Raw genomic sequence first — 139,435 nt, 5'->3', positions numbered from 1 at the left:
TCCTAGGTGTAATCTCCTTTTATCGCCGGTTCGTAAACAACTTCGCCTCTTTAGTCATACCTCTATACGATTTATTAAAGAAGAATGCTACATGGGAATGGAAGAGAGAACAAGAACTCGCCTTTCAAACAATCAAAATGTTATTAGTAAGTGCTCCAATTTTAAAACATCCCACGGCGGAAGGAAAGTTTGAGGTTCATGTGGACGCCAGTGGAGTAGGAGTCGGAGCCGTGCTAATGCAGTCCGACCCAGTTACTAACGAGTATCATCCTGTTTCTTACCTTAGCCGACGATTGACATTGACAGAATCGAACTATCACTCCAACGAGACAGAGTGTCTAGCTCTGGTATGGGCCCTCACGAAACTCCGTCATTACTTGTACGGACAAACGTTCCGGGTGAGAACCGATAACAATGTAGTGCGCTGGTTGTCCCAGAAAAAGGACATTCGGGGAAAGTTGGCCCGCTGGGTGCTCATCCTGCAAGAATTTAACTTCTCCATAGACCACCTGAAAGGAGCGGAAAACAAAGTCGCCGACGCTTTGTCTCGACAACCTGCTGTATCTCAGGGCAGTTCTTCACAACCAGAAGTAGTCATGGAAATTTGCAGCATGCAACGATATTCAAAAGTAGACTTGGCAGTCTGGCAGCAAGGTGACGATACCATTCGTAAGATACTTCTCCAACTACGAGAAGAAAAGGGAAACCAATCACAGTTGTTCGCAATTAAAGACGGGGTACTCTACAAGAGGGGAAAAGACGGTGAACGTGAATTTAAACTCGTCGTCCCCTCTCTCTTACGACGCGAAATTATCCGAAACTTCCACGATGACCCAGACGCTGGACACTTTGGCGTATTCAAAACTAAAGCAAAAGTCGACAAAAACTATTGGTGGCCAGGATTGTCCGTTAGCGTACGGACCTACGTAGCATCTTGCCCCTTCTGTCAACAAAACAAAAACACCACTACACCACCAGTAGGGTATTTAAAGCCCATCGATCCACCTAAAAAAATCTTTTCTCTCATTGGAATCGATCACCTAGGTCCCTTCATCCGTACCAAAGCAGGTAACAGATACATCCTAGTGGCCATCGACTACCTGTCAAAATGGGTAATAGCCAAACCAGTAGCCAGTACCGCGGCCGGGTCCATCTGTGATTTCATCAAGAATGAAATTATAGCACTACACAGTTACCCACAGCGGATAATCACTGACCGTGGTTCGGGTTTTACCTCAAAAATGCTACAACTCCAGCTTCAAAAGTGGGGGATTGAACAATCCATCATCATCACAGGTCACCACCAGTCGAACGGACAGGTAGAACGAGTAAACCGAACGTTGGTCATGGCCTTTAAAGCCTATGTAAATTCCACTCACACTAATTGGGACACCAAGGTCTCTAATGCCACACTAGCGATCAACACGGCTAAACAAGCTAGTACTGAGGTCACTCCCTTCGAAGTAGTGTATGGGAGGCAACCGGAAATTCCGAACGAACGTCAATTTCCTTGGCCGTCTATCAGAAGTGAAAGTTACCTACACTTCCAAAATCGTGTATCCAGATTTCGAAGACAAGTACGTGAAAAGTTAATTAACAAACAAAAAAACATGAAGAAGAATTACGATCAAAAAAGAAAACGGCCACCAACCTTCGCAGTCGGTGATCTTGTCTTAGTCGCTCGCGTTGTTCGCTCTCCGCATTTATCCCAAAAGCTGCTTCCTAAATTTATCGGTCCCTTCCAAATTGCAAAACGGTGCTCATCCCTCACTTATCTAGTGGAATCTCTTCCGGTGACCCGGAAAAGAATGTGGCGCCGTTTTCCCGCTCACGTTTCCCAATTGAAAAACTACAAGACACCACGGGAGTTCGATTGGCCAGCAATGGAGCCGAACAGTGAATAAAAAAAAAATAATAATAATAAATAAATTCATTCTAGGCCCTATACAAATCTTTCTTCTGTTTGTTTCGGTTTTCTAGAAAACGCGAGTCAGGAGAGGCCGTGTAACGTGTGTCGGTCATTAGTACCCCAAGAGGCCTCTGATTTCTCCGAACTCTTCTTTCTTAGTTAGCATCTTTCCTTTTTTCTCTCTATTCGTCGAAACAGTCTGTCGTCTAACCCTTAACACCGATCGACGAGATGACGTTTTAGACTATTCTTTTTACCCCTCTCGCGTTGTTTTCAGTCTTCTTGTTTTTTCTCTGTTGACCCGACCGGGTTGGTTTTTGCTCTCTTCTACTGGAACTCAGCAGGTCGTAACCTAAGTCCAATTAACTAAGTATATTCTATTTCCGTCTTTACTGTTGTGTTTATGTATTGTAAAATGTGTGTCTTGAGCTGGAATGCCACAAAGCATGGCCAGTGTAAAATGTGTGTCTTGAGCTGGAATGCCACAAAACATGGCCAGCGGAACTACTATGTACGAACGGTCGTAGAGTCGGCAGGTTCGTGTTGTGCCGTGATCACGGACATTGGAGGACGCATTGTGTTATTGCGGGCCGAACCAGAATTGTGTGAACCAAGTCAGGAAAATAGACCGAGATTTGAAGTTTGACCTTCGTTTTCTGCCCCATTTCTTAACAATATTTACATTCTGTGTCATACCCAAGGTGTCTCAATTTAAATAAAAGTATGTTGGTAAAGTTGAACTAGTTCTAATGTATTATAAACCTCAACAACAACTTCAGTTGTTCTTCTGAAACTTGACCAGGTGTTCCCAGAAGCTCATCGTACATTCTTTTTAAAGTAGCAGTGTGACCAGAGATTGTGTGACTTCAATTATACTTGTACAGAAAGAAATTTTCTAGGCTCATGGTGGCATGGTCTGGTGCCATCAGGGAGTACTATATATTGAGTTGATCCCACATTTTCACAGCAGTTCTACATCCACTAACAGACTTGCTGGTCTTCATCGACATTGAACAATATCATGGCTCTTGCGTTAATTTCTCTTTGGTCCCATTCATCGATGCTGCTGGGTTAAATACCAAGGCTTGAGCTTTTCTGGCAGGTTGGCCATCTACGGGTGGAATCCCTTGAGCTTGATTATGTTGCGCTGCAGCGAACACCTTCACAACAGAGTAGAATCTTGAGTTAGTCAGGTCACTGCTATACACTCGCATCACTATGAAGTGGAAAACGAGATATTTAGATATCATACAAGACAAACAACACAACAAGACAATAAAAAATGCTCATAAGATTCTAGTTGCCTAACTGTACATGAATGCATCAATTGCCCTGAAGGCTCTGCCCATATTAAGTGGATATCAACATTCTCTTAAGCAAGCCCGAATCTTGTACCACTATGTATGTGGGTTTTCAGTCTACTTATACCACGGTCCAAGTGGGTTTACTATTCATCCCATTGTCAGAGTGAATTTACACATTCAGTTGCTCCACAGATAATGATGTAGGTTGAAGCACTTCATGTTTACACGATCAAAAAGAGAATGAAGCCTTAAGAGAGAAAAAAAATATCGATTCAGGTTTTACATCAGTCTTCTTGACAATTTTGTGCAGCTTCCCTTTTTGCTCGAGCAAAACCAGCATGTTAGTATGCCATGATGGAAAGTTTTTACCGTTGAGATTTGGAAAATTCTTAGCTTCGTGGGTTGTTGTAGCAGATGCCATAATTTTGCAGCTTTATTGGAAGAAACCTGGGCCCATAACCTGATAAAGATAATGAAGTGTAGACAAGAGAGAGGTTTTTTTAAAACACACATTCCACATAACAATTTAATGCAGTAACTCATCCTAAATCTGTCTTACTAGGACGTGAAGTACTGGAGCGCCAAAGGACGGTATAAGGACGCGCTTAAGCCACTATCATTTTTAAAAATAAATCACGACCCTAGAGACGTCTTATTTTGATCCATTTCTTTAAAAGCCACTACACCACAACAGTGTAGTGTTGGGGTTCAACTTTGCAAGAATTACGTACACCACATCAAATAATTATCTAGAATTACTTTTTTAAAGATGTAGTGATTGGTTAAGAAGAAGAAGTTCTGTCTATGATGCTCGTCCAATGATCGAAACTTATAACAATTATGATTCTTTTCTGTTATTTTGGTCATAGAGCGCAAAGTGTCGATTTATTAAATGCTAAATTTTATTCAAAAATTCATTTCTTAATGATGGAAACCAAAATTATTTCACTGTATAGTTTCTCAGTCTAAAAATAATTACAATAGTATAGAATGTTGCGTGTCTGGTAGACTACCCGACTCTGATGCGGGACACCCGTGTTCGAATGAGATGACAAGATAATGCTTTTAGCGTTCTTTGGTAGAGCAAAAATTCGTCCCAGTGAACGCCAAAATGAGAGCTTTGGTGACCATACAAATTCGTGTATAAGAGCAATTTTTACCGGTCATCAACACCTGCTAAAATCATCTTTAAGTCGTCTCTTCCCACGTTTCTGCTTGAGATCGTTTTCTGGGAGAAGGGGAACTTTATTCTACAATGCTTCTGGCTCCATTTCGTCTTCTTTCGAGATATTTGCGCCCGATTCAATACTCTCGGATTTTGCTACGGTTTCACTCGTGACGTAGAACTGCTTTACGGGTTTTACTTGACTGCTGAAACAAAAAGCGACACTTGCAGAAGTAAACTTAGTAAAGGCCCTTGCCCCTTCCCCAAAAAAAAACTGCCCATGAGGGCAGCACTGTAGGTGACATGATAATTGGTTTGTTTTACAAAATTCTTTTAACCTTGCGACAATTCTATTTCAAGTTGATCGAAGACTAACTACTTTTTTATCAAACGCAAAATATTAGACATAATGAAATGAGTAAGCTGTAGAACGTAATTATTCAAAATACAAGTCAGAAAAATCTTTACTAGGAAAAGTCTAAAATTTGAACGCCACGCTTATGGCTGATTATTACCTTGTCTGCTAACATCGGTTGGTGATAAAATTTTGCCAGTTGTCTTAAATTACGAAAAATTATTAGTGTATTTGTGTTAGGTCTTAGGTGTTACAGATTTATTTGGATCAATATTTATTTCTACAAAAAATTCTTTGCGTTATACAACAAAATATATTTAAATTATTGTAATGTGAATTTCTTTACTAATCTAAACAATTTATAATTGCTGTTTGTTTAATTGAAATCTGGCAATCGACCACACAGGTGATATTGACCATTGACATCTGGATTTTTTCAAATGATCTGCTTGCTGCTAAAATTTTCAGTGTAATGGTGTCATCGAATCTACAAGCTACTTATTTTCAACATCTAGTTAAAACAAACTAAATCTATTGCCAGCAATGTCAGTTGCGGTTTATGAAGACGTAATGAATAATCTGTGTAATATTTTAATGTCTAAATGATAATATCTTGCTTATTTTTCAGAATGGAGCTTTTCTATTGATTGATCACCAAATGCCTGACAAAAATGGTATTTTTCAAAGGTACACTCTCGTGATCCCCGATTTTTGGCTAATTGTGATCATTAAGGGAAGAACGTATTGTGCCTACAAGAACTCTAAAGATAGCAATGTGACAGTCAAAAATAGAGATATGCCCACACCAGATTGACCTACCTATGCAGCAGAAGTTAGACAAAATTTTTGTATTAAACCATTTTGCAATTTGTATCGTTTTAATATTTGTGACTGGTATCTGTACAGTTTCCTGCACAAAAACACCGATTTAATTTTTTTAAAGCCACCTATTAGCAGGGTTACCACCTATAAGCCACCTATAAACGGGTTTCTTTTGTTTTTCTTTAAGGGACATGGTAGATGGGGTGATGGACAAGACAGGGGAAGGTTGGGTAAGTCTAGACATTTTTTAATGTCTTAAGGTATAACGCTTCAAGGCAAGTAACAGGTCGGGTCATTTTTGCAACCCTCAGGGTGGCGTGTTTTTTAATTCTAACGATAACTTCACTAGTGAAGTTAAGATCAGTCCACCTCCTGTTAAACCAACATTTCCTGCAAGGGTTGTAAAACGGCTTGCTTCTCCATGTGTCGTCATGTGTCGCCAGTCGAACATCTACCTTAGCCGTTCTCAGTCCCCCTTCTGCTTTAGCTGTTTCCAGTCGTCCTACTTCATCAGGTATTATCAGTCGTCCTACTTCCTTAGGTGTTGCCAATCGTCGTACTTCCTTGGCTGCTGTCTGTCGATCTTCTATCCTAGCTATTGATACCGGATGTTTTACTCAACCGGTTGTTACTTTGTCCCTATACCTACATCAGCTAGCGTTGTTGACGGCTCCGACAAAAATCAACAAGTAGGTATAATGGCAACTAAAGAGCGTCCTGTACGACAAGAGCTAGTTGAAGGAATCGACAAAATGGATAGCGCTAAAATTTATAGGGAATTTTGTAGTTGACTGTTGATATCAATGAACTAAAGGATTTGATAACAATGCTTACAAAAATATGCGTAAGAGAAGCCGATAGTCATACCCAAGGAAGTGAAAGTATGGATGAGATGCCTTTGAATGAATTCCATTGAATTCCTTTGAATTCCATAAATTTTAATAAAAATTCAAGTTTTCAGCAGACAAGTTAACTCGTTTGGTAACATTTAACATTACTAGATTTTTTTTTCTGGATATCTTGAAAATGTTTTGATTTGATTAATTGTTTAGGTGAAATTCATCAAATCTATTGAGGGTAATTCTCAAGGAGATGCCGTACAAAGGGCATGGGAAAAGCTGACTACAATTGATTGCAGAGCCTGTTCCAATTTCTATGGTGTTAAGCCGGGCCAAAATCATAAACATCCCCTCAATGGATCTATTATAACTGTTGCGGTTTTTGGTAAACATAAATCCCGGTTTAAATGTTATTTCTCAATTTGTAATTACTTGTTTTTCCTTTTAGCCGGAGTTTGGGCGAATGTTAAATTTTCCAGCTGTACCGACGCGACTATGGAGCACGAGACGTTTCGTTCGTTCGTAGGGCTCCAGAGGCGGAACGACGACATGATTTGGGCTGCAGATGCTGTCGCGTTGAAACGAACAACGTAATGGACGATGCAGCCAGACATTCTCAGAATTAGAAAATATTTTCTACATGTCCATAAAATTCATGAAACGGCTTGTGTTTTTTTATTAATGGTGTGCTGGTGACACAACCCTTATGCTTCCTTCATCGTTCATTTGATTCATTTTCATTCTCATTATGATTTTGGTTTGGTTCATTCAACTTAAATGAACATTTAAATTAAAAGTTCATTCAGAAATTTCATTGCGTGTTTTTTGGTTTGTACTGTGCAACCTTTGTGTGTTGAACGTGTGGCCTGTGTATTTATTTAATCGTTATGTAACCCAATGTGCAACCAAATTGGTATTATATGTGTTGCTTAAATAAAAGGCTTATCTGAAATTTGATTTGGATTATTTCATTTAGGTTTAGATTTTAACGTGCCATAACATGCCGTGCCATACAGAGGATTATAGCCGTGTTGGTCCTGGTATAAACCGTGTTGATATACCGGTTTCAAACGGCACTGATATACCGGGGTCGTAATAGGGGTTGTACTAAATATCAACAATTAGTACAGTACCTACCAACGAAATTGGTACAGTGTACCAATTTCGGCCGCTTTTAACACGGCGTCTTATGGCGCTACGTGTCACTTGTTTTTATTTAATATAAAAAAAAACTTGGTTTTTTTGTAAAACTTTTTTGAGTTTGAAACCCCCCTTCCCCTTTTTGGGCCCTTTTTTGCGTAGGCCATAAGGAATGCACGGCGAATGCCCAAAATTTCGCTCGGCAAAATTGGTACAGGTGATCCCATGTACAGGGATTAGGGAAATGAAAATATAATAAAGCCGACCCCCACATCCTGTAACTAATTTAGTTTCAACCTTAAACTCAAAAAAGTTTTACAAAAAAACCATAATTCATTAACACTAAATTCAATTAACACCTTCGATCTTTCCCCGCCCACAAGCGACTCCTTTTTCGAATTAGTCGACCGTCTCAAAGGGCATCTCAATATTCTACCACCAAATACCAGTACTCCCCAAGGAAACATTACACCAAACACGCTCAACTCAACCACAAACGCCATCAATAATCCCCTACCTTTCACGCCGTACATCAAAATCAAACACATCCCGACAGCGCTAAGCCAACACAGTAACGCTATCGGCGGAGACGGAATAAGCCCTGATATCATATAGTACCCTTTTAGAACAATTTCCGCGCATAGAAAAGTGGAACATCACGACGAGGATTGCGACATTACACAAACAGTACGCCCATCTACTCCAGCAAGAGCTGAAACACATACGCCCCGCGTACCCACAAGCCAGTGCAATAATCGCTTGGATAGCAACAAAGCTATCTAGCTTTGTTGTCCCCGTTTGTGTCACCCCATCCTAACAGCAAATCCATCCCCTCCGACAGGCCATCCAGCGTGCATATTAAGAGACGTGCGACCATCATTCCCACTTTCCACTTCAGCCACACTTTTCAGAACTATTGCACAACTTAACCAAACTCGCGGAAAGGAATAAACTCACGAAAGCTGTACAACTCTCGCAGCACGAGGCGAACGACCTGGCAGCCCTTTTGTGTGCATTTGCGACCGCTGCAGTCAACGAAATAAGATCCATTCTCCACTTTGTGAAATAACGGGTCAATTCACGGTCGTAGCGCAGACGTACACCACAGCGTTCCAGAAAGAGGCGAGTACCAAACACACAAAACGACAAGGAACCTACTCTCTCATACAGCCATTTGAAACCCCAGCAATAAATCTGAACACAAAACACCGGATCGTGATCCCGCTATTTTTTACAAGATTCAGTCAACAAATCAAACCCCTGTTCTATCTCAACCACGTTACAACCTTGCCGTCACCCATGAAGATCACAATCTGATCCATCGTTTTCCAAATACGTGCGGACCAGTTTATTACCCCCCACAAAAGACACAAAATCCTCACAGTCTCTGGTTTGATACAAACTGTAACGAAGGCCTACAAATATATTTACTCAACATGCCCACATTTTATGATCTTATGTTACTCCCTTTTTCACTTACGATATCCACCTTTTTCCTTATGTTAAAGTCTACAATTGCAACATATTTCCTGTTTACTTCCTTGAAACGTTGTTTGTCAATCCGGAGATGAAGTCATCAACGCTTTTAGCTGACCTCGATGAACACCTGCAACTGATGCGCATATCGCACAATAAATAAACAATCAGTTGATTGGTTGCTTACACGTCATAATCAATCAATTAATAAAACATCTCTTGATTGGTTGCTCGTGCCGAGTTGCGACAGGCCATCAACGTCTGTGACCACTCCCGAAATGCGAGGTTTCGTGATGAACCCACATTTCCGACAAACAGAGTCGTTCGGCAACTTCCACAACGTTTAGACGCGGAAACTCTATCAGTGCAAATTCTTGAATTTGCTAGAGTCTTCTCACAGTTCTGAAACGTTTAGTAGTCGAATTGTTGAGTGTTAATTCTGTGAGTTTAGTCGTGCACTTGTCTCTTCCCCTACTCTTAAACTTTGTCTCGTACTTTCCTCACTTTTGAACTGTCTGTTTCCCCCGTGTCCCGCTCTCGCTACCACGAGCCGCTTCGTATCGTTTTACCAACGTGCGCTTCCGTAACGCTCGCGCTACATCGGTAAGCTTCCAAATTGCCCTCATTCTGTTGGACATTATGGTTTGGCTCGTTATTCCCTTTCTTGTCATATTGTATGTCCTTTCCCGTGTAATTCTTATAGCCTTAGTCAAGTAAAATACACGTCGATCATTGTGGGTAATTCGCCTCCGAGTTCACTTAAATTCCTATTCCAAACAACATTTAATTCTTTGTAGTACTTCAACTCCCACGAGGGATGTATTACATAATGGTGGCAGCGCTTTTTGAACTCAACCACAATGAATGATGATGTTATTACTGGCTGGTCTAGAATTCCACGAACTCCCATACAACCCAGTGTGCCCCGAATTAATGTTCCCCTGCCCAGTGAGCCAACTGTTGCTAGATCGCTTAATTTAGATAAGTTGCATGTTGAACCCCAAATTGCACCTGATACATGTCCAGCTTGTACCACTCCCAAACCAATTTCTGAACTGCTAGTAAACCCGCTTCTTCCGTTGTAAGTACACAACCATCTAGAGTTAGTTCTCAGTTAAGTAAGCTTAGATCTAACGTTGCGTACGAAGCCGTAGCTCGTCTTGATACTGTTTCCAGTCGGAAACCCAGAGGTAGGTTCGCCTCTGGTACCGTTTCAGGGAAGCGTTCACCCTCTATTTTTGCTAGAATTGCTGCGCGTATTTCTCTAGCTAAGTCTCCTCCAAAAGTTTCGCCTAAGTCTAGTTCAGTAGCAAAAACTGTGTTAGGGTTTTTCACGAGGGACTCCCCGAATGGAAAATCAACTGAACCTGAGCCTACGACATCTATTCAACAAAATCAAGAGCAGTCAACAGAAGATATTCCAGCCCAAAACGAGCCAGCTTCCATACCTTCTCCTTGCGATCAAGAGCCTGAAGGAGAGAGAAGCGGACTTTCAGTCGACCGATCCGAAGATCTGGGTACAGCTAATTTGGTTGATTCAAGACATCCGTCTATCAAACCACTATTTACCCGACCAGAATCCAACGACGGTGGGGACAGAACCAACGATTCTGCTGAGACATCTGACGTCGATCCTACAGGTGAAACTACACGCACAGGTGAAGAAAACAACCCAATTGGAAGCCCAAGCGTCCGTGCTGACGTCGATCTTCATATCACATGCGAGACAATTCCTGATATTTCTGCTGAGTCAAATTCACTGCATCACGGAACTGCAAGGCGTGACACCACAGAAACACGAGACAATCTTAGCCTGGTTTCAGAATTTTGGAACTTCCATCAGACACCGAGAAGAACGCTACCTACATCTAACGAACGAAGTGAGAGAGTTATCCTCCCACTTGGAAGTGCAGCTACTGACCCATCAACAGTCGTTCCTGATAGACATCCACAACCTAATCTTCTACCTGCGGGAGCTACGCCTGCTGACTCCGCTGGAACCGCTAGTTCCGGAAATCAACTCGTTGCTGAGGAAATTGGACAACTTCCCGGGAGCAGTCAACCCGAACAACGTGCAGTTGGCGGAGGAGATCAAACAAACACTCTCCCAAATCAAGGTCCGATTGCAACGTTTCCTACCATCCCATACGGCGGAGGACGTACCTCAACAACCCGCGGCCCAACAACCAGCACACCGTCAAGAGGAGAGGACCGTTCGACGTCCACGACAGGTGCGATTCGCCTACCACCGCCCTATTCGCTTTTCCCGTCGTCAATATTCAACCCGACGCTTACGCATACTGATTACACCACCCAGGAGCGTCGCAGACGTTACAGCGAATCTCGATCATCTACGAGCAGCATTTCAACACAATATCACAATTCAAGACAGGAGAGCTTAAGAGCGCAAGAAACAAATCCTAAGAACATGGCTCAATGTCCTTCCCCTAGTAGAGCAGCTACAGCTAGAGATCTTGATGATTTCCAGAATAATCAGCATACCTTTTCCCGTTTGCAACTACTTCCTTCGTTTTCCGGAAGTCCACTTACGCGTTTCGACTCTTGGCTAGAATATTTCGAAGCTATAGTAGACACATCAGGATGGTCAGGAGAGAAAATTGTCCAAATGCTTCGTGCTAAGTTAACAGACAGAGCTTTTTTCGTAATTCAGGCAATTTTGAAAGATCTTCCGCATGATTATGATTCTGTCAAAGAAGCTTTGCTCGATCATTTTCACGGCGACGAAAATGTTGACTTATATCTTAAGAAATTTAACAAAGCTAAGCGTAAGCCAGGCGAGAAAATCGTTGATTATGCCCTTCGACTGCAGGAAATTTTCAAGCGTGCATATCCTGTAGGTCACTCTGAGAAGTCTTTTGCAATTATTTTAATGCAGAAATTTATTGAAGGTTTAGATCCCAAACTACAGGCAAAAGTTAAATATAAGGACTTTAAGGATTTTGGCGAACTAGTTGCTTCAACACGGACGTATGCTAGTAGACTAGAAGCGTTAGAAACAGATCGTGAAAGGCAGGAGTTTATTCGGTCTATTGATGGCACACATGGCACCAATAGCGCAGAATTGACAGAGCTTAAGCAAATGATAGTAGATCAGAAAGAAATGATGATGAAGGCAGTTGCTAACGTTCGCCATGAATACAAGCCTGTTGTTGAAAATAAAACTGAAAGTGAGCAGATTAGCGACGTTCTTAATGAACTCGTGCAGAGCGTAAAGAAACTCCATCTCAATAGGAAAGACGTCTCATATCCTTCAAACACACAGTATAGGAAACAGGTCTCGTTTCAACCGAGTTTAGCTTATCAGCAAGATGGTAACGTGAGAGCTCCACAGCAGCGCTTTAATAACAATAATGGAAATAGACAATTTGTAAACTCCCAAAATAGTTCTACAAACAGTAGTCCGCCAGCCCCCAGACCTCCGAATGATTTCAATAATCGACCTTTACAGTCGTCGGTTATTTGCAATTTTTGCGGTTACTGAGGTCACATTCAGGCAGATTGTCGCCGTTATCAACGTCAAGCACTAGAACAAGCTCAGCCGCCTATTTGTTATTCTTGCCGTGACATCGGGGATAGATCTAACAATTGTCTTAAGTTCAGAAACAATAATAGACCTAACATTCCCGGTACTCCTCAACATCAGGAAAACCAGTAGGAATCAACTGTAACTTCGGGTCAGTTGATGAAGAGCCTCCTCTAAAATCCCGTCAAGTCGCAAAACTAACAACAATTACGAATGAATCGACTCCAAGAATTCCGTTAAAGATTTTCCAGGTCCCGTTCCAAGCATTATTCGATACAGGCGCGTCTAAAAGCATTATACATGAACGTTTATTTAAGAAGTTACCCCCTAGAGGTCAGGCGATCTGCAGCCAGCTTGACTTCGATTTATATGATGTAGGAGAAAATCCGTTACATACGCTGGGAAAAGTGACTCTGCCCGTTGGATACGGGGAGACAATTTTACAGCAAGAATTTATCGTTACAAACGGCGTTTCTGAAGACTGTATCCTTGGATGGGATGCAATCCAGAAGTATGGTTTTCAGCTTGATGGAGAAACAAAGAGTATTTACTTAGCTAGAGATGGGCAAGGCCCCTCTTCTATTTTTAGGCTGCCGGAAATGGCAGTTACGGCAGTCAAAAAGACGACGTTACCTCGTCAGACGTCGCTAGTAACTGTAGGCCAATTGAAGGGTTCATTTCCGTATGTACCTCCGAATTCGGCATTTATCTTCACACCAAGTGAGAATTTGCCAGATGGAATTTATATTGAAGAATTTATAGGAAAGGTATCGGGAGATGGAGCATATAACATTATAGTCGAGAATCATTCGTTACAGCAAGTCACAATTCCACGAAACACCAAGTTAGGCGTTATTGAAATCGCTTAGCAGATTATCGGAAAAGTAGCGTTAAATATATCAGAAATTAAGCCCATAGAATCACGAGAGCCTATTGTAATTTCGGAAGTCACCCCGGAATTTCAAGCACCACTCTCTCATTTATTAAATGACTTTTACGACTTGTTTGCTTCAAAAGATTCAGAACTAGGGAATACCAATCTCATTAAACATACAATTGATACAGAAGGAAGAGGTCCCATTCGACAACGCCCATATAGAGTTACTAATAATCAAAGAAAATTATTGGAAGACAAAATGCAGGAGATGCTAGATGCAAAGGTCATCAGATACTCGCAATCTCCATGGGCTTCACCCGTGGTGCTTGTAGAGAAAAAGAATGAAGAAATAAGGTTTTGCGTTGATTATAGGAAATTAAACAGCATTACAAAGAAAGACTCTTTTCCCATGCCACGCATCGATGAAACTTTAGACAAATTATATGAAAAGAAATTCTTTACAACCCTTGATTTAGCTTCCGGTTATTGGCAGATTCAAGTTCATGATCCAGATATCGAGAAAACAGCTTTTGTTTGGTTTGTGCAATGCACCTGCCACGTTCCAAAGGCTAATGAATTATGTACTGAGAGACGTCTTAGAAAGTAAAGCGTTAGTTTATCTGGATGACGTCATTATCTTTTTAGATACATTTGAAAATCATTTAAATGATATTCGAGAAATTTTTTACCTTTTAAAAACAGCCAATTTAAAGTTAAAACTTAATAAATGTCAATTCGCTAAGCGTTCAGTAAATTATTTAGGTCATGTAATCTCAACGGACGGTATTAAACCCGATGCAAGTAAAATTGATAAGATAGTTAATTATAAAACACCAACTTCTGTTGACGAAGTCAGATCATTTCTTGGACTTGCCGGATATTATAAGAGATTTATTAAAGATTTTGGTTCAATTGCTAAGCCGTTAACTCGATTAACGCATAAAGATATAAGTAGGAAACCATTTGCGTGGGGAACGGAGGAACAGGTTGCCTTTGAGAAGTTACGCAATTCTCTAGTAACTCCCCCTGTTTTCGCATATCCAAATTTTAACGAAAAATTCTTGCTTTTTACTGATACGTGTAAGTATGGAATTGGAGCGGTATTATCGCAATTGCAAGATGGGCAAGAACATCCAATAGCCTATTCTAGTAGACAAATAACAAAAGCCGAAATGAAGTACAGTACCACAGAAAAAGAAGCATTAGCTGTAGTTGATGCGATTAAATACTTTCGACATTACTTACTAGATAAATCTTTCGAGATCATTAGTGACCATCGACCTTTGCAATGGCTTAAAAACCAGAAAGATAATAATGGTAGGTTAGGTAGATGGGCTATATTATTAGCCGCGACGAATTATGAATTGAAATATAGGCCTGGACGTGTTCATCAGAATGCAGATTGTTTATCCCGTTTAAAAGTTGCTAGTATTCAACCATTACCAAACAGTTCTTATATATGTCAACGTATGGATGTAAATCGTTTAATACCACGATACGAGACAATGTTGTGGAAAACGGAACCTTGTCCCCCAATTGAGAACCCCTCCGATTTCGAAAACCGATTTCGCAAGTCAATTGCGACTCAAACTCAAGACCCTGACATTGCCATGGAAAATCAAGATCATGAAAAAATATTGGCAAGTGACGATTACGAAGATGACACCACGCAAACAACTGATCATTTCGAAGATGTAAATGTTTCTCAACAACAAGCTGATGTCGTCAGCGTTCATCGTCCTTCATCGGAAGATAATATTTCTAACACAGAAGAATCGGACAACGAAACACAATCAGTTCAACATGAAGCAATTACCGAAAATGACTCCGCACGCGCCGAAGTTGAGGCAACCGAGAGTTTGCCATTCGAAACCGAAGAAGAAACGCCAACTGAGAACCCAGAACTACTTCATGTTACCAGACGCCCGCAACGCGATCGACAAAAGCCTCTGCGTTATCGGGATGGAGTCCAATAGCAAGAAGAAATCCCACATATAAGTCCCGAAAATTATTCATCACATCATAACCACCACTCATTACCAATTGCAATCCCAACTGGACAGCTTTGTCTAACAAGAATGGAACACGTCAATTACGTATTTGAAGAAAACCGATGAGAAAAAATTCTTTCCTCTATTTCGCTCTTTCTAGTCTCTTGAAATTTTGCTATATTCTGTTATTCGTCTATCACTTTTCTATCCTGTCTTCTTTTCCCTCTCTGTATTTCCCCTCCCTCTTCAAAAGCGTTGTAGCCTCGGTGGTATTTTTAAAGAAATAAAACGGCAGAAGTAACAATAAGAGTAGTCTCCAAATAGATTAAGTAATTAAACAAAAAAAGAAAGAAAAAACATATGAGATAGGAAGAATAGGAATAGAAAGAAAAAAATATATATAATATAGACCAAAAAAAAAGATATGATTCAACAATCAGTTTAAGTAAAATCATTAGTTCAAGTAGTCTCAAAAATAGGTTAGGTTCTTTAAAAACATATAATCATATATGTTTCTAAGGAATAAGATATATGATAATACGATAATTTTTTTTCATTCGATTAGAATTGGAATTAAATATATAATTACATTGCGGAAAAAATAACTTTAAAAATTTTGAAAAAAATGGAAAAGCCGTTCGTACACGGATTGAGTCCAGCGCCAGACTCTCCCCTAGCCGAAAGGTACAAATCTCTATCGTCAGTAGTTAATTCCGAAGACCAACACTCTCTCCACCACAAGAGCTATACGGCCAACGAATCGAATACTGAGAAGAGCGCGAGGCCTCAATATACAAGAAGGGGGTGGATAGGCCACGATGTGACCCGCCTTCCGTATATTGGTACCGACGCACATTTGTTCCCTTTTTACAAGCTTCCCCCGGGATTTTAACCCGAGTACCCTCGCGTCGCAAGCGAGCTTGCTAATCAACTATCCACGCGTGGGATACAAGCTATGTGTATATCCAAGCAAGTCATTCCATCTCGGAAAAACTAACTTTTTACTTATCGTAAAATAAAAACCTCCCTGTTGGATAAATTAAAACCTTACTTAACTAAGTCCATCGAGTTATTTGTCATTTTTAATCGATAAGTTCTTATTTTCTAAGTTAGACTTATTTATTTCCGAATTGACATTCTCATGCCATCTAGTGGTCAAAAAGTAAGCTAAAACAACGTCATTTAGCGGTCGAGTTTTTAACTACGAGTAAAAGTACTAATACGCATAAAATAATAGGGAAATTATATTGGCATTACCGTAGCAATCCTTTAGTCCCGAACTCTTCTTCTATTCCGCCGCCTATTCTTCTTTCACTTCTTTTCCTTTCTTCTTTTTCGCTTATCTTTCACTTAACAAACAAAGAATACGACACTTATCAAAATGGCGACCTGTCTTCGCCAATAAAAAAAAAAAAAAAAGTACAGTGCCGGTCCAGTTATAGAACCGCCTAGCTATGGAACCGGCTCGGTTATCGAACCGATTTTTCTTTGCCGTGTTTCAGCGCCACCGTTGGCCGTATTAGGAACTATTTCGATTTTCTAAGGCGGGAATGAATGGGTTTTGCCTTTTAAAACATGCAAAAAAATATTACTGTAATGGGTTTTATCTTTTTAGGCAATGTTGTACATCGGTTTAATGACCCAACTAATAATAATAGGCGTTAAAGTTATTCATACCAAATACAATAATAATAATAGGCGGTAAAGTTATTCATACCAAATACAATAGAATACAATAGCTTCCACTATTCATTCTTATCTTCTAGCACCTTGTTCCATTCCAGTCCTTCTACCAACTCTAATTTCTTTTTCCTTCTGGTATAACAACAGTTCTTCTAGTTCATCAAACCACTTCCTCTGTGAATGGTCCCCCACCAATGAAGATACACTAGTATCTCACCATTCATAGCCATAGACTATATTACACATATATTAAAAATCTTTTTAAGTTAGTCATAGCAGCGGTTCGAACACGGGACTCTAGATCTATAGCGAACAGCATTACCACTCTGCTGTGTGCCCTTACATTCTAAGACCGTCAAAGTTTGAGGGATGAAAGAACCGACGATAGGTGGCACTAAGATCGGGTGCTTGGTTATAGAACCATTCAGTTATAGAACCGCGCACAGGCCGGTTCTATAACTGGACCGGCACTGTATAATAAACAATGAAACACTGATGAACCTGTAAACAAAAGGAAAAATAGAGATTAATTGATGTAACGAGAAGTGAGAAAAAAAACAAACACTCACTTACCTCTCTTCCGTTATAAAAAAAAAATGTCTATCATATTTACACCTAGTTTTCAAATGAAATGCATTTCTTATGTGAATTCAATTGTCAGTGCATTATTACTTTATTTTGATTGCTTACCTTAAAAAATGTTTTTATTGTCATGTTTTTCTTTTTCCATATGTCTACCTAAAAGTAATATTTTGAAAAACTTACCTTCACGTTAAACACTGTTTGAAATTTACACTGTATCCATATATGTGAGTGAATACTCAACATGGTATTACACATCACAGTAGACACTTTACACACTTTACACATTTGTACTAACAAATCTACACGTAGTTTGACCCAAAAAAAAAAAAAAATTACAATAAACAAAATAAACAAACAAAGAACAAGCAAAGAGAAAAAAAAAACACAAAAAAAACACAAACAATAAACCAACACGAAAAAAAACAAACAAAACAAACAAAAACAAAACAAACAAAAAAAAACAAAACAAAACAAAACAAAACCAAACAAAACAAAAAAAAAACCAAACAAAACACAACAAACACTAACACACTGTTTCACTTGATTCGATTCCTAACTAACAACTTTTCTGTTTTCGTTCGTGACGCAAATGCGTCATTGTTCCATTTACACTACGCGTATAGCAGCGCCACCGCTAGCTGCCACACCCAACGCGAAAAATAAATATTTTTTTTTCCTTTCCTTGCTATAGGTTTTCCCAATGTTCCAACGCTGAAAATATTCTAAATTGAAAAGCCCTATTTCCCCTATCCCTGTTGCTGTGTCACCGTTAAAGTATAGCCGACGGAATGTCTTTTACCCTTTTTAAATCCATGAGAATATTTTCCTTTTTCTTCCCCAGATTTTTACCTTTTCTTTTATTGTTCTCATTTACTAAGTTTTAAGAAACCCACATGATAAAGTAGAATACTTGGCCATAAGAATGTTTCCATTTTTATATTTCCCTGTGTTGTTTTCCGTATGTTTCTTGTGTAGTAATGTCGTCAATGCCGTTACTATTGCTACTGCTGTGTCTCTACCTACGCGCGCGCACATTTCAAACAACCGTATGCAATTGCGCTGAGCCTTGGAATATGGGAATTATTCAATTTCCTGATGCTGATTGCAAGCCGAAAATGAATTCCACGAGTGCTGTTCCGGTGAGATATATTGTCTACAGTGATAAACGCGCCGCAGTGAAATTTCCGGGTTTTATTTGTGCCAAATGGAGAAATATTCACCGCGTGACTATGAACTTTTTCGGTCAAACAGTGATCGTGCCTGAGAAAATTCCTATAGACACAACGGCTTCTGAGTGCTATAAAATGATTAACACTAAAAAGTGTGAAGGATATGAAATGACTCTTTCGGATGAGAAGTATGTATTTTCGCATGAACCTCGATCTGACGGCTACTGGATGCGAACCGTCGATTGGGAAACTCTGAATTGTGCGCTTGAACAAGTACAATTGTTTCAACAAGTGGAAGATGAAGGTTTTCCAACGCCGATCGGAAAAGCTTCCGCAACCGCCGGTACCTTGTCTCACAACCATCTAACTTTGGTTTGAGATACGACATACACCCATAAGATTCAACACGAATTACGTCCAGTTGAATCTGGAATCGGAAATCTTATGATGAAGACGACGAATGAAAAATATTTCCGCCTCTTGGACGATGACCGTCAACTAGATTTTCATTTGACTCTTCAACCACCTTGCGACCCCAATCATCGAAGTTGCAACAACCGAACAACGACTTTTAAAATCGTCGGCCAATCAAATTTAGTTTTGGTAACGTGGCCCTTCGTCGATAAATCTCTATCACTCACCGCCGAGTCGGCGTCCATCAAGGAGAAGGCCCAACCAAGCGTCTCTATGGAAACCATCTCACCATCTAGTGACCCCGATTTGGATAAATTGGCCAATAAACAGTATATTCAAGATCGTGCTATTGATCGTGATAATGAGTTAGTGCGTATGTTACAAACAATTGAATGCGATGTTCGCAAAGCTAAAAATGAACGAGCAATCATCACCGCCCAATATAATGGTTGGCTCGCCGCTTCATTATTGAAATTACCTCGGTGTGCAAAATTGCAAGCTTTTGGACAAACCGCCGTAGTGATTCAGTGTAAAGCCGTAAACGCCACATTTGAAATCGTGATTACTCCTTGTGGACCACAACCGAAATTTAACAATTATACCATTAATCTTGATGGCTGGGAATTAGTGAAATTTTCCCCATGCTATTGGACAAATGGTTTCGTCAATTTCAACGATAAACCTTACGCCTTCCGCAACAACACTTGGAAAAGGATCGACCCGAATATTGTACAGCCGGAGCGTACATTGGCTCATTCCTTCCGCTATGAAGACGTGAAAGCCTTCGACTATGACCATCGCAGCAATCCAGCTTATAACGATAATTTACTCAACCACATGAACGTTGTAGCTGACATCGTAGCCGCCATGAATGAACAATCACCTGCTGATTTCCCATTGAATCATCGTCCTCATGCAGCTGATGTTCTACTGACAGCAGCAGGAGTCGAGAGATATACCAGCTGGTGGGAGGTCATCCTAATCTCCTTGGTCGTCACCGTCATTTTCATCCTTGTCCTCATCGTCTTACGCATTTGCTGCTGTCTTGGCCTCTTCGGTGTTTGCTGTCCTCCAATTAAAGAAGTTAAAACTTCTTATCACAAACATGAAGTCTGATTACGGGACGTAATCTTACGCAGCCCGGAGCGATGTAACGAAGGCCTACAAATATATTTACTCAACATGCCCACATTTTATGATCTTATGTTACTCCCTTTTTCACTTACGATATCCACCTTTTTCCTTATGTTAACGTCTACAATTGCAACATATTTCCTGTTTACTTCCTTGAAACGTTGTTTGTCAATCCGGAGATGAAGTCATCAACGCTTTTAGCTGACCTCGATGAACACCTGCAACTGATGCGCATATCGCACAATAAATAAACAATCAGTTGATTGGTTGCTTACACGTCATAATCAATCAATTAATAAAACATCTCTTGATTGGTTGCTCGTGCCGAGTTGCGACAGGCCATCAACGTCTGTGACAACTCCCGAAATGCGAGGTTTCGTGATGAACCCACATTTCCGACAAACAGAGTCGTTCGGCAACTTCCACAACGTTTAGACGCGGAAACTCTATCAGTGCAAATTCTTGAATTTGCTAGAGTCTTCTCACAGTTCTGAAACGTTTAGTAGTCGAATTGTTGAGTGTTAATTCTGTGAGTTTAGTCGTGCACTTGTCTCTTCCCCTACTGTTAAACTTTGTCTCGTACTTTCCTCCCTTTTGAACTGTCTGTTTCCCCCGTGTCCCGCTCTCGCTACCACGAGCCGCTTCGTATCGTTTTACCAACGTGCGCTTCCGTAACGCTCGCGCTACATCGGTAAGCTTCCAAATTGCCCTTATTCTGTTGGACATTATGGTTTGGCTCGTTATTCCCTTTCTTGTCATATTGTATGTCCTTTTCCGTTTAATTCTTATGGCCTTAGTCAAGTAAAATACACGTCGATCATTGTGGGTAATTCGCCTCCGAGTTCACTTAAATTCCTATTCCAAACAACATTTAATTCTTTGTAATACTCAACCCCACGAGGGATGTATTACAAAACCGAGCTGACACTCTAAAACGAACCGAGGCATATACGTCTTACCCGAAAGAAGCAAGCTATCAAACTCCCGAGAACAGCACACATAAAGAAGCTTGGGTAAACTGCACCATTTACTCACCCACTGACGTCACACGGGACGAAAAGAAATGCGAAGACCAAGAGTGTTTATTTAACGAAAAAGGAATCAACAACATAAACATTACAAAAAACAAAGAAATGGCATCACCTCCAAATAATTAACGGAAGAACGACCACCGAAAGGGCAGGGATGCCATCACCATGCTGAATCAACTGCAAAATTTCTCAGGCAACCACGATGTGCTTCAGTTGTTGGATTAAACTTTTTGACAACGTCGTATCCCATATAGCACATTTCTGCCGTCGGATGTCCGAATCATGGCCGAACATCCGTTAGATATCTATGTACTTAATGGGTAGTTCCAGGGATGTCCGTCGGCTAGTCACCTTGGAAGTGCAATGGATGTGCGAAAATTATATTCTACGGACCTCCTTCCAACAGCCAAGAAGATTTTCAATTGTTTCATTTAAGGATCGGCCTCGAGTCAATCGGGGCGCTTTTTTGCAAATCGGGTTTCTCATTTCGGGCCATCGAGGCGCGACTCAGGGTGGAAAATTCTTCTCCCCGAATTCAATTGGGGTTTGCAATCAATTGGATTGCAATCAATCGACTCATCAATGCAAAAAACATGATCGATTGACTGTTTCACCCGATCAATCCGATAACAACCCCGATAATAGCTCGTTCTACCCGCTTGCCCCGATTTTTACTCTGAAACCGAAAGAACGGCATTTTTTTTTATTGCTTCGGGGCAACGGGTTAACCTCAAATTTCCCCCCGCACCGCCCCGGTTGAAAAAGTGGCACCTCAATTCAACCCCGAATGCACTTTATCGGTGCGGGGCAGTTAACTCGATTAGAACTTATTGGGGCCGATCCTTAAGTTTAATTATTAATTGTCAAAATTTCTTTGTTTCCAAAAGGGGAGAAATTAACCGTGTTCAAATTTATCCCTTAAACGTATTTTTATTTTAAGTCCAGCATTTAATACGAAATGTTGAAAAAGTAAAGGAGTAATTATCTATTTGCCGGATGGTTTATTTTTAAATTTATTACAAAAAATGAATAAAATAGATGTAAGTCGTGAGTTTGTTTGCACAGGCTTTCCGTTTAGCTTACGGGAACCAAGCCATTGGAAATTAACTTACAGAAAATAGATAGTATTCGGCATTTAATAATATTCAAAGCAAGTATACTTATGATAGGATTTTAATTTCAAATAATAAAAAACTACTTTAAACTTAATAAATCACGCTGAAGTTTAGAATTCAAAAAATATTTAGCATAAATTGTTTAATTTCAATTTATATACTTCTGGTTTAACCTAAGTTCGACATCATCTTGACTTCTTAAAAATCCTGTATGTGATTTGTTATCGAAAAAAGCTCAAGTGTTTCACAACAATTCGATTGTATTGTTCGAAAATGATATTTAATATATATTTAGATTGGCACAGTGGTTAGCTTATGGAGGGGTTTCCGGAAGGGGAATAAACATGTATGGGTTGGGTGCATTTAAAAATATTACTAAAATTACATAAATAAAATAAATGGGGAAGAGTCTACTAATCTACTGGGTATGGAGTTACTACGGGAAGAGGGGGGTTATCCTCAGCTTCGGCGTTTGGTGCACCATGATGGAAATGGGCACACACCATATCCATTGATCCCAGGATCTTCTGTTGATTCCAAGAATCGAACGGATTTCGTCGTTCCTGGGGTACCATGATCCAAGAGACCCGACAACCAGGGGGAGAATCCTCCCATGCGAAGAATATTTATCATATTTCCGCTGGTAGGCATTCTCCATACTCCCTGGTTGGTCATAGCAGACCACGACGTCGACCATCACCCGGGAACCGGATAGTTGAAATTCAACATCCGGTCTTAACCTTTGCCCGGGGATGGCATTGTTTATCGTGACGTCGTGTCCCTGCTTGACTAGCAGCGACTCCAAGAGATCTTGGATGGTGTTGTGCCTCTTGGTGGCGAGCTGGAGACCTTCTTCACAGTGGTTAAGCACATGAAACCCGGTCTCGTTTTCCTTTCCGCATCGGCGGCCACGGCAAATAACATTTTCAATCGAAAATGATATTCAATATATATTTAGATTGGCACAGTGGAATAATATTCGACTGTGGTGCGGGAGACCTGATTTCGAATCCTGATATGACCTAATGTTTTTTCAAGATTAGAGGTCCAATACATGTCATATTTATAGCCAAATGAAAGCCCGTTCGGATATCCTTAGAATACCCGACGGCACTGTTGAGGGCGGTCAAAACAAAAAAAAAATTACATCCATAGGACATCCAAATCGGAAATCGGGCTGTCCGGAGGATATCAAAAAGATGTACTCAACATCCGACCACGACATCTGTCGGACATCCGACGGACTGCATTGTGTTATGTGGGTAGCCATGTCCAACTGGGAGAACGCAGAAATAATCAGTATGCTGTCAACTAAAATGACGGGCAAAGCATAGATTTACTATAAAATATCTTGAAATCCAGCGATACTTACGAATACGAAGATATCAAGAAGCTCTTTCAAGAAAACTACCATGGATCCGAAGACATTAACTTTTATCAAAACCAATTCTTCAAGATACAGCAGAAATCAAAAGGTAATATTTTAAATTATGCCTACAGACTTAAAACGCTTTACACACGTGCCTATCCCTCCAACAACCAGGAAACGCCCGAAGAAAAACCCACGCAATAAGATTACTTCGACAAAAATTTTTGCAAGGACTGGAACCAGAACTTCAAAACATAGTAAGACACAAAACTGTTTCAACATTCGAAGAATTCGTATCTATCACACATAAGTACGGAAAGCGCGTCAAATCGGATACGATAGTAAACGACAAAAGGATATTTGTTAACGCGGTAGCTAGTGTAACGAAACGCCAAGCGAAGCCCCTTCTTGCCTCTTTCTTTTGCTTAATTAGACTAAGACCTTATTTCTTAAACTCTCCTTAACTTGATACCCCACTAGTTGACCTAGTTATTTGACTTTCTAGAAAATATGACAAACGGAGAGAACAAGCCTCGGCACGCCCGTAATAAATAGAAACTTTTACGATTTGTCAAAAGCCGCCCAAAACGGCCTTAACCTGTCGTGGCTAAAAATAGATATATTTTTGTCTGTTGGGAATTACCCGAAACTGCCCGGCCTATTTTTAACAATCGTCCAAATTCGCCCGATACCGCCCAAATTTGTCCGCCTATACCTCTTCGTGACGTCCAAAATCGCCCGAAACCACCCGATTTTGTCCGCCTATACCTTAACATTGTTCCGTATGTCCCCCACGGGATGATGCCTAACATATAAAAAGCCACCGCAAACTCCCAAAAGCCAGTCAGATCTACTCTGCCTGTTCCGTGTGCCAACTTAGGCCTCTGCCACTCCTCCGCCGTGCCCGCTACCGTAACTCTTGCAAGCCGCAGAATAAGTACCCCTTTAAGTAATCACTAAGTAGCTGTTTGACTCCCACCTTATTACGTCTATGCCTTGAAATTAGTACCCACTGGTAACCTGTAAGTGTCCTGAGTCTTCTTTCCTGAATTTACGAGCTTGTTTAATTATTCTACGGGTAGCTGTTGCAAATTGGTTTATAATACCCGGCTTTTTATTTATTGCGTGCGTGTTGTTTTATGCTTGCTAAGTATACAAGACATTGTGAGTAAAGACACCGCATTAAATTTAACTTTTCTGTATTGGAGACAACATGACAACGTCGTGTACTCCTTTACAGCTAGCACTCAAACGAAACAGCTATCCTACAAGCAATCGAAAAACAAAGTGAACACATAAACTCAATCGCATCCTTCCTGAAATTAACCACCACTGAACCTGCTCGACAAGAAACAAGTACCTCACCCGACTTGAGCGGAAAAATTGACCGTTTAACGGACGTCATAACAAACCTCGGCAGCATCATGCAGACTAGCATTCGCCAAACAAATGAGATACGTCAACCCCTCAGAAATAATTTCTGAGGGGGATTAATAATAATAATAATAATTTCTAACCCCACAAGGAAATTTCTCAGAAGAACTGTCAGAAGAACAAGTGAATTGCTCTGAGTCCGACGTAGAACTATACAATGTGCACAATAAAAAATTCTTCACGTTAGGGTTAGTTTCCCTACCAGTTGTTTATGGTGCCATTGTACTAGACCAAGAATTTATCGTCATGAACGGTATATCAGAATCATGTATATTGGGTCTGGACGCCGCAGAAAAACACGAGTTTATTTTTGATTGCCGCTCTAAAACTATATGACTTGCCCGTGACAAACCGGAAGGTAATCGGGAAGTTAAACAAAATGGGTTATTACCGACGAGCCAAGAGCCGGCGGTTAACTTAGTCATGACTCTACTTAGAAGGGTTTCAATTGCCCCTAGATCTTCTCAGGTTTTAGAGGCCACATTAAAGGGGCAGGGTGATAAATTAGGCACTTGCTCTCTCTTTTTATTTTCCAATGGTATGGATTTACCAGAGGGAATATATATAGGCAATTTCATAAACGCTAAGAACGAAAACAGAAAATATCAGATGGTTATAGAAAACAATTCTAATAAGGCACACACTCAACCGTGAGATAGTCCCCTGGGTGAGGTAGAATTCTCTTGTCAACTGATAGGCAAAGTATCATCAGGTCAAGACTCTGCTTCTCGGGAAACCGTTCCTACTGAAGGGTGTGTTCCCGAAACAGATGTGGATGTTGACCCACAATATAAAATTCGTTAGCTGCGCTTGTAAACGAATTCGTTGATTTATTCGCGACAAAAGACTCTGGTTTGGGGAGTACAGGATTAATAAAGCCCCTTGGGCGCCTTCGGGATTTAAGGTTAGTTTTAGTTGTTCTAGTTGCAGTTTTCCAATTTTGTTTACATAAGAAATAGTAACATATAGTTTTTTAAATTTTGAATTAGAAAAAAAGTACAAAGGTGCTATCTGTTTTCCCAATGTTGAAGCACCCCAAACAGTACAAAATGGCCGATTGTTGACTTTTTTATATTCTAGTTGTCACATAGTTTAACAATTAAGACAATAAAATTACGTGCATCATCATTTGTTACCTTTGTCATAATTTAAATCTACTAATTTCAGCTTAAAAATATCGTTAAGGCTATTTTTCGCTTTCCTTCATTCCTATTGATGGAAAAAATTCCAATAAACCTTTTCGGTTCCCTATCTGGAGGAGGAGCCTATTGGAAGTTGCGCTGCGTTAAAGGCCCCTAAACCTTCGTTAATATTAGTAAACTAAACCCCTCAGGGATAAAACATTTTATTGATACGGATGGAAAAGGACCTATTCGACTTCAACCCTATCGCACAGACCAAGGCTAAAGAGAAGAATTAGAAAAACAGATAAAAGAAATGCTGCAAGCAAATGTTATACGACATTCGACGTCCCCATGGGCAGCTTAAGTAATTTTAGTTGTAAAAAAATCAGGGAAATCGCGTTTTTGCATTGAATATAGGAAATTAAATAATTTAACAAAAAAAGACTCATATTCACTTCCGAGAATCGACAGCCCCCTCGATGGGATGTATGGCAAAAAGTTCTTTACGACCTCAGATCTGGCATCAGGATACTGGCAGATGGAACTAGAGGAATCCTAAAAAAAAACAGCTTTTTTTGTAGAAAAAAATCTATATGAATTTGTTAGGATGTCTTTTGGTCTATGTAACGCACCCGCGACTTTTCAGCGCTTAATGAACCATATACTTGGGGATGTAGCAGGACGAAAAGCTTTAGTTTACTTAGATGACGTAATGATTTTTTCCGATTCTTTCAAGAGCCATCTGAAGGACATACGAGAAGTTTTTTTCCTAATTAAAGGCGCAGGACTTAAATTAAAATTTAATAAATATCAATTCATGAAACAATCAGTGAACTATCTTGGGCATGTCATTTCTACTGACGGCATCGGCGCTGATTCCGCTAAAGTAGACAAAATTGCCAATTATAAAGTTTCAACATTGGCGGAAGAAGTACGTTCGTTCTTAGGACTAGCTGGGTATTACGGACGCTTTATCGAAAATTTTAGATCTATTGCGCAACCTTTAATCGCAAAGACACACAAAGACGAATTGAAAAACCCTTCACCTGAACTGATAACGACGAAATTGCTTTCGAAAAACTCTGTATTTGCCTAATCACCCCCACCCTACTTGCGTACCTTCGATCTTGAATTTCTGCTTTTCACCGACGCCTGCGATTATTGAATCGGCTCCGTCTTTTCGCAAATACAAGACGGTGTCAAAAAACCTATCGCATACCCCAGTCACCAATTAAAACCAGCCGAGCAAAAGTACGCCACTGTAGAAAAGGAAGCCTTAGCCGTCGTTTTATCTATTAAACATTTCCGACACTACTTGTTGGATAAACCATTTACGGCCGTAGGCGATCACCATCCCTTACAGTGTTTAGAGGAACAAACAGAAAACCACGGAAGATTAGGCAGATGGGCTATTTTACTAGCCAGTACAAATTACAAAATTACATATCGACCAGAACGTGTGCACCAAAACGCGGATTGTCTGTCTCGCCTCCGCGTCGCCCATATTTGAACGAAGGAGACGCAACCGGACATCTTAGCCAGCCAGGCCGCGGACCCATTATGTCAGTCAATAAAGAAATACCTCGACGATGGAGTTCTCTCAGAAGAAAACGAAAAAAATATGCCAATCTGGGCAAAGGAAATTAGCCTCTACCAAGTTACAAACGGCATACTCTACCGAATAGAAACTCAAACGTCGAAAAGCAGAAGAAATGTTTAAAATCTTCAAGTGGTTCTACCCCTTTCCTTACGCCGAATAGTTTTGAAGCAGGTGCACGGAGACCCATTTCCGGTCATCTGGCATATCTCAGGACTTATTTGAAAGTTAAAAATCATTACTACTGGCCTACGATGAGAAAAGATATAAAAGAATATTGTACCGCTTTCGAAGTTTGCAAAGCAAATACCAACTCTACTCTCAAGCTTTCCTTTTTCCTCATGAGCTAGCAAAATTCCCGTTTCAAGTAATTGGGATAGACTTTTTAGGCCCTATCCAATCTGTGTCCCCTAATGGAAACAATTGTTTTTGCGTTATCACCGATTACTTCACAAAGTACGGGATAGCTGTTGCCCTACCCGATCAAACTGCCCGTACTACGGCAGAATGCGTGTATAAACAAGTGGTGTTGATACATGGCCCCCAACTAGCCATCGTCTCGGATAGAGGACCAAATTTTACGTCCGGGTTATTTAAATACTTCTGCAAACAAATCAACATCGAACAAAGATTCACCACAGCGTACAACCCGGAGAGCAATGGGGATACAGAGAGATTTAATCGTATCCTAACGAATATGCTAAGAAAAGAACTCGTCGACGGCCAACATCATAATTGGGAAGATGTACTGGGTGAAATCTGTTTTGCATACCGAGCATCCGTCCATTCTTCAACCAACGAATCTCCGTACTACATGATGCACGGCCGGGATTGCAATTTGCCCAAAAATAAAATTTTAGGGGCAGTTCCCAAACCCATACTCTCATCAGGCGGTTACGTGGACAAACTCCTAGAAAGTCTACGATACAGCTTCCACCGGGCACAAGAAGAAAACGAAAAAACCAGGGGACGGCAAAGAGAACAATATAATAAAAAGGCGAAAGTCTTCGATTATAAACCGGGAGATCGAGTCTTACTAGACGTCAGAGTCGTTCAAAAAGGAGACAAAAGGAAATTAACTTTGAAATTCCGAGGGCCTTATCTTGTCGTGAAAGTGTACCCCAACCGCACAGGGGACATAGCGGAAAATTCATACAACTGCCAACTAGTGCATTGTAACAGGCTTACGCCGTTGTATGAAACTATGTTATGGATGGACGATCCGATGCCGGATATTGAATCATCTGTCGAAACAAGAGACTGATGCCGGAAACACACCGCCACCCAAATTAATACAGAAGAACAACAGGAAAGAGAAAATGACTACAAGCACGACGTGACGGAACAAAACAATATTGTCGCGGGTGAAAAGGGATATTGGTTATCTCTTCGCAGAGATGAGTCATCCGCTCCTTGGACAAAGCTGCGATCGTGGTGAAGAAATTATCGGGAGAAGTCCGCTCCAAGAAAGATACGCAGATATGCAGTCCGGAAGGGGAGTAATTCGCACGACGGTATAAAATGCTGCCCTGAATCTGCGTTAGATGAGTCTCCATCGGGTGAGCTCCCGGAGCTAGGCTCCGTAGGAGTAGTTCCCTGGAGTCTTCAGACGCTCTCCGAGTTCGGTATGGTCATCCCTTATTGTTATTAGTTAAACGTGAATAATTGTCTAGATTTAAGGTCATCACTACTTGTATTGATTTATGTTCATGTGACACAATACAAAGCCAGTGTGACAATTGGTGGAGATACAGTCCGTTACCCGTGAGTAACAAATTTGTGCTGCTTTGTGGCAATTGTTGAAGACGCAGCTCGTTGCCTGAGAGTAAACGAAGTCGTGCTGCAGTCATTGTTAGCCGATGCCGAAGAGGACCAACCCACGGCTACCTAGTTGCCCAAGAGACCCCAGCCGACGATTACATCCGCTTCGAGAACTGTCAAGCGTTCCGGACCATTTGACCGAAGAAGCTGACAGTCGGGGTGAATCAGTCGAGACTGCAAGAGGCTTAGACTCGGATCCAGAAACCGAGATTGATTTGATAGCGGCGACGAGTCCAGTTGTTCCGGTCGTGGGACAACAATTTGTAGTGCCATCAAGGCATATTGAGCAGCCGCAAAGACAAGCTATGGAAGGTGTCAGAAAATTTATTAGCTCACTGATATTCCGAAAAAGTTCGGAAGAAGTTGCGCACCAATTGATGGAGCGCTTTGAAGAATATTCTACCCACAACAGATGGGGTGATATTGGAAAAAAAAAATAATAATTTTGAAAAGTATTTTGATGACGCCGCCAGGAGCTGGTTCAATTGTGCAAGGCTCCCGAACGAGTAAATGGTAAATCTCAAACGGCCGGAAGATATGCGATTGCAGCGCCTCTTCCATGGCCGAAGGCATTCGGTTAAAATAAAAAAAAAAAAAAAAAAAAAAAAAAAGGAAAATCCTTAAGACTATCCGGGAAATACAAGAAACATTTAAACAAGTAAGCGCAACCGGAAAGAAGAAAAACGAAGGAGTAAAAGTCCCTTATTTGCCAAGAGGACGCAAGCTGATTTTTAGTCTCATCAACCTTCGTGGATCGCAGAAGATTAGTACAGTCGGGTCGCCTGTCTTGAAGAAGGGGGACCTGTCGCGGGTGAAAAAGGATATTGGTTATCTCTTCGCAGAGATGAGTCATCCGCTCCTTGGACAAAGCTGCGATCGTGGTGAAGAAATTATCGGGAGAAGTCCGCTCCAAGAAAGATACGCAGATATGCAGTCCGGAAGGGGAGTAATTCGCGCGACGGTATAAAATGCTGCCCTGAATCTGCGTTAGATGAGTCTCCATCGGGTGAGCTCCCGGAGCTAGGCTCCGTAGGAGTAGTTCCCTGGAGTCTTCAGACGCTCTCCGAGTTCGGTATGGTCATCCCTTATTGTTATTAGTTAAACGTGAATAATTGTCTAGATTTAAGGTCATCACTACTTGTATTGATTTATGTTCATGTGACACAATACAAAGCCAGTGTGACAATATTATGGAAGACACCGAAGGGGAAAGAAGTGGATCTCAAAGCGAAGCGACTTCAGCACCTCCGAGTGTAACTTTGCAAACCGTTGACGACATGGTTTCCAAACACATGTGTGACACTCCCACTAAAACATGTGTTCCAAGTGAAAATCTTCCAATGCTACGCGCCAGGTCGACAATTAGACCAAAGACGCGTCTTATCACCTAAATTTAAAACCTAATGAATAAACAAATCAAGGTCAAGAGAGGCCATAAACGTTCAGTGATACACAGTGGACGACACTCGTGGGACAATCAGCCGTTTACAACCGAACAGACTAGGTCAAGATCCTCCAACGAAAGTTCACTAACTCTACAACACGCTGGCGAATGGTGAAGAAATGAGTATTTAATGACCTTGAAAACGAACGTCAAGCATCCATTCCTTTCCCAATAAACTGATAATCAACATGTCTACTCCCCAAATGATCTCTGATGAAGACTGGAGTCTAATCGAAGATATTTGGAAGATGGAAATGTCACTCAATGACATCATTAGGGAGACGAGAGCTGGACGACACCATCACGGGAGACGACGAAGCCGCCAGCCTTCCAGAAACCCGCTCCTTTTCCACGAAGCTGGAACACTATGTATCGGACAATGCCCTAGACGAGTACTTCGTCAACCGGAAAGCTCTCCCTAGCGTAACCAACCACCCGGACGGGACTCCCAACTAGGAGAACATCTTTGCCCTGGACCCCTACGTGGGGCGGCTCACCCAGCCGGGTGGAGACAGCGAACGACGATGGACACCATTCGGCCTTCCTTAAGCAGCGTGGCAACCGGTCTCCTACAGCCGGAGGACAACGATGGAGCTACAGCCACCAAAAGCAACTCCGTCGCCGGGACTATTCGTGGCCCCCACACGTCCGGGCTGGACGACCAACATAAACCACAGGTAGCTCTTCCTTATTTTTCTCTCTTTATTACTCGCTTTCGTTTTGTATACAACTATGTAACACCAAAACAAATATATTTTACCTTCCTTTTGCTATAAAAAATCTAATAAATAATTAAAATTAAAATAAAAGCAATGTCAAATTGTCTGTCTACTAAACAATAAAAAAAAAAAAAATCAAACAAAAAAACAAAACAAAAACAAACAAACAAACAAACAAAAAAACAAAACAATCCAAGCAAAACAAAAAAAATATTTAAAATAAAAAACAAAAACAAAAACAAAAACCAAAACCAAAACAAACAAAACAAAATTTATAAATAAATAATAATACCATGATAGATAGTGACAAAAGAAATCAATGAAAACCGTTAAAAAAAATAAAAGTATAACTGGTGCGTTGTTTTCGGGGGACACCCTGTTAAAGCTGCACAAACTCCCAAGAACCCGTATCGGCCATGATATAGGATGCGCCCGATAATAGTGGATGAAACTTGCCAGAAAATTATGGTTGTTACGCTAACTCTAAGCTCGTCCACCGCCTTCCCCATATCCTTGCTCTATATCACCCTTGCTCATTCTGCCTTTACCCAACTGCCACCCCGTAAAATTTTTGCCGTACATATATCCGATGGAACCGCCCCAGGCAACAATATGATGCGCGCTCTATGATATTTTCCCCCCTTCTTTTCATACCACCAAATAGCATATAGCACTCCCCTTGTATTGCCTTTTCCCACTCCTGCGGTGAACGAAAAAGCAACATGCAATAATTCCATAATAACCCTGCGTGACACGACTGTCACGTACACTGTTCCCCACCCCTTCATACCAAAGGATGCTTCCGATAAAAACAGATAAGGCTCCAACAGCCATACGATTCAATAGGCTACAATATCAGCCTTCCGTATACTACAACCCACCCAACCCCACTTCTTACCACTCTGCACGCTCCCGCAATAGTGAATCCCTTTTCTTCGTGTAAAACCCCCCGATAAACGAACTCCCACCACAACCACCTCCCTCCCCCCAACAATTTAGGATGTCGGGAATAAAGCCGGATACAAACAGCGCATGCGAACGTACGTTGCGGTAGTCCTTTTTGCCATCTCCCACTTCTCCCTCCATCTTTATCTTACCCACTTTCCCCCATTGCCCTCCCTCCCCGCGACAACGCCATGTTTTCCCCTATTGCTACCCTTATCCGACCATTAACCCCTAATACTTATTACCCTATGTAAGATAGGATGGTTAACATACAGATAGATAATAATATTCAGCCACTCAGCGGCATAGCAACATATACGGCCCATATGCCCATTGCTCTCCACGTATATGTCCACCCCCCCCCCAACCCTATAAGTGTATTACCCCAAAAAAAACATTTACTGCCTGGGAACACGGTAGTAAATCAAAGGTGTTTTTATAATTACCGAAATGTTTTTAGATAAGGCCGACCCTCGTCACGCTACTCCTACTACTCTCCTCAACAAACGCATTCCAGATCACGACATACGACTGCAACAAGCCAAGCAGAGTCGGACTCATCCAATTTTCCGATGGCTCCTGCGAACCTGCCACACGCACTTCGAATACGAAAGTCAACTATCGAGTTATGAACGACAAAAAGGACAAGTTATTACCGTCGCGGAACGCATCGCCATGTAAACGACGGCAGTAAAGTGCGATATAATGAGACAGTCGAGGGGATGTAACGAGAGCCCAATGATGAAATCAGAAAACAAATGGATATTTAACAAAGAGCCGGAGGACGTAGGATATTGGCTAAGAACCACCACTGTGGTTACAGTCAACTGTATGTTAGAAGAAGTCGTCCTTGCCCGAGTTGATGAAGGATACATGATAAACATGCCACTAGGAAGAGCCAACGTATCCCGTGGACCCCTATCCCATAAACATGTAACATTATTTTGGATCGACACCTACGGAAAACCAACTGATATTTCAATCCGACAATTAGATAAAGGCGTGGGATTCTGGTACGAATCTTCAACGAACGGGACTTGGATCCTCGAAGATGACTCCAAACAGTTGGACTTCCACGTACGGTTGACGTCACGCTGTCAAACCTTGAAATGCGACAAAAAAATAGACAGTTGGACCGTGATCGGAGACAACCATTTGTTCAACATTAAATACCCATTGGGATCGTCCGCAATTACCGTACCATCCGTCATCAAGGATATTGTGACAAAAAGAAATGACTCCTTAGATATCAACATCCGACAAAACGCAAGAATCTAGTATCTGGAGGACGCCGCCATTCGTCACGAAAACGAACTCATCCGAGTCATCCAGAGCATTCAGTGCGACCAATGACGTGCTAAAAAAGCACAAGCCGTGTCAACCGCCTAATATAATGGATGGATGGCAGCCACACAGCTGGGTTTTCGGCAACCCAGCTGAAAAAAGCTGTACCCTTGCTGAAAAAACCCAGCAAATGCACCCCTACAACAGTAAATTTCACGACGGATACAACCGCTTGTGGACCTCAACCGCCGTTCAACAATTTCACCATTGGCCGATGCGGTTGGGAACTCGCTGCTTTCACGCCATGCTACTGGGCTAGAATTTTCGTGAATTTCAACGACAAACCCCACGCCTATCGCAATAACACGTGGCAACTGGTTAAAGCATTCGTCGTCATCCCACAGCGCGATTTGGCTGACGCTTTCCGATATCAAGACGTCAATTTCTTCGATTACCAACATCAAACCAATCCTGCTTATACGGAAGTCCTCATTAGCCCGATGGATATAATAACTGATATCACAGCCTCCATGAACAAACACTCTATTACTGGTCCCAATACAGGGACATCGGCTATCGTCGTATCCGCCGCCGAAAAAGCAGGTATCGGAACCTTTACCAATTGGTTCGAGAATTTTAAGTCTACTCATTCATAATCCTGCTTATCGCTAGCTTCCTACTGATCGCTCGCACTTGTTACGCCCTCGGATTTTGTGGTTTGATATGGAAATGTTGTCGTAGCCCCCCACGTCCTCCCCCTACGGTGGTTTACCAGCCGAGAAGCAGCCAATCCACAGGTCCCTAAATTTTCTTTTGGATTGCGGGACGCAATCTAGGATGACGGGGATGTAAAGAAACGCCAAGCGAAAGCCCCTTCTTGCCCTTTTTTTTTTTGCTTAATTAGACTAAGACCTTATTTTTTAAACTTTCCTTAACTTCGTACCCCACTAGTTGACCTAGTTCTTAGACTTACTAGGATATATAACAAGCGGAGAGAACAAGACTCGGCACGCCCATTATAAATAGAAACTTTTACGATTTTTGAAAAGCCGCCCAAAACGGCCTTAACCTGCCGTCGCTAAAAATAGATATATTTTTGTCTGTTGGGAATTGCCCGAAACTGCCCGAAACTGTACGGCCTATTTTTAACAATCGTCCAAATTCGTCCGATACCGCTCGAATTTGTCCACCTATACCTGTTCGTGACGTCCAAAATCGCCTGATACCACCCGAATTTGTTCGCCCATACCTTAACATTCTCCCGTGTGTCTCCCACGGGATGATTACTAATATATTGTTAAGAAAAGAAGGTAAGTAACAGCTTAGGTGGGTGTCTTTGAAAACGGGCTCGGTCTATTTCATGGCCTTAGAAGACACATACAGTTTAGTCTTGTTCACGCGTCTTGCGTTTACACCGGTGCCTGCACTACCGCAGCGCACCACGACCGCCCGGACCTGGCCATGCTTTTGGCATTCCAGCACCAGCAGTTGAACAAGTAATCAACAAACACATGTGACGAAACAACGGGCAGAACTAAGTCGAAGAGGTTTCCAACTAAATCCGGCTGGTTTCACTTAAAGAATAAGATTGCCCCCAATTACAAAAGAGAAGATGGGGAAAAAAGTAGGGAATAAGAAGTCGTCACGTCGACGAAGACGGAAGGTCTGCTAAAGGGCGAAGACGTTCACATAACGTTACACGGCCTCTCCTGACTCGAGATTTTCCCTGAAAAACCGAAATGAACAGAAAAGAAATGAAAAATAATTTAGGTAATAGCAGTTATCGGGTTCTTGGTTACATAGCCGGCCAATCCAACTCCCGGAGTTTGTTGCAATGTTGTAGCTGTATCACGTGAGCAAGGAACCGACGCCACATCTTCTTTTTGGCGGCCTTAGGCGATTCTACGAGATAGGTTAGGGGTTAGCATCTTTTTGAAATTTGAAAGGGACCAATGAACTTAGGGAGCAGTTTCTGGGTCAAGTGGGGAGAGTGGACAGTGCCTACGTAGTTTAGCCTTCGTCAGCGCGTATTGTGGCCCGGTTTAGTCTTTAAGTTGTACCCGGCTCGTCACCATACTTTCCCACTCCGCGAAGGTATAGCGTTTGCGAAACGCCGAGCACAGGGTGGTCGACCACCCGGCCCAGTCGTGGTGAACCTCGGCATCGTGCAACCAACGCCATTCAGCAGCGATCTCCCGGAGCGCAGCTTTAGCTAGGCGCATCTTCTGCGGTTCGGGCCAGTTGCCCACGTTCGGCTCTCGGTTAATTGTCTCCACGAAGTCAAGTACAGTATCCTGCACAAAAATCCGAACACCGATTTAATTTTTTAAAGCCACCTATTGGCGGGGTAGTGGGTTTTTTGTTTTTTTGTAAAGGGGGAGGGTAGACGGAGTGATGGACACGACAGGGCAGGGTTGGGTAAGTCTAGACAAAAGAAAATGCCTTAAGGTATTACGCTCTAAGGCAAGTTACAGGTCAGGACATTTTTGCAACCCCCAGGGTGGTGTGTTTTTTTTTACGACAGTTGGAAATTTAGTTTTAAAGGCCAGGCTTGGTAATGTTGCTTACCGAAACAATTTAGCTTATGTTCCAGCTGCCTGTGAACATTTTCGTCGTTGTCTATGGCGTAGGTGTAGCGTTTCTGAATGTGATGCTGGAGATCGATGTTCGATTCCAGATGAGATGATGAATTATTGTGGTTTGCTTACGAGAAATTCTCGTTCATGTATAAAACAAGTTTTCATCGAGCAATATGTGTTTTTTTTTTGTTTATTAAATAACTTAAAAAATAATAATTCACTTCGTTCTAAAAAAAATAATATTCCCAGCATATTCGAATGAAAATATTATAAAGATACGAAATGTTTCGCAATACCTTATCGGGAATCGAACACTGATCTACGGCGTCGCAATCAGATGCTCTACGCATATGCCATCGGTATCGACATAATTGTGCACAGGCAGCTCTCTAAATTATTTTGGGTAAGGAATATTACACAGCTAAAATCCAACATTTCCAACTGTCGTTTAAAAAAAACACATCACCCTGGGGGTTGCAAAAATGTCCCGACCTGTTACTTGCCTTAAAGCGTAATACCTTAAGGCATAAAAACAAAATTTCTAGACTTACCCAACCCTGCCCTATGTGTCCATCACCCCGTCTACCCTCCCTCTTAAAGAAAAACAAACAAAAACCCTTTACCCCGCCAATAGGTGGCTTTAAAAATTTAAATCGGTGTTCGGATTTTTGTACAGGATACTGTACAGTATGTTCCAAAAAAATCCGACCACCCTTTTCAAATAAAAATGCCCCCTATTGTCAAATAGCACAATTGTATCGAGTTTAAGGCCAAATTAAGCAAATGGTAAAATGTGGAAAACCATGTAAGAAATTGCCATGGAAACGAGACACCCATCAGTGAGCTACACAACATGACAACGTTGTGTACTCCTCCATTCACCCTGGATATTCAGGGTCAATATTCCATTCCACCTGGATATTCAATACGTACAGTACCCTAAAAAAATAATATACATTTGGCCGTTTTTCGGCCTTATGGCCTCTTATGGCGAAACGTCTCCCCTTTTTTTATTTTTTACGGACTTTCCGTAAGAGTTATGTCAAAAAATCGGCATACTCATCGATGAGTTTGCTTTTGTGTGATGTGTGGCGCATCCATGTAAGTGCTACCCGGAATCTTTGTGCGTTCAGGTGTGTACGATTTCCGAGGGTCAATATTCCTAATTAATTAACAAGCTGTTTCGACATTGCCTAATAAAATTCCAGGCGTTAGATTAATGAGTTTACTTGAAATATTACGAATCAACAAATTGTATTCCTCTTTATCACTTGTCTCGCCAAAATATTGATCTGCTTGAATTCATTCCGGTAGCTCTTTGATAGGAGTAAACAGAAAGGAAAAACCAGTAGCAATTGATATTGTGACCTACTAATTTTGGCTCTAATGACCATGCAAGTCAATGGGAACGTCGTCGCCTTTTTTATTTAGGTCAATTAATTATTGCTTGAATTGAATTGAGCGGCTGCTCTTCCTACTTTGTCTTTCGCCTAAAAAATAGTCTTAGTTCGTCCACGTAATTCGAACTCATGTTTAAAAGCAGCGTCAATACCTAAAAACCATGCTTTATCAATTCCGCTTGTAATAATATTTTATTGTAACAGAATTCCCATTCTGCAAGCTTGGCTTCTTCACTTTCTCTCCCCCACATCCCTGGTCACACAGACTCAACTAGAACCCACCATAAAACTGCAAACAGTAACAGAATAGACCTATGTCCCATCGACTACCCAAAAGACACCTGCGCCGCCCGAAGACATATTCTTACATAAGCCGACTACCACGGGAGCCCCCTCACATAGCCGAAAACTTCCAAAACATCTTCCTACCTGTTCCTACTTCTAGAATATTCTTGCATCTACACCGAACGCGCCAGAATATTCCTACCCTTCTTAGATTAAGATCACAATACATAAATAGCCCTTAGATATAGAAACATTTTTACTAATTATTCACTTAAACCCCAGTTAAGTGATCTGTCCGAACTGTCACCACAGTTCGAGGGTGGCTTTAACATAGGACAATAACATACTAATTTATACCTAAAACTCACGCTTTCTTCCGTAAATCGTACGGCCTAAAACTATAATTCTTCTCACCCTTCCGTGACTCATCCTAGCGGACCCATTAAACTTCCAGATATTTGACTTCAATGAGTTGACAGAACTGTTAACTCGAGTCTGAGGTGGCTTTTGCATGGAGTCTTCTTTCCCTGTTGTTTTCTTTATTCGGGTTACGGCCATATCTTTTACAAATATAAAGGCCATGACTTTCCTCTCATAGGCAGCTCCTTTCGGGCTCCCGACGAGTTCCTTTTTAGTTTCTTTTCCGGTTTTATCCCAGTTCCCTTCTTGGCTCTGTGACCTAAAGACTCTGTTTTAAGGTATCAGTTCAGTTCAGATAACTTAATTCATTTAATTGGATATTCCCTCTCCCATTGTTCAACCGTTCCCAATTGGTATGTCACACCTTATTTAACTTATAATTGTAGACTTAGACTTAGTAACCAATACATTTGCATTGTAGATCAGCCGTCTCTGTTATTTATTTTAACTGCTTGTAATTTTATTATTCCGTAAAGGGAAGAAAGAATAAACCCATTATCCTTTTACATATATGCTCTCCATATTCGACAGGTAACTTTACTTTCCCCAGGGTGTGTAATTTTCTATTCTGTCGGTCAAATAAATCTGGCAAAAGGCTTCTTGCAGTGCGTGTATCAAACAGCGCATCAAATTGAATCTTGTTGCACGTGCAGCCAATTAAAAGGTGTTGGTTTGATGGCTTGGTTACCCGTTACCGTCGTGCGGGTGCGACGTGCGACCTAATCAAACATATGTTTATCTAATGGTGTGATGTGCGTCTCACGTGTGACCAATGAAAGGATGTTTCTATAGTGGCGTGATTGTATCGCGCGACTGAGACAGGCAGAGGTGTTCATTTAGGTCAATTATACGACGCGTATTGCTTATTGTTGCTACGTGGTTTATAACATTGGGATAATACGAGAATAGTATTAATAAGGGAATAATAATTGAAGGATAGAAATAGGTGAATAATAAGGGAATAATTATAATAGTTGAATAATAAATAAAAAGAAGTAAACATGATAAAGGCTTGCAGTAAGGATATATATTTGGAGGCTTCGTTACAATAGCATTTGGGAGGCTGTCACATTACTGTATTCTGTTCTCGATTTCTTTTACAATCCCTTTTTACATGGCCTTCCCTGAAGCAAGAATGGCAGGTAATCAAATCTAAGCGCGGAAGATATTGTCACACTGGTAGTATTTAAACAAGCACAAATGAATACAACTAGTGATGACTTAAATCTAAACAATGGCTTTACTCGAACAAAAAGGGGATAACCATTACCAAAAGTTGGAGAAGCGTCTGAAGACCTCTAGGAAAACCATGGAACTCCTCTAACGGAGCCCAGTTCCGGAAGCTCACCCGATGGAGACTCATCTAACGCAGATTCGGGCAGCGTTTTATACCGTCGCGCGAATTACTCCCCTTCCGGACTGCGTTTTTGCATATCTTTCTTAGAGCGGACTCCTCCCGATAATTTCTTCACCACGATCGCAGCGTTGTCCAAGGAGCGGATGACTCATCTCTGCGAAGAGAAAACCAATCTCCCTTTTCACCCGCGACACGTCTCCGTTCTTCAAGACAGGGGACCCAACTGAACTAATCTTCTGCGATCCACGAAGGTTGATGAGACAAAAAAAAATCAGCTTGTGTCCTCTTGGCAAAATAAGGGACTTTTACTCCGTCGTTTTTATTCCTTCCGGTTGCACTTACTTGTTCAAATGTTTCTTGTATTTCCCGGATAGTCTTAAGGATTTTTCTTTCTGAAAAAGCCGCCTGCCTTCGGCCACGGAAGAGGTGCTGCAATTGCATTTAATCCGGAAGATTGGGATTTACCATCCACTCGTTCGGGAGCCTTGCACAATGGAACCAGCTCCTGGCGGCGTCATCAAAATACTTTTCAAAATGATTTCTTTTTCCAATATCACCCCATCTGTTGTAGGTAGAATGTTCTTCAAAGCGCTGCATCCATTGGTGCGCAATTTCTCCAGAACTTTTTCGGAAGATTGCTTAGCTAATAAATTTTCTGACAATCCATAGCTAGTCTTTGCGGCTGCTCAATATGCCTTGATGGCACTACAAATTATTGTCTGCCGACTGGAACAACTGGACTCGTCGTCGCTCTCAAATCGTCCTCAGTTTTCTGGATCCGAGTCTAAGCCTCTTGCAGTCTCAACTGCTTCACCCTGATTGTCAGCTTCTTCGGTTAAATGGTCCTTTGGAATAGAACCTTCTAAATTTAGGGTTTCACCAACACAGGAAGTTCCACTCTCCAACGATGAGGCTGCGGTAGGTGAAGTTTCTACCGGAACGCTTGACAGTTCTCGAAGCGGATGTAATCGTCGGCTGGGGTCTCTTGGGCAACTAGGTAGCCGTGGGTTTGTCCTCTTTGGCATCAGCTAGCAATGACTGCAGCACGACTTCGTTTACTCTCAGGCAACGAGCTGCGTCTTCAACAATTACCACACCGTAGCACAAATTTGTTACTTACTGGTAACGAGCTGCATTTCAAAAATTAAAACTCTGCAACACTAATTCGTCCCTTACGGGTAAAGAGCTGCGTCTCCACCAATGGTCACACAAAAGTTGGAAAAGCGTCTGAAGACCCCTAGGGAAACCAGGGAACTCCTCTAACAGAGCCCATTTCCAGGAGCTCATCCGATGGAGACTCATCTAACGCAGATTCGGGGCAGCGTTTTATACCGTCGCGCGAATTACTCCCCTTCCAGACTGCGTTTCTGCGTATCTTTCTTAGAGCGGACTCCTCCCGATAATTTCTTTGCCACGATCGCAGCGTTGTCCAAGGAGCGGATGACTCATCTCTGCGAAGAGATAACCAATCCCCCTTTTCACCCGCGACAATATTAGCGGGGGGTTGTCAACTCAAAAAAATATTCGTGCACCCCAATATTTTTAGGCAAAAAATACGAATACAAAAAATACGGAAAAATATGAAAAAATATAAAAATATAAAAATTCGCAATAGTTATACTTAATATATTGCAATTCTCACACTGGTGTAATTATGATCCTAACGGAAGTAGGTAAAATAGAAGAATCCTACGGTAAAGTAAGATTTACGCCGAAAAATTGTTTTTTTTTTTACAAAATTTTTATACGGACCCAACGTATGCCTTCCAACTGTAACAGGTAATAGATGGCGCAGGTCAACAATAACATTACATCAAAGCTTATCTCGTATTCAGGAATCGAATTTCGATAATTTTTTCTGTATTAACGATTGTAGCCGTTGCTTGTTTGGTATGGATTTGCTTGCCTAATATTGTTATTATTGAAAATCGGGTTCTATTACGATCACTATTTTCTATAAATCGAGTCACTGTTTTTTCCAATTTGTCTACCTGGTCTGCGCTAGCGGGCCTCTGGGGATTTCTTTCTTTTTCGGGAAACTTTTGGGATATCTAGTACCTGTCACGAGGGCATTTATGGTTTCAAGGTAGTTTCTCCATTACTTTTAAAATTTCAATCAAATTATTTCATGGTAAGGTAGCTTAGATTCAATTTTTGGCCACTAGTAGGGTCTGCTACATTGCTTGCCAGATGCCCCCGTTTTATATATTTGTCTGAATCTTAAGCCAGTTTACAATAATATAACCTTTATGGATTTAGAATATTTAAATTATACTAATAATAAGCTTAACTTATTCTCAAAACGATGAAAAAAACTAGAACTGCATGCGATTCTTAATAAAAAAATTAAGCACGAAATAAAAAGGGTTTTTTTTTGTTAACCACTACTAATGTAATGACGACGCAAAACGACGAACGACGAAGAAAACTATTCGTTTTCCACCCGACGGGAGCACCTCTTGCTGGTGTGTTGGCGTCTTTTCTCACTCTTACGCTCCGCCCTAAAATCCTCGTGTTTTCGATAGTGTTCCCCTTCGGACTTTTGCCCCCTTTAATTAATGCCCCCTCGCGTTTACTACAGTTGCAAGCCAGACTGTTGCCCCTTTAAACTATTGCCCCCTTAACTAATGCCCCCCTAACTAATGCCCCCCAAAAATAATTAACAATTGCCCCCTAATTTCAAAATACTATAAGTAAGTTGAAATCAAATTAATCATAATGATTTAAAATAGGTCGCGGTTACAATTTCATATGTCCGATTAAGTATTCTTCCGTTAATAGGCTTTATTTCTCGCTAGATGGTTCTTTTACTCCCGTTAAACTATATTTAAGGCCGTAGATAGCCGTAATTCAAAAGAGTAAAAAAAAAAACTTGTTTATTCTGGCCTCCCATTTCTTAGTAGCAGATTCAGACAAAATAGTGAAAACATTTTGATTGAAGTGATTGTTTTTTTTTATTGTTTGAAAAGTGTGCTGATCGATGGAAGGTATGTTATACAGCAAACCAGATGTGAGAATTAAGTGCAAGAAATCAGTGCAATTTGAATTGTGCTTAAATTTTGTATTCTCTCTTAGACAGCTATACAACTAGCAGAGAAGTTGTAGACTTAGTATCATCATTACAAAAAAAAGTAAATTAAATGTGTTTTATGTACCATTTTGTACACTTGACAAAATATAACTCCGATATTTTTCATTAATTAAAGTATTGTGTATTTTACTGGGGAGGGGGCAATTGTTAATTATTTTTGGGGGGCATTAGTTAGGGGGACATTAGTTAAGGGGGCAATAGTTTTGGGGGGCAACAGTCTGGGGGGCAACTGTAGCAACCGCGAGGGGGCATTAGTTAAAGGGGGCGATCGTCGCCAACCCTTCCCGCCAAGCTTTTCAAATCATAATTAGGGCTCGGCCCCGACCGCATTCTAATCGGGGACACCGCTAAGCTTCTCCGATTAAAATTAATCGGGGAAGTTCGGTGCGGGGATTTCTTTATTCGGTGCGGAACGGTGCTATAATTGGTGCTGCACCGATTCAGCCATAGTGGGGTTAGTCTTACCAGTGACCTTGAGTTCTGATAGGCCAACGAGAATCACGTGACTAGGGTCATATTTTGTTCTTGTTGGCCGCAGGACAACTGCCAATTTAGATCACTATTTATTGATAATCGGGGAAGGCACCGATCACCGATATCACCGCACCGAGCACCGAAATCATTTCCCCGGTTAAGATTATCCCCGCTCCGGATCGACTAAAAAGCTCCCCGATTGGCGCGGGGCCGAGCGCTTATCATAATTCATTTAAATTTTAAGCCAAAACAGTGAGTTTGAGGCCAACAATTGGATCTGCCACACTTAAGTTTGGAGTTGTCAATCTCCAGCACATTGTCCTTCCGGCTATTGCAGCATTAAGAGTGAGCAAATGTCAAAGACGAGGCAGTTAATTAAAATATTTATATTAATGTTCAACATTGCATTTGAATAGATTTAGATCAAATTCACAGACAAGAGAAAGATAAAAATCGACTTTCTTAATAGCAATGTGCAAACGCTTTACAGGAGCACGTTTAGCTTCCACACCTTTATAAAGAAGGGCACTGATATCTGACAATGCAGCCAAAAGAAATATTCGGCTCTTTTGAATTTGTTCGATATCATTTCTAACCAGCAAGTCCAACTCATCTGAAATTTCAAAAAGCTTATTGGCAGAAAATTGTGCACAATTTATAGCTTCTTGGGCTGTCTCAAAGCATTGGTTGGTATAAAGAATCGTAGATGCGGCCAGGATAGTTTCTATGACGAAACTGACGTTCCCAGTCCAATCTTGCATATAAAGACGTGACGCATAAGCGTAACCATATAGTATGTTTCCCAATCCGTTGACCACTTTCTCATTTGGTTTTTTAAGCTAAAAAAAAAAAAATATATATATATGTATATATATATACTTCATGTAAGACAGTGGCCCATATTTTGAAATAGTCCTAAGAAATGTTATTGGATATCCAGTTTAAAAAGTAAAATGAGTTAGCAAGCAGGATCAAAATTTTAGATACAATACTAATGTTTTTGCATTGCAAACAACTATAGTTGAAATTACCATCACTGAAGACAATAAAGGAATTGTAGTCTTAACAGGTGGAATTTTCATTGACTCTGGAACATCACATTCTTTGGTTGGGAATTTTGGTTTTTCTATCCACCATGGATTCCAATTTGGAAGCAACTCCACAACTTCTCCAGAGAAAAGTTTTTTTTTGAATTCCATCCTTTCTTTCTCAGTCAGAAGACTCCAGACAGCGTCTGAATCATTCAAATCAATGTTTTTCATTCGATTAATAAAATTTTCCAGGCAACCATCTTCAGAATCATCTGAATCAAGATCATCTGCATATGTTGTACTGTCTTTCTTCAATAGATTTTCCATATTTGTTTTCCCATTTTTTCCAAAGTGGTTTTCCATATTAGACCCAGCTAATTCCTTTAATATGCACTCTTTAAAAAAATACTCTGAGCATTGAGTATGTTGAGAAGATTTGTAGCACATCACAGAGCAATATTGAATATCGCATCTTGGACAAGTGTACTTAGCTTTCTGCTCCTTACATCTAAGTCAAATTGGAATTAGTTTCATAGCTTTACAACATGGATTCCCTAGCTAACTTACAATTCACAGCAAATTACACAGTCAGAGGTAAATGTGATTTTGTCCATTTGAGCCTTTGGCTTCTGATAATTCCCTTCGTAATTCGTGCAGCGTAACAGAAATTTTAATAATCAGTTTCCAGCACGGAGACGGAGTAAATATTGCAACCAAACGTGCAGACGACACAACTACTCAAATGTCGATTTCGGATGCAACTTGGTCTCCGCGTGCAAGGCCTACTTAATACTTAAGGCCTGTAAACTCGAATACCTCCTATGGCGGGTAGGCGTTCCCTAGTAAGAGCCAATCAGACAAAAAAACAAGGGTTACGACGACACCATCTGGAGTTCGCAATCATAGCCTCGTTGAAAAACACCCCCAAAAAACTTTTACACTTGTTATAGTTACATAAACACATGAATAAAGATAAAACAAAAGGAAATAAAGTTTTTGAAATGAAAAGTGTGCTAGTTTGGCAGTGATATGGGCAATGAGTTGTTAAAAAGAAAAAAGTAGTAGTATGTTAAAAAAACGTAAGTTTTATTATCATGTTAATGACAAATTTTCTTCTTGTTCTATATTAAAATGTAGTTCGTTCACTTACCTTTCACACAAAATTATTGCTAGTATCCTTCGGTAAATTGTAAACGTTTCACAAATATTTTTTCGCGTCCCCCTTTTTTCCCTATGTGAATTCCTCAGAGAAAAAACGGACTCGCGAGTAACATGGCGGAATCCGCAAGAGTGCGCTCGCATACAAGGGGGGGGGGAGTACGTCGTACGCGTCAGTTAGGGCTCGGCCCCGTGTCCAATGGGTAGGTATTTGGGCGAATGAGTAGGTCTTCTCGGCAAAAAAATTGGATCCGGTGGGTAACGGTTCCTAAGACTTTGTGCCCACTATCTACCCGGGTACCATGTGGGTAACACCATTTCGAAAACCGTTTCCATTACCCGGGTTCAAAACCCGGTTATCCCCGATTTCCTACCCGATTACCTGAGTTTTCCCTGAAATCAAGTGACGCCCTTTGAATTTCCCGCCACAAAAAATTTTTTTTTGCTACCCTCCCTTTTAATTTAACTTGAGGCTTTGCAAGCCGCCATTTTCCAAGATGGTGGTGGGTATACCCGGTTTGCCCATCAAATTCGCCCAGCCTACCCACTTTGGCAAATAGACTACCCGGATCGCTCATGGGCGACTTTTTTTGGCGACGAACCGCGGGTAAACCGGGTTTTCGAGAACCGGGGCCGAGCCCTACTTTATAGACACCGATGGGCATTCGCGTAGTGTAACCGGTTCCACAACCTGATTAAATTAGTTTGTACCTTGTTTGCCCCGTTTCGTGTAATTACATTGTATTTTTATTGGTTTCTCTTCACTTGCCCACCCTTTTTCGAGCTTGGGCAAGGCCTTATCGTTTGAACTGCGTATTTTGAACTAAGAGGAACCTCTTGAAAAGTACCTAGCCGAGTTATAACCGATCGGTCATTTTTCAGGTAGGTAGATCGGTGCGATTTAACGTGTCTCGTGGATTTCTCATATCCGAGTACACGGAATTCAAATAGCTTCTATCGGTAAACATATCAGTACAAAATAAACAAATTTTACAGAAATGGATAGCCCTCAATCATGGGATATCCATTTCTGTAAAATTTTCGCTTAAAAAGTACCTAGACTACTCAAGTTATCAAGTAGTAAGCCGATTGGATATATTTTGTGGTTTGGTTTGACGGGCCGTGAAATTAAATTAATTAAACGGATTAATTTTGCGGAGAAAACTATTCGTTTTCCTCCCGACGAGAGCGCCTCTTGCGGGGTGTATTGATGTTCACTCTACGCAGAGACTCATTTGTAGCCAGATGGAACCAGGAGGAAAATCACTCTTACGCTCCGCCCTAAAAGCTTCGAACCTTCGTTTTTTCGTATAGTTTTCTCCGCAAATGGATACCCCTTTTTCGAGAGGGAAAATAGCCTTAGTGAAGCAACCAGGGGTCTATGACTCTGGAAAAACATATTGGCAGTATTTGGCTGTTTGGATTTGGAAGGCATTGGTGTTATTTATCTTCTGCGGGTTAGGACATCGTCTTACCTTGTGGAAGTTCCGTAAGTCGGCCATGCCTAAAACAGGTATTTGACTTTGTCAGCTAGAAGGACAGCTGTCTTGAACCTCTCCCTATTGTCGAACACACGCGGGACTGAGCCGGACACACCACAAGTTCACTGCTATTCCACGTCACCGTTCTTGTGTTCACGAGACCACCATTTAGATCTTCTCTGAATTGGTGTAACTACTCTTGCTCATAATTTAAGGAGGCTGAGAACTGTGTTTCATTTCACAAGCTACATTCATTTCAAAAATGGCTGAAAACAGTGGAAAAAAACTGAGCATTGTAAGTTATAAATTATTGCAAAAACTTTGAATTTTTATAAAATTTTTATTGTTACTCATAAGCTATCAGACAATCAAAAATGCCATTTTGATTTAGCTTCATCTTTGTGTTTTTAATTATTACAGTATTTTGCATTAGAGCAATAACAGATAAATAGAATACTTGTTAAGGCTAAGTTTCCTGAATACCAAAACAAAGAATACCTCCTAAGCAATTTATGGTATACCAAATCATATTATATATTAACATTGATTTCTTGTTTATAGTCTCTTCAAAAGGCAACAAATGTTACTTACCATCGTCATCTTGTTGATAGAAATACCAGAGGTCAAGTAATGGGTCAAGGAAGATTTCGTGGTTGCACAGTTTGGTTTACAGGTACTTCTCAAGTACTTTACACAAAGTTTTTGATAAAATAAAATCATCTTATGCCATTGACAATGCAGGCTTTTCTGGTTCTGGGAAAACCACCTTATCATTTGCTCTTGAAGACTACTTGGTTATGAGAGGCATTCCTGCATTTAGCTTAGATGGTGACAATATGAGATTTGGTCTGAATTCAGATCTGGGGTTTTCTGATGAAGACCGCCAAGAAAATATTAGACGCGTTGCTGAAGTTGCCAAATTGTTTGCTGAATCCGGGGTAGTTACTTTGTGCTCCTTCGTGTCACCGTTTCGCGAGGTAATCGATAATATTCATTCATAAAGTTGTCACTACAAATAAAAACTTACGTAGGACAGAGACCGCGCACGAAAAATACATGCTGATGCCGGACTCCCTTTTTTTGAAATTTTTGTTGATGCACCTCTTAATGTTTGTGAAGAACGTGATGTGAAGGGTCTCTACAAGAAAGCACGACAAGGAACTATCAAAAGTAACTTTTTAGACAGATTCGTTTATTTCTCTAATTGTAATATGTATTTGTTTCTTAAGACTTCACCGGAATAGATTCACCATATGAACCACCCTTGAATCCTCATGAAACTATGCACACTAGCCAGAAATCTGTCATTGAATGTACTCAACAACTAGTAGACTTGCTCGTCAGCCAAGTGGGTTCAGAAAGAATCTTCAAATAATTTTCATTTATTCCGTTATTATTTCCCGGGTTAGAATGTCTTGCCGAAAGCTGCACAAGCAACAGTTGTAGAGTTGTTCGTATCTGATGAGCGAAGACCAGATGCTTTAGCCGAGTCCGCTACGCTTCCGTCAATCGTTATCAATGACATCGACCTGCAATGGGTGCAGATTCTTTCCGAAGGATGGGCGTCTCCACTGACAGGTTTCATGAGAGAGCGGGAATATCTTCAGGTATGAGTTATGAAACTGTGTCTCATAATAAAAAAAATCCAAGATAACATTGTTTTGCCATTAGGTTCTCCATTTTAATTGTATATACGATGGTGGAGTATCAAATCAAAGCGTTCCCATTGTATTAGCTATAACCACAGAAGAGAGAGAAAAGCTTGATGGCTGCTTAGCTGTTACCCTGCTCCACAATAACAAGCCAGTAGCTATACTCAGATCGCCGGAATTCTTCGAGCATCGTAAAGAAGAACGTTGTGCTAGGCAATTCGGAACAACCCATCCGTCTCATCCTTATATTCAAATGATAATGGCAAGCGGTGATTGGCTAGTAGGTGGCGAGCTAGAAGTTTTGAACCGCATTCGTTGGAATGACGGATTGGATGAATATCGCTTAACGCCTACTGAGTTGAAGAAAACCTTTCATGATATGGGTGCCGACGCAGTGTTTGCATTTCAATTGAGAAATCCCGTCCATAACGGGCATGCCCTTCTAATGCAGGTAATTTTTACAGAACGATACAGTTTTCAGTCATTTTAAAATGCAGAACACTTTTGATTTGAGTTAGTTTACTCGGCAAACGTTGCTTGAACGAGGCTACAAAAAGCCTGTCCTACTCCTTCATCCACTAGGTGGTTGGACAAAGGATGATGATGTCCCACTAGCCGTACGAATGGAGCAACATAAAGCAATTCTAGAGGAAAGAATTTTAGATCCAGAACACACTGTTCTAGCCATTTTCCCTTCTCCGATGCTCTATGCTGGCCCTACGGAGGTGTGTGTTAAGTACAAAATGATGCGTTTGCCTTATTTCAAACGTTGTATTATTGTATCAAGGTACAATGGCATGCGCGCTCCCGTTTGATGGCTGGCGCCAAGTTCTATATTGTTGGTAGAGATCCAGCAGGAATGGCTCACCCGAATCCAGCATTAAAACAAGATCTTTACGAGCCAACACATGGAGGAAAGGTGCTATCGATGGCACCGGGGCTTGTTGGAATGGAGATCATTCCATTTAGAGTGGCCGCTTATGATGTTCAAGCCAAAGCTATGAGTTTCTTTGATCCAGAACGCAAACAAGATTTTGAGTTCATTTCTGGAACACGGATGAGAGGTAAATCTATTAATTTCATAGTTTAATAATCAAACCTGAAGATGTAGATCTTGGAAATTTAGAGGGTTTTTTATATTTGGTAATTTTTTTAGGTTTGGCACGGGCGGGAGAATGTCCGCCTCCCGGTTTTATGGCTGATAAAGCATGGGAAGTACTGGCTCGTTACTATCGTACGCTCAGCAGTAACTGAATGGTTTTCAAGTAAAACCATAGTATGCTAAAAGTAAGTAATCAAAGGGTTAAGTTTATTTCTGAAGGCAAATCGCCATGTACCGCAATTCACTTCATAGCACACATAAATTGTCGCCTTCTTGGTAGCACTACTGTTAGAGTTTTAATAGTTTTATTGAGACGAGTTTATAACAAGTTTTTGGGCACATCAGTTTTATTCCAGCATGTTAAGTTTCAATATTCTTTTTCATTTAACACCCATCCCTGCTAAGACAAAAGTGATCGTGTTTTGGATGGATGATTGGATAAAATCTTATTGCCATCGTTAATATGCATTTCTGTTGTATCTAATTGACGCAAATTAATCAGTTTCATGTTGCGGATCGTGTATCTTTTAGCGCCTCGCTCAGCTGGTGCAATGGGAAGTATTTTGTATGCTTCGTCCCATATGATTTTCGAATGGACCAATTTTGTAATCGTTCAACTTTATTGATTGTAGTGTTGATGGTTTCAATATATTAGTTATAGCGCTTGTTCAAATAGAATTGCTTGTGGGCTGTAAGCAGAGTTGCCGCGATCGGTTGAAATGATTGAGATCATCGATCATGATCAAAAATTTGAATGGAGATCGTGATCGAAGGGTCCGATGATGTTAGTCATGAAGACTATTAAAAATTGGACAAATGTTTCGTCCAAATTCTTTAACGGAAATTCCAACTTCGCTTGTAGCGGACAAACTACCCCAAGTTGGTTGTGAAGAACACAGGATAGTCTTCATGACTAACATCATCATCGATTTCATGTGCACTAGAATGAAGTGCATTGCCAAAGAAAAAAGACTCCAAATAACAGAAAACAAGAAGGTGAAAGAAAAGTCAACGCGGAAAGCAAAAAATTTTAATTAATTAACTAATTATTAATGTAACATTTGATTTTAAATATTGCGTATTATCCAAGAAACAATAACATACTACAGTGAAAGAAATTTCTGTTATTTTATTGCATTTTTATGTCCTTTTTCCCATTTATTCGCTTCGTTTCCCATACACCCTACGGAAAAACTTCCTCTCTACCTCATTGTGCTGCCAACTGGTGGCGGCTTCCACTTCTCGGGCAGCTGTGGGTTACAGCGCGGGAAAGAACTGCTTTCTCCTCTATACTCCTCCCTGCTCGACCCATGGGTTATATCTACCGTGACTGAGGGTTTTCGATTGGAGTTTGTGGCCGATCCTGTTCAGTATTTCGTTCAGCCGAACGCTCCAATAGACGTGACGCAACAGGAGTGTTGCGAGAGAGGTGCTCTCGCTTTTGGAGAAGGGAGCTATAGTAAAGGCCGGCCAGGGCGAAAGCTTCATCATTGGAATTGTTCTAATTCCAAAGAGATCAGGAGGCTACCGCCCGATCATAAATTTGAAAGGCCTAAACACATTTCTAGCTCACCACAAAATTAAGATGGAGGACACTTTGACAGTCCGACACACAATTCGGGAGGGGACTGGCTCGCCAAGTTGGATTTGAAGGACGCCTATCTGACAGTTTCCATATTCACTGATCATCGGAAGTTTCTCCGTTTCCAATGGGGACGTGATTTGTTTGAATTTGTGTCTCTTGCTTTGTGCTGAGCCCCGCTCTTTGGGCCTTTTCCAAGTTACTGAGGATTGTGGTAGCCTTCCTGTGCAAGAATGGCCTTTGCCTTATTATCTATCTCGACGACATTTTGGTCGCGGCCAGCCCCCAATCGGAAGCTAGACGGGCCATCAGTCAAGTTCGACCATTGCTCGAATCACTGGGGTTCGGGATCAGCATCGAGAAGTCGGTGGAGGAGCCTGTCCAATCGCTGGAGTATATTGGCCTTTTCATCGACATATTAGCCATGAAGCTACTCTTGCCAGAGAGAAAGAGGCTAGACATTTGTAGGCTTTGCAAAGCGGCTCTAAAAGCGTCCATTCTTCCGCGGAAGGACCTCGAGAAGATTATTGGTAACTTGAATTGGGCAACCACAGCTGTCGACTTTGCCCCGGCGCACTATCGCGGTCTCCAGATACTGCTAAATTCACGTCAAAACGCCCCTCGGGTACAATTAGAAGACGTTTTCCCGCTTTCCAAAGAGGCCCGAGTTGACTTCGGCTGGTGAATTTCAGAAGCCAATTATTAAGCTGGCCGTTTTCTTACCTTTTCGGCTCCAGAAATGTCAATCTGATCCGATGCGTCGCTTTCCGGTTAGGGAGCTGTCTGCATGGATGTTAAGATTAATGCCCTTGGACGATGAGCGAAAGGAGCTAACACATCAACTATCCGGAGTTACTCGCAGCCCTGAAAGCCTTACAGTGCTTTACAGCGACATTGAAGGACTCGGCCGTGGAGCTAAGGCTGGACAATACCTCCGCTGTCAATTATATTAATCGTTCAATCTGATCCCCTTTTGTCTCAAGAAGATCCGTCAGGAGCAATCAGAAGTAGTCCTCGTGGCTCCTTACTGGCCCAGCCAATTCTGGTTTCCATTCCCGACATTCTGCGGTTACTGTTCCCGTCCAAGTCGCTGCTGATATCCCCGTTGGGGGAGTGTCATCCGCTGACCACGAGCAAATCGATTCGGCTGATCGCCTGGTGGCTCTCCGGAGATGTCTTGGAGAGCGCGGCCTTTCGCAAAATGTTATCGAGCTCGTGCTGGGAGTCACTCAGCCCAATACACACGCTACATACCAGTCCGATTGGGTGTCATGGAGTAGCTGGTGTCTGGAACGGACTGTCAATCCCCTGTCGGCTGGCATCAACGTCGTTCTGACTTTCCTCACCGATTATTTTGGTTCTGGAAGGAGCTTCAATACTGTAAACGTAGCTCGCTCCATGCTATCTTCTACTCTTTCTATGACAGGAGATGGAACGGAACTTGGAAAGAACCCGCTGGTCACTAACATTATGAAAGGAATTTATAATAAAAGACCTCCTTTGCTTAAATACGGATCTACTTGGGATCCTTCAGTTGTCCTGTCTCTTTTTTACTCTAAAGCTAAAACCTCCAGTGAACTGGCGATCACCTCTTTGTCAAGATGCGATCTAGCCTCAATCCGGCAACAATCCATCCGCTTTTCGGGCTAGGGGGCATCCTTTTCATTGGGCCGTCCGAGGAAGGCCCAGCATGCCGGCCCACTGCACTCCTTATCCATCGGAGCCTGGAGCCAGAATCCTGCAATCTTCCCGGTGGATTGCTTGCATCGGTATATCGACAGAACAGCCGCACAACGGGATTAGTCTAAAAGCGAATGGCTTTTTATCGGTTCGACCAAGCCGTACAAGCCGGAATCCAGTTCTACAATCGGGTGCTGGATCAAGGATCAACTCAAGATGGCGGGAATAGACACCACTATTTTTTTGGTCCATTCCGTAAGAGGAGCTGCGTCCTCCAAGGCAGTTGCTAAATGGGTCCCTATTCAGTCTATACTTAACCAGGGTTACTGGGCGCGCGAATCAATGTTTGCAGATTCTACAAGAGAGTCGTTCAAGCAAGCGAAGCAGCATTTGGCATCTCTATCCTACGGAATCAAAGCAACGCCACCGACGACTAAAATTGCTCTTTATGCTAACCTTTTGTTGAATCCCCCCGTTCGTAATTTGTTTCGAAGACACAGTCAGTGTCGAACAATTTCACATACAATTGTAGAATTGTTTGAGCGAGAGAAGCTCGTGAAGAACAATGTTTATTGTTTGTTTATGAAGTGAAGACTGCCTTTAAACCCGCCACACTTCATTTTCTAGGCAACAGGAGTAATGGTAACCGTGGCTCCAACAACTTCAACAACGGAGCCAATAGCAAAAGAGGCCGCGATTACGTCAACAGCAGCAATCCCGACAAATAATGTGGAATCTTTTGGGGAACAGCCGCGATCGTGGGAAATCTCTACCAAAAAGACTGCCGGACATCTCGGATAGGATTGCGGGAAATCTCCGATAAAAGATCGCCGGACATGACGACCGAGTCCATAGTGTAAAGGGGTTTATTCATTCTTCCCTTTACGGAATAATTAAATTTAAAGCAGTTTAAAATAAATAACAGACGGCTTATCCACAATGCAAATGTATTGGTTACCTAGTCTAAGTCTACAATTATAAGTTAAATGAGGTGTGACATACCGATTGGGAAGAGTTGAACAATGGGAGAGGGAATACCCGATTCACCGAATTAAGTTAACTGAACGAGACTGGTACTTTAAACAGAGCTGTTAAGTCACAGACCTCGAAAAGGTCGAGTATGGAACCGGAAAGGAAACTAAAAGGAACTCGTCGGGAGCCCGAAAGGAACTAACTTTAAGAGAAAAGTTACGGCCTTTTTATATGGAAAAGATGCAGCCGTGATCCGAATAAAGAAAACAATAGAGAAAGAAGGCTCCGTGCAAAAGCCACCCCCGACTCGAGTTGACAGTTCTGTCAACTCATCTAAGTCGAATATTAGGGAGGTTAAGGGGTACACATCCGCTAATAGTTTTAGGCCGTACGATTTACGGGAGAAAGCGTGAGTTTGAGGTATAAATTTGTATTAAATAGTCCTGTGTTAAAGCCACCCCCGAACTGTGGTGACAGTTCGGACAGGTCACTTAACTAGGATTTTAGTGAATAATTAGTAAAAATATTTCTATATGTAAGGTTTATTTATGGATTGTGATCATAATCTAAGAAGGGTATGAATATTCTGGCGCGTGTGGTGCAGGTGCAAGAATATTCTAGAAGTAGGAAGAGGTAGGAAGATGTTCTGGAAGTTTTGGGCTAGACGAGGGTGCTCCCATGTTAGTCGGCTGATGTAATAATATGACTTCGGGCGGTGCAGGTGTCTTTTGGGGAGTCGATGGGAAAAAGATCTATTCTGTTACTGCTTGCAGTTTTATGGTTGGTTCTAGTGGAGTCTGTGTGACGAGGGATGTTGAGGAGAGAAAATGAAAAAACCATGCTTGCAGAATGGGAATTCTGTTACAATAGTCTCCATAACCGCGACAATATTTCATTTTCTATTAATTCAAATAAAAAATTTTAAGTGCGTGACATTAGCCACCCGACAGTAGACCCCACGGGTGTCCCGACACCAGCTCTCATCCCCGACACCATCTCCATCCGACAGTAGCCCCACGCGACACCAATCCCCATCTTAAAATCATTTCAATACTAGGTGGTCAGACTACAACAGCCCCCCCCCCCGTTCGTCAGTTCATCATTATTTTATTTTATTTTATTTTATTTTTATTAATCTAATGAATTTTGATACTACTATTGCGAACAATGGATTATAATATAACTTTAATTAATTGAGCACATCGCACATATGAATACAACAAGTGATGACCTCTAGGGAAATCAGGGAACTCCTCTAACGGAGCCCAGCTACGGGAGCTCAACCGATAAAGACTCATCTGACACTGATACGATGCAACTTTTTATACCGTCGCGCAAATTACTGCCTTTCTCGACTGCGTATCTTCCTTAGAGGGAACTTCTCCTGATAATTTCTTGACCACGATCGTTGTCCAAGGAGCGGATGACTCATCTCTGCGAAGAGATATGAGATAACCAATCTCCCTTTTAACCCTGGACAATATTTCCAATCCAACGTGATTGTGTAAGATATCCTGCAAAATTCCAAACGTAACATCAACAGCATCACGCTAGAATTAGCACGTTTAGACTGTGTTCGTTTAGTTGGTCAACTAATATTTTTTATTTGCCAATTCTTTTGTGATGTTGCTTTACAAAATCACATAGAAACTGAGTTGAACATCGCATTGTTAAGTTATTAATACAATGTTCAATTTCAGTTTAATAATATTAATATTAAATTTATAATATTTCCAGTGTTAAAAATTAATAAATATTATATTATAATTCAGTGTTGGCAATAGTAGTAGCACGATATAATAGGAAAGCTACAGTATCCTGCGGAAAAAGAAGAACACCGATTTATTTTGAAAAAGCCATATTTCTACACCTGGGGGTAGAAAATATTAATTGTTTACTTTTTTAAAGAAATTGTCGTGCGGGTTTGGCGCGAAATCATCATAAAGAGGGTTGGATAATATAGGTCCAGAAACCCCCTTTTTTTCCGCAGGTACCTAAAAATTGAAAATGAAATGACGCTTCAGTTCATTCACTTTCCTAACACATATATTTAAAATTAAAAATACAAAAAATATAGACGACGACGAGATAGCCGTCATCCTAACTCACTAGCGAACCTGGTGGAGAATCTATGAACCCTTTACTTCCGCCAAACCCCCCAGCGACCAGGATAGGACGATCGTGTACCTTTCTTATTATATCGTGGTAGTTGCAAGGTTCATTAGATATATTCTTGCCGTCTGCTCCTACAATTTCTTGTTTGCGTTGTAATCTTTTGTCGATTTCGGATAGCTGCACTTTTCTGCACTGGTGCAATTGCCCCAAGAAAAAGTTCACGCGTGAAGCCAATCAGAAAGTGTTTGTTTAATGGCTTGATTGGCGTCGCGCGTGCGACGAATCAAACGGATGTTTATTTAATGGCGTGATATGCATCGCACGTGTGACCAATCACGGAAGTTTGTTTAGTGGCGTGATATGCCGCTAGACGCGTAGACGTTAAGTAAAGTTAAACTCTTTCATTTCTTGTGTTCCATGTATTCTTTTTCTGTTGCAAGTAAATACAGTGTTTAAGTCCAGTGTGACAATATGTTTAGAAGCAGAAGGAAAATGTGACGTTTAGGTTATTAATGCAACTGGAACAACTCTACTATTTAAAGACGTTCTCTATGTTCCTGGCTTGGGAATAAATCTATTTTCTATCAGTGCCGCCTCGGAAAAAGGTGCGGAAGCTGTCTTCTACGAAGATGGACAACTTGAAATGGCGGGTCAGTGAAAAACTTTATTATCTGGATGTAACAGCGAAGATCCAAGAAACACATTTCACCTCGGTTAGTCGCTCTCTACCACTCGAAAATCTCAGCAACACAAGTCAGAAAATTTTCATGATTCTAAAATATTGGTTGCTGCTTTAAAAAATTAGTGCAACGTAACCATTATTATGTTAAGATCTGACAATGGTGGCGAATACATTGGTCAAGAATTCCAAGAATGGCTTACTCAGAAGTGCAGAAGTGTAACCTCAAATAGAACGTCGACAATCATAACGTATTCTTGTTTTTTACGTAAGTATCCGAACGCTAGGGGTTATCCTGCGCCTTATGGTGAATGGTGTGTAGCGCGGATAGGGAAATGGGGTAGTAAAAATTAAAATAGATAACTTCACATAGCAAATTAAACAAATTATATGAACTAAACATGAGCTTTCCACGATTTTTAATATTAGTTAGCATTGCTGCTGTGAAGTTGTGGGGAAGGTCATCAATGCTAACATCAACAGTTGAGAGACAATTTTTGCAAAACGTTGAATTGGTTCTCCTTCCTTTCTTTCTAAATGCATGGACTATGTATCCACATATGTAGTAAATGATGTCAGAGTCCAAAACGTTGACTTTGATTTCTTCAGGTACATTTTCTTCAGAACTAGGATCTACCTCACGTTGACTAGTCAGCTCACGTTCGATGCCTTTCAAAACTATATCCCGAAGATGTTGCTTGCGTTCCTTCATTTGTTTTTGGTTTTGATTGAATCGAGATTTGACCCATGAACTGTATGTTGTTAGTACAACGTTTTTTTCTTCATCATCACAGTTGCTTCCGCTTAGTATTTGATTAGTAGGGTAATACAGGGTTAACAAACGGAAAAGCTCCAGAAATGATGTCACTGTCAGTTTGTCACCGCACCTACCGCTCATACGAATAATTCCAAAAAACCTCTAAAAAATAAATCACATTACAAATGTTACTTCAGAAAATAGTAACCAATTAAATCCTTACCTCAATACAGTCTTGGTTTAGTTTCCCAGTTAATACGTAGTTATATCCAGAGTCCAGCAAAAGATTGACTACATCAATGGTATTAAAAATCGTGACTCTCAATCCATTCATAGTTGTTGTGGATAAAAATGGTTCATACACTTCATTCGAGTCGACATCTTTCATATCTGTAAGATTTAATGCGTCTGCTGAGGAGCACCATTCCAAGTCGATAACTCTGATTTCTTTTCCCGCTTCGTAGCTGATGCCAGATAATTCATGATCAATTGAGGAATCAGTCAACAATATTTCATCTTGTAGTTCACTTTCTGTGAATTGACCACAAGCGGCAAGTTCTGTTTCTTCTAGACATTGGTATAATTTTGATAAAACCTAAAAATTGCATAAATGATAATTAAAGATTAAGATGACGATAACGAAAAAAGAACTTAACGATACCTCGCGTCTCTCGTTCCAATTTCCTTTTCGTATTGCATATATGGGTCTGCGAGAATTCATCACATCAAATGAGTCATTGAGGAGCCTTACTATATTTTCTAGCGGTTCACAGTTTTTGAATTGATTTGCTAAATTTGCATTTTTGTCTAGGCGATAGCGCTTTAGTCCGTCAGCCACAGAATTCGAAAGAACCTGTTCGTAATATTGCTATGAATATTTCTTTCATTACCAATATTTATATGTAAATGCATACTTGAACAGCTAGCTTTACGCTCATTTTTTGAAAGCTATTTGGGTTAAGATGAACCGGTTTCAATTTCGTAACAACACTTAGGCCTGTGCTACACCTTACTGTATCATGTTTAAATAAATTCAGTAGGTCCGAATTAATTGTTTTTCCGGAAGCCTATAACAAAAGTTAAATAATTGATTAATTGAAATTTAATTTAACATTACATGTTCTATGAAATTTAAATATGTTTACATACTTGGACATCTTTGTGATTGAAGATATGATTGCGAATGCACTTAAATAAGTGAGGAGCATCTCTCAAGAAATAAATATCTGTGTCTGCGGTAGGGTGCTTTATTGAATTCTTCATGCATACTTTGTCAGTATTTGATCCGTAAATTCCAAACGCAGTCCAAAGTGAATTGTTTGGGGAAGAACCGTCACGTTGTTAATTTTGGTCCTATAGTTTCCCCGAAAAAAATTATTTAAATTTCCCGTATTACTGTTAGATGAGGGTTAACTTAGACCCGCTAAACTGCACCGACCTACCTGAAAAATGCCGAAGCGGTTTACTTCTCAAATAAGGAAATTTTGAGCAATATTTTTACAGAAATGGATAGATCTTATCAAGATATATCCATTCCTATAATTGTTAAAACTTTTGGACTTATAGTTTTCCCGATTGTCCCAAAATCGGGTGTTGAAACCGTTTTTCTCCAGCCCGCACCAACCCAGTTGCCCATGAGAGTTCATTCACAATAATTCTGATGGAAACACACCGATGTTTAATTCATTCCTGTTTTATAAATTGAAAAGCGATTTAATAAAGGTATAAGTAGTGTAATAGCATAAATTAATATATTAAAAACAAAAAACGAACAATAGCGAAAAAATATTCATACACATAAAAATTTAAAAAAAAATTATATTGTTACTTAAGTCTATTGGATCTAGTATATATATCTAGAGCGCAAAAACTACAAACAGCGTCTTGTCCAAAATTTGTTTGTTTATGAAAATTATGTTAATTATTTTACAGAAATGGATAGCGCTTACTAAGAGCTATCCATTTCTGCAAAATTTATTAATTTTTTCCTTGTAGTTTTCCCGCAATAAATTATTGAAATATGACGTATTTTTATGAGGGGGGTTCCTTTGACCCGCTAAACCGCACCGACCTACCCGTAAAATGGCAAGCGGTTTACTTTCCTAATTAGTACACCCTAAGCAAAATTTTTGCAGAATTGGATAGACCTTATCAAGATTTATCCATTCCTATAAGTATTAAAACTTTTGGACATATAGTTTTCCCGATTCTCCCAAAATCGGGTTTTGAACCTTTTTTCTCCGACCCGCACCAACCCCATTGCCCGTGGATGACAATTCACAATAGTTATAATGAAAACACACCAATATTTAATTTATTCCTGTGCTATAAAATTTAAAACGATATAATGAAGATACAAATAGTTTATTAACAAAATAGTAAGTTAGAAACAATAAATATAAACATAAATAATCATAAATAAATAAACATGAAAAACAAACGGTATAGTCCCACTGGGATGTACGGGTGACGGTCTCGACCCTTCGAGACCGTCTCGCGGAGACCAAGTTGATGTCGTTGACCATTCCTCTCAACCCTATCCCAGTTCGTAGTCTTTACCCTCTTAGACTGTGATACAATTGAAATCATGCCACAAAGTTTGTTTGATCTATGCTCGTTGTTCAATAGAGAAATAATTAAATTTCGCTACTAGAGCTCGGCCACGCGTCCATCGGGTAGCTTTTTGGCTGATCGGTTAGGTCGTTTCCGTTTTCGGTGCGGCTCTATCGGGTTTGGCCGGGACCTTTTTCCTGCCCATGGGCATTTGGGTCGACTTCCGGGTAAAACCGGTGCAAGGGAAAGAAGCTTATCGGTTCCAAAAACCCGGTTTATTACACCGATTACACTGCTTTTTGACCCGATTACCCAACTTTTGTCCCGAATCTTTCCCAGAAATTTTATTTAAGCTTAAAATTTGGTTAATTTAACGTATTTTTCATGGTTTTGCAATTTGGCGCCACGCATCCGCCATTTTTTTAAGCTGGCACCGGGTCTATCAGTTTCACCGGGAATTTGGAACCGAACCGAACCGCTTGAAAACTATCTATCCGGGTCGCAACCAAACGGCCATTTTCCTCAATGATTGGTCGTTGTGGATGACATAACAATCAACTTTAAAAATGCTTATTTCAGGAGAGATGAATTTTTCGACAAAAGAACATTACAAGAGGAAGAAATGGAGTTACTAGTGTACCTTATACAGATCATCATCTATCGATGTATGCCCGAGGCATTTAAAAAAATTTGTGTTCTGATATTTTGCACTGATATGACCACGGACGGCCATAGGTCCGAAATTTTTGAAAAAATGACATTTTTCTATTAAAATCCCGTCATTGATTTTTGCGCGTTTTTTTTTCGTCTTACAGCACACTAGCGCCTCTAGTGACGGAAGGCGAAGGTAACATTTTCGCTCTCGAAGTGTAAAGGGAGTAAACTACAAGGGATAGAAAAGGGTTTCAAATCAAACATTCTTAATTAAATAAACAAATAATTTTATTTAACAAAGAAACCACATTTTTTGGTGCAAAAAAAAATTTTGCGTAGTTAAAAATATTTTATTTTCATTGGTGAAAACGCGGTTTTAACACAGCGCTTATAGGGGGAAAATCTTGTGTTCTTAATCGATGAACGAGTGTGTAGGAACTTCGTGGATACTCCTACAAAAAAGTCAAGCGAGAGTGATTTGAAGATCTATTCTTCTTCTGATCAGTAAAAATAAAAATAAAATTCTATCTCTTGCCGTTAAATAGTTATTCAAATTTAACTGACATACGTAGTGTCATAAGAATACATGGAAATAGAGGGAGGTGTTCTTAATCATTTGGTGGGTACTGTACATTTGGTGGCTGCGGATTCGAACACGGCTTTTTAATGTTTTTATGTTTTTTTTTTTTGTTGTTTTGTTTTGAACTTTTAAGGTAATAAGTTTCACTTATTGCCTTCTCTTTGTTTGGTTGAGATTTTTTTTGTTTTGAATACCTTTTCTTACTAAGATTTTTTCTTGAAATTTTTATTTTTAACGTATGACAGAAAGATACTTTTTAGCAATTGACTAGCTATAAAAGATGAAGACAAATGAGGATAGTCGTGTAGAAACCACTTTTTAATGAAAATTTTTAAGATAAGGGCCGCTTATACAAAGATTTGTTCGGTGAGTACGTGAGAGGTTCACTCCCTTACGATTTGGAGACGGGTCGCCGTCAATTTCGAGAAATAACGAAAATCTAAGTGTTGAACTAGGTAGTGATAGTCGTGACTTGTTTTTCCGTCATATTCAGGATTTACCTGTAGTTCATAGTCGCGTGTATTTTCGTCGTCGTAGCGGAAGTAAGTAGACAAATGTCGTTCAGGTTTTAGAAGGGTTGCTTCGGCTTTCTTCCAAGTACCGTTACGATGACATGATGTCTTCTATTTAAGTTGACGTAATGTTCTCTCCAATAGCAAGGGCTTTACTGAACAAGCTCCCATCTATATGTGGCAATGTTGAAATATTTGAATCGAGCTGGACGAGGATGTGGGGGAAAGAGAATGGCAATTCTGTTGGGAGCATTGATAGACAGGGTCGGGTTCCGTTTTAATAATGCAGAAAATCACTGATTAGGGGTCAGATTCTGAACTTTACGTAAAAATAAGTTGGCTTGAATTCCAATCCCGGCTTGAATCTCGTTTCGAATCAAGATTGAGCTTAAAACGAGGAGGTATTAAAAAATCATATTTTCGTTTGGATTGGAATGAATTTACTTCAAGTGGCTGACTTGGAGGCGGTACTCTGCTAACCAAACCTGAAAGAGATCTCAAAGATAGTTTGGCATGTGCAGTGCAGACGAACCAGTGCAGACAAGTCCAAAGTGCTTACTTAATTGTTCAGACGTGCATTAATTGTGAAAACATTTTACACAAATTTTTATTGTGGGAAAATTTTTTTGTAAAAAATTGGTCCAAAATTGGAAAATGATCTATACAACACGTTAATCCGACTGAAAAAACTGCAGTTGTTGCTGAAGAAGCTGCAGTTTTTTTAAAAAACCAAGATGACATGGAATGCTGAAGAAACATAAACTTTAATAAACGAGTTCATTTCGTGAAATGTGCGTGCAATTTCAATTTGTAATGTAATATTACAAGAATTTTATTTTGTTTTACAACAATTTCAGGACATCATTAATGGTGCCTACAGTGTAACCGTTACCAAACAGGACAAAACTAAGGCAAGGGATGAATACAACAAAATTCTAACGATAGAACGTCAATTGGTGGAAAACTGCTGCACAAATAAAGAAGAAATGGGAAAATACGGTGAAAAGTACAGAAGTGGAAATTTTTAAGTACGTACAATGCATCAGTGAAGGAAACAGGTACTTGTGGTATACATTAACTTTTGTTTTGAAGATTGTTTGAAAGAATGAAGTTTTCAAAGAAATGTATGATCAAGCATGTGGAAATGACAACCCATCAGTGTCTGGTGAACAGATACTGGAAAATTTAATTAAATTGAATTTTTCCATTTAGTTCATAAGCATACCCACTTTATATTTCAAAAGGGAGGAGTCGAATCAAAAACAAGTGAAAGAGTGGTTGAAAACCCTACAACTGTTTTAGTTCAACGTGAATGTGAGGACGACAAGGATACGTTTGAAGGTTCCGAAGATCAAAATACAATCATTATTCAATTGTTTATTCCTTGTATGAGGAGTAAGTCACAAGTGAAATGACTAAAATATTTTCCGAACAGCCATAGTTTATTCTTATATGGTGTACTGTACTGGGCTGATGGGGCAATGTAGTTTAGCAGCAATGAATTGCAGCCTCGGTCAGTTCGCCATCAACCAGTCATTCTTCAAAGTCTCCAGCGACAATGTTGAAAGGGAAAACGATTCGTCAAATGATGAGTACTACCAAGAAAACAATTTGCAATGATCTCACATTGAGTTCTGGGTAAACCAGTTTTGGACGATCGACTGGAACTGTTGTATGTGATGATGAGAGTAAGGGGGATTCAGGCAAATCCTATAGAAGATTCAGAAAAAAATGACAATCTATTCAAAGCAGTAAACAACTTCAAGGATTACTGTTGATTGTCACTCTGTTTCATCCAAAAAATAAGCATACACTGGAAAAAAGAATCATGAGTAATCCTGTTTTAAAGTTATCATTAACAGAGGAAATGACTATTGGTAATTGTTCATCTAAGTTGGAACCCTAAGCAAAGAATTTGAGTTTTGTCCCTTGCACTTTGTAATATAGTGGATACTTCTGCTATGAGCATCACGATTTGAAATATGTCACCTTCCAATACGATGCCATTATCTTTAAATTCTGGTTGGTGCCTAGCTTTGGCGATGTTGTGTAACCGTCTTAATGATAGATGGCAAAATTATTTCACTGTATAATTTCAGTCTAAAATTAGGTATAGTAGTATCGAATGTTGTGTATATGGTAGACTACTTGACTGTCATACGGGACACCCGTGTTCGAATCCGATGATAAAATAATGTTTTTAGCGATTTTTTGGTAGAGCAAAAAGTCGTCCCAGTGAACGCCAAAATGGAAGCGTTGGTGACCATAAAAATTCGTGTATTAGAAAAGTTTTTGCCGGTCATCAACACCTGCTAAAATCATCTTTAAGTCGTCATTGTAGGATTTCAGGACAGAATAAAGAAATCCTAGTAGTGCCATGAACGGGCACTACTAGTTACACTGAGGCTATCTTTAAAAGGTACTTGTGTTTACATACAACGTTCCTGGTAATTTCAAACGTTTGAATAAAAATAAGTAAGGGTCAGAATTCATATTTGAATTAGGCGCGTCATCAATAGGGCCGCCGCAATGGATGTCGGGAAGGGGGGTAAATTTTACTGTAATTTTTGGTTCTTAAGCTATAGAAATCTAATAGGATTTAGAACATGAAATGCAATGGATCTGTATATTGTAGGTTTAGTCTTGGCTCTAGAAAGCCTTTTACAATCCTTACACAGTAGAATATTCCAATAGTTTAGACACACAAATATAAGATGACTTAGTTAGTCGTGGACAAGAAGAAGAACGAGAAGAAGATATCGACACAGACAAAGTAAGTAGGACAACTCGACGACGTATTGATGACTGTCAAACGTCGTTGGTCATGTCTGTGTCTTCTGCTTCTCAGAAAGCGCTAAGCCAATACGCAGTAGGCTTCATTAAAATCGAAGAAAACTATCATATCAAAACATTCTAGAGATAATAAAGAATCCCAAAAACATATTTTCTGTTTAGTTTGGTCTATTTTAATAACCAAACAACGTACCAGAAAATGTCTGTTTTTAGTCATTCCCCACCCAATTCTTTTTTGTAAATTATTGACAACTAAAGAAATCCTATCACGATGAGAATTTTTTTTTTCTGTAACGCATAACTCGGCCTTATAAAAAATTTTTCTTCTCGTTTTAGGATATTTTCTTTATCAATTTTTTACAAAACAAAATTGCGGAAGTCGAAAGCTCTTGATGAGAGTTATCCAATGCCGTAAAATTTATTATCTTTGTGGTTTTAGTTTGGATGTTATTAATTAAACAATTTTGTCAATTTGGGGGGGGGGAGGGAGAATAACGTAGGTACACACCGAAATTTACGTAGATCGTTTGGAATATTTACTTCTTTTAAATAAATTAATTTGGTAGTATTCGTGATCCTCTTGTCGCGAGGAACACGATTACAATAAAAACAACGTTCATTAACATAGTTTATCATCGTAATTTGAGAAATATAAATGACCAATCGTGGAAGTGCACGAAGATGTCGTACTCGATCATTTTTAGGTGCCAGCAGACGTGAAAGAAGCTCACCGATTTTGGAGCACGCTCAGAGCTATCCGCTCACACCCGTAAAACGAGCGGCTCGCGCTCTCTGCTCATCATTTGAAAAAAGAGCGCGAGCCGCTCGCAAAAGCTTTTTTTCCGCTCTTCAAAATTTTGTTGCTGGATGTTGACTAAAAATTTCCGTTTTTCATATACATATTCCATTTTAACACGTGTATTGTAATTGAATACATGTAGTATTTTACATTTTTGAGTTTCAGTTAAGGCTTTTTTTCAGAATTGAATTCTTATTTATTTAACTTAAAAATTTAGTTAATTTTAAAAGTTAAATAGAAAGAATAAAGACTAGCTAAGAATAATTTTACTTAGTTTTAGAAGGACTAGTCTTCCAGTTTCTTGAACATGTGCCATTTTGTTTTAAGAAAACCAGTCTATCAAAATTTGCATCAGATAAATTTGTACGCTTCGATACAAAAATCAATCCAGCAACACTAAACAGGCGCTCACAGGCAGCAGAAGATGGCAATGCGCTATTGTACTGTCTATAACAAAGAAATTTATTGGAATTAGTTTTTTACGTTTATATTTGAATTATTAATTTCTATATGAATATTTGATTGATTGTTTGGTAGCGATTGAGATCCTCAAGAATACCGTAGCCGTCATTGACGTAGCGATCCACTTCGCCCAGTTCCGCAGAGGCCTTCCATTTCAACCCGTCCAAGAACCGGGATTTTTTCCTTGGTGGTGAAGCAGTTTCACTTAAACTAGCTGTGGCGGTGTCTTCACCCTAGATGTTTTCATTTGCCCTATTCAATCCACAGGAAAAACAGTATTATTATTTAAGCACAAGTCAACCAATAAACAATCGAATTTTAACTTACAAATTACTGGCGCGTCTCTTAACTTCTTTTTCGAGAAGTTTAACGTATTCAGGTTTCTGTTCCTTGGTTAACCATGATAATTTAAAGCGGGGATCACTTATAGATGCGAGACGGAGATCGCTGTTTAAGAAGAACGATTGAAACCTTTTCTCTATTCCATCTGAAAGACAGTTCATAAGCGGTGTGCAGTGGATGATGTTTCTATCTTCTTTGAATTCGGCAATTTTTTCCTTCAAAATCATGAGAACGGGGAGGACACACCCAGCTGACATTTTTTCCTTATTTTGAAAGACGTCAAGGGCTTCAGTTAGTGGCTTCATGATCTTAATATATTCCCTCGAAAATTACTCTTCCAAAACAGTAAGTTTCTTCAGTTTGAAGTGATCAAAGGCAATAGCAAGGTTATCTCTATTTTTCGTCAAAAAGCTTTCCACTTTAACCGAAGCATCAAAATAGCTGTTCCACCTGGAATAGATAATCAGTATGTCAGCAATTTTCAATAATTTCAATACAATGCAAATTCATATTTCTTACCTTGTGGCGTTGTGGATCACGAAAAGTTCGCCCATTGTAGCTTTGATGAAATCGGATGCTAAGGAGGAACGGCTCTGTTTATTCCAGATTGCCGTAAGCTTTGCATCCACGCCATTTCATTTTTGAAACCGTACACTGTTAATATTCTTCACATCAGTTGTGGCCACCAAATTCAGGGAATGACAGCTGCATCTCATGTGGGGAGGTAGATGAATATGATCTTCAAGGCATAAGTCCTCGTCAGCGTCACCAAGATCTACCTCCTCTGGTCCACAATTCAAAATTTCGCCTAAATCAATAAATACACAATCGTCTTCCTCGTCTTCGTCATGGGACATATCTTCATCAGCGGCTGGGGTTTTTTAAGGTGAAGAAGGTCGTTTGAACATGTCAAAGGCTTTTAAAAAGTTCGATCCATTGTCAGTAATGGTGCAGTTTACTTTGGAGCAAATCTTGAATTCTGTGTGCATATCTGATATGGCCTTGCCAACAACATTGTATGTGTGGGAACCTTAAATTCGTCTAACAACCAAACACGCACTGCGACGATCAAGATCTTGTCCCATCCAATGAACTGTCATTCCTAAAAAGCTACGTCGCCGTGAAGTCCAGCATTCCGCTGTGGTGCTTACATAATCAGCTTTGTCAAGTTCCAAAATCAAATCTGCTTTACTCTTGCTGTAAGTCTTCTTTAATAGTTCCACCATGAAGGGGCGACTCCTTATAACAAGTGGCCCAGACAATCCACCAATGAGGTTCTTGAATGCTTCCTTTTCGACTTTCCTGAAAGGAAGGAGGTCAGCAATCAGGTGGTTCTGTAAAAGTAAAAGTTCAAATCATGAATAGGATGAGATCAGATGAGATAAGACTATGACTAATGTGAAGAAAAACTAACCAGAATAGCTTTGTCCAAATCTTCCTGTGTTCTAATCTGCTTATACTTCCAAGAACTATCCAAATGATTCTTTATAGAAGGCTGATTAGCCTTTTTTACTTTTCTCGTGGTAGAGAGTCCAGCTTGAACAGGATTAGATGACTGTCTTTCTTCGCTTGGTTCTTGGATTCTTCTTTGCCAAGCAGAGTTAAATTCTGTTAGGTGTGTAGGGTGTATTGTCTAGAACGAACAAAAATTAGAATTTTTTCAGAATGGATGACTACGATAAATTACAACTTACTCTTATGTGCCTCTTGGCATTGTAGCCAGAATTGTTGGTAATGGTCAGAAGTTCAATCTCGCCTTTTTTATTAAACTTTGTTTTTGTCTTGTGGCATATGAGACATTTAATTAAAAAGCCTTTGCCATCTTTTTTGTCGTACATGAATTGGAAGTAGTTGGATGGCAACTTAATTCTGGATTCATTCCAGCTTGTTGGTTTTTTCCCCCCGGGGGTTTCCATTTTCAACTTCAACATGAGAAGAGGAATTTACACTAAGGAGAATTTAAAAATAGACAAATGAATGAGATACGACCATACAGGGAAAGGGAATCAGGGATACAGGCCATAAAGGAAACATACATCCAGTCAGCCGCACAACATTGAAAAACATTACATTGATTCACTATGAAAATAGTTTTTTTCTACTTACGAGGAATTTTCAGGATTTGATTCTGATTCAGATTCAGAGCCATCAGAGGCTGATAGCGTGATTTGGTCAGCCATGCCTTTACTTAAATAGTTATATTTGCACTTGCCATTTCCATTGCTTTAGATTTATAAGTCAGCCTCTTGTTGTCGGCTTTGGAATTGACGAATTGCACTTGGTGAAAATATTGGTTGATAGATGGCGCCACGATCACGAGCCTCCGCTCGTGACTCGTCCGCTCCCGCTCTAGCTCGGGATTTTTTTAATAGAGCGGCTCTAGCTCGCCGCTCACCGAAAAACGCGAGCGCGCTCGCATTCCGCTCTAGCTCAGAGCGCGGTTTCAACTCTGCTGATTTGGACATTAAAATCTTCAGAAATGAATGTGGTATGTTACGAAGCTTTTTTCTTGATGGGGAAATTCAATTAATCTATCCTTTCTTTTGTTTTATTTTTTTTGGTAGGAAAATTTCTCGTCAAAATGTGTTGGAAAATCATCGAACGATCCCCTCTTCGATATTCAATCGTTAGGGCAATATCTTGTTTTGACCCGGAGGTTCTTCTATCACAACCCGAGATTGCACGAAAGAGGAACGAACTTTTGCGCAAAATTTTCGTTAAAGCTAACCGTCTTACCCATTCAGACAGTGACAAAATTGAATCTCAATTTGACAAACTCGTGACATTAGTTGGCTCTAAGTTGAAACCAGATTTTGAAGCTTTTCATCCAGACCCAAGTCGCAATATTGAGCAAAAGAGGTTCAGACTAGATGCTCTTTATTCTTTCATTTTTTGTCCTGCCAGTTTTCCCGCCGGTTACGAAGAGCTCTAAAGATTGATTCAACATGCCCTTACTTTCTCTCAGGGGAACGCTCCCGTAGAAATGGGATTCTCAATAAATTAGATTATGCTAGAAGAAAATATGGAGAAGGAAAGCATTGTGAATCGAAGGTTATAAACATTTTCTTGTTTTGCGATTGATTAGTTTATTTGTTTTTTAATTTTTATTGCATATTAGTCTACGACTATATCATGAAGGTTGGAGGGCCAAATAAAGTCGATATTGATCGCCAGATGATCAGAGAAGCACGTTTAGCTTCAAATCGCTACAAAATGGCCTTGCAAGAAAAAAAAGCACCAACAAGATCAGGAAAAGCGACAATCGAAAAAAAGAAAGTTAGAGACAGAAGCTTTGAACATCAGACGAAATATTGCACGTACGACTGTTGAGAGTAACGAAGCCGTTTTAATTTCAAAGACTCGGCTTCGGGAAGTGGAGGCGCAAATTGCCAAATTATAGTTTAATTTCACTTTCCTCCAACCAATTCTAAATATTTATCAATCTTGTCATTTGTCGTTGATGTGTATGTCTCCGTTGGAATCTCTGATATCGTTGTAACCAAGATTTCTGTTTTCATTCAATAATATAGACTGGCTTTTTGTCTTTGAAATATTCATAATACTTTCACACCTATTATTTTAACTCATATATCCATATAAAGTAGTACTACGTATTTTACATCTATATTTCCGTCTGCTATGACGACTTAAAAACAAACAAAAGTGTTGCCAGATGAAAGAAAATATAAATCATTATAAAGTGGGAGGGTCAACCAACTCGGGTTTAGTTCAACCAGAGTCATAGAACCCTGGTTGGTAGTGTTGGGAATACTGATACCGATACAGCGATATATCTATAATTTTAGATACCCGATATCGATACGATCCGACTCCGATGTATCTGAATATCGGATAAACGCCATCTAGCGGTGGAAATAATAACTCAATAAGCGGCAATATATAGTATAATAGATTCGGCGTTTGTTTGTCATTATTAGGTCTGTATCGGGTTAAAGGTTATCCTATGCTTCAAAAAGACAAACCCGTCCAGTCAACCATACAAAGGACAAGATCCAGCCCTTCCCTTTCCTTCCAGCAGAGTGTGGAAGGAAGCACCCCTATGCCTCAATAAGCGCACAGAGTGGAAAAAAGCGGAGGCAAAAAAGAGGAAGACCATCATCTCCGCGAAAAAATGGTCCTGGACAACGTTCGTATCCAGCCTTGGCCCCAACGACCAACCAAAAATGTGGTCTTTCGTGAAGAATATGGTGGGGAAAGGATCCATACCAGCCGTTGAAGGCTACTCAATAAGAATGAACAACAAGAATCACAACACCTCAGAAGAAAAGGCGGAACTCTTTCTCAGCATTTTCAGCGGTGCCCATCCCAGTGGCATCCCAAAAAACAGTCTCCTAGAATCTCGTATCGTCAACGGCCTGAACGCACAAAACCCTAACCCTCTCAACGACGCCATCACTTTTGAAGAACTAGATAATTCCATCACGAAGTCCAAAAGCAAGGCAGTAGGTCTCGACTTTATCCAAAATGAGATGCTCAAGAACCTATCCACCGCCAACAAGTTTTACCTGCTACATCTCTTCAACAGGCTGTTTGCCAGTGGGTATGTCCCTGCAATATGGAAGAGCGCAGTGGTTATACCGCTCCTAAAACAAAATAAACCAGCTGAGGACCCCAACTCGTACCGGCCAGTTTCACTAACCTCCTGCCTGGGAAAAATGCTTGAAAGAATCCTAGCCAACCGGCTTCACTGGTTCCTCGAATCTAAAGGCCTCATAAAAATAGCACAGGCAGGCTTCAGAAGAGGATGCAGCACGACGGACCACATCGCCCAGCTCGACAGCTACATAAAGACCGGTTTCAACCAGAAAAAGTGTACTGTCGCCACTTTCTTAGATATCAGTAAAGCCTATGACTCCGTGTGGATCCAAGGCCTCATGTACAAAATTGCGTATCTGGGAATCACAGGGCAATTCCTTGGCTGGGTGCAAGAATTCTTAACGGGACGTAACATGTGTGTGAGAATCGGCAGCATTGTATCCTCATCAACGCCAATAAAAAACGGAGTACCCCAGGGGGCAGTCCTTAGCCCCATCCTGTTCAACATAATGCTCAGTTATTTCCCCTCGTCTACCCCGGATGTAAAAACCCTGCCCTACGCTGACGATGTTACCCTATGCTCGCAAACAAACCAACCGGAGGATGCGGAAATCACATTACAACCTGTCCTGGATCAGGTCCGCCGTTGGGGGAAAAAATGGAAGTTCAAATTCTCAGCAGAAAAATGCGCAACGGTAGTTTTCACGCGAGCCTACAAACCTGGAAACGACCCCCTACTTTTCCTTGACGGACATCGCATCCAACCCCAACCCGTGTTTAAATTTCTGGGTGTATGGTTTGACGCAAAACTGCTATGGAAGACCCACATCAACCACGTAGCAAACCGGTGTCTGAGGCTAAAAAACCTATTCACAATAATGTCCAAAGCGAAACCAGGCCCGGCAATCCAAACGCTCATCATGCTGTACAAAAGCCTTGTCCGTAGTCTTATGGACTACGGATCCATAGCTTACGGTAGCTCAAGCAAGTCTAACTTAGCGAAGCTAGATGTGATTGGCCGCTCTATCCTTAGGACGATCCTTGGCTCGAGACAATCCACACCGGTGGAAATCCTGTACGCCGAAACAGGCACAGAACCCTTCCTGTGGAGAACCAGATGGTTAACAAGCAAGTACCTGGTTAAAATGAGCCACAAGCCCCGCAACCCAATGTACGAACTGGCTATGCAACTCGTCACTTCCGAAACGGTTTGGAAGACTAGAAGCACCCCCGGCTTAATGAAAGAATACGAAGCAATAAAAGGGCTAGGGATCAAACTTTTCCTCCCCCAATCAGCGCTACCATCAGAATATCAATACCCGTCACCTAGCCGACTTCCTCTGTGCAGAACCGCTTGGTTCCCCTTAACCAAAAAACAGGCAATGGCGTGTAGAACACGGACGACGACTCTTTTCTCAGCCCTCAACCAACAAATTCCACCTTCCACGATCAGGGTCTACACAGACGGTGCAAAATCAGCTGACCCCGACAAAACAACATGCGCGGTATATATACCGTCCTTAGGTTTTGAAAAAGCGTGGACCCTAACCGTAGGGTCTAGTGTCTTCACGGCAGAACTGAACGGCATACTGCAAGCGCTAAAGCACATATATAACCTCGACGACCATCCTCCTGAAGTAATAGTGTTCTATGACTCAAGCTCAGCAATGCAAACAGTAGCATCATTCTCGTTATCTGATAACGAAGCAGTCACAAGCACCCACGAACTGATCGCGAACCTCAAATCCAGCGGTACACGGACGACACTAATTTGGATCCCGAGCCATACGGGGATAGATGGAAACGAGAAAGTAGACAAACTAGCTTCAGAAGAGTGTGGCAATCAAAACAGCAACGAAACCACCAACCGACTATCTCCAAGCGAAATTATATCTACGATCAAATCCAATTGGGCCGCGAGCTTCCTCCAGAGTCTACGCTCGTGCCAAAAGAGCTGATACGAATGAGAACCAGGCTGGGCACCATAAAGTGGCACCAACACAACAATCGGAAGGTCGCTGTATGCCTCCACAGGTTAAGATCCGAACACAACTACTTGAATTCCTTCGCCCACCGAATCGACCAGGAGGCCGATCCTAGCTGCCGGAACTGGTGTGAAGCCATTGAGAACATCCAGCACGTCCTAGTAGCGTGCCCGAAACATGAAGCCCACAGGCACACCCAGCGCCATTCATAGACGGAAACAATTTACCCGTCAACGTAGACACAATAATAGGCCTCAACCCTACTGTGGACCCATCGACCCAATTCAAACTACGGAACGTGGTTGCGAAGTTCCTAAGTCAAACGGGCATCGTCGACAAGTAGTCAGTTCGACAATGTAACACTTGCAACTATATACTGCCAGCATCATAAGGGGAGATAATCGAAGCAACAGTCACGGCTGACAACAACCTGTGGGACGCAAAATACAGGAACTAGAAACGAAGAAGAAAAAAAAAATTGAAGTTCGTCACCACTGGAAGAAACACCACAGTCATATAGCAGCAAGGTAGCCCAGCACGAAACAGCAAAAACACCTCAGGAAACAACAGCACAACAACATCCTGGTCGCAACAACCAAACAAACAAACTGCCTATAAAGCAAAATATCAATATTTACCTAGTGAACGCCTACACTACCAAGTCACAAGAAGGAGTCTCAGCAAAACCCGAACACCACAGTCAACGAGCATCACAGTCATATCGCCACCAGCCAAACCACGCGACTGATCCACGTTTAGTCAGCGCGGCAGAGCCAACGCCACCGCCACCTACAAACTATGATTGCATCACACACCCGCTAGATGCTCGGGCATCAAACACCAGGCCTGAATGAAAATCCCCATCTCCAACCCCCTCTCCCCCCCTCCCCAACTTCCTAAAAAAAATTTTTTTTTTTTTTCCTTTGGAAACCAATTGTGCGACTGCGTACGCCGGTGCGGAAGGTCTTCGTTTTACAGAAGACCAGTTGCTGCAACAGCAGCACAGCACCCATCCTCTAAATCAAATCAAATCGGGTTAAAGGCTACGTCTGCATTAATTGCCCTGCTACTAGACCGCTAGTTTGTTTCATAAAGTTAGGGCTATGGAAAATAAAAAATCAAGTGCTGTTTGGAAGCTTTTTAATCAGGTTAAAGTGGACGGGAAAGAGGTAACGGTGTGTTGCCTTTGCAAAGCCGTCACCCCATACCTTGGGAATAAAAGGAATTTGTGGTTTCATCTCGAAAGGGGTGACGCAAAACACAAAGAGGAATACGCCGCCCTCAAACCCCAGAAGCAGCCAGCGCCGAAGAGGAGAAGAACTTAACCTTCTCCCACAAGACTCCTCCACGAGGATAGCCGTGGCGAGGGGAGAAAAGCTGATCCCGCATCTGGAACTTCTGATTTAAACAATACTGGTGCTTCGACCAGCAATGGTAATATATCTTTATAAATATATCTTCATCTATTTATTATATTTCATAGTTTTAGCTAAGGAATTATGTCGTAAACACCTTGCTATTACTTTGCATGGACACTAAACCCAGTTTTGGTTTATATACTTATAAGACATCATTTTAATAGATTTTTTTTTGTTTGAAATAAGATGCTTCTGAAAGCCGCGCTTCGTCCCAGAGCAGCTTCTTGTGTTCTTCACTGGATGGATTGGAAGCGTCAGTGTCAACCGATGGTAAGAGTGATTATTCTAACACATCTACGTAGTGTAAATTTAATGTAAATAAAACATAGCTGTTAGGGTAGAGTTAGGCTCTGAACCTTACCAGAAGGATGGAGCACAAATGAAGGTCGAGGGATGGCATTTCGTGCGTTCGTCAAAGCCGTCGACCCCAGGATCACCTTACCTTGCCGCAAAATGCTGACACATTCACTTCTTCCAGAAATGTATGTTGAAGCAAAGGCTAAGCTGGTGACTTAACTTTCTCTTGCGAACCACATAGCATTGACCGCCGAATGTTGGACGTCGTTGACAAATGCCAGTTACATGACTGTAACTGCACATTTTATCAACGATCAGCTCAAAATGGTTTCGCGTGTCCTTTCAACGTTAGTTCTCGAAGTCAACCACACATCGGAAAACATTACTGCATGACATCTTAAATCCGTCATTGCAGATTGGGATGTTCCAGAAGACAAAATTTCAGGGATTGTCACGGACAATGTATCAAATTTCAAGAGAGCTATAGCTAACATCTTGAAATGGAAGCATAATCCGTGATTTGCTCACACCTTGAGCCTTGCAGTCAAGGAGGCTATTCATGACAACCCTGAATTTTCCGGTATTAAGTATATCATTTAGCCAAACATTCAAAATTGTATCATAGCTTTTCTTTGGCTATCCTGAACAAATGCCGAAATATTGTCACCTTCTTTCATCACAGCAGACCGGCCACTCTGAAGCTGAACCAACTTTGTAGTGGCAGGAAGTCGCGGCTTCAGCAAGAGGTGCCAGTAAGATGGAACTCCACGCTTATTAAGATCCAGAGCCTTTTAGGTATTGATTTGATTATTGAATTTCCTTTAGACTTACAATAAGTAACTTTTTTTTTGTTTTGGTCTGTAGCATTGCAAGAACCAGTGACGGATACTTAAAAAGAAATGTATAAGCGGGACTTATTGCTTGACGAAGACGAATACTTTAAAAGTGATGGATAAGCGGGACTTATCCCTGAGGGATTTAGTTTACTAAATAATCGAAGGTTTAGAGGTCTTTATAGCAGCATAGGCTCCTCCTCCGTCGGTCGACCTGAGAAGCTTTATTAGGAATTTTTTCAACCAATAGGAATCGTTTAAAGTGAAAATGGTCAGTAATGACGAATTAAACATATTTCCAAGCTGAAATTGATAGATTTAAATTATGGCAAAGGGAACTAATAATGGTTCAAATCGTTTTTATGCTTTAAACATGAATCCATGTGACATTCTTATCTTTTATTTGCATTTTAAAAAGTAAAAAATCGGCCATTTTGTACTTTTTTTCGGCATTTCAAAATTTCAAACGAAGATGGCACCACTTGTTATGTAAACAATAGTAACTAGACTAGATTGATCCTATAGTTTATCGCGACTGTACTTTTATGATTCCTAGTGAAATAAATCCACCCCCACTAAACTTAAACTAACCTTAAATCCCGAAGGTGCCCAAGGGGCTTTATTGCTTGACGATTAGGAGTGGGAGACATTTGCTGGTGCAAAAGCTCTCCTTAAACCATTCGATATCCTTACTCAAGACTAAAGCTCCCAGTATTATCCATCCGTCCATCAGACTAATTCAGGAGCACCTGACGGAGATCCGCTACCACGATTTCAATGATGTTCTTATAATGATGTGTAGTGCACTAAATTTGAACATGAAAGATCGTTTTGTGGATTTCTATCAGAGTTCTTTGCATATAGTGTTGAGCTACCTGGATCTTCGGTATGATTTATTTTAGAGAAATAATGTAATTAAACTTTATTTATTTCTTTTGTTTAGCTTTAAGACCGAATATCTTTCTCCGAATCATTCGTCCGTCGGTGCAGACTTTGCAGAAAAAAGGGTTGTCGTGAAAATGAGAAATTTAACAGACTCGAATTAGCAAGACGGTCACGATTCCGTCGGAAAGCACTCCCTAAGTCCGATATCGAGTGATGACATTCGTGCTCTTTACGACAACCATATTTCTCAGTTAAATCTGAATCGAGGTTGCCAAGGAAGAAGTGCATCAGCCAATTACATCATTATTACTAATGAATATAAAAAATTGCCACTTTTTCCATTCATCCATTTGGTCTAAGGATCCACTAGAAGCGTAGCAATCAAAGCAGAAAGATGGAATTTTCTGCCAATGATCCCCGTTGTAAAAAAGTATGCTTGTAACCCTCTGTTCCATCGGAACAGTTATTTTCCTCGGCTGGAGACCTTGTGCGGTAAAAAAAAAGCCAGCTCTCTCACAAACATGAGGATGTCTTGCTCTTTCTCTACAAAAATGCATAATATTTCAATCAACTACGTTTCTGGCCAATACAAAGAGATACAAACATAGTATGTTGATGTCATTTTGTTATTTATCAACATTTGGTCAAACTACAAGAGTTTGAAGAACCAAAAAAATATGTACAGCATATTTGTCTTTTAGGTATCCTCATCATTCACTATTGATTGTCGTAATTATTCTTGTTTTGAAGTTCTTCTAACACCAAATTTTATTTACTAATTGAATGATGAATCCTCCTCTTCATCCTCCTCAACAGATATTTTTAACAAAACAACCTAGCAGAAATATTATGTGCCCATTTTCTCGAAATTCGTTGGACTTAAACCATTGACTTCAGGGTGACTATCCGGTACTATACGACTGTAACACCACTACATGTTCATAAAGTGGGAGGTAGGGACGAGATGAATTTCAATATATCGATACATATCGATACGAAGAGCAAATGGAAAATATTGAAAACAAAGAAAATCTAAAATCAAAGCCGTCCTCGGATTTGAACCCTAAATGTACACGTTTCCAGTCGCAGATCCACTCTCCGCTTACAAATCGATATGCCATTTTTAAAAAAAAAAGTTTTACAAACTAAAAAAGACATGATTTTCAGTTTCTCGATAATTTCGATACGGAAAACAAAAACAAAATTCAGAAAGCCAAAAAAAATCAAAACTAATTTTGAACTCCGGGTCCCCAACAGCAATCCCCTTAGCTTTCCCGTGAAAAAATACTTATCTCTGGATAGCTCTTGGTAAGGGCTATCCATTTCTGTATAATTGGTGAGCAGATATTAATAGGGGAAAAAGTTTGAAAAAGAATTAAAATTTACACACATGTCTAGTCAGTCGAGTATATTCATAGAGCGCAAAAACTACAATAACCTTTCTGTCAAAAACTTTTTTATTGATGTAAATTCTTTTCATTACTTTACAGAAATGGATAGCCCTCAATTAGAGCTATCCAATTATGTAAAATTTATATATTTTGGAGTTATAGATTTCCTGAAAAAAAATAGAGCAAGTGACTGACGCGTACCTCCAATGTTTTACGAACGCACCTTGGTGTTTTAAGACAGCTTTTCCGGCTGGAAGACATGTTTGTATCGAGATACAAACATGACTGCCAGCCGCAATTTCTCTCTTAAAATAGTAAGGTGCGTTCGTAAAACAGTAGGGGGTACGCGTCAGTCACTTGCTCTATTATTTACATTACATGATGTATTGGGAGATGGGGAGACCCGCCAAACCACACTGACCTACCCGATAAATGGCGAATTGGTATAGTACTCCAATAAGTACTTTTGTAAGCCATTTTTTTACAGAAATGGACAGATTTTGTCAAAATAAAACCATTTCCATAATAGTTTTTAATTTTTTACTGAAAGTTTTCCCGTTAAAAATTAATATCCCGATGTGACCCATAGGTACTTGGGTAACAATACAGCAAATAAAATAAAAAAACACACTGATGTGTAATAAATTCTAAATAGGTAAAACCATTGTATTTATGTGAATAATTAAATTATAAACAATAAACTACATAATAAAAAATAGAGGAAAGAAAAAAAGCAATTGAAACGGCAGCGCTGTAGAAAACTCCACTGGGGAGAGTGTGCACCGGAAAATGCATCGCGCTGTGCAAAAAAGTGCATCGCGCTGTAGGCTGTCATCGTTCGAAATTACCACGAAACGTCTCTGAGAGCCGTCGCAATGATCGATATCTAGTTGAACGACAGACGATTTTCCACATGTCGTTAACCAACAGGTTTCCATGACTCCGTTTCAACCATGGTCTGGACTGTGGTTGAACTTTTAGAAAAGATTTCGCTCAATTTGGTAGAGCTCAACCTTGGTTGATCTTTTGGTGAACCATAAAACGGAAATCGAGCTCAACTGTGACGAATTGGTTAATGAAAAAATACTGATTGAGCTCAATTTAGGTTCGGGTTGAGCTCAAAAGTTGACGATAAAACGCACCCTAGTTTCATCATATATTGAACCAGTCAGGACTTCAAAGTTGGTTTCTTCGACTAAAGGGCTAGCACAGAGTTCTCCATCCATTTCAATGTTGCCTAGATTCACAAGATTGCTATCTTCTTGAAGAGCACTGCCCAATTCTTTGGTTTTTATCTTGACCTTAACACCTTTTGGGTTGGTCTGTGATTTGTAATGGCCCAGTCAGAGTCATAGAACCCTGGTTGGTTCACGACATCAATCGTCTCTCGTTGTGTCTAATTTCGGAAATAGCAGTCAGAGCCTCCAGCGGGTGTGTGATGAATGCACCAATCAGAAAACGTGTTTGAAAACTTCAACAGCCAATCACAACAGTGATAAGGGAAACGTCGGAGCAGACGACACCAGAAAAATTTAAGCTTGAAAAAAATCACTGACAATGGCCGTTGAATAACTCAGTTTCCCTCGATAGATGACTCTGATTCTAGTTTCCACCACTGTGCCCCGCCCAAAAACCGTCGAAGTTTTAGACACACAGACCAACGAAACGCGGTATAGGGATTCCTCTCAGCGTGAACCAACCAGGGTTCTATGACTGTCCCAGTTTAACGATCCCTGTCCCAGCAAAAGGCTGCTTCAACCTTTTCAATTTTTTAATTCGTTTTCCCTTTCCCGACGGACTTTATACTTAAGAAGTGAACGAGAACTTTGCAATTTTCCTTCTACTATTTTAGTCATTGCTTTTTCACTGACTTTCCCTCTATGCAACTTTTCCATTTTGACAGCCGACTATGTTTCTAAATTGTGATATGGTTTTTTGTTTTAAATCCTAGACGATACGAATCAAAATCCAATTACCCATCGTCTAGACGATAAGTATCGCTTTAAAATTGACGCCGTAGCTATTCATGACGTATCGTCTAGTTGTGCGCGACCAGCCGGTCCGTTGTTGTAGACTTTGGCCCCTCAAGTGGACATCTTCGATAAAAGCACCCAACTTTTTTTATATGAAGAAGATTACCCGTGTAAGAAACCAATCGGTCATCAGAGCTCGTAACCGGTAAGATTTTATCAAAATACAATAGGTTGCTGTTAACGAACTGCTTGTATAGCCATGAAAGTTCGTGCGATGCATAAGGAGAAAAGGGCAAGACTCATGAGCGATTAAATTTTCAGAATGTTTGTTTATCTCAGCTCACGTATGTTATGCTTGCGACTTAAAGATCTTCAATGTATTATCCGTTGCACCACTTACCATCAATGAAGGATTTGACCAATCGGCGCAAAGAATTTTGCCTTCATGCCCTACCATGTCATACAATGGTGCATTTGGACTGCAAAATAAAGAATTATCAACCAATTCCATTAATTGCTTATTTAAGACTTGCCTTCGACTATCCCATAGCTTTAAAATGTTATCATGTCCTCCTGATATGAACAATCTTTCATGTGTGGTAGACCAACAAACTGTTGACACCCAACCAACGTGGGAAGTGAAGGTGGATTTTACAACTGATCCTTCTATATTAAATAAAATTTCAAATCTCAGTCGGATGAATAATAGAGAGCGTGTCGGAAAATAAAATTTACCTTGCGATCGAGCATCATACAGCCGAACATGGCGGTCAGCTGATGCAGAGACAAGGGTTTGGTTTAGAGGAGAATATGAAACACAAAAGAAAGACTTGTTTCCAACTATTTCAGATTTTAGTCCTCCTAACTCAGCGTCCCACAGTTTGATAGTGTGATCCCACGATGAACTAAATATCTCGTTGCTTTCTGTCCAAACAACTGAAGATATCGCTTCTTTATGACCAGGTAAAGTCATCAAGGGTGTCTGCAACAAAAGATGGTGAAATAGATCAGCATTTTGGGACACAAATGTCAGATTGGACATACTGCATACAAGGATGTAGAATTGCCTACTTATTATATATTACAAATATATATTTTTTTAGAAAAAAAGTTCTCATTAAATAAATTTGTAGATTACAACTTAAATTATTGCTTTCAGGAGTTCGATCAACCTTTCATGGCTTATATGTCATACGGACATTACGGCTTTTTTCCTTTGGTATAAACAGCACTTAAGTGCAGTTTATGACACGAAAAATTAATTGAAAACGTTGATAATAGAAATTCGATGGACTTACACGCCTCAGGGATTTCCCAGGGTTAACAGTAGATAATTTTTGGTTTTCACCATCATCGATTTCAGTTGTTAGAACTGAATCAGAAGCTGTAAAAAAAAAATAAAAATAAACCAGATTTTTTAAAAACAGCTGATTTAAAAATGCATTTACTAGCAGCCCAGATTTTAAGCATGTGATCCCATCCTCCAGTGGCAAGAAAGGATGAATTTTTATCTACATCCACACACTCAATGGAGCGCTCATGTCCTCGTCCAATATGCACACGCTCAACCGCGTATGTTTCCAGATCCACTGTCCAGATCATAACAGTTTGGTCATGTGAAACGCTGTAAAGAAAAAAGAACTTGCATTTTTCTTCAAAATTTAAGATATGACAATTTAAACTACAACATTAGTTTTCATCAAGACAAAAATGAAAAGTTTTTCTAGGAAAAGATAAAGTAAATTATAAAAACCTCACATCTCAACCAATTACTAATTTACAATGAGCAGACAATATTTTCATCCAAACCTTGCAAAAGTGGCAAGAGATCCTGTTATTTCAATCCATCGGACTCCTTTTATTGGGCCACAATGACCAGGAATGGTTGTCTTGTGAGAGCCATCAGTTTTCCATATATGCAGAGTGTTATCATAAGACCCTGTCAAAATCCTAAAAATAACTGGTAATGAAGAAACCCACTTTTGAAAACTAGATATTTCTATACTACCAATCCTTAAAACAATGGGATGCAGATACCCAGTCATCATGATTCAAACTATCTTCCGGTTCAGGAGCGGGAAACCTTTCAAGATACTCAATATCTATGGTAACTTCAGTATTGATATCTTTCAATTTTAAATGTTCAACAACAGGGAGTCTCACAAATTCCCCAGATATTAAGAAATCAAATTCCACTTCTTCCCATCCTGTCTCACGAGTTTCTGAAATCATCAAATGGGATTAGCAGTGTCACAAAATCTAAGATCTCTAACTGTTTACCACGAAGCAAATTATTGACTAGTACACTAAGCAAATCGGCTTTTATTCCACAAGGAATTGAAAACGGAGCTTCCGGGAGAGCATACCTGTGACAAAAAAGACATGAGGCATCTTGTGTATCATGAACCCTTAAGGTAGAGCATTACTTTTCCTGTTTTGTTACAAATCTCACTTGAATTTGGCGTTCGTCCGTTGACATACTTTTTTTTAATGCTGCCATGCTGGAAACAATTAATAACGTTTACTTTGTTGACACCAATGAAAACTGGAATACGTGAACTAATCAAATGTAATCCACGTGTTCGTGGAGGCGTCTGCAATTTAATTTGGTGCATAAACCCTATATCGATCAGGACTAGTAACTCCTGCAACTTAGTCTCCCCCGTGACTGTAACCTTGAAGCTTGAATCAGAGTAATAGAATACTGGTGTAGCCACGCTTATGGCGGGCCCTCCCATTGTCTTTTTGGCCTGAAAGTCTTTCTGTCCCATAACGAAAGCGCCACAGCGGCTGTGTTGTGAACTTGTGATGTATTACGTTTTCGCTATGTTTTCGCTCATTTTCGTCGTCTGTACTTCAGAAATTAAACAAAAAGTGGCTTAATTAATTAGTGTGAAAAAAGTAAGAGCATGAAGAGATTTCTTAACAACCCTTAAAACTCAATTCATAGGTGGCAGTTACGGTTATGGGACACTTAAATCGATATCTTGCCTCATTTTCTCACAATCGATACGCGAAATTGGCAACAACTTTTGGGAAAAAATCCGAGAGAGGGAGTTAACATGGCCGTGGCTACACCAGTATTCTATTACAGTGCCGGTCCAGTTATAGAACCGGCCTGTGCGCGGTTCTATAACTGAATGGTTCTATAACCAAGCACCCGATCTTAGTGCCACCTATCGTTGGTTCTTTCATCCCTCAAACTTTGACGGTCTTAGAATGTAAGGGCACATAGCAGAGTGGTAATGCTGTTCGTCATGGATCTATAGTCCCGTGTTCGAACCGTTGCTATGACTAACTTAAAAAGATTTTTAATATATGTGTAATATAGTCTATGGCTATGAATGGTGAGCTACTAGTGTATCTTCATTGGTGGGGGACCATCCACAGAGGAAGTGGTTTGATGAACTAGAAGAACTGTTGTCATACCAGAAGGAAAAAGAAATTAGAGTTGGTAGAAGGACTGGAATGGAACAAGGTGCTAGAAGATAAGAATGAATAGTGGAAGCCATTTTATTCTGTTGTATTTGGTATGAATAACTTTACCGCCTATTATTATTGTATTTGGTATGAATAACTTTACCGCCTATTATTATTAGTTGGGTCATTGAACCAATGTACAACATTGCCTAAAAAGATAAAACCCATTACAGTACTATTTTTTTGCATTTTTTAAAAGGCAAAACCCATTCATTCCCGCCATAGAAAATCGATATAGTACATAATACGGCCAACGGTAGCGCTGAAACACGGCAAAGAAAAATCGGTTCGATAACCGAGCCGGTTCCATAGCTAGGCGGTTCTATAACTGGACCGGCACTGTACTCTGCTTGAATACCTTCTATGGCGGGTAGGCGTTACCTAGAGACAGCCAATCAAACAAAAAACAAGGGGTACAAGGCACCATCTGGCGCTGGCAACTGATACCTCATTGGAAAAAAAACCTAAATAACTATAACCAGCAACTTGGTCTCCGCGAGACGGTCTCGATCCACAGATTTTTTAACTTGAATTAAATCTTTTTCACCAAATAACTTAAAGTAAGTAAAAGCCTTCGAGACCGTCTCGCGGAGACCAAGTTGATAACCAGTGTGTCCAGTCCACTAGGGCTCGGCCCCGATTACCGGCAGTAAAAGTTTGGGATATTAGGATACTGCTCTCGCGTCAATCTGGTACTTTTTCCAATATAATTAACAGATTGATTTGGTAATGTTTTATGATTTCCTTTAACAACATTCATTTGAAGGCTCATGTATCTTATGTAAAGAAAAGAAATAAGAGTCCAAACGTCCCTTGCATGGATGTCCATTTGTTTCTGGCCCGGGAGTCCTTTTGTCGCTGGCATAGGAGCCCACTTATCGCATAGTGTAGGAATCGCTGGGTTCAGCAACATTTCGTTGCAGCGGCAAAACATCGGGAACCAATAGTCCAAACGTCGCTAGGCAGATGTCCTACGTACCGTCGCGAACCACTCGTCCAAGTGTCGAGGGCCAAAAGTCCAAGAGTCGGAATCTCAGAAACCTTTGAGTCCTTTTGGCAACTAGCCAAAAAGACTTTGTCCCTAATTTAGCGCTGCTGCAGGAAGGACAGTATGTTGGCGCAAAATTGCCTTTGCTGTTTTACGAAATCTATAATTTGGATACGTCTCAGAATTTTATGAAACTAAGCATTCTAGGTACAATTCAACAAAGATAAGTTTTTATTAGTGTTCTTTGTTTGTTTATAATACGCGCAGTTTATGATTTTGGTTTCACCTGAATTACAATGAGACAAATATAGACTGATCATCAATTTCGGTTCTTCATTACATTATTACATGGTGATGTATGTAAAATCAATCATTACGAAACTTACGAGTCGTTCAAACATCAAGCTAATACGTTGCATGATCCTGTTTGTCCCCTCCTCAAACTCCGCAAACGAAAATAATAAACTTTACACGTCTCTTAATTCAAAGCAAACCCGAGCATCGATTAGTATTGGCTAGACCCTTTCAACTAACTAACTGGCATATTTTCTTGCTCGTAAAACAATCACACACATAGCCAATAAAGCCAATATCCATGCAACACTGATTATGATTCCCACGTACACATCGGGCTGTTCTATACCCCAACCACGAGTGAAAACACATCTCAAAGATTCTATAGCATACGTCATGGGCATAGAGTAGGCTACGAAACGGAGATAGAACGACATGCCTTCAATCGGCCAACTAACACCACAGATAACAGTAAAAGGGAGAAAACTGGCTTGCGAAATTAAGAGGGCGCCAATTTCACTGTCGCATACTGTGGCTATCAGTAAACCTGAGTTCAGAAAATACAGAATTAAAATAAGGGTATATGCAGTAATAAGGGTACTTACCAAAAGACATTCCGACAAAGCTTTGTAGAAAAGTAATACAAATCGCTAGAGTAAGACTGCCGTGGCAAGGAATGTTGAAGATAAGTAGCATACAGATAAAAACCAGCGCTGTCTGGCCAATCATCGCTGTAAATTGATTGATCAAGTGGCTCATTAAAATCTCCGTCATCTGTACGCCTACAAGAATAAAAGAGTACAATTGGGAACTTTGGAATATAATATAAATATAAAATTGGGAAAACATATTTTATTTTACAAGCATGATGAGGAAATATACCTGCCACCATGCAACGATCGAGAAGACCTTGTTGTCTTTCAGAAATGAAGACACCAGAAGTCAAGGAGACTCCCATGAAATACACAATCCTTGAAAAGAACCTCGTGAATATATCGGAAGAAAAATGATACGTTTGTTTCGATAACAACTTACAACACGGTGAAAGCGGGGGCCATGAATTCGGTAAACTGGGTTTCCTTTTGGCCATAAACCGGTTCCAGAAACTAAAAATTACAGGTCTTGTTAACATTTTCTGCGTTGAAACTATATGATTATTTAGAAAAAATTAACGTACCTCCAAAGGAATGTAACCGGCTTCTGGCTCGCGTTCACAAGATCTCATAAAATCTTTGAAAAAATCCCCAAAAGCTTCCAGAATCCATCTTTCAATAAACGCGTGAATAAGGTGATCTGTGAACAAGGTAAACACATGGTTAGTCTCAAGTAAAAGAAAGTTAATGTTACGTTTGGCTCACTGGAAGAATCCATGTTAATGCCAATTCGACTTCTGATAATGTTTTCTAGCGTTGCCGAATCACCGTCAGCCTGCCGCTTCTCGAACTCCTCGGTGAAATTGTGTCCGAAATGGATGACCCCCCACACTTCACCGCTTCTTCCAGCTTCCAATGCTTCCGTCAAATTTTCGTATGGAACCTGATTAGAAATAGGTTATTCCATCGCACTCACATTCACTTCCTAATCGTGAAAATATTTCGTTTCAGACTATGTGAAATATCGAACCTGAATGATATTGTCTCGTATGTACCGAAGGTAGCGACAACTGAGCATGGAATAGGAGCAAGCCGTCGTGTAGTTACAGAGTCGGCCTTGGCTAGGTTCCACCTCATCGTTAACGATGCCCACCATGAGGCCAGTCGGCTCATGTCCCAGCGTTAAATTAAAAATCGTTGCTTGAATAAGAGGCAACAAGTAAATAAACACAAACATCCTATCATCATCCAACGATAAATGAAAATCTTCAATGTTGTCATAACCTAAAGAGAAGCATAGCAAAAAAAGGTTGAATTCCTTACCCGACATTCCGGAAAGTATGCAAATAATTTTTCCGAACTAGTGCAATAAGACGATGCGAAGAGAATAAAGGCGCCGTGAAATTGCGGTTTCGGCTATTGCTAGACGTCGTACTGCTGCAACTGCCGGTGAACATTACAACGCTGCTGGTTTCACTATTAACATTCGTACTACTAATACCAGGATTGGGCAGTACCTTCTGCATGGTATAAAACGGTTGTGTAGTCAATAATTGAACAAAAAATTTAAACCGGAGCATTGAGCGTTAGCGTAAAATTAGAAATTAATGCTGGATCGTTTTACTTTAAAACAAGCAGCAGGAAAAGACACTTCGCTCTGATGACCACGGTCGATGCTGATTTCAGAGCTTTCCAGTTGACAGATGCTGTCATCAGACGACACATTGCTACTGCTTTCTTGCCTTTGATCTGCAGCACGGCCAGCTGGGTTAGAAACTGTGGCTTCCTCGCTGAGCGTGATACCATTATCTTTCATGCAGAGTTTCAGGAATACGTCTTCTAACGACGAAAGGGCATACATCCGTAGCAGATTCTCTGGCGATTCTTCTGTTAGAAGGCGACCTGAACGCATCATACCAATCTTGAAATCCACAAAGAAAAATGTTAAATGATATTCTAACAACATCGTTTACAATGACACTGCATCGTGCAAATATAAGATACAGCTCAGGACGTAATAAGTCTAACTTGACACGTTTGACTAACACGTTTGAAACTATTAATGCAGATTTGTGCCGATTTGTGCATAGCCAATTTTCAATCGATGATAGCATAGAGAATAAAAAACTCCATAATGTATGTTTAAACTCTTAAATATGTACCGTGTTAGCTTGTCGAGCTTCTTCAATGTAATGGGTTGTGACAATGACGGTTCTTCCGTGATCAACGCTCTGACGGACAAGATGATTCCAGATACTGTAAACGAAGAAAAAATATACATAAATTGTGTAGCCTAGATTTAATTGGGCTTCCCACAAAAATTATGGAAATTCTAACTCTTATCATCTGTTAACGATTTCGCGGTCAACATTCTAGGTAACAAATCGACGAAATATGGTTTCAGGATTTGAGTATCTGAACTCAAAGAAAATGTGTGCAAACAAAAGTATTTGCTTTTTTAACTGCATGACTCAAAAGTTCAAACTATTTTGGTTACATTTTCAGTGCCCATTCTCTTTCTAATAGTTCAAAGGCTAGGGAAGAAATTTCCTACCGTGCAATCCCATTACGTAAAATGAAAGTTTCAACCCCTTCCCCCCTATCGTGTTTTCCTTATCGACTCCAAACAATATCAGTGAGGGAAAAAAATAGCTTCGAGCACATAGCGACAATCACCTGTATCTAAGTAAAGGATCAACGCCAACAGTCGGTTCGTCCAAAATTAACAATTCAGGTTCGTGAAACAGGGCGACAGCAAAGGAAACTCGTCGCTGCTGACCCCCACTCAGCGTTTTTACGTAACGATTGCTCGGTGGAAGGTCCAACAACTTGGTTAGAAATTCCAGTTGGGCATTGACGAACTCTGCTTTCAAATTAAAGATGCGACCAAAATAATGCAATGTCTCATTAATGGTAAAGTAGCCGTGCAGGGCGAGTTCTTGTGGCATGTATCCAACTCGCGGACCGGGTATTCCGCTCTCCACAGAGCCGGGCTCGTGACCAAAGACGAGCACGTTTCCGCTGTCTAATCTGCGACGGCCAACAAGGCAGCTCAAAAGGGTTGTCTTGCCACAGCCGCTGGCCCCCAGCAATCCGTATCTGTCAGAGAATTAAGTTTTTCAATAACTGAGATTTTGCACGTAATCCAGGTAATTAGCAGCACTAAGCGGCAGTAGAATCGATGCGATTAAGGAAATTCAATTATTGTCTTACATTGTCCCTTTTTTAACATTCATGTGAAGTTCGTCGAGGACTGGACAGCTTCCTTTTCCGAAACCATATCTTTTAATCGCGTTCCGGATAAGGACAGCCGGAACTACGCGAGCACAACTGCCAATGCTGTTGCTGTGTGTTTCACTTTCGACGTGACGTGACGGCGACACTATCGCCGTTCCTTCCGTGCTGTTCGTCATTCTTCGCAACGAATGTCTACAAACGAATGTTGTGGATAAAATTAGGAGACAGATTAAACCCCAAATTAAGGTGAATATTGTTAGACTTCTTCTCGGTTTATCTACTTGTGATAACCACTGTTCGATAACGCTTCACTAAAGACTAAAAATTAAAATTAAAATCTGAAGAGCACAGGTAAAAACACACCAGAAAAATAAAGCTCTTGTTCTGTAAGACTTATTCCATCAAATAAAGTTCATTGTAGTGGCTGCAGGAGAGGTTTTTGGTTTGGCGTACCGTCTCTTTCCCCTCAGGATGAAAAGCACATTACAAAAATTTGCAATGACGTCTTTCTTTCAGATATTCCAGAACCAGCTGTTGCGTAGTCCCACCCCTTGGCCTTGTGGCCCGCCATCACTACTACTACAACTATGAACTTCAGCTTTTATTTTTCAAGGTGCAATAACTCACAAGACCATTTTGCGCTAAAAGGAAAGAAAACGTTTTTTGTTACGCTCGTCTTCATGGAATTGCCTTGATTTTTTACTCGGCAGTTTGCCAAAAATTTCAGTGCAGCAGATGAATATGATGTTTAATTTCAGGCACCGCCAATGAATGCAGTTGTAAAAACGAATACGCAGCAAAAAGGACTGACCTGATCATACACGGCTGGCTGTTTTCCGTGTTGCCGAAATAGTGATCTCAAATCGCCGACTGTAATGAAACAAAGAGCAGTTGCTTGTTAACCCTGAAATTTTTGGTGCTATTACTTGGATCCACGACCTTCGTCGAATTCTATAGTACAAACTCATATCACCAAGTGCGCATCTCGGCCGGGCGAATCGCAAGAAAACATCGTCACGTCAGCTTTGCCTTGCGGGAACTATTTACAATCACGCCCATCACCATCGTAGTACATTTCGTGTACGCGTAGCTACCCATGGTTACTTGGAGGTACATAAACCAGCGCATGCAAAAAGTTAACGTGTTGACATTCTTACCATGAAGGACGTGAGACTCGTTCAAATTTTAATTATTTCCATTGCCGTCTATTATTTATGTCCCTCTGATACGCTGCGATTGCCCACGAATCTGGTTAACTTTTATACAAATCTGATGGAAGGGTTCTTACATTCCATTCGATCTCGAATGGACCGCAACGTTTTCCAAGACCCGGAATCGTTTATGACAACTGTAGGATATCTCCTTTTAATTTATTCAGAAATGTTTTCTAAATTTTAATTTCTATAGCCAGAGATAATTTATCATCGAGGATATCCAGTTGAAATCCATCACGTGGTTACGGACGATGGATACATTCTTGCACTTCACCGGATACCAAGTGGAAGGCGTGAAAGTTACCCGCAAAACGGAACGTCCCATTTAAAGCGAAGGCCGGTTTTCCTTCAACACGGAATGATGGGAAGCGATCACTTCTGGTTAGTCAGTTCCACCAACAATTCTTTGGGTAAGTTTAAGTTCAAACGTTACACATGTGGGCACCTTTAATCCTTTTGTAAAGAATATTTATTTGATTTTTAAATCATTAAATTAATCTATAGCTTTTATTTTAGCAGACCTTGGATTTGGTGAGTTTTTGTTATAATTTTTCTGTCTACGCATTTAAAATACAAATTCCAATATCTATTTAGACGTTTGGTTAGGCAATTCTAGAGGAAACACTTACTCCCGGAAGCATGTCAGCCTTGATTGCGACAAAGATCGGGAATTCTGGAATTTTTCGTAGGGCGTAATAACTCAATTTGAATATGAGAAAAGAAGCTAAAAACATGTATGTATTTTGAAACAAAAAGCTGGGACGAAATGGGTCAATTCGACATCACGTCCAGCATAGATTACGTCCTCAATGTAACCAGAGAAGAAACATTGGCCGCTTATATCGGATATTCACTAGGCTGTTCACTCTTTTTTATAAGCGCAATCGAACGCCCTGAAATGAACGATAAAGTGGATGTGATGATTGGGTTCGGTCCAACCGTTAGCGCTGCACATTTAAAGAATTACTTCCGTCTGATGGCACCCTTCGTGAAGCTCTATCAGGTAGGCTATATATCACATTTTGACCTACAAAATTGTTAAGAATAACATTTTTCCGAATCTTTGTGCTGCTCGGCATAGCTTTATCAACGTATGTTTGGCATAGGAGAGGTTCACACTAACGATGGCGTATTACATTCCATTACCCGTTTAATATGCGAAACGAGTGAATTTGGAGCTGAATTTGGGCGCTACTGGCTGTCTCATGTTTTCGGGAAATCAGATATACTCAACAATGTTTGTAATTCATAATTTTTCTGTTGTTGCTTCATTCAATCAATTCGTGTGGCATGATAGGACGAATACTATCGCTTAATCGCCCATTATCCAGCGGGAGGCTCAGCATATACCATGGAGCACCTTCTACAAAACTATAACACCGGTATATCTTTATTGAATAACAATCAATTTAAAAGTCGGAAAGAATCTTGAGCAATTACTTGCGGGCAGGAGAGTCATTGAGCTATTTCGACTACGGGGCGGAAGAAAATCAAAAGCGATATGGTGCAACTCTCCCACCCGAATACAACCTCACTTCAGTGACCGTGTCCGTCATTCTAGTTCACGCCGATAACGACCCATTCGCTCCACCAGAGGTGAACTAAACGTTTAACTGTTTTCGTTGTCCCTTTAAAGTTCTAATTAATTTATACCCTTTTTTTATTTTTTCAAGGATGTCTCTTGGCTGAAAACCAAGTTGAGAAATTTGAAGGGCTCGATACGAATGGGCAATCCGACGTTCTGTCACGGCGATTTCATTTGGTCTCCTCATGCGGCCGAACTTGTTTATCTGCCCGTGACCCATTTCCTACTGTCAGCCCACGATTAAGCGGGAAAACATAGTGCAAGATTACAAATAATGTAGCCATTCAAAGCTAATTTTAAATGAGCAACAGAAGACGTCATTCTCTTTTAACTCTTCACTAAATTTTGTTTATTTGGTTTTTTAATACAAAAGTTCTACTTGTTCCCATTTTCCGCCTGCTGCAAAACTAAGTATTTATTCAAATGTTTGAAAGTTCAGAATTCTGGTACTGAAAGTCATTGACCGATGTGTTATTCACGGAAATCGAGTGGAAAAGCATACAACATAGTTTGCGGTAAAGGTTGAAATTAAAAAAAAATACTATTCAAATAATTTTATTCTTGCGTTCCTCGAGTTCATCCGCTGCCAGTGAGAGTCCGTACTACGCAGTGTGAGTTTATTCTAAGACGTCGTTGTTAAGGGGGAAAAAAGGAGAAATAGTTATGCAGCATCAATCCGTCAAGCAGTCGTGATTTTTCTTGCAAACAAAGATGGACTGGGTCGGTATTGTTTAGAAATTTGCATGCACCGTTATACAAAGCATAGGACGGTGACTGAAGGCCAAGGAACCGTTAAAAGTACCTGGTGACTTGTAGTCAGCATTCGATAAGTCCTTCAAAATACCGGTATTTACAGTATTTGCATACTGTGTTCCATGCAAATCGTGAGGAACTGCGTACTAAAGAAGGTTTAGTTAGGTTATATAACCACGACACAACATCAGCGGTTGAGGACGACACATGAACGTTGCTATCAATTCAATGATTCGAGGTTAGTTTCACATTTGATTGATTTTTTTTTTTTTTTTTTCGGGGAAAATTTAACAATGATTACGCATTACGCATTACGCAACATTACGCAACTCCCTCCTAATCGAAGAGCGATGCACCTTCCATCAGCATCCGGAAAAGGACAGGTAAACCTGACAGTCGAGGTTGCACTATCAATTTTAAAACGTAGAAACCTTACGCTATCAATCTTTCTCCTTGCGAATATATCGTTCTCCTTGAAAAACTTACTAGAAAGAGAAAATCTTTTCTTGTCAGAAATTCTTTTCTCGATGATGACGTAAGAAGTAAAAATAAACATACACTGCGGTTTTATCTTGCACGCAACCAAGTGGTTTTTATATTGTAAAAAATTAACCACATTTTGGTAGAATAGATCCTTAACGTTTACAAACAAAACGAAAAGCAGGAAAGCTCAAGCAAACTGGTGGACTAACCCATCTTAAAACCAAAGCATAGCCACACAAATAAAACTCAGGCATCTCTCGTTCCGCGATTAGTAAAGCGTCAGATCAGACATCACCCTATTAAAATTAGCCGGTATATTTGCGGACGCGGACAACGATAAGACTTAAACACAGTAGGCCAAAAATCCAGCAGAGGCTGGTGACGATGCCCATGTAGACTTCGCGACGCTCGATGCCCCAACCGCGTCCCAAGATATTTCTCAGCGCCTGAATGGCGTACGTTTGCGGTGTCAGATTAGAAAGGTAACGCAGGTAAGTGGGCATAGCCTCCATTGGCCACAACATGCCCGCCAGGAGGAGGTTCGTGTAATTACTGCCCAGCGTGATCTGGATGGCACTGGTCTCTTCGTCACACAAAACCGAAACTAGAAGTCCTGGGCATTGCATTTGAATGGAGTGAAATATAAATATACAAAACAGTTGCGTTATTTTCGTGATTTTCATTTACCAAACGACATGCCACACAATCCTTGGAGGAGGGTGAGGAAAACCACAAGAGCAAAGTTGCCGTGACAAGCAGTGTTGAAGACAATCAGCGCAAATAGGTAAACGAAAAATGTCTGGCCAACCAGAACGATTAATTGGTTAACCAGATGAGCCACCATGTATTCAGTCATCTGAACACCTGTGAAATCAAGAAAGCGTCAAATCTCGTTCTCAGTTAATGCAATTTGTTTGGCAAACCGGCTACTAGGCTGCGATCGAAAAGTCCTGATTTGCGCTCAGTTAGGAAGACACCGGTTGTGAGTGCAAGAGCAAGAAAATAGATAATCCTTAGATGGGAAATGCAAAGGGCAATGAATATTTTAAGAACTTGATATGAAAGTTAATTATACACTTAATGAACATCCGACTTTGGATGTCGTAGTTCACTTACGCCAGAATAAGGCCAGGGATCATATAATCGGTGAACGGTGGTTTGCCTTCTCCATAGATCGGATCCAGAAACTGAGCACATCGATACAAGAAAAGGAAAAATTCAATGCTCGTTTTTAGGAATATTCACCTTTTAAATGTTTTTCAATGTCTACCGTGACAGGAACGCTTTGCGCCATCGGCTGATACGAGCAAGCTGCCAAGATGTCCTTACTGAAATCGCCAAACGCATCAATAAGTTGTCGTTTAATGGTCAGTGAAACCTGCTTATCTGTCGTATACAAATGAGCCGATTAGTTATGCGGACAACCTTGAAAAACTACTTCCACGAACTTGATTCATCTAGAGTAATCGCGACACGGCTAGCCCGGATCGTTTCGTTATCAGCGTAAATACCATCCGCCCGCCGAACCATCAACTCATCGGTAAAGTCCTGTCCGAAATGAACCACGCCCCAAACTTTTCCTCGTTTGGTCGCGTCCAAAGCTTTCTCAACACTTCGAAATGGCACCTATACAAACGTACGGACGTCAGATCGGTCATAAACTTACGGTCAGAGATAATCTAGAAAGTGTTGAACCTGGATTATTGTCGTGTTGTCTATAAACCGAAGATAACGGCAACTAAACATGGAATAAGTACAACTTGTTGTATAGTTACAGACACGATCTTGGGTCGGATCCAGCTCGTCATTAACGATAGCCAATTTGAGGGACGTCAGATCCCCTCCCAGAGATAAACAAGAGAGTATCACTTGATTGGCCGGCAAAAGGAAGACGAACAAAAATAAGCTGCCGAATAATAATATTCAATTAGGAATTGAATTGATCGCTACTCAGAAAGTAACAGAAAAGGAAAACGGGAAAAAAAAATAATAATAAAAATTATACCCAACGTTTCGAAACATGTGCAAGAAATTCTTTTGAATCAGTGCGCCAAGACGGTGACGAGAGAAAAATCTCGTCGTAGATTGCGTGTTACAAGTTTGATGGATGACGGGCTCTGATTCATCGCATTTGACAGACAATTTGAATCCCATTTTCTTTATTTTTCCGCTCTTCACGTTAGTGATACCTGAACCTTGGTTAAGCACTACTTTCTGTATTCATAAAGAAAATTAAAATACTTCCATTTTCCTTGCAATTTGTTAAAGGGTGGGAAAACAATGTTCTTACTGAAACGCAAATTGGGGGAATAGGTGTTCCGGAGACATCCAATTGACTTGCGCTACGCTCAAAGGCATCATTGTCAATACCTGCTGAAAGTTGTTGGACTGCGAAGGCTATCTCACCGACAGTTTCGGCATTACTAACGGTTTCAGCTTGCGAATTACTGAAATCTTGCGTGCATAGGCGAAGAAATACGTCTTCTAATGAAAAAAGCGCATATTTCTGTAGGAGATTCTCTGGACTATCTTCCGTTAGCAAACGACCTGAACGCATCAATCCAATCTAGGTAAAACACAATCTTAAAATCAAATAAAAAAAGAGCAGTGGATTTTAACGTAAACACTGAATTTATCAGCGACGAGTAGCAACAGGTGGGGCTCGTGTTTAAACCAAACTGGCCCGTTGAAAAAGAGAAAAACATATAAAAAAAACGAATAGCCCGTGAGAATGTCTTAAAAATCTAATGACAGCCGACAACCAAAAATAAAATGGGTTCCATTGAAAATAATGACAGTTTAAGCGTTACTTTCTAATAAATAGATTATTGCGGTCCTACCGTGTTAGCCTGTCGTGCTTCTTCGATGTAGTGGGTCGTAACGATGACGGTTCTTCCATGATCGACGCTCAGACGGACCAGGTGATCCCATATGCTGTTGTAACGAATATAAGGACACTAAACATTATTCTCTTTCAATTCTAGTCTGAAATATCATGAAAAATGAAGAAAACATGAAGGACGTGAACCTGGGAAGCAATTGGCCAATGGCACACTAATCAACACTTATCAGTTATCACGTTAGACACCTGTAACACAGACACACACGGTCTGTCTCTCTGTCCTTGTGAGTGATTCAGTCTAGGATTTTTTTACCGTTCAAAGGCTTTTCAAAGTTCAAAGGCTGGAGAAGAAAAATTTCTCATCTGCACGTGGCAGCTCGTTAAGTAACAAGCAATGCCAATACCCTCAGGTTTTGTTGTTGCCTAGTACCTCTCCCCCAAACAACATTGCAGGTGAAAAGTGACAAAGCAATGAAGCTTAAAGCACACGGATACAATTTTTCTGGGAATTACCTTTGTCTAAGTAAGGGATCAACGCCAACAGTCGGTTCTTCCAAAATTAACAATTCAGGTTCATGAAACAGGGCGACAGCAAAGGAAACTCGTCGCTGCTGACCACCGCTCAGCGTTTTTACGTAACGATCGCTCGGTGGAAGGTCCAACAACTTGGTTAGAAATTCCAGTTGGGCATTGACGAAATCTGCTTTTAAATTGTAGATACGACCGAAGTAATGCAGCGTCTCCTTAATGGTAAAGTAGCCGTACAAAGCGATTTCTTGTGGCATGTAGCCAACCCGCGGGCCAGGTATTCCGCTCTCCTCAGAGCTGGGCTCGTAACCGAAGACGAGTATGTTTCCGCTATTTAATTTGCGGCGGCCAATAAGACAATTCAGAAGGGTCGTCTTGCCACAGCCACTGGCCCCTAATAATCCGTATCTGTCAAAGAATTGATCAGCACAAAATCGATAGTTCGCAATCGATAGTTTGCAAAGTGACATCAAATTTACAGTAGCAAAATTCAGTACAAGTAGAAAAGCACAAGAGCAATCAATTATTTAGACAGCAATCAAATTGTATCTTACATGGTTCCCTTTTTAACGGTCATGTTCAGTTCCTCCAGGATTGCGCAGCGGCTATTTCCAACGCCATAAATTTTATTCGCCTTGCGGACGAGCACTCCATCAGCACAGGTGTCGTTATTTCTTTCACTGTCAAATTGATCAGAGGAGACGAACACTGCCGGACCTTCAACGTCTTTCGTCATAATTTAGAAAGACAGTAAAAAATCCCAGAGACAAAATTTCTCAACAAACTAAACTTAAATTTTCACCAGTCAAAATATAAGAAATAAAAAATAATAATAATAAATAAAAAATACAAATTGTTAAAAAGGGAATCTCTTTTTTTATGACCGATGGCGTAACAAAACTTTTTCCGAATGATTATTCGGTAGAGCTCCAATGTTTAACGATCATCTCAATGCCTTTACGATGGCAGCGGGACTCGCCTAGAGGAATATAGGACGTTCACGTCACATCCCACCACCTCTTTAGAGCCCACCTTTTCACCTTGACAACTAACAAGATCTCATTCAACGCTCGACAACCATAGACTTGATGCATCTACGTAGATTCTAGAAAAATTTACAAGTTCGTCATTCATTGTACTACCAAAATTTCCGTTACTTTTCACGCCGTAGCTAATGGATATATAATATCATAAACAAATATATCCTCTTAGATTTGTTTTCGTTCATAATTTGCACGTCGGTGCCATTTGAAATTTTTTAGTAGCTTAGGGTGGTACCTTCTTTAAAATTTACTGTTGCCATTATAAATATAGCTTACATTTCCTGATGCGTTTATTTGTTTAAATTGTTCGTTTTGCACGAAATATAATTTGCAATTTGTATTTGCGTATCTTAAAAATATTTTCCAAATAGTAACAGTAAAATTTTTGTTCATTTTCACGATTGCCAAGCTAGCTGTTAGTTTAGTCATCTTTTTATTACGCAGTGACTCGAGTATAAATGTTTGTAAGAAGATTTTAGAACAAATAAGCCGATTACATACAATACAAGATTGCGGAAAATAACAAGATGCAGCCCACTAAGACGAGAAAAAGCACCACAAATTGTATCCAATACAATCTAAAGAAAATAATGGTACAAAGATAAGGTCATTTATCACAGAAAAAAAGTGAATTCAATGAATTATACCTTTTGAGATTGCTTCTAGCTAGTGGGAGACTTCTAATATCGTCTTTAAGGACATACAGTCGTAGACCTAAAATGTAATTTTCAAAATAGTTCTGCCAATTGATCTTGCGAACGTCGAAATAAAAAAGGTTGCGGTCCTCGACGGACATTTCTTCTATTAAATGGATAGGATTGTTACTAATGAATCGCCATTGATGCGTTGTAAAAAATTCATAAGTCGAAAAAGCTTCACTGGCTTTGGAGTACAGCCGGACCTATTTTCCGTAATAAAAAAAAGGGAGATTTGTGATAGCCAGTAACTTCCTTCCAATTTGATTTTTTAAATCACACAGTTAATTCAGTTGTGAGTCGTACCCATTTGGTTCGTTTGCCCGTCGCTTTCATAAACAAGTCCATCAAATAGGCCGGCAAATCGTGAAGCAAATTTTGATTGATCTTGAACGAAAGGTCGTTGGTTGTGTAGCAGACACCCGGATACCACATCATGTCCTTGGTGGGAAATTTCAACCAAGATTCAATCGTCCAGCGTTTCAAGAGACCCCAGGTGAGCGGGTTAAGATGGCCAGTGGTACAATTGTAAACAGAAACGCCAGTCGGACTGACACACGATAGAATTTGAAAACAATGAAATATTCTTTTTTCCTTGTGAGAATTATTCGAGGAATTATTACAGGTGAGAATAGATCCCTACTTGCTAGTTGCTGTATGCCAAGCGACAGCAATCATTAGATTGATGGGGTAATCAACAGGGATAATATCGCTGATCATATCTTCTTTAATTTTCAGGATGCGGAATAAACCTTTACCAACTGCAGCCATCGTTCCTAAAGCCATTATAAAATGTAGTCAAACTTTTAGTTCAAAATAACATGACCACAGAGATTCTCAATAAAATAACCGGATGTTCCATTCATGTTGTCAACCCAGCCTGGAAGAGGCTCACTTTGAGCTGCAGTAACGATAGATGGCCTGACGATGACCAAAGGAACGCTTGCGCATCTTTCCTTCAGCAATTGCTCGGCCAAGGCTTTCGTGTAAGCGTAGGTATTAGGATAATTACCAAGTAACCTTAAAGGATAAACTCCTATTAATTGAAAAAAAATAAGTTTGCTATTCTAAGACAATGAGCGCTTACTGCTTTGACATGTTTTTAGCTCCATCATCATCTAGGCAGTCAATGAATTCTAACAACTCTGCAGGATTAACTTTAGCGTCACGATAAACATCTTCTTTAATTTCTTCACTGTCGAAATTACTGAAAGCCGTTGATACGTGCACGAGAGCCTGAAAACGAAGACGAGAAAATTCAAAAGGACTTTTGTCGATTTACACTACGGTTACGTAAAAAGAATTTACTTGAAGGTGTTTCATTTGTCGGCAAATTTCCAGTAATTGCAGGGGTCCTTTAACATTCATCTGAAAGGCTGCTTTAAGTTCTTCGTTGAATTTGATGGTAGCAGCAGAGTGAAAGACTATCGAAACATTATCTGTCAATAACTGCAAATCGGAAGGAGACAGTCCCAGTCCCGAAGAGGTCATATCCCCCGTCACAGCTGTGATTTTTCTCATCACATCCGGCTGCTGTTTCCTGACCTTGTCGAATATCTGCATAAATAAATTGCATTCGTATTTGTAAAATTATTAAAACATTGCAGAACTGATTTAACTAAGGTTATGGGAACTCATTAGAAAATACTAACCGGATTTTGAATGAGTCCTTGAAGACGACAATCGACGCTTTGGCCTCTCGAAGGTCTCATCAGTAAATAGAGACGTTCAATACCTTGACACGCTCGTACAAGCTTCTCCACCAACACCTTGCCCATAAAACCCGTTGCTCCCGTTACGAAAACAGAACGACCATTGTAAAATTCACTTATAATTGACTGCTTTCTATCTGCCTTAACTGCCATTGTTAATACCCCGCTGGATACGCTCCGGAGAGATAAAACTGGAAGCGATGGTTGCCCTAGAAGTGCTGCTTAATCTTTGATGCATCGTCCATTTTATAGACTCTGTAACACCCCCTTAGGATATCCCAGGTAACTAGCAACCGTTCTTTGACGAGGTCAATGCCAAATGGTATACAGTATGCTATAGCTCATAACCCCGAATCCAAGATTTATTCAGGTGCTTTCAGTTTTAGTTAGTTAAACAGCCATACAAGCAAAGAAAATATATATCTAACGATATCCAACGCGAAAATAACAGTATTTGAGCCGTTCAAATTTTGATTATAATACGAAAAATCTAGCTGTGTTTAAAGAAAAAAATCTGAGCACTTGAAATTGATCCCAGTGCCCCTGGTGGCGCAAGCACAAATCATAATTTTCTCTGTAAAACATTTCAGTGTAACAACTTTGGGGTATAGGGAAGCATTTTTTTAGTTCAAATAATTCAAAAACATGCACTATATTCTAATAGATTAAAAAAAAAACGCGTGGTTCGGCATAAAAAAATTAATTTAAGGATGTTTTGAAGTATTTTATTTATATTTTTGGAAACGCCGGTATTAACATGGCGTTTATGGGGAGAAAAGTGATGTACCTAATCATGTGAACGATACTTTAGCGCCCTGGGTGTAAATTCTAAAATTTTTTCATGTTAAGATAACTTTTAGAGCACTTTCTCTTCGGATAGAGGAAAAAAGGAAAAAAAATTTAGTCCTTATCAGTAAAAAGATATTCAAGTTTTCCTAAGACCCGTAGCACCATAAGAATGCACTAAAAAAACGGGGGTGTACCTAATATTCGGTAATAATTTGGTGGGTACTGTATAATATTTAAAATTTTGAAAAAAATATTTATATATGATTAATGATTATTGAATTCGTAAACAATTACACTGTTTTCATGACCGGAATTATTTTGTAAACAGTTCTCTCGTCCAAGTCTAGAACGCGGATCTCCCGCGTCGCCGACGGAAACGTATCCAATAAGCCACTAAAAATTTACTACTAGACAGCTAGCATACTGATAAAAATATTTTGGTGTTTCCATATGCTACCCGATTACCCGACCCGATAATGACAAAAACGAGTAATGGAAAGACTCTATTTGAAATTGCAAAAATTGTTCTACTTAGTCGGGGGGTAGGGGAGTCTACCGATAAGGGGTCGTTCACATACTACGTAGTGGGCTTAGGGGGGGAGGGGGTCAGACAAATTACTTCAAAATACTACGGGGGGAGGGGGGGAGCCCGGGGATTTGATACGTAGTAGAAACAAATTTTCAAAAATTTTCCAATTTAAAAAAACAATTTTGTTTTTCCTAAGCTGGCAACGCTGTCGTTGTTTATTTTTGGCGAAAGCTCCTCATGAGCAGTCGACTGTTCAAGAGAAATGATGGTAATAATTGCTAACAGTGAAAATGGTCCGAAAGACGCCGAATGGATTGAGGAAGATGAACTAGACTTGTCAGGCCGAATTCCTGGATATCCAGTGGAAGCAAACAATACTTCAGTTCCCTTAATGCCCATTTGCTCTATTGATGATCATTATGCTAGTCCATGGGAAAATGTTTCTGTTTAATAATTGTATTATTAATCCGTTAAAAAGTAGAATCTGGCAACCAGAAAAATACTTTGCATCGTTAATTTTCAATATGTCACTGTACCAAAAATGATACAAAGAATGCTTACTTTTTTAATACAGAAATAATTGAGTTTCGAAATATATATAGGCCTATATTTTTTAGGGGGGGTCGAGCGAACTACTACGTAATTTCAAGGGGGGGAGTCAGCCCGAACACTTCAATCTACTACAAGGGGGAGGGAGGGGGGTAAAAATCCGCCAAAATCCCACTACGTAGTATGTGAACGGCCCCAAAGAAGGCTTGGCTGAAGAATGCTGATAAAAAAAACGCCGAATTTGATTGAGTGGAAATATCAATACCTCCATAGAAATGTGCACCACAAATTTTAGGGTTCCTTAAGTTATCGGCGTTTTTCTTATCAGCATTCTTCAGCCAAGCCAACCTTCAGCCCGATTAAATCTTCTAAGGATGATTCCAGCGCTTCCGATTTAGGGCAACTTGGGCAGCGAGTCACCATACACGTTTTGTTGTAGACCGAGCAAACAACTTTATCCATCAATAAATGGCGCTCTTCTCCAAGTCCAATAGCGGATAACATGAGTTTTACATTCTGATGGTATATACAAACACAAACTGAATGCGAACCACTGGACCCAACAGTAATGACATGTTTCGGTCTGAGGTCAGCAAATGCGGAAAGGCCGAATGTTTTTATTCCGTCGATGTTTTTATACTTCTTTTTATAATCAGAATGTAGTTCATCTACGTTGACTAGAAGCAAACGTTTTTGTATTTTAAGTCTTTTGCCATTTGGTTGTTTCACACTTTTCACATTTTTCATGCCAGGGAGCTGTCGACTGTATTCATCTGATGTGTAAAAATCGATGATGCGCTGTTTGTCATCATTTGACATCCGACGTGACGCTGTTTTAGCAGCTGGGTACGCTAAAATTCCAGATTGAGTCTTTAATTCACTTGCCTGGGCAGCAGCATATTCACTCACATCAAAATAATCACTTGTTTGTCGATGTGTCCAACTTGCGGGAGCAAGAGTTAAGAGTGATAATTTTTGACCTCGTTTCTCAGTCGATTTAATTTTTTGTTTGACAGCTTTCATCAACTCAGAATAGTCACTTGATTTCAGTTCTAGTGACGAGTCATTTTCACTGCTGAGAATGTTACGTTTGAAATTTTCTAGCGCACTAGCACAAATTCGAGAACGTCTTTCAGCATTACTTTTATCGAGATCAACGATAGGTGTGATGACCGCAGCACTACAAAGAGCGTCAATCACGCGGCGAGGTGTCATTATTTTTTCAAGAACGAAAGGACTCGAAATTTCGTTGTCGTTCTCAATCGCTTAAACATCGTTGTGCCGCGGTGTTTGTGGCTCACGGGAAAGCACAGTTTTTTTTGTTGAGCAACGTGGACATAATGTTTTGCCAGGAATTCACCTTAAATTATTGTCGGCTGAAAACACTCGGTCACTTAATTCAAGATCTAAACGCCACGAATAACGCGCTTGTGAATGTTAAACGGGTCACAACAATTTTTCGCAAAATGGAGCGTTTCGTAGTATTCATAGTACATTGAAAAATGATGAGCGCAGATTGTTTTGACACTGTCACTGCTAAATCTAAACTTAATAACACGCTGTGCGTCAGTAGGCAAATCGAGTAAAACAATTAAATCCAAACTAGTAGTGTACACCTGTTTAAAACAATCAGAATTTACAATTACACCAACACAGCACTTGTCTAAAGAGATATCCATTTTGCGAAATTTGAAACTGAATCAAATACACAACTAAACTGTGCGGAGAACCGTGATTTGAACTACCGATTTCTTGGACTTATGAAATTGAACTGTTCTTTTTTCCAAGTAAAAACCAAATACTTGTTTGGAAATATCATTAACCATAAACAAGCAAACGAATTTTGGAATTGACAAGCTTGTTAACTCTTTCATCCGCCGCCTTCAAAAGGGATCATATGCCGTTGCGCCGCCGTTGCTCCTTTTCTGATCGAAGGGGAGCGACCGCGCCGGAGCGCGCGCGGTGACAGCATGGGGGAATATACACCATTTAAAAAAATATATAACTAAGTAACCGATAACGGGTAAAGCTTCAATCTTTGTGTGGTAATTCATTACAATCATATGAATAACTCTGCCAAAAATGAATGTCGTCCAAACAAAAAGATTTTGTCTGCGAGCATTTAAAAATAAATTCTTTCAATGGAAATTACGCCCTGGCGACAAAAATGTTTCAAAATTGTACCCAAACCAAAAAAAGTAAAAATTTTTCTCTTTCTTATCGTTCTTTTCGTTTTTTTTTTTTTATGAAATTTACCGGGCCAAAAATGGAATTTATCGTAAAAACGCCCAAAAAATAAGTGAAAAGCCCGGAAACTTTAGATTTTTTAAATTCATCTCCTGTTAAGCAAAAAAAAATTTTCTTTTGCAAGGTGTATTGCAATATCATAGAGAACACACAGAAAAAAAATCAGCCAAACCCATTTTTTTTTGCGACGGAAAAAAATGAGTTGGCGTGGACTGACCCACAGCACAGAGTACTGTCCCCGATTGCAAGTCACTTAAGGTTAGTAAATAAATCTATTTGAATTATGTTAAACAATTAAAATAAAAAGACATTAAAATTATCAGGGAACCTACATGAAAATATTGTAAAATAAAGTGACACAACCGTTTCCAACGTCCACCCAGAACCGTTCTATGCGTTGGTTGTGAACCGACCTCCCCACAATTAAAGATCTTTGAGTAGCGTGTACGGTCAGCATGTAACGCCCTACGAGAATATTTTCACCCCCTTTGTCGGTTCTAAACGCAAGAGAAAATTAAAAGATACATATTCATTTCGGTAATCATTGCATTTTTCATTGAAATTATTTACCTCACTCGAGATGGTACGCCATATAGAGCTACGCCTTCAAGAAAGCTGTTCAACACAGTTGCAGCTTTGTTGTTGTTTGCGACCTTCAGGTACATCACCGTTCTTGAGTACCCATCTATGCCCCCATGAATTGCAAAGCCCCAGGTTTTTAACTTCATATGACCGTCTATATGGACAAGGGAGAGAGGAGCCCTTACACTATATTTTCTCCTAATGAGTTTCTTCCCTTGTGGAATGTTGTGCAAATTTTTAACAAATTTAACTGCTGCAACTATCCTATCTCACTGTACAAAAAGACCTTTTTCATCTAATTTACTTTGGGTGCTGACACTACCCAAATTAGGTCTGTCTTTAAACATACTGCTCACAATTTGATTAAGGTCTTCTACACCTATCTCTGCATATTTCCTCAAATTTTCACCTCCCTTTCTGATAGACATCTATATAGAGTTTTATCCCCTACTCCAGTGATCTGGAAAATTTTCTTGACAGAATAACCTAGTCCTAGATTCAAAACGTTAACATTAATATTGCTCAGAAGAATGAAAATGCAGTGCTTTACATTTACCAATGTAGTGTATAATTCTATCCCACAATTCTTCTTTTCCGCTGGACAAGGTATGGTTGAGAAAGACTTTTGCAGCACGATACTGATGGAATTCAAATTCCAAACAGTATCAGATGGCGATTTAAAAGCCTACAAAGTAGGAATTGGATGTCAGCTAGAAACGTAATGATTTAATTAGCATCTTACCTGATGCTTTTGACGAACGAATCCATTTTGTGCCATGCCGTGCTCACTTACGTGACGACTAATTTCAGAATAAACAAATACTGAGGTGTAAATCAACAGGATTATTACAATACAATCGGTTTAGTTGTGTCGCTGTGTCATGAGGCGCGCAGCAACGTTTAACCAAAATAAATTGTGGAAACGTAGTTGATAATCGACCGCTAGATGGCGAATGGGTAGGATTTTTTTTTTACGGTCCTGCACGATTTTTTATTGAGGGAAAACCGTATGCAATATTATAGTACAGTATCCTGTATAAATCATCCTTTTCCCCGATTGTCAGTCAGTCTTGTGTCAGTCTCTCTTGCAGTCTTCTGCAGTCTTCATCAGCAGTCAGTCTTGTGTCTGTCTTGTGCCCTACTTGTGCCAATCATGTTCCAGTCGCTTTTCGTTCATCTTTGAGTCTCTCTGCAGTCTTCATTAGTAAGTCTCTTTAATATCGGACTCGTCTTGTTAACTGTTATCTCGGTCTTTGGCAAAAACGTTGTGCAACAATAAACTCATCATCATCACACACAACGATTCCCCATTCAATATTAAAAGTAAGGACAAGTAAGAAAACCATTACTCGTCCTTACAATACCGATGGCATATGTGTAGAGCCTCTGATTGCTACTCCGTAGATCAGTGTTCGATTCCCGATAAGGAATTGGGAAATATTTGGTATGGTTATAATATTCTTCATTCGAATTTGCTGGGATTATTAATTTTTTTAGAACGAAGTGGATTATTATTTTAAAATTATTTAATAAACAAAAAAAAGCACATATTGCTCGATGAAAATGTGTTCTACATATAAGCGAGAATTTCTCGTTAGTTAACCATAATAAATCATCACCTCATCTGGAATCGAACACCGATCTCCAGCATCACATTAAGAAAGGCTACACCTACGCCATTGACAACGACGTAAACATTTACAGGCAGCTGTGTTTCGGTAAACAACATTACCAAGCCCAAGCCCTAAATTTCCAACTGTCGTTTTAAAAAACACACCACCCTGGGGGTTGCAAAAATGTCCTGACCTGTAACTTGCCTTAAAGCGTAATACCTTAAGGCACTTTTTTTAAATGTCTAGACTTACCCAACCCTACCTTGTCGTGTCCATCACCCCGTCTACCCTCCCCCTTAAAGAAAAACAAACAAAAAACCCACTACCCCGCCAATAGGTGGCTTTAAAAAATTAAATCGGTGCTCGGATTTTTGTGCAGGATTATGGCATTCGGTTTCGCCACGGAAAAAAAATGTATTTTTTTTCACCCTTACTTTTTCTTTTTTTTTACCACTAGCCATCTAGCGCTCGATTTCTAATTCGGTTCCACTTACGTCTTCCTCAATGTAACGTAGCGAAGGATGGTAGTGTGTCCATCTCCATTGCCGTTCAAATGTGCACATCGCGAATTGCAAATCCTGCTAATTGCCTTTATTTCAGGTAAGTTATCCATTATGTCTGTAAAGGCAACGATTGATAATTATTTGCCATTACGGAGTAGACCAACTATTTAAAATATTTTGCAGATCGGGATTCCAGTCCATAGATAATTCAACTGCTAACACACTTACAGTACAAACACGTGTATAACAGTGTAATACTGCCAATTGCCTTTGCTTATGCTATTTGTTGGTTTATTGAGTGATGGAAAGCGAAGTATTAAAGGCTAAGGATGGTAATTTTTATGTTATTCAAATTATTTTCCTTATGTAATCTTTGTTTGTCTAGATCAAATCCGTAGCCTTCAAGCTCAGTTACTAGATCAGAACCGGCAATCAAAGGGAAATTTTTTTCAGACAGTTAAAGATGTTGTTAGAAACTCTTCATTGACGGAAAGGGAAGATGAATTGGCTGATGGATTCAAAAGTACCAAAAAGGTCTATATCATATCAACAATAATTGCTCTATAATGATATTAAGAAAAAAATTTTCTCTCCCAGGGAAAACAATTCTTCAGCGGAAATTGAAAGAAAAAGGGAATTTAAGTAAGCAATGCGAGCAGCTGTTTTGTTGTATGGTAGGAAAATGGCATCGTCATTATATCTGCCCTGTTGAGGAAGATCTAGAAGAATTATCCAAAGTTTCGCTAGGAGTTCGGTCCATAAGCTATTACAGAAGCTGGACCAGTCAAGAAATGGCAGCTGAATTAGAAAAGTAATCAGTTTAGAAAAAAATTGTGTATAGGATACATTAGCTATTTTAAATTCCTTTTTTAAGGGTTTTTAGAGGACTGGATGCCTGTGGAGGGTATTGTTTATGCATGAAGAGTGGTAAATTCCTAAAACATGTTCAAAGTACCGTTCCTGATGGAAAATCTCTGAAGGTAATTAAGTTATATTGAATTGTGAAACAATTGCAAAAATGACTGTTACAAATGTAACAAAAATTTTTTATTATACATAGGGTCTCTTCCCCAAAATGGTATACATTGTTCCTATGCAAAAGGATATAGAAGGAATGGTTGATACCAATTACAATACTGAAATGATTCCTTGTAATGATTGTGGCAGAAACATTGCAAGAGTTAAGCTTTTATCTCATAAAGTAAACAATTGATAAGTACGATTCTAATGGTTTATTTTTTAAATGATAGGGAATTACATTGTTTTTTGTAGTTTTGATGAAACGCGACCTTCATTTGATGGCGTAAAGACTATTCTGCAACCTAAAGTTTCCATGACCTCGCAAGAAAGTCATAAAAAATTTGTTTCACAAGAAAATTCAATGGAAATTGAGGCATTCGTCGACTCAAACGCTGTTGAAATGTCACCACAAAGCAATGTAAACATCACTGATGATAAATCAGCACCATCGGAAAAACAACATGTACCTGCCGCTGTGAATAGCATTATTCATGCATCCAGTCATTTGCCTTACGGACGTCATGTGCATAGTTATCGATCAAGAAGTTCCACTTCCTCCATGAGAAGTTACGAAACAAGTGGTTCATCAACCACGTCTAAGTCAAGATATCGCCCTAAAAGCAATCGATCAACATCAAGGTCAATTTGTCATGTCGATCGCTCTACAAGGCGTCCGAACTCAAGAAAAAGATCACGAAGCAGAGAAACTTTAAGAAGTTTTCACATAAATGGTTCTGAAAAAACATCTAGATCGAGAAACAGCCGCCCTAGTACTCATTCGCATAAAGATACCTCAGCGAGCAACTCCAGAAACACCTCAGGACGGAGATCGACAAGTTCTGATAGGTCTCGTTTAACAACCACATCTTGGCCAAAAAAAAAGGATGCGAAGAAGAGCAAGGAGAAGGTCAAGTTCTGACATGTCTAGTCCCACAAGACAAAGGTACTATAGAGAAAGATCACGAAGCAAGTTGCGAAAACGCTACAGAAGTAGTCCATTAACTTCAAGAAAATGTGATAGAAACGGCTTGCCGAGAGAATATAAGAGGAAAAAGTCATGGAGTAGATCAACGTCAAGATCAAGTTCTGATTTATCTGTTACAACAAATCAGAGTTACTGGAGACCAAGATCTAGAGCTAGATCGATGTCAAGGGCATATTCTAATTTGTTTGTTCTGCAACACCATCTAAATCCTCAAGAAGTCCTCAAGAAAAAAAGTTTGAAATTACCTCGATGCCACCCAATTACACTGCAAAAAAAATTTCGTCGCAAGAAGAACTTCTTGAATATATGAAAGAAGTTGGTGGAACAATTGTCTTAGGGAAAGATATCGAAAGTATGTTTCCTCCATCATCAGAAGTGTTAAAAATTGACATAATAGAAGAACCTAAAGATCTGAAGACTATTTTACCGAGTTGCGATGTAGAAGTGCCAAAAAATGCTGTGAATGACGATTTGTTCTTACCTGTAAACGGCGAATATCCAAATTTCCAGACTGTCTCACAGTACCTTGAGGAGTTTCTCGAAGAAAAACAAAAGCAGATTGATGCAGCTTTCGCGGAAGATGAAGATGAAGAAATAGATCTACAACAGTTGGAAATGGTTATTAATTTATTGTTAAAGCGTGTGAAATCTTTGCGGGGTTTGTTGTATTTAGAAAATTTGGGAGCCGAAGTGATAACAATTAGAGCATACAAAGCACGCAATAGATGTGAATCTATCCTGGGAGTGTTGCACAATTCGCCACATAGTCGGGAACACTATGTTAATGTTGCAGAATTCATCGAAAAGAGGTTAGACCTTATCGTGGGAGATGGGAAGCCGCGAGATCGAAACTTTTTATTGGAAGTCCTATTCCCCGAAAGTCTGAATTTTGTAATTATGGATTTGTTAAACGTGGAATATGAAACCGCTTCTGAAATCAGAAGAAAGGGGTTATCAATGCCACAAATTCGTAATTTATTAAAAAACTACGGTGCTGGCTAGTCTACTATTTTTAATGGTCATTTTTCTTATGCATTTCGCACAAAGATTGTTGTTCTTTCCGTTTTCCGTTCCATTTTCCCAACGTACCATTATGTTCAATCAAGCATTATGTTGTTCAGTGAAGCATCATGTTGGTAAAATCAAGAATAATTGGCTGCTTAAAGTTAATTAATAAAAACCTAAAATTATGACGGTATATTTTTGTTATTCTTATCATTGGAGAAACAATTGCGATTGAGCAACCAGGCCAAAAGCCGCTTCCTTGTGCGTTGGCATCGTGTTAACAGGGTGATCCATTTTGTGTTTTCCTCTCTTTTTTTAATTATTGGATATCAAACAATTTTTCAAGAGTGTTAACAAAAGTCAAAGCGACAGAGCACCCGGATGGTTTTTTTTTTTTTTTAGGTAAACGTGTGCGTGGGCAGAGAAAATCCCCCCCCCCCTTCTCGTCCGGGCTTGTCCAGCGTGGCCGTTAAATTTTCTTGACTACTATTTTCTCTGAACTATAGGGGTCGTTCACATACTACGTAGTGGGCTTAGGGGGGGGAGGGGGTCAGACAAATTACTTCAAAATACTACGGGGGAGGGGGAGCCCGGGGATTTGATACGTAGTAGAAACAAATTTTCAAAAATTTTCCAATTTAAAAAAACAATTTTGTTTTTCCTAAGCTGGCAACGCTGTCGTTGTTTATTTTTGGCGAAAGCTCCTCATGAGCAGTCGACTGTTCAAGAGAAATGATGGTAATAATTGCTAACAGTGAAAATGGTCCGAAAGACGCCAAATGGATTGAGGAAGATGAACTAGACTTGTCAGGCCGAATTCCTGGATATCCAGTGGAAGCAAACAATACTTCAGTTCCCTTAATGCCCATTTGCTCTATTGATGATCATTATGCTAGTCCATGGGAAAATGTTTCTGTTTAATAATTGTATTATTAATCCGTTAAAAAGTAGAATCTGGCAACCAGAAAAATACTTTGCATCGTTAATTTTCAATATGTCACTGTACCAAAAATGATACAAAGAATGCTTACTTTTTTAATACAGAAATAATTGAGTTTCGAAATATATATAGGCCTATATTTTTTAGGGGGGGTCGAGCGAACTACTACGTAATTTCAAGGGGGGGAGTCAGCCCGAACACTTCAATCTACTACAAGGGGGAGGGAGGGGGGTAAAAATCCGCCAAAATCCCACTACGTAGTATGTGAACGGCCCCATAGAGGCCATGTTCATGTGGACTAATAAACAGATAACATCAGGACGTTATTAGTTTCCAGTCTCACACACAGTCCTTTAACTGATGTCGAACGCCACAGCTGTTAATGAAAGTGTTTAGAACTCGTCGTGGCTTTTGAACCAATTTTTCCTTTCAGTGTGTTATAATAATGCTGAAACGGAAAAGAAAAAAAAAAAGAAAAGTTGTCCAACAAAGCACTGTCGTACACTGGCAACAATTTACGTCAACAACCGACAACTGCCTGTTGCTACTTCAACTACCGTTGAACTATAGACTAGTTCAACGGCGTCTAAATTTTTTTTAGTTCCCAATACACGCGTCACTTTTACATAGCTGCAGTACGGCGAAAGCCGTTCCTGCCTCCAAAACAACAACCGACTATTTTCGTTCGCTTGGAAATCCTTAAAGAGAATTGATGATGAATTTCTTGTTTTTGAGTGGAGAAAAGAAATTTTCTTCCGGTTTTTTTTGCCGTTTTATTGCGCGCCGACTATATGGAATTTCATGTCGGAACAAACCATCACTTTGACGACGACTACTTCTGTTCACCCTGGTGTGACTAACGAATCAACGAAAATCTCCCAACCAGCATGGGGGGATTACGAATAAAAAATTGAAATGAAAACGAATAGGGTCGGTTTTTTTTAAGCAGATAAACTTTTATTTTGACGAAGACTACGTACAATCAACCAGGTGTGCGTTGGCTAGTCAAAAAATGGCTCGGTCGTATAGTTGCGTAGCGTTTGTTCACGAAATACTTATGAACGAGATCAGTTTTCTTATTTCTTGTCAGAAATACTGAGAAACATAATCTTGCACCAAAGCTCTTATTTCGATGTAACAATGAATAACATTTTGTTTGGTAATTCCTGAAACTGGGAATCTTTGATAGACAAAATTTTGACTATCTTCCAGTAAATGTTCCAAATGTTCGTAACGATCAGGGATGTGAACTTCTACGTACTCAACCGTCTTGTCACTCTCGTGGATATCGGTGTCAGCAATAAATGTCAATAAATCCTTAACGAGGAAAACACTGTGGAGACTTTAAAAATAAATTCATAAATACACATGTATATATTATTTTTTACCTGATCTAATTCTGTGAAATATTGCCCGAACTCCTTAGAGCACTGGGCAAGATTATCAAGCCCACTGTAATACATTTGATTGGGTGTTTCATTACGGCATGTCCGAATACGATGGCAATTCCAACTGGTCCGAAACGTGTCCAATTCTTGTTGGATCAAGTGAGTGAAGCAATGAAGTAGGGAATACATGTCAACTGAGGAGTCTGGATCTAAAATGTAGGACGATTCCATTTCCCTGCAAATAAATGAGAAATTTGAATAACAAACAAAGAATTGTAGGCGAAAAAAAAACCCACATGAAAATGTTGTAGAATAAACTTATACATCCGTTGCCGACATCCACCCAGAACCGTTCTATACGTTGGTTATGGACCGATCTCCCAACTTTATCGATTTTCTTTGGGTACCGCGTACAGTCAACATGTAACGCCCAACGAGAATATTTTCTCCTCCTTTGTCGGCTCTAAACACCAAGAAAATTAATGGATACTTATTTATTTTACTTTTCATTGCATTTTTCATTGAAATAATACCTTACTCTAGACGGTACGCCATATACAGCTACACCTCCAAGAAAGCTGTTTAACACAGTTGAAGCTTTGTTGTTGTTTGCAACCTTCAGGTATATTGCAATTCTTGAATACCCATCTATGCCCCCATGTATTGCAAAGCCCCAAGTTTTTAACTTCAGGTGACCATCTATATGGACAAGGGAGAGAGGAGCCCTTACACTATATTTTCTCCTAATCATTTTCTTCCCTCGTGGGATGTTTTGCAAATTTTTCGCAAATTTTACTGCTTTAACTATTCTATCTCTCTGGACAACAATACCCTTTCCTTCTAATTTACTTTTGATGCTGACACAACCCAAATTAGGTCTAACTTTTAAGTTATCACTCACCATGCGATATAAATCATCTACAGTTATCTGGGAATATTTGGGCCGAATTTTGACACCTCTTTCCGAAAGACGTCTATATAAAGTTCTTTCTACTACGCCAGTAATTTGGGCAATTTTCTTCACAGCGTAACCGAGTCATTCATTAAAAATAATAAAACTACTATTATCACCCACAAGCATTAAAACCTGTTGCTTTACACTTACCGACATAGTGTACAATTCTATCCCACAATTCTTCTTTTCCCACTGGGCAAGGAGTGACTGTCAAAGACTGTTGAAGCACGGTGCTGATGGAATTTAAATTCAAATCTCTGTCACAAGGTGATTTAAATGTCAGCAGAAGAATTGTTTTCCCTGGACAAACAAAGATTACATAAGGAAAATAATTAGAATAATATAAAAATTACCATCCTTAGCCTTTAATACTTCGCTTTCCATCACTCAATAAACCAACAAATAGCATAAGCAAAGGCAATTGGCAGTATTACACTGTTATACACGTGTTTGTACTGTAAGTGTGTTAGCAGTTGAATTATCTATGGACTGGAATCCCGATCTGCAAAATATTTTAAATAGTTGGTCTACTCCGTAATGGCAAATAATTATCAATCGTTGCCTTTACAGACATAATGGATAACTTACCTGAAATAAAGGCAATTAGCAGGATTTGCAATTCGCGATGTGCACATTTGAACGGCAATGGAGATGGACACACTACCATCCTTCGCTACGTTACATTGAGGAAGACGTAAGTGGAACCGAATTAGAAATCGAGCGCTAGATGGCTAGTGGTAAAAAAAAAGAAAAAGTAAGGGTGAAAAAAAATACATTTTTTTCCGTGGCGAAACCGAATGCCATAATCCTGCACAAAAATCCGAGCACCGATTTAATTTTTTAAAGCCACCTATTGGCGGGGTAGTGGGTTTTTTGTTTGTTTTTCTTTAAGGGGGAGGGTAGACGGGGTGATGGACACGACAAGGTAGGGTTGGGTAAGTCTAGACATTTAAAAAAAGTGCCTTAAGGTATTACGCTTTAAGGCAAGTTACAGGTCAGGACATTTTTGCAACCCCCAGGGTGGTGTGTTTTTTAAAACGACAGTTGGAAATTTAGGGCTTGGGCTTGGTAATGTTGTTTACCGAAACACAGCTGCCTGTAAATGTTTACGTCGTTGTCAATGGCGTAGGTGTAGCCTTTCTTAATGTGATGCTGGAGATCGGTGTTCGATTCCAGATGAGGTGATGATTTATTATGGTTAACTAACGAGAAATTCTCGCTTATATGTAGAAAACATTTTCATCGAGCAATATGTGCTTTTTTTTGTTTATTAAATAATTTTAAAAATAATAATCCACTTCGTTCTAAAAAAATTAATAATCCCAGCAAATTCGAATGAAGAATATTATAACCATACCAAATATTTCCCAATTCCTTATCGGGAATCGAACACTGATCTACGGAGTAGCAATCAGAGGCTCTACACATATGCCATCGGTATTGTAAGGACGGGTAATGGTTTTCTTACTTGTCCTTACTTTTAATATTGAATGGGGAATAGTTGTGTGTGATGATGATGAGTTTATTGTTGCACAACGTTTTTGCCAAAGACCGAGATAACAGTTAACAAGACGAGTCCGATATTAAAGAGACTTACTGATGAAGACTGCAGAGAGACTCAAAGATGAACGAAAAGCGACTGGAACATGACTGGCACAAGTAGGGCACAAGACAGACACAAGACTGACTGCTGATGAAGACTGCAGAAGACTGCAAGAGAGACTGACACAAGACTGACTGACAATCGGGGAAAAGGATGATTTATACGAAGGAGCAAGGTCACTTAGGGTTCGGTGTTCCAAAGGGAATTAATATTTTGTCTGCAAATGTAACACCTATGTGGAGAATTCACACGTTTGAAGGCCAGGTAGAAGGGAGATTGAAGACCGGAACCATCGGTAGATGACCTATCGGCGGAAGAGGGGAAAAGGGTTGTAAGCGCGGGAAAGGAGAAAGGGATGTAAGGAACGCGGCTGACCGTTCCTTACAGTATCGAAATAATTGTGCACAGGCAGCTGGTAGTTAGTCCAGCTGCTATCAGCAATTAATCGGTAAATTTTGTTGTTAATAAAAAATATTTGAATGTCATTTTACCTGTTGCTTTTTTTCCTGTCTTGGAAAAGGAAGAAATAAACACAAAATGGAGAGAATTGGCATGCAGGAGTTTTAGTCTGATCGATAAATTTTCATTACTGGAGCGACGGGATTCATAGGCAAAGTTCTGGTGGAAAAACTTCTGCGATCCTGTACATGAATAGATCGCCTATATTTGCTGATCAGACCGACGCCAGGTGAAGACATCCTCAAGTCCGTCTCCAGGAAATGATCAACTGTAAGGTAAACCCTATGAGGGTTTTCTTGTAAATCAAATATGAGAAGCTTCGGTTATAAATGTAGTTTGATATCTGTTCAAGGTGTTTGAATAGCTCAAGGAAAATCAAGCTAATGCACTGAAAAAACTGATTCCAATCAACGGTGACGTAACTCTGCCAGATCTTGGCCTAAGTGACGAATTAGTGCTGCAGAGTTTTAATTTTGAAGACACAGCTCGTTACCCATAAGTAACGAATTTGTGCTGCAGTGTGAAAATTATTGAAGACGCAGCTCGTCGCCTGAAAGTAAACGAAGTCGCGCTGCAGTCATTGTTAGCCGATGCAGAAGAAGAAAATTCTACTGCTACCTAGTTGCACACACAGTTAAAAAGGAATTCCCCACTTTAAATTGGGGAAAATGAAAGTCCCCACCTATTAGTGGTGGTGCCCACTATTTAGTGTATGGATACACCTACTCATACACTTATTTCAAAGTGTAGCTGCCCACCTAGGTTGGAAGTGGGTATTGGTGTACCTTAGGTGTATATACCCGTAGTACACCAATAAGTGGGGAATTAGGTGGGTTTAGATGTAGCTTGTGGAAAATAAATAAAATCAAAAGAATGAATTCAACAAAAAAAGCAATCAGGTCGCCTTCTTCAAGCGAGTCTGATGCAGTAATTTATTACTGATTGATCCTAGGTTATACAACTTACGAAACAGTGTCCACAACACAACGTAAAGATCAAGATGCAACAACGTTATTTTCGTCGAGGGACTGGGCTGTGGCAATGTTATCGAGGCAGTTAGCAAATTCCTGATTGGAAGCGTTTATCCCGTTTTTTCCAATTTGAAAAACAAATTGCTCAAAAAAAAAAGAAAAAACTTATCTAAGTACTGGGGATATTACAAACGAAAAATAAAAAAAGTTGCAAAAAGAACATGAAAGGCCCTTGCTGGAATGACGGTTTTGTCTATTACCAGATGGAAAGACAAGGGGTGATCCATTGATACAGGAATGGCTGTTGGTGGAATATCTCATCTTTGGATTCCACAATGGTTTAATTGAGAGAATTTTCCTGGAAAACCGAAATAATTAAGAATTGCGTCTATATAAGTAAAAAAAAAAAATAGGAAAATACCTTGACGAAGTAGAAAAGACGACCAAGTTTGGACGAGAAATCTGCCTTCTTTACCCTGCATACGCTGGGCATTACTTTCAGAAACAAACTAATGATCTGAGGGATTCTATCAATCGGATCAAAAAGAAAGAATAAGTTAAAAAAAGGTACTTCATCATACAATTAATTAATTTATAGTCATACCGTCAGTAGATTTTGGCACGTCTACTTTTTGCCTTTCGGCTAGTCCAAGTAAAGACGAGTGGAATCGTCCGAAGAACCACGTCTCCAGGCCAGAGTGCATCCCTTTATATTTACGATGGAAATCGTGCAAAATCTGAAAGAAACATAAGTTAGTAAATCGTTATTTCTTTCAACTGTAGAAATTATAGGCCTACCAGTGATCCATCTTCAAAGTCCACATAGCGTGGATATTCTTCAAACACCTGAGACGCACAGGTGAAGTGTTCAGAAATCTGTTTTTCCCGGAAAATGAAACGTGTTCTCCAAATAGTCATGGATTTTGGTCTTGTTTGTAACAGAAGGACCGTGCACCTTCAGCCAAGATACCAAGCCACAGATTTCAAAAAATATTATCCATTGACTGACAGTTAAAAGTAAAGAAAAATTGTACCATGGACACCATAATTGATTCATCGATCATCACCTTACTTCCCTTGACAGGCATTTAAATTTTTTTTTGCTTTATTCTGGCCTTTTTCTCATTAGGAACATCTGGTGTTTGGTTTTGTTTCCTCTTTCTTACTCCTTTGCTTCTACGCATTTCTTGTAATTTGTCCTCATGAAGCCTATGGCTTTAGGATGGAAGTATATGTCATGGTTCATGGTAACTTTCCCTTCGACGTCAGTGACTTTGGTCCCTAAGCATGGAAAACTCTTCACTAGGGCTTCAGCCCAAAGGTGTTGAGTAGATGTTGAGGGGAAATACTTCAAAGAATCAGTTTTAACAAAATGATCACACAAGATTTGAATAATTATTATTCTTTCTTCACTTGTAATAAATTCTTTGTTTCTTGCCAAGTATTCAACAATCATACGTCTTCCATCACCATGTTCTTGCAAGACTTCCATCACGCTTAATTCATCCTAATTGAAAAATGGGCTGCTGCAGTAATAGTAATCTAAACAAAAACGTTAATCCTTTTTACACACCTTTTGGTTTTCTCGGGTAAATGCATATCTATGGATTCACTACTACTTTCATTCTCATTGGCAACACTTGCTGATTGTTTTTATTTTTCTGATTGTTTAGAAAGATTTTGAGCTACTTTTACTTTTAAGGTGACTAAGAAGCTGCGAAATTTAGCTACTGGACCAATTTTGAATCCCATGCTAGCCACATCAACATCATTCAGCAGCAAAAGCGATTCCCCATCTATCTCATTGCCTAAAAAAAAAATAATGTTAACATAGACGATTCAGCCAGAGAACAACAATGGAACGTATGTTCACCTCTCAAGATATTTGTAATGCTTTCACCAAACCCTTTAAGTTTTAGGTATTCTTCTACTTGAACAACAGTCCATATTTTAACGTCATCTGGGCTAACATTCATACTTCTTGGCACCTGTCAGTTAATTTTTATCTACTTTTCAAATTTCTTTCGTGTGTGACATTTGAGATCATCGAGTTGCAGTACAGACACATAAACTAATTCAGTTGATATAAAATGCGTTTGACGGCAAAATTTCAGATTACCAGAGGGATCGTTCAACGATCCCGATAGGTAATCTTGATTGTGTTAGAATAAAATGTAGCGACGACCCTAAGGGTGTAGACACATTTTATTTTAAGCTTTTTTAAAGACCAAACAAAAAATAGGGGTGTGGTAAACTACCTTTCTCTTAAGACCTGTAGACGCCCCCCATTTTCAGACTTCTTTTCAGCGGAAGGTGTTTGTACAGGTCCAATTACAATGGAGAAACAATTCTAGTTTAACTTCTCTCTCCAAAAACCTCCAAACAAAACAACACAATGCAGAAAAAACAACAAACGAGAGAATTACGACCATAAGGGCAGAGAAAAACCAGACTTTAACCACAGACAACGAAGTGGAAGACTGCGATAAGCCCCATAAGACTGAGAGGACGCTCAGGGGCGATGCTCGTGACTGCCACCAGGTTCGCGTCGTATGTTCTAGGCCCGTTTCTTAAGGAATTTTATTATGTCCCTACTGATTAGATGCTTTACACACCCTGGGTTTGTGAGGAAACTATTGCATCCAATTTTTTTATTTTTATTTCTTAATCACCTGTAGCCCTTTTTAAAATCCCTTGAATTATTTTATAATTTATGTATAACTTAGCGGTTAGGAAATAAATTAATGTTCAACACACCCTTTTCAACAATTTTTTCTTCTATTTATTATAAATCGTGAAGCGCTGTACTTATATCTCAAATCGGAATAAAGCCTAAATTGGGCGCGAATTGGTAGGGGCATAAGTTATAGTCTAGCACTCAGTGGCACTCCGTTGTCTGTGGTGAGAGCAAGTAGCAGAGGTATTAGTAGATATAAATTTTTTTTTTCATACCTGACCAATTAATACTCTGTTGTATAAATTGGAGATGCCAAAGTGCTTTGTAGTCGGTTGCCGTAATGGACCGAAAAAATTATGTTTAGATAGGTCTGCAGTGTTTAATGCAGATATTCATCAAATAAAGCCAAGATTTTTTTACATCCCTAAAGATGAAACATCAAGAAAAACGTGGGAAAAAAACCTGCCTAATAGTGAAATTCAACTGAAAACCACATCAAGAGTGTGTGAGGAGCACTTTGTACCCGAAGATATCATCAAATGTGATGAAACCATTATTGATGGGAAAGTGCATTCCATTCCACGACAAAATTGGAAATTGAAAATAGGTGCTTACCCAAGAATCTTTCCATGTAAGTGTTAATTTCTGCTTCAAGGCTATGTGTGTTATTCATTATTTCACCTTTTTATTCACATAGCGTCAGCAACATCTGTAGTACCATTGGTACAAAGAAAACCCCCTTTGGAAAGAAAGCCGCTCAGTGACATTACAAGTACGTACAAAGGATTTTGTCCTTCACATATGAAACCTGCAAAAAAAAAAGAAAGACTCGCAGCTGTCACAAAGAACACTGTTCAAGAGATTGAAGTTGGTGTTGTTGAATCCTTAACCGTTCCTCAATTGGAAGTAACTGATTGTTAAATAAATTGTGCTAATATGTGCACAATAATATGTAAATTGTGCGCGAAGTGCAAGAGTTTCAAACCCAGTCAATGTAGTTGTTTTCTAGTTTGATTAATTATTTAATTTCTAGTTTTCTCCAAAAAAAATTATAACGTAGATGTTTATCACATGTAATTTATTTCTGTATCACAATCAGTTGATGTTTATAATAACAATTTAATCATCGCCGATTAAATTTTGTAATTTTTTTTGTCTTCATTCTTGCGTGTGCTTCAGTTTTTTTTTTCAACAATAGCAATCATTTTTTTTTTTGCAAAACATTGAAATCGTAAAATAAGGTACTGGAAGATGACAGCTGTCATCAGCTCTTTTTGGTGTACCGTACAACCAATTAATGGTAATTTTTCGGCAGATAATGTAACCAAGACAGCCTCAAAGGCGTCTTTTAGGAATACACGATTTCCTTTTGTTAAGTTTAAAAAAGCTTCTTCGACTTTACAAATTAACTGGAACATGGTGGAAGAAGCGAAAATTAACTTTCCTTTTTTCTTGATTTTAGTTAATTGGGCAGCCGAAAATTGGGGGGGGAGTTCTTCTGGACTCACATCAACCGATTCCAGACAATGTTTGCAAAACGAAGAATTAGTTGTTTTCCCCTTTTTCCTGTATGAGTGAACTAAGTATCCACATATGTAATACATAATGTCGCAATCATGGATGTTCATTTTAGATTCATCAAGGTTTAGTGAAGTGCTGTCTTCTTCGGAATTGATTGCCGCAACATTGGAAAAATTGATTTCCCGTTCTATTCCTTTTAAAAGAATGTCTCTAAAGTATTCTTTCTTTTCCTTCATTTCCTTCTTGTTGTTGTTAAAATTTATCTTCATCCATGTATGGTACGATGTCAGTACTTCACTTTTTTCCTCTTCTTCCTCACAGTTTGAACCCCGCAAAAATTGTTTTGTTGGGTAATAGAGTGTTAGAAGTCCAAACAACTCCAAAAACGAAGTCACCGTAGGCTTATCGCCACATCGCCCACTCATTCTTATAATTCCAAACAAGCGCTAGAACATGAAAAAAAATTATGAATTGATTTCTCGAAAATTTCTTTAAACATAACATACTTCAATGCAGTCTTGATTTAGCTTGCCAGTTAACACATACTTGTAATTCTCTTTTAAGAGAAGTCCAACAATGTCTACAGTACTCAGGATAGTGACTCGGAGGCCGTTGAGAGTCACCTTTGACAGAAACGGTTCGTAAATAACTTTTTTTTTTTTTCCACAGGTGGATATTTTTTTTTTCGGAAACACTTCCTGGCCAAGAACCAGCACACTCTAAATCAATTGTTTCCATCTCATAATTTTCCAAAATTTGACGCTCAGGTTGCTTAGGCAGCAGATCCGTGCACACTTCTAAAAGAACTTCATCTTCGAAAATGTCTTCTCCTAATAATCCACAAGAGGCTTCTTCAGTCTCCTCAAGACACTTATATAAATTAGACAGAATCTAGAATCCAAAAATGAATGAACCAAAAAATGACAAATGGAAACGTGTTTCAGTACATACTGAATGGCGCCCTGAATCACCAACCCAATTTTTATTTGTAATTCCGTCGATTGGACGACGGGCATTCATGACATCAAATGAATCATTAAGTAACCTTATGAGTTCTTCAAGCGGCTCACTGCCAGAAAATTTTGAGGACAACTTGGAGTCTTTGTCAGTACGGTACCGTTGTAAACCATCAGCTACAGATTTCGATAAAACCTAAAACAATAAAGTTAGTACAGTTGATAAACACATTGTGTTTTACATTAATAGTACAGCTCTCACTTGAACTGCCAGTTTGACGCTCATTCTTTGGAAAGTATTTGGAAACAAATGGACGGGTTTCAATTTTGGTACAACAGACAACCCAGTGCTACCTCTGACTTCGTCGTATTTAAATAATGCCAAAAGATGAGAGAATTTTATAGTTTTCCCGGATACCTATACAAACAGTATATTATTAGTTGTAATACTTAAAAAAAGAAACATAATGAAATACCTGAACCTCCTTATGATTGTAAATATGATTACGGATGCATTTAAACAAATGTGGAACATCACGCAGGAAATAAATGTCAGAATCAGCTACCGGATGCTTCATGGAGTTGCTCAGCAATACATCATCTGTTGTGCACCCTGATATACCAAATAGGTTCCAAAGTCTGTTGTTTGTTTGAGATCCGTCGCAAACTGTTGATAATACTCTTGCGTTGTTTTCCTCCAGCAAGATTAAAGCTTTTAGTATTATTTTTTGTAATTGTTCTCCGGAAGCGGCATTTTTTTATGCAAATACGGCAATAGGTTGAATCCATTTTGATTTATATGGCCGAAAGATTAGTACCAAAGCATGGTCTGCTAGATCTGGAATTTCCAAAGGATCTTGTTGTTCAGTAGAAAATTCTTCGTTGTCTTCCTGCCATTCTTCGTCTAAGGCTGAATTTTCATTCTCACGTTCTTCTTCGCAAGCGTTTAGGTACGTAAACCCTTTAAACTTGAATGAATGTTTGTCAAAATGTATGTCTTGAATAATAGACATCTCATCCCACATTAGGGATCCATATCTTTCTGCAAGCGGTTTGTTCGCGAAATGTTTTCTTATACAGTACCCACACAAAGTTTGGAAACACGACGAGTTTTTCCGCGCTTTTAACACGGCGGCTTACGGGCCGAAGTGTCTGCCTTTTTTACGCGATAACTCACGTTTGAGTTATCGCAAAGCAAATCCAAAAAAATCCTCTTGTTGAGGAAAGAATTTCCTTTCACCATGAATTTTTTGAAATGTTTGTGAATAGAAGTTTAGCCCCAAAGTCATAGGTATAAAGTTTGGAAACATCGGCGCGCTCGCCATATGTTTCCATGCTAAAGTGTATGTTACTGAAAAAATTATTAAAAATTCCAATTTATGAATTTTTACTTGAAACTTTTACAAACGGTAGGCGACATAGTCGTCTACATTTTGACAAAGTTTCAATTTTTTTTGATGAAAGGCTAATTTTGCTGATTTTTAAAATAAACAATGCCGATCAATCTTTCGTGGCGAGGGGACGAAATCCTAGCCCGGGGGAAGAATGGAAGGGAAAAGCAAAAGGGGAAGAAAGGGGGAACAGAATTTCCGACGTACGTTTTATTAAAAAAATCGGCAAAGATCAGCCTTTCATTAAAAAAAAATTAAACTTTGTCAAAATGTAGATGACTATGTCGTCTACCGTTTGTAAAAGTTTCAAGTAAAAATTCCTATATTGGAATTTTTAATAATTTTTTCAGTAACATACACTTTAGCATGGAAACATATGGCGAGCGCGCCGATGTTTCCAAACTTTATACCTATGACTTTGGGGCTAAACTTCTATTCACAAAAATTTCAAAAAATTCATGGTGAAAGGAAATTCTTTCCTAAACAAGAGGATTTTTTTGGATTTGCTTTGCGATAACTCAAACGTGAGTTATCGCGTAAAAAAGGCAGACACTTCGGCCCGTAAGCCGCCGTGTTAAAAGCGCGGAAAAACTCGTCGTGTTTCCAAACTTTGTGTGGGTAGTGTACATTCCAATGAAAAATCATTGAATCCAAACTCTGACTTTAAGCTACTAGTAATCTTTCGCAATGTATCGCGGCAAGGCAAGGGAAGAATGTTGTTCAGCCGAAGGTGTTCATACGTTGCCGGGCTCTTCACTCTTATAAGTATGCACTCTAACAACCATTCAACCTCGTATTTCATATCTTTCTTTTTCTTATCAACACACCTGGATTTGGCGATAATTGTCTTGACAACCAATTTCTCCTAAGAGTAACAAAGAGATGTCATTAAAAATTTGTACTGTTTACTGATGTATTAAGTTTAAATGACAAAATATGTAACGCATATCCCACTAATTGTAGAAAATAATTGATTGAAAACTATTACTTTCTAACGTAAATAAGGTTTCAGAGGTGAAAGTCATAGTGTAGGTCATACCATCAAAGGTTTCAAGAAGAAGTAAAAAACAGAACACAAAATGTTCGATTGTCAAAATAATAAATGAATTAATGACAGTATACCTTGTCATTAAGGTTGTCCAAGTTCATGTTGTTGTAGTTGACACTTGCTATCTTCATACGGAGTTGTTTAATCTCTGTTTTTAGTGCCTAATACGTTTCGAAATAATAAACTATAATGTTAAGAAATAAAAAAAGATCATGTCTGTCATACCAAAATTTCTTCGTTCTTCTTTTTAAGTATAATCTTCAATTTTAATTCTTTTTTGGTTTTCGCAGCTACTTTCCGTGATAGTTGTTTCACAGTCAAATACATATGGTTGATTTTAGTATGTAAGTTGATTGTCTTTCGTCTTTTAAATTGCATTTTCATTGCCTTGTCCAGACATTTGCAATTTCTACATGGCTTCACTGACCCAGTTTCAGGAATAATGAGGGTGCATCTGGAAATGTAACAATACCAGTTAAAAACATGTAAAGTGGTAACAAATAATGATTATCTAAATGAAAAAACTTACTTATCAGCACGCCAAACTCCGTCAACTAATTTTCCATTGCGGATTAAACCATTTGATTGGTTTAAATGTTTTTCTTTATCATTTTTGATTCCAGGGCAAATTCTTCTATTATGAAGATTTCTTAATAGTTCTTCAACTTGTGCCAATGAATTGAACGAGTTTTTATTCTCAGCTGTTTCAGTTAGCTCACGATTGATGATTGTTTGTTTGAAACTTCGATTTGTAAAATCCACAGAAGCAAGTTTTTGAATGGTAACTGTGTTTACGATTTCTTGAATATCAAAGTAATTAACACAACCATCAATTATGCTTCCCCTTTTCCACGTACTTGCTGGAAGTGTTATGCTGTCTATATCACTTTGCAGGAAACAGACATTGGTCTCTAACAATGCAGCTTCAGTTACTTCCAATTGAGGAACGGTTAAGGATTCAACAACACCAACTTCAATCTCTTGAACAGTGTTCTTTGTGACAGCTGCGAGTCTTTCTTTTTTTTTTGCAGGTTTCATATGTGAAGGACAAAATCCTTTGTACGTACTTGTAATGTCACTGAGTGGCTTTCTTTCCAAAGGGGGTTTTCTTTGTACCAATGGTACTACAGATGTTGCTGACGCTATGTGAATAAAAATGTGAAATAATGAATAACACACATAGCCTTGAAGCAGAAATTAACACTTACATGGAAAGATTCTTGGGTAAGCACCTATTTTCAATTTCCAATTTTGTCGTGGAATGGAATGCACTTTCCCATCAATAATGGTTTCATCACATTTGATGATATCTTCGGGTACAAAGTGCTCCTCACACACTCTTGATGTGGTTTTCAGTTGCATTTCACTATTAGGCAGGTTTTTTTCCCACGTTTTTCTTGATGTTTCATCTTTAGGGATGTAAAAAAATCTTGGCTTTATTTGATGAATATCTGCATTAAACACTGCAGACCTATCTAAACATAATTTTTTCGGCCCATTACGGCAACCGACTACAAAGCACTTTGGCATCTCCAATTTATACAACAGAGTATTAATTGGTCAGGTATGAAAAAAAAAATTTATATCTACTAATACCTCTGCTACTTGCTCTCACCACAGACAACGGAGTGTCACTGAGTGCTAGACTATAACTTATGCCCCTACCAATTCGCGCCCAATTTAGGCTTTATTCCGATTTGAGATATAAGTACAGCGCTTCACGATTTATAATAAATAGAAGAAAAAATTGTTGAAAAGGGTGTGTTGAACATTAATTTATTTCCTAACCGCTAAGTTATACATAAATTATAAAATAATTCAAAGGATTTTACAAAGGGCTACAGGTGATTAAGAAATAAAAATAAAAAAATTGGATGCAATAGTTTCCTCACAAACCCCGGGTGTGTAAAGCATCTGATCAGTAGGGACATAATAAAATTCTTTAAGAAACGGGCCTAGAACATACGACGCGAACCTGGTGGCAGTCACGAGCATCGCCCTTTGTCCAGTATAGGCGATCGCAGTCTTCCACTTCGTTGTCTGTGCTTTAACTTCGATCAAGGGAAAAAAACTCATTTTCAAAATTTCTAGCGGTCACAACAAATTAAATAGAAAAAAGAGAAAAAACAAGCAAAGAGAAAATTGACAGCGGTTGCCAGTTGCGGTGCTCTTTCTTCTTGCGACGCTGCCCGGCTCGGCTGTCCGTCGCCCGTCTCGCGCTAATTTCTTCTGAAACTGCTCTTTAAAAACGCGTCAAGTTTGGATGTTTTCCTCTTCCTCTAGCAACACTAAGGACTCCTGTCTTACGTCCACGCATCTGCTGACTTCTGCATGTCCCAAAAAAAAGATTTTTCAAATTATGACGTATAGTGTTTCGGATCTTTTTTTTGGGGGGTGGGGGAGGCCTGAAGATCAGATACCGATAAGTGGTCAACTACAAACCTAAAGATTAGATCAGATAGTCGAAATAAATGCAAAAAAAAAAGATAGAAGATACTATCTACAAAAATACCGATCAGATACTTTTTTTTTCATATTTTTTTTTACCCCTGAGGATCAGATAAGATCAAATAAGATACTTGCACGTCCTCTGCAACCAACCATGTTAATATCCTAGAAAATATTGTATATTACTCACAAGTCGCAATACAATAAAACCAAGGTCATCAACAAATACATACCGTCACAAGATGTAACTTAAACAGTGATAAATGAAGCAATGAAATGAAGTTCCTTGATGAAAAGAGGAATAGATATAGCAAATAAATAATAAGGATACTACAGAGCGAAAAATACCTGTTTGAACAGACAAATGCTTTTCCTAGACAGGACACTTGAACAATTAGGCTGCGAATGCTCAACAAATCCTGAAACCAACAGATTAGTAAAACATGAGCATTAAGCAACCACCTTAATGAACAGTTATGAAAGTTATACTCTTAATTCCATGCTCCACTTTAACGGTGTGTGTAGAACTCTTCTATTTAGCCCTTCCCAAGAACAAAAACAAAAGAAAAACGACTGCCGTGTGCTCGCCCTGCCACCGAGGCCCCCAAACCTCAGAACTCTTTTAGCTCTAGCCCAGTCAAGATGTCTGCCTCTTCAGAGGAATCAAGTGCCTCAGTTTTACGAGCACGAGCTCTGTATTCTAACAATCCTGATTTTGTCACTCAACATTCGGTTGATTCTCGTGTTACTGGTGGTGATACCGTAAATGAGATGGCACATAGTGAACCTAATAGGTCTTCTGAGCCTGAGACTCCATCGAGTCGCGATCGTGAAACACGTGGTCGGCATGGTAAGAGGCGCTCTCACTTGAAATCACGTTCTCCCTCAAGAACACCCTCTTGATCTCGCTGTCCTATTAACAGGCAAGTTGACCCTATCGCTTCGGTGTTCAACATCTCTCGTTCAAAGACACGCGAAGTACGTAAATGAGTAGTCCAAGGGCTATCTAAAGAAATGGCTAAATCGGTCCGAGAGAAGTACAAGCCCTCTTCCGAGGGATCTTTTGATTTAACATGCCCGAAATTGGATGAAGCTATGGCTCGTCGTTGGATGAATGCCAGAAATCTTACAAAGCTGAACGATTTTCAAGAGAAATCTTTGAAATCTCTCCAAGATCAGATGCTCCGACTCCGACCCCCTCCAGATTCCGACCCTTCCTTTACTGTTAGAACCAACTGAAGCCGGAAAACCCGTTAACTGATGGCATAGAATCAGGTCTTCGTTTGTTGGGCGCAGCATTTGTCAATGTATCAAAACTGAGACGTGCCAACGTGTTATGCAATGTGGCCCCAAATCTGTCTCCTCTGTTGAAGGACCCACGTGTTTTTTCGTTTCGCGAATCGGAGCGCCTTTTCGGCGATAAGTTCATTGATGCCATGGTTAAAGAGATTGATACTGACGACAAGATTGCAAAAATTGGACGCAGTGGCGGTTCGTCTAACTAACAATATCGTGGAACTTTATATCGGCGCAAAGGCGACCGTAACCAAAGCTACAATGGTGGCAATGGATATAGCAGTGGCTACGTTGAGAAGGGATACAGAAAAAACTTCAACGGCAAATTGTGACAGTCTGCTAGTTTCGACGCCAAACAGCAATGTCATAACTACAATAACACGTACGAAAATTTTCTTCCTCTGGAGTCTGATATAGTCATGTCGAACGTTAGTGGCCAAATAACTCGCTTCGCCGATGCTTGCCATCTTCTTACGGATGACCATTGGGTCTTAGATATTATCACAAACGACTATGCTTTAGAATTTATAGAGCCACCAATTCGGCAGCTCATTCCCCCTGATTGTGTCATGTCTAAAGAAATGGATATGGTCTGTGAAAAAGAAGTAAAATCATTACTATCAAAAGGTGCAGAGGTTGTGGCGAAGACGGCCAACCAACCCGAGGGAGGCTTTATCAGTAATATATTCACTATCCTAAAAAAATTAGGCGGCATGAGGCCTTTTCTTAACCTGAAGCATTTAAATAAATTTATTATGTACAAACACTTTAAAATGGAAGGGCTCGCGTGTGTTAAACATATCATTCAACCCGGGGATCAGATGGTAAAGCTAGATTTACAGGACGCCTATTTTCTATTCGCCGTGACGCCGGAGCCTCGCAAATTTCTTCGTTTTTCTGGAAAAACGTCCTGTATGAATATACATGTTTACCCTTTCGCCTCTCTTCAGCGCCTGGAATATTTACCAAGCTTCTGAAGCCTGTGGCTGCTCATATTCGTGGATTAGGTATCCGTTTGGTAATTTATTTTGATGACTTGCTTATTTTGAATAATTCCATTTCCGATGTGCTTTGTGATTTGAGAATTGTCATTGATTTTTTTAATTCTCTAGGGTTTATAATTAATTTTCAAAAATCGATTATTGATCCTCAACAGAAAATTGAATATCTGGGTATGATAATTGATTCAAACGCCCTTCAATTTTCTCTCCCTGTCGAAAAAGTGAACTCGATTAGGAATCTCTGTGAAAACGCTTACGCCAAAACATGTCCGGGCAAGTCAAGCTGAGAGATCTTGCGAAGATTATGGGGAATTTTTCCTTTGCGATTCCTACCGTTCCCTTCGCTCAGGGCCATTTTCGTAAGCTACAATCCTTTTTCCTATCCCAGTCTCAAGGAAACCTAAATAAATATGTCTCTCTTTCTATCGAGGCAATGGGCGACCTTCAATGGTGGGCATCTAATTTAATGACCTCGAACGGAAAATCCTTTTGTTCATTCAACCCTGATCTTGTTATTTTTTCAGACGCTTTTCTCCGTGGTTGGTGCGCAGTGTGTGAGGGTTCCCGAGCTAGAGGGCCATGGACGTTGGAAGATCAAGCACGCCATATAGATGAATTAGAGTTATAAGCCACACTCTTTGAATTGCAAATTTGTACGCGTTATTCCCGTTCAATTTCAGTTAATATTTTTTTTGACAATTCTACGGCGGTCGCCTACATTAATAAGTGCGGAGGCACACGTTCAACATCTTTATTTTCACTTGCGACAGATATTGGTCATTGGTGTGAGGATCGAGACATAGCTATCATGGCCTCTCATTTATCGGGGTCACTTAATTTCGTTGCAGACGAGGAGTCAAGATCGTCGCTGGACTCCAGCGACTGGATGCTACTCGCAGACGAGTTCAAGAAGCTGCAAAAAATTTGGAGTATGGACATAGATCTGTTCGCAGCCGCATGGAACAGACAGCTTCCGAAGTTTGTCTCATGGCTCCCTCAGCCGAAAGCACTCGCAGTGAACGCATTATCACTCAATTGGCGGGGAATCCGGGGCTATGCGTTTCCCCCTTTTGTACTAATCTCACGGATTTTAGCCAAAATCCGGAGAGAGGGAGCCGAACTGGTGATGGTCTGCCCCCTTTGGCCATCACAAGTATGGTTCCCTCTCCTGCTACAACAATCGATCGATTTTCCACGAATTTTCCCGCTGAGCTCTCACCTCATTCATTCGCCCACTCTGGAACCACACCCGCTGTTACAGTCCAACAAATTCTTATTATCCGCTTGGATGTTGTCAGACGACGACTCAAGGATAAGGGACTTTCAGACGAAGTTATTAAAATCTTGCTGGAAAACAACCGTACAACCACGGCAGCTACTTATCAGTCGTCGTGGAAAAGCTGGATTAATTGGAACAACAAACGGGATTCAGATCCCTTGTTTCCTTCTTTAAATTCAATTTTGCAATTTTTAACTGACTCATTTAACTCCGGAAAGTCTTATAGTTCCCTCAACATTCACCGCTCGATGTTGTCATCAACTTTGGAGGCCGTAGATGACCATAAGATTGGAGAACACCTTTTAGTTGTGCAACTTTTAAAAGGTTGCTTTAATCTTAATCTACCTCAACCGCGTTATAACATCTTTTGGGACCCTGATGTAGTTCTAAAGCACTTTGATTTACTAGGTGAAAATAGAAACCTCAGTTTAACAATTCTTTCACGTAAGCTAGCAATATTATTGGCGCTTTCCACGGTCTCCCGTGTTTCAGAAATTTGATCCATATTGTAACGTGGGGAGTTACTTGAAGACCCGGGTAGTGACTAAGACAGGTTTATTCACCGTACACGTACAGTATGATGCACAAAAAGGTGTACACTGATTTGTTTTTAAAAAGCCATCTCTGGGTAGAAAATATTAATAGTTTACCCTTTTAAGGAGAGGTAGGGCGGTTTTGGCGCAAAATTGGTAAAAAAAGGTAATATCAGTCCAGACACCTTTTATTTTGCCCTAGGTATTAAATATCTGGAAAAGTGTAGACTGTATCATCGGTAGACTCCGCTACCCCCCGGATAAGTAGAACTAATTTTGCAATACAAAATAGAGTCTTTCCATTACTTGTTATTGTCATTATCGGGTCGGGTAATCGGGTGGCCTATGGAAACACAAAATTATTTTATCAGTATGCTAGCTGTGAATTATCAAGTTGTTAGTGGCTTGTTGGATACGTTTCCGTCTGCGACGCGGGAGATCCGCGTTCTAGACTTGGATGAGTTAACTGTTTACTTAATAATTGCGTTCATGAAAAAAATGTAATTGCTTAAGAATTAAATAATCTTTAATCGTATATAAATAATTTTTTCGAAATTTTAAATATTATATATCTCATCAAAATTTTATATAATTACATTCATCAGTTAGATTTGCTCTGAATACTTGTAACGCAAACAAGCTTTGAACGCGGAACTCCCGCGTCGCCGATGGAAACGTATCCAATAAGCCACTAGCAAATAGTAACAAATAACTAGCATACTGATAAAAATAATTTGGTGTTTCCATACGCTACCCGATTACCCGACCCGATAATGACAATAACGAGTAATGGAAAGACTCTATTTTGTATTGCAAAAATTGTTCTACTTAGTCGGGGGGTAGGGGAGTCTACCGATAAACAGTCTACACTTTTTCCCAGACATTTCATACCTAGGGCAAAAAAAAAGTGTCTGGACTGACATTACCCAACCCCCTTATGATGATTTTGCGCCAAAACCACCCTACCTCTCCTTAAAAAGGTAAACTATTAATATTTTTTACCCACAGATGGCTTTTTCAAAATAAATCGGTGTTCACCTTTTTGTGCAGGATACTGTACATAACACTACAACAGATATAAGTAGACTGGCCCTACAGCAAGGGAAACGTACGAGTATTCATGCTTTTGGAGAACAGAAGTTGTTGTGGGAAATCTCTAGGAACAAGACTGCCGGAAATCTCGGATAGGATTGCGGGAAATATCCAATAAAAGATCGCGGACATGACGATCGAGTCCATAGTCTCAATAACCGCGACAATATCCTTTCGCTCAATTAAATTTTCACCAAGCGCGGTAAATTTTTCGTTTTCACGCCTGAAAAAATCTCAGAAGTCGGGTTCTCTTAAATCATGCACTCTGCCTAGGTTCGACGGCTTACGTTGCTCAGTAGCTTGCCTCGAAAGTTATATTCACGCTACTAAAAACTTATGAACCCCTGATACCTCTGCTTTATTTATTTCGATAAAGCGAAGCTCACAAACTCATTGGCTCGTCAACTCTGGGTCGTTGGATTAAGATGTGTCTGACCGATGCTGGTTTAGAACCGGACACCTTTTCTGCACATTGAACTCGGGGTGCAGTCGCCTCCAAAGCGATTAAACAAGGAGTTCCCATTCAATCGGTTCTTCTTTCAGCCAATTGGGCAAAAAAATCAACTTTTCAAAAATTCTACCATCGCGATTTGAACCCTTTTTCTGTGGACGAGGCAGTATTGACACAAACAAGTTTTGATCCCGGTCTTTGAAATCACCGTTAAAGTGGAGCATGGAATTAAGAGTATAATTGGAAATTGCACTTCGGCCTTTGTCTTCGTGCAATTGTAATTATGCGAATAATGTAATGCGAGACTTTATCGGTCCAAATTTCCCACCACCACCTCCCTTCTAATATTTAATGCTCTGTTTGTGTTTGTTTTATTTTCAGTTTCAGAGGTAAAAGAGGTTTCAACAAAGGATTTGGTGGCAACCGCAACTGAATAATTCTTCATGACGGCCCTTCAATCAAGAAATCACAAGTCCGTCTCAATTTCATTTTTCATTTTCAAAACTTGTTTGTTTGTTTATGTTAAAGAATTCTGAGGTTTGGGGGGGGGGGCGGCGGCAGGGCGAGCGCGTGGCCGTCGTTTTTCTTTTGTTGTTGTTCTTGGGAAGAGCTAATTAGAAGAGTTCTACACACACCGTTAAAGTCTCGCATTACATTATTCGCATAATTACAATTGCTACGTGCAATTTCCAATTAGAGACGAAAATCAAATAGAAATTACCCAAGATCACAAAATAGAAATTACTAGTAGGGGAAAGTGGGGTCAATTGGGACACTTTTTGGTTTTTCGTATCTCTTGAAAACAAAACTGAAAAATTTAACATAAAAACTATATAGGATTGTAGCCTACTATCTCAGCTAATAAGCAGTATTTTTTTATGAGAAAAAATTAAGTTAAGGTGTAGTAAATTGTAAAAAACTAAGGTTACTTTTTGTGTTTCAATTGCATGGTAGCAGGGCAATTGAAACGGTGCGTCGACGCAGTTGCAACGTGGGGTTTCCCATAAGGAAGCTTCTTTATACCCTCATAAAATCAAAATCACTATATAGACCAAGATCGGATGCTGAGTTGCCAAGGCTGAATTCCGACCTGGGGTATTTTTCCTCTCAGGCCCTATAGGAGGGAAATGAAAAATGATATATTTAATTAAGTTGTAGTTAGTTTTATTACAAAATCTTTTGGAATCGTGTACTATACCTCTGTGCTGATATAATACAAAATATTTTATCTCCAAAAAAGCTATTATTTTTCCAGGAACTTTTTTGAAAGGTACTTGTTTACAATGTACCGTAGCAGACGTAAAGAAATTGACTGTGACTAGTGACTGTAGTGTCAAACTGTTTTAGTTTTTTATGTCATGAGTAGTGTAGTTTGTGATGTCGGTAATGAGTTATTTGACACAATTAGTCTTTTTAAGTTATCTGATTATGCTGAAGGACTTATTCATAAGGAAAAAGAAATTTACTTAGAAAAACTGTGTAAGTGCAATGTAGACTGTCCCTACGTACTGCCAAAAGAAATGTGGCAGAAAACTATCAGTGTTATTGAAAAGTTTTTACCACCTATAAGAGAGCATGAGCTTTACATGTATTTAATTGCAAGACAGAGCAGGGATACAAAAATGTAACTTAATGCAATCAAGACCATACATGAAGCAATCAAGTACGTGGAAAGTGGTTGGGTCTCTGCGCTCTCAGCAATCCATTTGGAGGATGGCAAAGTTCTTGTACCTTGTACCTGACCATGAAGAATTTTTATTTCCCTCAGGAGTCATTGTTGGAACGCTGTTACTTGAATAAAGTTTCCTTTTTTGACAGATTCTTCTTGTTTCTTCAGACACTTCTTCTCCCTTGCGTGACGTATTGAGATCCGCGATTTTATTTTATAAGAGCCTAGCAATATTGAATAAAAAGAGGATTAATAATAAAATGTATTAGTAACTTTTTATTTTACTTACTACTGAACGTCTGGGGTGTGTGTCTAACCATTGATTTTCCTTTGCAGTGCAAGGTAGTGATGTAGCACTAATTACACTGTAAAGAACTGCACAAACATGACAGCAAACACCACCAAGCCTGCAATGAAACGTAAGGTAGTTTGTTAGTTAAATGTTGCTTTATGCTATGAATTATGAACACATAACTCACCCAGCTGTACACTGGCAATGGCCAGCAATTATGGTTTTATTGCTACTAATACTTACCCAAGGCATCAGTTCCTTTTTTCTAAGAGACTGTGAGTGGTGAACTTGTGCTTTTACAAGAACTTTGCCATCCTCCAAATGGATTGCTGAGAGCGCATAGACCCAACCACTTTCCACGTAATTGATTGCTTCATGTATGGTCTTGATTGCATTAAATTGCATTTTTGTATCCCTGCTCCGTCTTGCAATTAAATACATGTAAAGCTCATGCTCTCTTATAGGTGGTAAAAACTTTTCAATAACACTGATAGTTTTCTGCCACATTTCTTTTGGCAGTACGTAGGGACAGTCTACATTGCACTTGCACAGTTTTTCTAAGTAAATTTCTTTTTCCTTATGAATAAATCCTTTAGCATAATTAGATAACTTAAAAAGACTAATTGTGTCAAATAACTCATTACCGACATCACAAACTACACTACTCATGACATAAAAAACAAAAACAGTTTGACACTACAGTTACTAGTCACAGTCAATCACTTTACGTATGCTACGGTACATTGTAAACAAGTACCTTTCAAAAAGTTTCCTGGAAAAATAACAGCTTTTTAGGAGATAAAATATTTTGTATTATATCAGCACAGAGGTATAGTACACGATTCCAAAAGATTTCGTAATAAAACTAACTACAACTTAATTAAATATATTATTTTTCATTTCCCTCCTATAGGGCCCGAGAGGAAAAATACCCCAGGTTGGAATTCAGCCTTGGCAACTCAGCATCCGATCTTGGTCTATCTCAGAAGCCAGAACTGTTAGTGGGATCAAATTTTACCATTAGGTACGTTGCGATTTACAGATTTTTAAAACATGCTTATGGTATTTCGTACTTAAGTTTAAAATATTTGAATAATTAAATTTTTAAAAATCCCATTAAGCTACATGCTTTTTCAAATAGATCCTAAACAGTGCAAGTATTATAGTTGTGTTAATATGATGATTTACATTTGTTGAAATGAATTACATGAAATATTTGCAAAAAAATGCACCCACTCACGGACAGGGAATATTAACAAAGTGTTTCAATTGCCCCACAATAGGGTCATCGTTAAATTTAATTATTTAAAATTATTTAATAATGCAGGAAAAAAAATAATGACATTAAGACATCGAAAAATAAATTTCAAATCGTTTAAAACTAATTTTTTTATTAAAGCGTACCATTTTAGGGTTCAAAACAAAAAAATTAAAAAAGCAAAATTAATAGACGAAGTACAAAATTTTTTTTTCGGGATAACTTAAAATGTTTTAAATAAAAAAACTCGCAAATTTTTTTAAACTTGTTATCCCCGTCATTCTAATAACCCTAATTTTTTCAAGAAAATTCCTCTGATATGGCGCAAGAAACAATTTTTGTTTCAATTGCCCTGTGTGTCAATTGACCCCACTCTCCTCTAGAAGGATGGTGGATCACAGAAACGTTTTTACACGTCACATTAATTTGCTACAGTAGAGCAGTAAAACATCCTACGTTGCACGTTCTCCACAAATGCGGAAATCTCATTTGTGTCGAATTTGGTCTGCTGCGGCTGCAGCGTCTTATGGAGAAACCAACTTCTTCATGTTAAAAAATAAGTTTTCATAAATATAATTAAGATTTTCCCCTTTTTCTTCCTAGCAGTGGGTACCCTGTTCATTTTTTCATTTCTCAATTTTCTTTCTATCCCTAGTTCTATCTGGTTTATTTTTATTTAGCTATTGTTTGTGAATGGTTTGTTGTTCATCCCCTTGTAGCAGACGAATTTCTGGCAGCAAACGAAATTCTTCGGCTAAAAGATACGAGCAACTTAGAAAAAAAAATAACGTTTCTTCCTGGTCGATAAAGATACTGAAAAAGATATAAAAAATATCTGATCTTATCTGATCTGATTGGATCTTTTCAGAAAGATCCAAAACACTGATGACGTAACATAAATGGAGATAGGAAGGGCATGGGTTTGGGAGACGAACCCTTGAGGTTGTCGCTACATTTTATTCTAACACAATCAAGATTACTTATCGGGATCGTTGAACGATCCCTCTGGTAATCTGAAATTTTGTGTCGAAATTCATTTCGCTAGACTCTAAAGGTGATTTTAAAGCTTACGGCATAGATTTTAATTTTTATTCTGTCTTACGACAATCTGAGCTGGAGCCCTATTATAGAAGCGGTTGAACGTTGCTTCATGGGCACAGCTCCCGGTGCCACGAATCGCCTCAACCGGTGCGCCTTCAATAACCGCTCTGGAAGCTGCTGCACTTCTCATGGAGTGTGCTCCGAAGTTTGTCGTATCGACGCCCGCTTTTCCCAGCATGGATTTGATCCAACGACTCACAGTATTAGACGATAATGGCTTATGCAGTTTAATTAGCGCAATCAACAATCTAGACTCCCCCGACGCTGGTCTAAATTTCTCCATACGTTCCATAAACTTCCTCAACGCGCCGACTGGGCATAATTTAGCATCCGGGCTACTCGCTATCTCGAAAGATTTTAGTGGCCCACACCGCTGGGTCTTTCTCAGCCGATCCAAGGAAAACTTTACTCCTTTCTGCGTAAATTTGATGGATTGGAAACTGATAGCTGTCACCCCCGCCACCCTCATCCAGGGCTATCAGGGTGACCAGATTGCTCGTAAAAACTTTCAATGAAAAATTTCGATTTTCTCCTAACAAACCCATAAACGACGACAAATTCTCCGGGTTCCATATCTCGCTATACTTAGGTTGTGGCGGAATTAGCTGATGACATCCCTTCATCAATCTGAATACTAGGGGTACTCGCCTAGCGCTAGGCCATCGACCGAGTCCATTGTTTTGACGACATCGAGCGATGAGCGTTCCATCCAATCCCCTTCTCTCAAAAGGTAACGCGCCGAGCCGAGATTTTCCATCTTAAAGTGCTCATACCTTATGAATTTGTTCAACGGTTTGAGATTCACGATCGGCCGAAAACCATCCGCCTTTTTTGGGATGACGAAGAGAGCGCAAAAAAAACCATCGGAATTAGTGCCCTTAACCTCCACCACGTCTCTTTTTTCAATAACTCCTTAACTTCCAGATCGCACACTTATAACATGTCCTCGGACATTGGAACAGGCAACGGCCTTCTAAACTGCTTTGGATGCTCTAAAACATCAAATTTAACCCCGCTCGTCACACAATCTAGCATCCAAACATCGTCTGTAATTTTACTCCAACTACCAACGAAATCCAAAATACGCACTCCTACTATAACGATGTGATCCTTCTTACAATTAACGCAAGCTTTAGGAGAATCAGAAGGACTGAACGCCACATACCTTTCTCCGCCTCTCAGCTAATACTTAGCTGGTGCCGCCCTCTCCCTTCTTCCGTCCGACCTCTGTCTCTCTTCTGGATAATAGCGAATCGCCTCCGATCTTCTCGGTTTTAATACCCTGGTGGATGGATCTGTATGGCTCGTCTTCCTAACGCCGGCTCTCGCCCACTCCCTTGTCGCCGACAAGTTGGCCAAAGTGACATCTTGTGTTGCCTCTTTCAACATCGATTGCAAAAAGGCGTCCGTAAAAAGGAGCTCTACGGCCTCCTTTCCAGAGACATAAGCACTGGGTGAGGACAGGAGATATTGGAATGCCGGGTCCACTAGCGACACCACTGAACGTCTTCTCCGTTGAGAAATGGGGTGAAAAGGTCTTCCCCATTGTTTCAGGATCGCCTGTGCCGCACTTTTGGCCTGAACTTTCACTTCACCTTCGCCGAGAGAACATATCTTGGTGTAAAAATTAATGAGAGGCGGTGCTATATCCATGATCTTAAGCTGCTTGGTTATAAGTGCTTCTTCCGCTGCGCTGACTGTCCTCGAGCGATTACGGTCTTTTCCCCGACGTGACATAATGCTGTCGGGCTTTGGGGGTTTGATTGAGAAAGACTTGTCTTCAAAACCAAGTGCAAATTTCTTGGAAATGGCCTTAGATTCATCCGCCAACAAACCATGGACCAGCCAGTTACTAATCTCTTCCGTGATCTCCTTTGAAACGAAAATTGGCTCATCGGAGCCACTAGCGACATTGGACGGTCCTGCCTGGCTTGCATGTTCAGGAAACACCTCGACGGGCTTAGTCTTAACTTTCTGCTTCTTCTTCTGCGATGATTTCGGCAACCAGGAACGATCGGTTGGCATGCGCTCAGGGTATTCCGCCTTCTTCTGCTCTGATTCTCCATCGTCACTAACGTCCTCTTCTACCTCAACATCTTCTTCTTCTCCCTCGCTTCTACGCTTCCTCTTTCTCTGATCTACTCGTTCTGCTCTTGGTTTCTCTAGTCGCTCTTCTCTTCGTCTCTCTGCTCGCTCTGCTCTTGGTCTCTCCACTTGATCGTAAATTTCTTCATCGACATAGCTTGGTCTACTCGAAACTTCTCTAAACTCTCTATCTTGATAATAACGATCATCATACCTTTCGTCGTACTGCTGATCTTCGAATCTTCCACTTGGACGACGGTTACGGTACTCGAAATGGTCATGTGGTAGAGTATAGAAGACGGGCCAGCACCCCACTGGTCCCAAAATGGGACACGATCTCTTTCCGAAAACTTGTACTCGTCGTACCGACCACGCGGTCGCCTATCCCATCCCTCCATTCTACCATCAAAATCACGATTTTCTTGATCTCTATTAATTCTAGCTACGGCCCGTGGATCCCACGAATAACGCTCCTGTCCACCGTAGTAATCACTTGGACCTGACATCTTTACTGTTCAAGAGCAGAAAAAAGTCTGAAAATGGGGGGGCGGGTAGATTTTTTTTACTATGGTTGACCCTACCGCAGCGCGATTATTATAAAAAAGCGTGAAAAACTAAACTAAAATTTAATTTTTTTATCAATCCGCTAATTTTTTTTTAACGGCATGTCTATTTTATGAAATAAGAGTCTCTGTTTCACTTACTAAGTAATTTTGAAAAGGATCGGAAATATCCTTGGGGTACCGCAACCCGCCGCAACAGAAAAAATCTTACACAATTCAGTTTTTTCTGTGTTTTGTGTGCCCACGGTCCTTAGCCCCAGAGTGCTGAAGGGTCGCACGAGTCGCGCGTGGTCTCCAAAATGGTAGTCAGTTCCCTGTTACCCTTAGAATAGCTGATTATCTTTTTATAGTGTGTAAACCAGTTCTATATGAGCATCAGAATTGAAAGCCAACAAGAAGAGTTGATAAAACTCTTGCTGAAAAGGAGAAGAAACGAGCTAAGAGGCAGAAGACAGCCCAATTGGCAGAGTCAAAAAGAGCTTAAATTCAAACAATAACGCAAGAGCAAGATATTAATTTCAGTGACAGTTCTTCCAGCAACGACGACGGCGTGCTAGAAAAAAAGAGTTCACGCTTCTTAGACTAAGAAAAAGGCCCTCGACTATTCCTCTAGCTGTACCTGCCAAAACACTTGTTAAAGCAATCAGTTAAGTATCAGTTAGTCGAGGTTTGAGTGTTAGAGATCAAACAGTCGTGGTTGTTTCTGTTGTTAAAGCAGCTAGTGGAGATATCAACGACTTAAATCTGTCAACTTCTTCAACATGGCGAAGTAATAAGTCTGCTCAAACGGAAGAACATGCTGTAATAAAATCTAACTGGGTACAGCCGGAGCATGTTGTCCTTCACTGGGACTCTAAATTCATTAAGTATAAATAATTAAAATAAAAATATTGCCGCGTAACGTCGTAACTGAAACCTAATCACATAATTTAATAGGGATAATTGCGGCGAAGGAAGCGAAAGAGTAGCAATACTCGTTAGTGGATTTGGCTTGCAACAACCTAAATTATTGGGAGCGCCAATAAAACCCAAAGCGACTGGTGAAGCTCA

The 139,435-nt window shown here is 39.8% G+C and overlaps 15 protein-coding genes, 5 long non-coding RNA genes and 3 pseudogenes across 27 annotated transcripts; 10 read left to right on the top strand and 13 right to left on the bottom strand.

The window, feature by feature from the left end:
- The first annotated feature begins 5,276 nt into the window (after positions 1-5,276).
- LOC116923307 lies at positions 5,277-7,238 on the top strand (annotated as a pseudogene).
- A 37,029-nt stretch (positions 7,239-44,267) lies between these two features.
- LOC116923562 (zinc finger HIT domain-containing protein 2) lies at positions 44,268-46,195 on the bottom strand. The gene is made up of 4 exons (XM_032930057.2): positions 46,078-46,195; positions 45,495-45,766; positions 44,928-45,435; positions 44,268-44,735 (listed from the first exon to the last, which is right to left on the bottom strand). The coding sequence occupies exons 2-4, from the start codon at positions 45,539-45,541 to the stop codon at positions 44,286-44,288; spliced, it is 1,005 nt and encodes a 334-aa protein (XP_032785948.1). The 5' UTR covers positions 45,542-45,766; positions 46,078-46,195; the 3' UTR covers positions 44,268-44,285.
- Positions 46,196-47,357: 1,162 nt separating this feature from the next.
- On the top strand, positions 47,358-50,986 carry LOC116923539 (bifunctional 3'-phosphoadenosine 5'-phosphosulfate synthase 2). 2 transcript variants are annotated; one of them, XM_045174579.1, is made up of 11 exons: positions 47,358-47,861; positions 48,128-48,239; positions 48,308-48,543; positions 48,598-48,736; positions 48,796-48,914; positions 48,976-49,173; positions 49,238-49,669; positions 49,737-49,943; positions 50,006-50,282; positions 50,375-50,505; positions 50,823-50,986. In XM_045174579.1, the coding sequence occupies exons 1-10, from the start codon at positions 47,829-47,831 to the stop codon at positions 50,470-50,472; spliced, it is 1,851 nt and encodes a 616-aa protein (XP_045030514.1). In that variant the 5' UTR covers positions 47,358-47,828; the 3' UTR covers positions 50,473-50,505; positions 50,823-50,986. The 2 variants fall into 2 exon arrangements, with proteins under 2 accessions (XP_045030514.1, XP_032785924.1); XM_032930033.2 differs by having other exon boundaries at positions 47,359-47,861; positions 50,375-50,986.
- A 5,903-nt stretch (positions 50,987-56,889) lies between these two features.
- On the top strand, positions 56,890-66,147 carry LOC116934132. Of its 2 annotated transcripts, none has more exons than XR_006647128.1 (2): positions 56,890-57,382; positions 63,262-66,147. It is a non-coding gene; the product is annotated as an uncharacterized LOC116934132 (long non-coding RNA). The 2 variants fall into 2 exon arrangements; XR_006647129.1 differs by having other exon boundaries at positions 56,890-57,616.
- LOC116923309 lies at positions 57,623-59,395 on the bottom strand. Its single transcript, XM_032929771.2, has 5 exons — positions 59,255-59,395; positions 59,020-59,172; positions 58,767-58,958; positions 58,329-58,700; positions 57,623-58,267 (listed from the first exon to the last, which is right to left on the bottom strand). Exons 1-5 carry the CDS (start codon positions 59,366-59,368, stop codon positions 57,632-57,634), a joined length of 1,467 nt encoding a protein of 488 aa, XP_032785662.2. The 5' UTR covers positions 59,369-59,395; the 3' UTR covers positions 57,623-57,631.
- Positions 66,148-72,190: 6,043 nt separating the features above from the next.
- LOC123472305 lies at positions 72,191-73,427 on the top strand. The gene has a single exon (XM_045173669.1). The coding sequence runs from the start codon at positions 72,236-72,238 to the stop codon at positions 73,313-73,315; it is 1,080 nt and encodes a 359-aa protein (XP_045029604.1). The 5' UTR covers positions 72,191-72,235; the 3' UTR covers positions 73,316-73,427.
- A 2,924-nt stretch (positions 73,428-76,351) lies between these two features.
- Positions 76,352-76,922, top strand: LOC123472240. The gene is made up of 2 exons (XR_006646587.1): positions 76,352-76,776; positions 76,834-76,922. It is a non-coding gene; the product is annotated as an uncharacterized LOC123472240 (long non-coding RNA).
- A 2,431-nt stretch (positions 76,923-79,353) lies between these two features.
- On the top strand, positions 79,354-80,644 carry LOC116923592. Of its 2 annotated transcripts, XR_004394575.2 has the most exons (3): positions 79,370-79,979; positions 80,118-80,344; positions 80,397-80,644. It is a non-coding gene; the product is annotated as an uncharacterized LOC116923592 (long non-coding RNA). The 2 variants fall into 2 exon arrangements; XR_004394574.2 differs by having other exon boundaries at positions 79,354-80,344.
- Positions 80,449-82,835, bottom strand: LOC116923551 (ribosome biogenesis protein WDR12 homolog). The gene is made up of 9 exons (XM_032930047.2): positions 82,566-82,835; positions 82,420-82,505; positions 82,148-82,361; positions 81,949-82,089; positions 81,588-81,763; positions 81,438-81,523; positions 80,875-81,121; positions 80,673-80,805; positions 80,449-80,618 (listed from the first exon to the last, which is right to left on the bottom strand). Exons 1-9 carry the CDS (start codon positions 82,637-82,639, stop codon positions 80,489-80,491), a joined length of 1,287 nt encoding a protein of 428 aa, XP_032785938.1. The 5' UTR covers positions 82,640-82,835; the 3' UTR covers positions 80,449-80,488.
- Positions 82,836-83,953: 1,118 nt separating this feature from the next.
- Positions 83,954-84,930, top strand: LOC116923595. The gene is made up of 2 exons (XR_004394580.2): positions 83,954-84,311; positions 84,386-84,930. It is a non-coding gene; the product is annotated as an uncharacterized LOC116923595 (long non-coding RNA).
- On the bottom strand, positions 84,821-89,688 carry LOC116923531 (ABC transporter G family member 20). Of its 3 annotated transcripts, XM_045173377.1 has the most exons (14): positions 89,671-89,688; positions 89,543-89,601; positions 88,708-88,923; positions 88,171-88,593; positions 87,657-87,750; positions 87,119-87,415; positions 86,818-87,014; positions 86,525-86,732; positions 86,260-86,437; positions 86,079-86,194; positions 85,937-86,007; positions 85,784-85,872; positions 85,507-85,683; positions 84,821-85,448 (listed from the first exon to the last, which is right to left on the bottom strand). In XM_045173377.1, exons 2-14 carry the CDS (start codon positions 89,548-89,550, stop codon positions 85,141-85,143), a joined length of 2,382 nt encoding a protein of 793 aa, XP_045029312.1. In that variant the 5' UTR covers positions 89,551-89,601; positions 89,671-89,688; the 3' UTR covers positions 84,821-85,140. The 3 variants fall into 3 exon arrangements, with proteins under 3 accessions (XP_045029312.1, XP_032785917.2, XP_032785918.2); XM_032930026.2 differs by having other exon boundaries at positions 89,543-89,681; XM_032930027.2 differs by lacking the exons at positions 89,543-89,601; positions 89,671-89,688 and adding an exon at positions 89,095-89,238.
- Positions 89,689-89,701: 13 nt separating this feature from the next.
- On the top strand, positions 89,702-91,920 carry LOC116934313 (lipase lipl-4). 3 transcript variants are annotated; one of them, XM_045173378.1, is made up of 10 exons: positions 89,702-89,841; positions 90,011-90,081; positions 90,139-90,355; positions 90,450-90,476; positions 90,540-90,630; positions 90,702-90,948; positions 91,027-91,182; positions 91,243-91,327; positions 91,396-91,541; positions 91,619-91,920. In XM_045173378.1, exons 2-10 carry the CDS (start codon positions 90,037-90,039, stop codon positions 91,772-91,774), a joined length of 1,170 nt encoding a protein of 389 aa, XP_045029313.1. In that variant the 5' UTR covers positions 89,702-89,841; positions 90,011-90,036; the 3' UTR covers positions 91,775-91,920. The 3 variants fall into 3 exon arrangements, with proteins under 3 accessions (XP_045029313.1, XP_032797770.1, XP_032797769.1); XM_032941879.2 differs by lacking the exon at positions 89,702-89,841 and having other exon boundaries at positions 89,850-90,081; positions 90,462-90,476; XM_032941878.2 differs by lacking the exon at positions 89,702-89,841 and having other exon boundaries at positions 89,850-90,081.
- A 928-nt stretch (positions 91,921-92,848) lies between these two features.
- LOC116923532 (ABC transporter G family member 20) lies at positions 92,849-97,094 on the bottom strand. The gene is made up of 12 exons (XM_032930028.2): positions 96,691-97,094; positions 96,122-96,544; positions 95,607-95,700; positions 95,057-95,332; positions 94,772-94,980; positions 94,462-94,672; positions 94,215-94,392; positions 94,037-94,152; positions 93,883-93,953; positions 93,690-93,778; positions 93,454-93,630; positions 92,849-93,379 (listed from the first exon to the last, which is right to left on the bottom strand). Exons 1-12 carry the CDS (start codon positions 96,870-96,872, stop codon positions 93,072-93,074), a joined length of 2,334 nt encoding a protein of 777 aa, XP_032785919.2. The 5' UTR covers positions 96,873-97,094; the 3' UTR covers positions 92,849-93,071.
- A 413-nt stretch (positions 97,095-97,507) lies between these two features.
- On the bottom strand, positions 97,508-99,839 carry LOC116923545 (putative fatty acyl-CoA reductase CG5065). The gene is made up of 8 exons (XM_032930040.2): positions 99,527-99,839; positions 99,183-99,431; positions 98,962-99,110; positions 98,725-98,894; positions 98,518-98,650; positions 98,181-98,424; positions 97,827-98,080; positions 97,508-97,757 (listed from the first exon to the last, which is right to left on the bottom strand). Exons 1-8 carry the CDS (start codon positions 99,737-99,739, stop codon positions 97,673-97,675), a joined length of 1,497 nt encoding a protein of 498 aa, XP_032785931.2. The 5' UTR covers positions 99,740-99,839; the 3' UTR covers positions 97,508-97,672.
- A 1,938-nt stretch (positions 99,840-101,777) lies between these two features.
- LOC123472639 lies at positions 101,778-104,710 on the bottom strand. The gene is made up of 2 exons (XM_045174515.1): positions 104,587-104,710; positions 101,778-102,718 (listed from the first exon to the last, which is right to left on the bottom strand). Exons 1-2 carry the CDS (start codon positions 104,708-104,710, stop codon positions 101,778-101,780), a joined length of 1,065 nt encoding a protein of 354 aa, XP_045030450.1.
- A 2,302-nt stretch (positions 104,711-107,012) lies between these two features.
- LOC116923370 lies at positions 107,013-107,705 on the top strand. The gene is made up of 4 exons (XM_032929822.2): positions 107,013-107,209; positions 107,273-107,378; positions 107,459-107,599; positions 107,649-107,705. Exons 1-4 carry the CDS (start codon positions 107,070-107,072, stop codon positions 107,703-107,705), a joined length of 444 nt encoding a protein of 147 aa, XP_032785713.2. The 5' UTR covers positions 107,013-107,069.
- Positions 107,706-111,424: 3,719 nt separating this feature from the next.
- Positions 111,425-111,971, bottom strand: LOC116923600. The gene is made up of 2 exons (XM_045173601.1): positions 111,737-111,971; positions 111,425-111,665 (listed from the first exon to the last, which is right to left on the bottom strand). Exons 1-2 carry the CDS (start codon positions 111,965-111,967, stop codon positions 111,435-111,437), a joined length of 462 nt encoding a protein of 153 aa, XP_045029536.1. The 5' UTR covers positions 111,968-111,971; the 3' UTR covers positions 111,425-111,434.
- Positions 111,972-115,710: 3,739 nt separating this feature from the next.
- On the bottom strand, positions 115,711-117,324 carry LOC116923250. The gene is made up of 4 exons (XR_006646637.1): positions 116,523-117,324; positions 116,329-116,461; positions 116,146-116,251; positions 115,711-116,082 (listed from the first exon to the last, which is right to left on the bottom strand). It is a non-coding gene; the product is annotated as an uncharacterized LOC116923250 (long non-coding RNA).
- A 1,300-nt stretch (positions 117,325-118,624) lies between these two features.
- Positions 118,625-119,407, top strand: LOC116923249. The gene is made up of 2 exons (XM_045173600.1): positions 118,625-119,032; positions 119,099-119,407. The coding sequence occupies exons 1-2, from the start codon at positions 118,711-118,713 to the stop codon at positions 119,320-119,322; spliced, it is 546 nt and encodes a 181-aa protein (XP_045029535.1). The 5' UTR covers positions 118,625-118,710; the 3' UTR covers positions 119,323-119,407.
- A 1,766-nt stretch (positions 119,408-121,173) lies between these two features.
- LOC116933376 lies at positions 121,174-121,891 on the bottom strand (annotated as a pseudogene).
- A 610-nt stretch (positions 121,892-122,501) lies between these two features.
- On the bottom strand, positions 122,502-124,911 carry LOC116934359. The gene is made up of 6 exons (XM_045174514.1): positions 124,526-124,911; positions 123,847-124,459; positions 123,705-123,771; positions 123,392-123,478; positions 122,897-123,134; positions 122,502-122,506 (listed from the first exon to the last, which is right to left on the bottom strand). Exons 1-6 carry the CDS (start codon positions 124,845-124,847, stop codon positions 122,502-122,504), a joined length of 1,332 nt encoding a protein of 443 aa, XP_045030449.1. The 5' UTR covers positions 124,848-124,911.
- An 8,072-nt stretch (positions 124,912-132,983) lies between these two features.
- Positions 132,984-134,053, bottom strand: LOC123466503. The gene is made up of 3 exons (XM_045173453.1): positions 133,566-134,053; positions 133,376-133,493; positions 132,984-133,310 (listed from the first exon to the last, which is right to left on the bottom strand). Exons 1-3 carry the CDS (start codon positions 134,045-134,047, stop codon positions 133,296-133,298), a joined length of 615 nt encoding a protein of 204 aa, XP_045029388.1. The 5' UTR covers positions 134,048-134,053; the 3' UTR covers positions 132,984-133,295.
- Positions 134,054-136,670: 2,617 nt separating this feature from the next.
- Positions 136,671-138,328, bottom strand: LOC116923314 (annotated as a pseudogene).
- Between the last annotated feature and the right edge of the window lie 1,107 nt (positions 138,329-139,435).

Source organism: Daphnia magna, linkage group LG5 (assembly GCF_020631705.1).
Source record: "Daphnia magna isolate NIES linkage group LG5, ASM2063170v1.1, whole genome shotgun sequence".
NCBI lineage: Eukaryota > Metazoa > Arthropoda > Branchiopoda > Diplostraca > Daphniidae > Daphnia > Daphnia magna.
The sequence above is the reverse complement of the archived record's forward strand: the minus strand, read 5'-3'. Positions and strand labels throughout refer to the sequence as shown.

Bases quoted from the DNA above. Each gene is read 5' to 3' on its own strand.
- LOC116923562 (XM_032930057.2), bottom strand. From the start codon at position 45,541: ATGGACAAAATCACATTTACCTCTGACTGTGTAATTTGCTGTGAATT. The intron at 45,436-45,494 runs GTAAGTTAGCTA...AATTTGACTTAG, and splicing joins TGTGTAATTTGCTGTGAATT to ATGTAAGGAGCAGAAAGCTA. The intron at 44,736-44,927 runs GTAATTTCAACT...TTTTTTTTTTAG, and splicing joins CTTTATTGTCTTCAGTGATG to CTTAAAAAACCAAATGAGAA.
- LOC116923539 (XM_045174579.1), top strand. From the start codon at position 47,829: ATGGCTGAAAACAGTGGAAAAAAACTGAGCATT. The intron at 48,737-48,795 runs GTAACTTTTTAG...TTGTTTCTTAAG, and splicing joins ACGACAAGGAACTATCAAAA to ACTTCACCGGAATAGATTCA. The intron at 49,174-49,237 runs GTATGAGTTATG...TTTTGCCATTAG, and splicing joins GAGAGCGGGAATATCTTCAG to GTTCTCCATTTTAATTGTAT.
- LOC116923309 (XM_032929771.2), bottom strand. From the start codon at position 59,368: ATGAAGAATTCAATAAAGCACCCTACCGCAGACACAGATATTTATTTC. The intron at 59,173-59,254 runs GTATGTAAACAT...CTTTTGTTATAG, and splicing joins TCAATCACAAAGATGTCCAA to GCTTCCGGAAAAACAATTAA. The intron at 58,268-58,328 runs GTAAGGATTTAA...TTTATTTTTTAG, and splicing joins TAAACCAAGACTGTATTGAG to AGGTTTTTTGGAATTATTCG.
- LOC123472305 (XM_045173669.1), top strand. From the start codon at position 72,236: ATGTCCAAAGCGAAACCAGGCCCGGCAATCCAAACGCTCATCATGCTG.
- LOC116923551 (XM_032930047.2), bottom strand. From the start codon at position 82,639: ATGGCAGCATTAAAAAAAAGTATGTCAACGGACGAACGCCAAATTCAA. The intron at 82,506-82,565 runs GTAATGCTCTAC...TTTTTGTCACAG, and splicing joins TTTGTAACAAAACAGGAAAA to GTATGCTCTCCCGGAAGCTC. The intron at 80,619-80,672 runs GCAAGTCTTAAA...TTTATTTTGCAG, and splicing joins AAGCTATGGGATAGTCGAAG to TCCAAATGCACCATTGTATG.
- LOC116923531 (XM_045173377.1), bottom strand. The intron at 87,015-87,118 runs GTAAAACGATCC...TATACCATGCAG, and splicing joins TTCCTGCTGCTTGTTTTAAA to AAGGTACTGCCCAATCCTGG. The intron at 86,195-86,259 runs GTGAGCCAAACG...CCTTGTTCACAG, and splicing joins CATTAACATGGATTCTTCCA to ATCACCTTATTCACGCGTTT.
- LOC116934313 (XM_032941878.2), top strand. From the start codon at position 89,890: ATGAAGGACGTGAGACTCGTTCAAATTTTAATTATTTCCATTGCCGTC. The intron at 90,631-90,701 runs GTAGGGCGTAAT...TGAAACAAAAAG, and splicing joins CGGGAATTCTGGAATTTTTC to CTGGGACGAAATGGGTCAAT. The intron at 91,183-91,242 runs GTTTGTAATTCA...GTGGCATGATAG, and splicing joins AATCAGATATACTCAACAAT to GACGAATACTATCGCTTAAT.
- LOC116923532 (XM_032930028.2), bottom strand. From the start codon at position 96,872: ATGACGAAAGACGTTGAAGGTCCGGCAGTGTTCGTCTCCTCTGATCAA. The intron at 95,701-96,121 runs GTAATTCCCAGA...TCGTTACAACAG, and splicing joins GATCCCTTACTTAGACAAAG to CATATGGGATCACCTGGTCC. The intron at 94,981-95,056 runs GTAAGAACATTG...TTATGAATACAG, and splicing joins TTCCCCCAATTTGCGTTTCA to AAAGTAGTGCTTAACCAAGG.
- LOC116923545 (XM_032930040.2), bottom strand. From the start codon at position 99,739: ATGGCAGTTAAGGCAGATAGAAAGCAGTCAATTATAAGTGAATTTTAC. The intron at 98,425-98,517 runs GTAGGGATCTAT...ATCGTGTGTCAG, and splicing joins TGGCATACAGCAACTAGCAA to TCCGACTGGCGTTTCTGTTT. The intron at 97,758-97,826 runs GTATAATTCATT...TATTTTCTTTAG, and splicing joins GCTAGAAGCAATCTCAAAAG to ATTGTATTGGATACAATTTG.
- LOC123472639 (XM_045174515.1), bottom strand. From the start codon at position 104,710: ATGTCTATCAGAAAGGGAGGTGAAAATTTGAGGAAATATGCAGAGATA. The intron at 102,719-104,586 runs GTAAATTAGATG...ACGATGTTTAAG, and splicing joins GGGTAGTGTCAGCACCCAAA to CGATTGAGAACGACAACGAA.
- LOC116923370 (XM_032929822.2), top strand. From the start codon at position 107,070: ATGGTAGGAAAATGGCATCGTCATTATATCTGCCCTGTTGAGGAAGAT. The intron at 107,210-107,272 runs GTAATCAGTTTA...TCCTTTTTTAAG, and splicing joins ATGGCAGCTGAATTAGAAAA to GGTTTTTAGAGGACTGGATG. The intron at 107,379-107,458 runs GTAATTAAGTTA...TATTATACATAG, and splicing joins CTGATGGAAAATCTCTGAAG to GGTCTCTTCCCCAAAATGGT.
- LOC116923600 (XM_045173601.1), bottom strand. From the start codon at position 111,967: ATGGAATCGTCCTACATTTTAGATCCAGACTCCTCAGTTGACATGTAT. The intron at 111,666-111,736 runs GTAAAAAATAAT...TTCCTCGTTAAG, and splicing joins ATTTCACAGAATTAGATCAG to GATTTATTGACATTTATTGC.
- LOC116923249 (XM_045173600.1), top strand. From the start codon at position 118,711: ATGCCAAAGTGCTTTGTAGTCGGTTGCCGTAATGGACCGAAAAAATTA. The intron at 119,033-119,098 runs GTAAGTGTTAAT...TTATTCACATAG, and splicing joins TTACCCAAGAATCTTTCCAT to CGTCAGCAACATCTGTAGTA.
- LOC116934359 (XM_045174514.1), bottom strand. From the start codon at position 124,847: ATGCCAAAGTGCTTTGTAGTCGGTTGCCGTAATGGGCCGAAAAAATTA. The intron at 124,460-124,525 runs GTAAGTGTTAAT...TTATTCACATAG, and splicing joins TTACCCAAGAATCTTTCCAT to CGTCAGCAACATCTGTAGTA. The intron at 123,479-123,704 runs GCAATGAAAATG...GAAACGTATTAG, and splicing joins ATTGCAAATGTCTGGACAAG to GCACTAAAAACAGAGATTAA.
- LOC123466503 (XM_045173453.1), bottom strand. From the start codon at position 134,047: ATGAGTAGTGTAGTTTGTGATGTCGGTAATGAGTTATTTGACACAATT. The intron at 133,494-133,565 runs GTGAGTTATGTG...GTTTCATTGCAG, and splicing joins CATTGCCAGTGTACAGCTGG to GCTTGGTGGTGTTTGCTGTC.